The sequence below is a fragment of the Microcaecilia unicolor genome, chromosome 8, assembly GCF_901765095.1.
Source record: "Microcaecilia unicolor chromosome 8, aMicUni1.1, whole genome shotgun sequence".
NCBI lineage: Eukaryota > Metazoa > Chordata > Amphibia > Gymnophiona > Siphonopidae > Microcaecilia > Microcaecilia unicolor.
The window spans coordinates 42,806,555-42,950,733 of NC_044038.1; the positions used below are offsets into that span (position 1 = coordinate 42,806,555).

General features: G+C 43.1%; 1 long non-coding RNA gene across 1 annotated transcript in view; it reads right to left on the bottom strand.

Annotated features, from left to right (window-relative positions):
- Window positions 1-143,745: 143,745 nt before the first annotated feature.
- LOC115476500 overlaps window positions 143,746-144,179 on the bottom strand; it is an 18,375-nt gene continuing 17,941 nt past the window's right edge. The window contains exon 3 of the long non-coding RNA XR_003943188.1: window positions 143,746-143,833. This is a non-coding gene — a long non-coding RNA (uncharacterized LOC115476500). The remainder of the gene's footprint in view (window positions 143,834-144,179) is intronic.

Genomic DNA, 144,179 nt, shown 5'->3' on the forward strand with positions numbered 1-144,179 from the left:
TTAACACACTCTATCGAATTAGTGTGTGTTAAGAGAAATGCAGCCCATAGGTATGCAACGGACTGCATGTCATTTAGCGCACACTAATCATTAGCATGCAGTAAAGTTGTAAGTGCACCTTAGGAAAAGGACCTCTAAGGGGTCTTTTTACTAAAGCTTAGCGCACACTAAATTCTAAGGAGCCAAGAGGTATATTAATGTGTGCTTCTTAGCACTCGGCACACACTAATGTCCATTAGCAAGTGCTAAGCATTAGTAAAAAGGCTCCTAAACATGCCAGCCCACAATACAACTTATGCTCGGGTAATTTTAAAATAAACACAAACACTTGTGTCCCTGCCCCATAGCAAACGACTGAAAGTCAGCATTAATATGCACATAGAAAACCACATTTCCTGTCCAAGAATAATCTGTGTTTTAAAAACAAAAGCTATTAAAAACTTCGAAACTGTCCTATTTTTTTATTTTATTTTATTTATCATTTTACTTAATAACATTCACATTTATCACTTAAATGTATAGAAATACAGAAATTAATATAAAAAGGAAAACATTTTCTCTCAACAATATATATTTACATAATTGTTCACAATTGAAAGATCCAAGATCAGGAAAACAATCTTAAAGAAAATAAGAAAAACTAAAAATGGTTAATTTTACACTTCACATTTTCTGAGGGAGGAAGGTTAATCGGTTACTGCAGCCGGTACAGTGGTAACTGAAGGAAGTTGCTGCAGAGGATTCTTCATCTGTTTCCACAAACTCTTATAATTTCTTAGGTTCAAACAAATAAGTAATAAGGAAATAAAACACTTACAAGGGAATCGCGCTAGGAAGGTCCCACCTAGGGCAATGATTCCTGGCTTAAAAGCCAAGACCTCACACCTCCCAGTCTGCGATTCCCTTGATGTGTCAGGAAATATATCATCTTTGAACCCAAAGAACTATCAACCATGTATCGGAAATACAATTTCAAAACATTGTTCCTATCTAATCAAAGACGAAAGTCACTAATAATATAACTCTATCTATAACTTCTGAATTTTCCAAAATGTCAGTTAAACACATCTCTTTTCTCTGAAAGAAGATATTAAAGGAAATATAATTTTAGTCACCAAAAGGTGGCTATCAGAAGGTATTAGCAAAGTATCAGAGAAATATTTCTTCAAGATATATAGGATATTATAGGTAAATTTATCATTCTCAAGTTATTTTCCCTTAATTGGTTCTCCAGAAATTCCAATTTTTACAAGAAAAATAACTATTCTTCATTACCAAATTATCTAATTTTCATAGAGAAGCCATTTCCATAATCAAAGTCTCTTTTTATATCTTGGACTTCCACTTTGTTAGATACGTATTAATATAGATTCTTTTAACTCACATAGTGAAAAATTTTAAACATCTGAAGAAGACAGTTATGCACATTCTACTGCAGTTCCTATAGTATGACCTTTATGACATTATTGGCTTCACCAAGTCCAATTTCTCCACAGAAACCGCTCCAGATATCTTCGGGGGGAAGAGCTCATTCTCCAATCCCCCAGTTGGTTTATTATCCGGAGTCGATGCTGTGCCAGGACCTCCTCGGGTCACATGAAAATCCTAACCCACTTCGGGCGTTTACATTATTGACCTCCATAGCGAAGCATTACTATTTCCGGGTCTTGGAGGGGTCGTGCCAACAGGGGGACTCAAAGTCACTCCCTCCACTGAGATTCGGCAATAAAGCCTTGCTGTTCCCCGAAGCAAGAACCGATATCCCCGACGTTATGACCCCGAATCTCTCCAAAATAGACTGAGAAGTGGTGGGAACCCCAGCCGTGTTCGAGGAGGACAGCACCACGGCTTTGCCTTTTCTCTTCCCCATCCTCTGGGGAACGCGCCTGTGAGTTGGCAGGGTCAGATGCCACACCAACTGAGAACTGGCAGATCTATATGGTAGATTGACAGCAGTTAGACCAACTGCAGCGTGTGGAGTGGGAGTCCAAGCTGCAGAAACTGAAGCTGGAGATGGAAATGGCCCATATCCAAAGCTCCAGTCCAACCCTTGTGCCAAGGCCAGAGGCAGAATTCACAGCCCAGATTGTGCTCAACTTGTTTGCGCAGTTTGATGATACCTGAGGTGACATAGACGGATATCTGCCTTTGAAAAAATCTGCCATCTCAATGAGATTCCTCAGAAAGACTGGGTGCGGTATCTGGAGCAGTTTCTTCAGCTTTGTCATCCAGCAGTAAGGGAACATGTCCAAGATCATCAGCCCCATACTCCAGAGAAGGCGGTTGAGTTGGCTGACAACTTTATGGCTAACAGTCCCTGGTTGGCAGAGAAGCCATCCTTATCTGCAGCAGCTGGGAACTAAGGGCAGCCAAGGCCCCAAGTCAAATTTTCCTGCAACCTCAGAGACTGTCAGCAAACCCTCCAGTGTTTCCCAAAAACCTAAAGACTTTAGGCATGAGCGTCCTTGTTATCAGTGTGGGCGTACAGGACATTTCACAGTGGATTGCCCAGATAATCCCAAGCCTGAACTAAAAAACATTCCAGTTCATGCACCAAAGTTGGCGGCTTTCATAGGTGGCTCCAGTCCCAAGAAAGAGGCACACACAGCTGCTGCAGCACAAAATGTTACTGGTCATTCATCAAGCAAGGAAGCAGATGGGTTTCCACAACACTACAGAACCTCAGTAACTGTGAGTCAGACCCAGGTACATGGGCTTGTGAGCACTGGCTCTAGCATGACTTTATTACGACCAGAGCTAGTGCCAGAAGATGCTATTCTTCCAGGGAGCACTGCGGAGGTAGCATTATCCAATGGATCCAGAGAGACTGTACCCATTGCTAATAGCTTATAGTGCCCAAGGCATACAGACTCATACAGATTGTAAATGACATTCCACTAACAGGACATCAGGAGGTAACACACACACGCAATAGACTGACACAGAACTTCTATTGGCCAGGAGTATCTCGAGCCGTACTTACCACTGTCAAAACTGTAATGCGTGCCAAAAAAAGCGGGTAAGACACAAAATCACCCCCCGAGCACCCCTGAAATCTTTACCCATTATCAGTAAGACATTTGAGAGAATAGCTGTGGATATAGTGGGGCCTCTAGCTGTCCCTAGCTGGACTGGGAAAAGATATATATTGAGAGTGGTGGTCTTTGCTACCAGATATCATGGAATGGTAGCCTTATCTTCAATAGCAGAGAAAGCTGCCACTGCTCTGCTAGAAATATTTTCCCAGGTAGGATATCCACGAGAAATACTCTCAGATCAAGGGACACAATTCATGTTTGAGCTAATCCAAAATCTGTGGGCATACTGTGGTGTGAAATCTGTACATACTAACACATATCACCCTGAAACTAATGGGTTGGTGGAGAGATCTAATGGGACATTAAAGCATATGTTAAAGACTTTTCTTGAATTGGGAGACCAAGACTGGGAAAAGTACTTACCCTATCTACTATTTGCATATAGAGAAGTACCCAATGAGTCTACCGGGTTCTCCAGCTGCTGTATGGCTGGAGGGTGAGAGGCTCCTGTCCACTTAAATCCCCTGGGGCTGCCTAACCCCCAACGTTCAGTGGCACTTAACCGGGAAGTGCCGCTGATTATTGCCTCTGACCACTCACAAAAAAAGTGGACAGGTTGGGGCGGGATGCATTAGGAAAGAGCCCAGGGTTATGTGGAAAGCTAAGCAGACTAATTTAGGATCATTCAAATACTGTCCTTAATTAGACCGCTGAGTGATACAGGTCCCGGCACAGAGTATCAGGCCAGTACCCGAATAATTTTAAAAAATAAGCCCCCCCCCCCACCCCTGGAAAGCCCCTTCCCCCTCCCTGCAGACAGCAAACAGTCCCCCTTCTCCCAGGAATGCCCCATGCCCCCAACTCCCCAGCCATTCAAGTAGGCCCCAAGGGTCTACCTCTACCCTTGGTGATCCAGGAAGGCCGTTGGGGGCGGCCATGAGGTGCAGGAGCGAGGGGGCTGTGCTCCTGCCCTCAACAACACCCACTGGACCACCAAGGATACAGGTAGGCCCTCAGGGGCCTACCTGAATGGCTGGGGGGTTGGAGTGGGTGAGCGCTACTGGGAGGAGGTGGGACTACTTGCTGTCTGCAGTCTAGGGGGTTTTATCGGAAGGGAGACAGAAAAGGCTTGGAGGGGCTAAAATTGTTTTTAAAAAGTTACACGGGTCCCTGCCTGATATTCAGCAGGGGCCCAGATAACTCTTTTATGCCAGCTCTGGCTGAATATTGGCCTGGCCTTCATAAGCTCATTTTCAAAAGAGAAAACGTCCACAAAGTGTCATAAAGCACCAACTGGATGAACTCCTCAAAACATCCAAATTGGTATTTTCTAAACCTATTTTGCAGGCATTTATCTACACATTTCATTTGCAATGCATCCAAATCACAAGGGGGGAAGGGGGGGGGGGTGGTGTCAGAGGAGTTTCAAAGCCAGAATTAGAGTAGACTTAGGGCATGCCTAACACTTGCACATTTTACAGCCATAATGGAACAAAACAAAACGTCTAGATTGAAAATTTCAATGTTCTGGTCTAGACCTGTTTTTATACTACTACTTATTTCCATAGCGCTACAAGACGTACGCAGTGCTGTACATTTGAGCATGACTGAGAAACACAAAAATGTGCCCTAAATGACCAGATGACCAGTGGATGGAATCAGGGATGACCCCCCCCCCCCCCCCACACACACACACACACACACTCCCTCAGTGGTCACCGACACCCTCCCACCTCAAAAAATGCAAATAAAAATAGTCTTCACCAGCCTCTATGACAACCTCAGATGTAATACTCGGGTCCATTAGAGCAGCATGCAGGTCCCTGCAGTGTACTGCAGACAGGTGGACCCAGGCCCATACCTCCCCCCCTACCTGTTACACTTCTGACAGAAACTGTGAGCCCTCCAAAACTCACCAAAAACCCACTGTACCCACGTATATATGCCCCCTTCAGCCATAAGGGCAATTTCAGTGGTGTACAGTTGGAGGTGGTGGATTTGGGTGGGTTTTTGAGAGCTCAGAAGCAACAGTGAGGTGTGTACTTGGGAGCATTTATATGAGGTCCTCAGTGGTGCCCCACTGCTCTCCTGGGACATCTAGGGGATCAGTCTGCTAAAAATGCTGGCCCCTTCTACGTCCTAATTACTTGATTTGTATACTTTTTTCACTTGTACAGGGTTTGTTTGTTTTGGTTTTTTTTTTTTTTTTAAATGGCCTGAAAAATCTTGTTACAAACAATATTTTCAGAAAAAAAATACTTTTGTGGTTTCAAAAATGGTCATGAAAAATGGTCATGTTTTCTATTTGGATTTGGGACATTTAGCGCAAAACGTCCAAAATCTGACAGATGTCATATTGAAAATATCCATCCACATCTCACCTATTCCCTCACTTGCTTTACATGATTAGACTACCTATATATAGACTTGTTTGATCATAAGAATGTTTATTACAATAAAATCTAGCTATGAAATAATTATGAGATACACACTGTATAAGCTAAAAGGTTCTTTTCCCATCTGAGTTTTACACATCCCTATCTACCAGCTAATATCTGTGCCTACCATTGTGTATTGTTCAAACATTTTTGAGAAATGGGCTAAGAGGAATACATGCATTAAAAGGCTATCAGGAACTGCATTCACAGTTTAGTACCCATTAACTGAAAGTGTACAGCCGATTTTCAAGTCCATGTTTCTAGCTATAAATTCAGTACCTCAGTTTCTGAAGCAAATTAAAAGCCATATATCTTCTGCCAAAGTCTCTATGACTAGAAACTCCTACCTTCTGGGTCTAAAGGTATTTGAGAATCCTGCGCTATGATACATAATATATCATGAGGCAATAGCCATAACATCACAAGTTTGAATACTAGTCAACATATCTTTATACATATACTAATTATTCACTGACATTAATATAAACTTAGTAGATGAGTGAGAAAGATTAGTAATGGAGATTAAGATTCAAGGCAAGGAGGGGGAGGGGAGAGGGAAATTAACTTCTAAAAAATAGGTTGCAAGTTAACCTTTTTGAAAATTCTGTCAAATAGGTTTTAAGGATGAATATGCATGAACTAGATTTGCATATCAAGGATGCAGAGCATGTAGATATATTTCATGCATATTCATTATGGATATCCTGAAAATCCAAATGGCTTGGTGTGCCCTAAGGACTGGGTTGAGAAGCAGGGTGGGACCAGGCTGCTGCCATCGGCATTTAAAAAGGAGATAGAGCAGCTTTTAAACTAGAAATGGGGGGAAGGCTGACAGTCGCTCAAAAGCGCATGGTTCTGGATAAGGTATCTTTCAAAGATATCATCCAAACAGGGAAGATAGGGTATCCCGAAAGTCATATTGCAAAAGAGACCGTAGTAGATCAGGTGTCCTTAAATAAAAATAAAAATCAGACAAAAGATTGCAAAGTAATACTGTCAAGTACTAAGCATCATGTAAATAGGAACAACAAACATACTTTCAAATGTCTATATGGGAATGCCAGGAGCCTAAGAAAGAAGATGGGAGAGTTAGAATATATTGCACGAAATGAAAAATTAGATATAATAGGCATCTCTGAGACCTAGTGGAAGGAGGATAACCAGTGGGACACTGTCATACCGGCGTACAAATTATATCGTAGTGATAAGGTGGATCAAATTGGTGGAGGGGTAGCATTGTATATTAACGAGAGCCTTGAATCAAATAGATTGAAAATTCTGCAGGAAACAAAACACTTCTTGGAATCACTGTGGATTGAAATTCCATGTGTAAATGGGAAAAGGATAGTGATAGGAGTGTACTACTGTCGGCCTAGCCACGATGAACAGACGGATGCAGAAATGTTAAAGGAAATTAGGGACGCAAACTGGGCAACACATAATAATAGGTGATTTCAATTACCCCAATATTGTTTGGGTAAATGTAACATCGGGGCACGCTAGGGAGGTAAAATTCCTTGATGAAATCATTTATCGTTTATTCATTTACTAGACTATCACTTGTTACAGAAGTAAATCAGAACGGTTTACAATATGATATAACATTAAATTATAACATTAAAAAACAATAAATAAACATACTCTGAAATCCATTTGTGATAGGAAAGCACAGCAAAACATTAAAATATAACATTAAAAAACAGTAAATAAGCACACTAAGTAAATAAACATCCTTCTTACAAATTTCACAAGCTATGATCGTAATCATAAAAACATAAAAAAAGTGTAATTAGTTTTTCAATATTTTCCCTTTCCCCCTTTTTTTCTTTTTCTTCTCTCCCTTCCCTTTTTTCTTTCCTTTTCCTTTCCCTTCCTTCTCTTGTCTTTATATTAAACATTATTTTCAAATAAATCTTGAAAAAATGTGTTTTTAAAATTTTGCGAAAGTGAATATAAGAATCTTCGAGCCTAAGCTCTTTAGGAAGACAATTCCAGAGTGTAGGGGCTAAGAAGAAAAATGCAGATGTTCGCGTTGATTCCCATCTAACTTTAGATGGAGATGGAATTAACAGTCTCTTGTCTGTCAATGAACAAAGTGTCCGAGTCGGTGTATAAGGAATAATGAGATTAGAGAAATATGATGGACTAGATAAATAAAATGCTTTATTTGTCAGTGTAAGAATTTTGAATTTTATCCTAGCTTCTATTGGGAGCCAATGCAGTTGATATAACAGTGGAGTAATCCTGTCATATTTTGAAGCTCTACAAATAATCCGTGCTGCTGTATTTTGAATCATCTGTAGTCGTTTTAAATTAAGGACAGCTTTATGGAGCAGCTGGTACAGGAGCCAATGAGAGAAGGAAAAATTCTAGACCTAGTCCTTAGTGGAGCGCATGATCTGGTGAGGGAGGTAATGGTGCTGGGGCCGCTTGATAACAGTGATCATAATATGATCGGATTTGATATTATCTTTGAAGTATACATAGGAAATCAAATACGTTAGCGTTTAACTTTAAAAAAGGAGACTATGATAAAATGAGAAGAACAGTGAAAAAAAAACTTAGAGGAGCGACTGCGAGGGTCAAAAATTTACAACAGGTATGGATGCTGTTCAAAAACACGATCCTGGAAGCCCAGGCCAAATATATTCCACATATTAAAAAAGAGGACGGAAGACCAAACGACAGCCGGCGTGGTTAAAAAGTGAGGTGAAGGAAGCTATTAGAGCTCAAAGAATATCCTTCAGAAAATGGAAGAAGGAACCGACTGAAAATAATAAGACACACCATAAGGAATGTCAAGTCAAATGCAAAGCGCTGATAAGGAATGCTAAGAGGGACTTTGAAAAAAAGATTGCGTTGGAGGCAAAAACACATAGTAAAAATTTTTTAGGTATATTAAAATCAGGAAGCCGGCAAAAGAATCGGTTGGACCGCTAGTTAACCAAGGAGTAAAAGGGGCGATCAGAGAAGACAAAGCCGTAGCGGAGAGATTAAATGAATTCTTTGCTTCGTCTTCACAGAGGAAGATTTGGGTGGGATACCGGTGCCAGAAATGGTATTCAAAGCTGACAAGTTGGAGAAACTTAAATGAATTCTCAAACCTGGAGGATGTCATGGGGCAGTTCTACAAACTGAAGAGTAGCAAATCTCCTGGACTGGATGGTATTCATCCCAGAGTACTAATAGAACTGAAAAATGAGCTTGCGGCGCTATTGTTAGTAATATGTAGTTTATCCTTAAAATCGAGCATGGTATCGGAGGATTGGAGGGTGGCCAATGTAACGCCGATTATTAAAAAAGGTTCCAGAGGAGATCTGGGAAATTATAGACCGATGAGTCTGACGTCGGTGCTGGGCAAAATGGAAGAAACTATTATTAAGAACAAAATTACAGAGCATATTCAAAAGCATGGATTAATGAGACGTGGTCAACATGGATTTAGTGAAGGGAAATCTTGTCTCACCAATCTACTACATTTCTTTGAAGGGGTGAACAAACATGTGGATAAAGGTGAGCCAGTTGATATTGTGTATCTGGATTTTCAGAAGGTGTTTGACAAAGTACCTTATGAAAGACTCCAGAGGAAATTGGAGAGTCATGGGATAAGAGGTAGTGTTCTATTGTGGATTAAAAACTGGTTAAAAGATAGAAAACAGAGAGAAGGGTTAAATGGTCAGTATTCTCAATGGAGAAGGGTAGTTAGTGGGGTTCCCCAGGGGTATGTGCTGGGACCGCTGCTTTTTAACATATTTATAAATGACCTAGAGATGGGAGTAACTAGTGAAGTAATTAAATTTGCTGATAACACAAAGTTATTCAAAGTCGTTAAATCGTGGGAGGATTGTGAAAAATTACAAGCGAACCTTACAAGACTGGGAGACTGGGCGTCTAAATGCCAGATGACGTTTAATGTGAGCAAGTGCAAAGTGATGCATGTGGGAAAGAGGAACCCGAATTATAGCCAATTCATGCAAAGTTCCACGTTAGGAGTCACAGAACAAGAAAGGGATCTAGGTGTTGTCGTTGATGATACGTTGAAACCTTCTGCTCAGTGTGCTGCTGCGGCTAAGAAAGCAAATAGAATGTTAGGTATTATTAGGAAAGGAATGGAAAACAAAAATGAGGATGTTATAATGCCTTTGTATCGCTCCATGGTGGGACTGCACCTCGAATAATGTGTTCAATTCTGGTCACCACATCTCAAAAAAGATATAGTGGAATTAGAAAAGATGCAGAGAAGGGCGACGAAAATGATAAAGGGGATGGGATGACTTCTCTATGAGGAAAGGCTAAAGCGGCTAGGGCTCTTCAGCTTGAAGAAAAGGCAGCTGAGGAGAGATATGATAGAGGTTTATAAAATAATGAGTGGAGTTGAACGGGTAGATGTGAAGCGTCTGTTTACGCTTCCCAAAAATACTAGGACTAGGGGGCATGCGATGAAGCTACAATGTAGTAAATTTAAAACGGCGGAGAAAATTAAATGGACTTGGGGAAAATCCACTATTTCTGGGATAAGCAGTATAAAATGTGTTGTACTTTTTTGGGATCTTGCCAGGTATTTGTGACCTGGATTGGCCACTGTTGGAAACAGGATGCTGGGCTTTTGGTCTTTCCCAGTACGGCAATACTTATGTACTTATAAGCACAGCTCTACAGGTTTCATAAGGTTGCAAAATAACAATGAATTATTATTTTTTTTAACCAATGGGCCTTAACTGGCAATAACATGTTATTTATCAATGGAGCAGTGAAGTGCAGGATATTTTGCTACAGTAAATAATTAGCAATGAAGCATGCATAATACGCACAACAATTTTTTCTTATGCAACTTAATAATGCAGCTTGCATTAAGCATCAAAAGCTGTGTCATCCATTGAAAGTTAAGAGTTCAGTAAGTGTGCAAACCAAAAGTCCTATGTAGCAAGTTAAAGAGGATGCTGCAGTAATACGTTTTCCTCCCCCTCACACCTGATCTTCTGGAAAAATAAACTGGATCTCCTCACCTGGTACCCCACACCCTCTGATCCCTTAGAAAAATTCTTCCCTTGTTAACCGTATCCCAAACCCTTTGAAAAAAAAAATACTGTTCCCACCACCCAGTCTCCCCTCCCCAAGCATACCTTTGAATTCTTGCATAAACTGTACTGGCTAACAATACCTTACTGAGCTGAATTGCACTCTAATTTTCAAGGCCCTCACACAAAATGGGGTTGACTAACTAAAGCAGTACTTATCAAAATATATGTGGCTGTGACTCCATTACTGTGGCCACAGAAACCACGTGACCCCCCCCCCCCCCACAAGGCACAGGCTGATGACATATCTATGGACAGCCCATATAGTTTATGACCCTATTTGGGGTTGTGATCCATAGTTTTGGATGCCCTGGGCCCCTGACTAAAGAAGGGGAGGGACAAGGCAGGGGCTACCACTTATATGGCATAACTTACTGTAAGTTATACGCATTCCTGCAGCATATAGCTACTCACAGTTACACAAGGTCTATGACTGGTGTAACTGAGGGCAACTAAATGTTAGGTGTTCTCCTACCATGTTATACTAGTGTCTATAATGGAAGCTGGGCGCAAAGATGCCATTATAGAATTGGCTTCTAATATGTATTCTCAAGGCAACTAAAAGGAGGTGACCACTTATAAAATTGCTTGACCCGTCCATGCCCCCTTTTGGCTTGCATATAAGACATTTTGGGCGTGCAATGTTATAGCATAGCCCTTAGGCAGATGTGCGCATAAATCCAAATTAGTACCCAGTAACTCCAATAACTGGTTGTCAGCACCCAATTCACTACTTAGTTTATGCACGCATCTGAGCTCCACGACAAAATTTGGGCATCCAACTTTGAGTGACCTATATAGAATCCAGGGGATAGCGTATATATGTGTATATCTATAGATATTAGATATATCACATACAAGATACCCCAGTAACCTAGCAGAATCAAGTATCATAGAAAGGAGCTTTAAAACTGAAAAATAATTTCACACAATTGAGTTATTCTTTTGTTTTTCATCCCACTTGGCAAATATTCCTTGCCTGAGGCATTAGCAGTTGACAGTGTATGCCTCTTGTTTCCCTTACCCACTAAGTAGCAATTGTCATATAATTTTATCTGAAGAGCTACTTGACCTCTAGGCCTTTTCAGTTTATGGTTGCTATTTACACTTTCTCTGTGATAAGAGGCATTAGATTTGTGCCATCTATTTTCTTTTCTAGACAACAGCAAGGCATGATAGCACTGTCATTGCAACAGGTGTCTTTAGACTGCTAATAACAAATGCCTGACACAGCAACTATAAACCAGTGCATCATCCTTATATTCACATTTTTCATTTCTATTGCAAAAGATGGTACCAAAAAGGGAAAAAAAAACATAAGAAAAGACTTAGGTGATGATTTTTGAAGGGCATCTTGATAGAACAGCTCCACTCACCGGGTTCAACCCTGATATTAATTGGCACTTACCGGATTGGTCCAGGTGAATATACCGGCAGATCACCATGCCACTGGGTAATTCTGTATAGATTGTTCAAAGTTAGGTGCTCAATTTTGCATGCAGATTGAAGATCTGCACGCAAAGTAACTGGCTTAATTGTCGTTAACATTCAATAATTGACGATAACAACCACTTCATTGGCAGTCATTAGGAGTTATGCACAGATCTACCCTACTACTACTACTACTATTTAGCATTTCTATAGCGCTACAAGGCATACGCAGCGCTGCACAAACATAGAAGAAAGACAGTCCCTGCTCAAAGAGCTTACAATCTAATAGACAAAAAATAAATAAAGTAAGCAAATCAAATCAATTAATGTGAACGGGAAGGAAGAGAGGAGGGTAGGTGGAGGCGAGAGGTTACAAGTGGTTACGAGTCAAAAGCAATGTTAAAGAGGTGGGCTTTCAGTCTAGATTTAAAGGTGGCCAAGGATGGGGCAAGACGTAGGGGCTCAGGAAGTTTATTCCAGGCGTAGGGTGCAGCGAGACAGAAGGCGCGAAGTCTGGAGTTGGCAGTAGTGGAGAAGGGAACAGATAAGAAGGATTTATCCATGGAGCGGAGTGCACGGGAAGGGGTGTAGGGAAGGACGAGTGTGGAGAGATACTAGGGAGCAGCAGAGTGAATACATTTATAGGTTAGTAGAAGAAGTTTGAACAGGATGCAAAAACGGATAGGGAGCCAGTGAAGGGTCTTGAGGAGAGGGGTAGTATGAGTAAAGCGACCCTGGCGGAAGACGAGATGGGCAGCAGAGTTTTTAACCGACTGGAGGGGGAAGAGGTGACTAAGTGGGAGGCCAGCAAGAAGCAGATTGCAGTAGTCTAAACGAGAGGTGACAAGGGTGTGGATGAGGGTTTTGGTAGAGTGCTCGGAAAGAAAGGGGCGGATTTTACGGATGTTGTAAAGAAAGAAACAACAGGTCTTGGCAATCTGCTGGATATGAGCAGAGAAGGAGAGAGAAGAGTCAAAGATGACCCCAAGGTTTCGAGCTGAGGAGACAGGGAGAATGAGAGAGCCATCAACAGAAATAGAAAACGGGGGGAGCGGGGAAGTGGGTTTGGGGGGGAAATGAGAAGCTCGGTTTTGGTCATATTTAATTTCAGGTGGCATTGAGACATCCAGACAGCAATGTCAGACAAGCACGCTGAAACTTTGGTTTGGATGCAAGGTGAGATATCAGGGGTAGAAAGGTAGATTTGGGAGTCATCAGCATAGAGATGGTAGGAAAAGCCATGGGATGAGATTAATGAGCCAAGGGAAGAAGTGTAGATAGAAAAGAGGAGGGGACCAAGAACAGAACCCTGAGGTACGCCGACAGGCAAAGGGATAGAAGTAGAAGAGGATCCACCAGAGTGAACACTAAAGGTGCGGAGGGAGAGGTAGGAAGAGAACCAGGAAAAGACAGAGCCCTGGAATCCAAGTGAGGACAGGGTATCGAGAAGTATGCTGTGATCGACGGTGTCAAAAGCAGCGGAAAGATCAAGAAGAATGAGGATGGAATATTGACCTCTGGATTTAGCCAGTAATAGGTCATTGGAGACTTTAGTAAGCGCAGTTTCGGTTGAGTGGAGAGGGCGAAAACCAGATTGTAGTGGGTCAAGAATAGCATGTGAGGAGAGAAAATCAAGGCAGCGGTGGTGAACAGCACGCTCAAGTAATTTGGAGAGAAAAGGAAGGAGGGAGATGGGTCGGTAATTAGAGGGACAAGTAGGGTCAAGTGAAGGCTTCTTAAGGAGAGGTGTGACCACAGCATGTTTAAAGGCAGCAGGGACAGTCGCAGTGGAAAGTGAGAGGTTGAGAATGTGACAGATAAAAGGAATAAGAGTAGGAGAGATGACATTAAGAAGGTGGGTGGGAATGGGATCAGAGGAACAGGTGGTACATTTTGAGGAAGAAAGGAGAAGTGTAGTTTCCTCAATAGTAACTTCAGGAAAGGAGGAAAGGGAATGAGGGGAAGGAGAGAGAGGGGAACGGACTAGTGGAGGGAGAGGTGGTGAGGTAGAGAAAGCAAGGTTTATCTTTTGAACCTTGTTGTGAAAGAATTCAGCAAGGGTCTGAGGAGATAATGAAGGGGGAGTTGGGGGAGGGGGCACCTTATTCTATAACTTGAATGCCTAATTATCATGGTGCACAACTCTGAAGGGGGCATGGTCATGGGTGGATCATTGGCATTCCCTAGATTTAGGCAGGGATTTATAGAATGTCATTTCTGTGGCTTTCTGCCATTAGTTGGGCAGGCATAAATGTTCTCTCCCAAAGTTAGGCATAAACATGCATGCTAAACTGGTATTCTATCATTCCACATGGAATAACCTTTACATGATATTAGCTTAGTGTGGATCATCCCAGCATCTAACTTTGGTCAACCTATACAGAATTCCCCCCCCCCCCTCAATCCAGTTAGCGCCAGAGTAGCATGAGGGCAGAGTCAGGCCAGGGCTGGGAATTATCCAGGCACCATCATTAGACAGAAAAACACCTGTTCCAAGTTAAATAAGCAGCTATCCAGGTAGTGTCTCTGAATACCAGCAATACATGAGTAACTCTTAGGGGAAAAAAGGAGATAGTGGTTGCTGTGGATGGGCAGACTGGATGGGCCATTTGGTTCTTATCTGCCATCATGTTGCTATGGGGTCCTTTTACTAAGGTGCGCTGAAAAATGGCCTTCAGTAGTGTAGGTGCAGGTTTTGGGCGCGCACAGATCCATTTTTTAGCATGCCTGTAAAAAAGCCTTTTTAAATTTCTTGCCGAAAATGGACGGGCGGCAAAATAAAAATGGGTACATGTCCATTTTGGGTCTGAGACCTTACCACCAACCATTGACTTAAGCGGTAAGGTCTCACGCGTTAATCAGGCGGTAATGGTCTATGCACGTACAATGCTGGCTGATGTGCGTCAGAAAATAAAAATTATTTTTCGGATGCTTGTCAAAAATGAAATTACCACCCGGGCCACGTGGCAGCCGGGCGGTAACTCCAAATTAGTGTGCGTTGGGCGAGCATAGGCACCTATGCAGCTTAGTAAAAGGACCCCTATGTAGCCACTCCAGGGGCTAGAATTGAATATTCAGGTCTAATTTAGTCAGAGGCTGACCATTACCTTATTACTGTACTGTTACTTCTTACTAAAAAGAAGTATCCATTAAAATCAGCAGGGTGTTATACTGCAATGGATTTCTGCAGGTGTAGTTTTCGTTGTGGTTGTTTGTTTGTTTTTTTTTAACTGAGCTGGACTTATAATAATTATAAAATGGCCACCAAAGCCTAGGAACAAGTAAGCTAGAAATCCATAACAAAGTTGAGTCTGAGCCTTTTGGTTCATAGGAGTGTGGGGGATGGGTAGATATAAGAGGCAAGAGCTGAATGGGAAAAAGGGGGGCGTTGTTGAGGTGGTGGGTGGCTCACTAATGGCTACAAAACTCACCTGCCTACCCTCTCTGTATATTAGTTAACTGGAGTGGATTTTGTATGTAGAAAAAGAAGGCTGAGGGAGGATAACATTGCAGCTAGAGCAGTAATTGAGGAAAGTTGGGAAATTTAAATTCAGTTGACTCCAGATTGGTGGGATGGTAATTTAGCAACACGCATGACACAACTGAGTAAATGCCAGAGTGGGTTATGGAAACTATACGAGTCAACATACAAGTCAACTATATGAGTCAACAGTTTGAGGCAGTTTGTGTTTTTCGGTTGCTAGGTGATAATGGAGACTAGGATGACACCACCTAGTGGGGAATGAAGCTGTGAGTTCTAGAGTTGTTTTGGCTATAATTAATAAAGCTGCAATCATATTTTGCTACAGCTTTTATAGAGTTAAGTTTCTTTATTTATGGTGAGTGTTAGATGAGAAAGGCAAATATATGAATGTTTTTGTTATTACCTAGTTGGTTTTTTTTTTACACTTTTTTTTTTGTAACAAAGGTTATCATTTTCAAAGCACATAAACTTAGGGGCTCATTTTCAAGAGAAAAACATCCAAAAAGTGGTATAATTCTGCATTTGGATGGTTTTCTCACAAGAACCAAAATTTTAGACAATTTTCTATGAAGCCCATCAGAAGTGTGTTCAAATCACAAGGGGGGGGGGGGGGGGGGGTCAGGGGCATACTAAGGGCAAAATCTGGCGTTCCTAACATTTGGACGCTTTTCTGCCGTAATGGAACAAAACAAAAACATCCAGGACTATAAGTTGAACGTTTTGTTCTAGATCTGTTTTATTAACAAATAAGCCACAGAAAAGTACCCTAAATAATCAGATGACAACTTCAGGAATAAAGGAATGACACCCCCTTACACTATCAGTGGTCACTGACCCCTTCCCAACCCACAAACACATAAATGAAACAGTACGTACCAGCCTCTATGACAGCTTCAGATGTCCTAGTTGCTGCCAAGTATGATAAATGGATGACGAACTAAGGCAAAATAACAGATTAAAAAAAACAGGATACAGGCTTCCTCAGAAACAAAGTCACATTCCAAAGAGTAGAAGCATATAGTCTTAGTTTGTCATCCATTTATCATACTTGGTGGCAACTAGGACATTTATTGTGTACAAAACCCCTATTTTAGAGCCCCTGACGCAGCCCTTTTGGGCGAAACACAGCCTGTGTCGGGCACTTATTTTATAATAAAGGTTTATTTGTACTACTGACTGATCTGCTTTGTTCGTCTCCACGTTGGATTTTGTGAATTGTCTGCCTTGCTGTTTTATGTAGACTTCACATATACATATATATAGCAAGAGAGCGCGAGAGCGAGTTGTAAGGCTCAAACCAGCCCTTGGCTCTTCCCCTCTCCCAAAGTCTTGTTTTCAAGATATAGAAAATGAACAGGTATGAGTTATATTTGCATAGAATAGATCTCCAGTCATAAGAGACATTCCGAAAACTAAACTGACTTGGGGCTGGAGGACCAATCTGAGTACCACTGGTATGTAACGTGAAGGTACAAATAGCAGGGAGCTCCATTTTTACATGCCGTATATAAATGTATACATGTTCACACATATTACGCATGTGCTTTGCAGGTCCTACCCAGCTCTTTTCATACTATATCCCTGGAAAAGCCTGTGTACAGATGGTGTAAAAGTAGGAACCCGGCCAAACAGGTAGAAAAAGCAACAGTCAAAGCCAGAAGGATGCTTGGGTGCATAAGTAGAGGGATGACCAGCAGGAAGAAAGAGGTGATGGTGCCCTTGTATAAGTCTCTGGTGAGACCCCATTTAGAGTACCATGTGCAATTCTGGACACCGCACCTATGGAAAGATATAAACAGGATAGAGTCGGTCCAGAGGGCGGGTACAAAACTGGTAAGTGGTCTTGGACATAAAACATATAAGAACAGGCTTATGAACCGCACATTGTATACGCTGGAAGAGAGGAGGGCAAGAGGAGATATGATAGAAACATTTAAATATCTCAAGGGCATTAATGTACAGGAAAAGAGCCTTTTTCAAATGAAGGAAAGCTCTGGAATGAGGTGGCATACGATGAAGTTAAGAGGAAATAGGCTTAGGAGGAATCTAAGAAAGTATGGAAAGGGTGATGGAAATGTGGAATGGCCTCTTGATGGAGGCTGTGGAGACAAGGACTGTGTCAGAGTTTAAGAAAGCATGGGGCAAGCATGTGGGATCCCTTAGGAAAAGAAGGAGTTAAGTGTTACGAAGGATGGGCAGATTGGATGAGCCATTTGGCCTTTATCTGCTGTCATATTTCTATGTTTCTATGTTTCATCTTCTGGTGTACCTATTTTTTAATACATATACACCCAAATGCAATTTTGTAAGAGTCTGTGTCTATATGTACCAGTACAAATGCTTTACACGCAAAAGCAAGCCTTGTGAAATTATCCCAAGAAGAGGTAATACTGTAACTGGGTGCCTCAAATTAGGCAATAGGATACACTGGGTGCCAATTCTATGATGACACTTAGGCATACCTAAGCTGTTACAGAATACTAACGTAACCCCACTTTGGCACATGAAAAGCTAGGATAATAATAACAATAATAATACAACTTTTTTGTAGCCTGCATATCTAAAGCATTCTAAGCAGACAAATGGCGTTTTTTTCAGGCAATGGTTTCTGATGACAGGACTGTAGGATTTATTTTGTCAACAACAGTGCTTTCATCTCTCAACTTTTAGCAGGATTGTATGTCTTTGCGAGAAGATTAAGGCAGCGCCACATATTAGCCATAAGAACAAGCCATGTTGAATTATATCTGTCTGTCTATAACCGTGACGCTGCAAGAGTCATCAATACATGAATATTGAACTTTGTTGTGACCCCCGACACAGGCATTTGGTCACCAAAACACGGCCCATGTTGGGTCATTCTAATAGATTCCTTTTGTCCTGGTCCTGGAGGTCCACTTTTTGGCTTGCTCTGGTTTGTTGGTGTACTTGGAACCCTCTCTTTTCTACCCATTCTATAACTTGTGAGCATCATTTGGTGACATGTCAATGGCCTGCCCATGCTCTGTACTATGTACACCTCCCTTGTAGCAATGTGCTCTAATACTTAGATGCTACCATACAGAATAGCACCCAGTACATATACGCATTGTCGCTGATGATTATCGCACCAATGATGTGCACAAGGCTCTTGTTTATAGAATTGCCTCTATAATGTTTGATCGTTTTGTTTAACATTTCCAGTGGTCATTTCGGATGGAAGTCAACTCGACTCTAAAGTCTTGTTATCCTCACAATGATACCCATAGACAGTTTTCAAGAACATTCAATCCTTATCTCTGTGGATACAGAGTTTAATTTTAAATACCTTAGAGGGGGAATGGGGTGACAGTAGGTAACCACATAATATAGAAGTTATACTGGGGTTGGAAGGGGGATTTGGCAAGTAAGTGGGGAGGCTACCAGAGAACAGACCTCTTACATTTTCAGATTAACCTAGGGGTACAAATTGGAAAATTTGGGGGCCCTGTTTACTAAACATTAGCGTGCACTAACGCTACAGCATCCATATATTCCTACGAGTGTCCGTAACATTACCACATGCTAATTTTTAACATGTGCTAAAAACACTAGCGTGCCTATAGTGCCGCTTAGTAAACAAGGCCCTTGATGTTTTATGGGTTCTGATATTGATGTTACTTTGACCTTTGTGTTATGTTCATCAATGGACTGATGTTAAACTTTGGCTGTCTTGTAGTCACCAATAAGAGAGATTTAAAAAGTAAAATTATATTCTTTTCTGACTAACATTCAACAGTTAGAAAGATTTATAAATTATGTTGAGATAATAAATTGGCATTCCTAACCATGTCTTCAAAACTCACGTTTCCTAAAAGCAGAACAAAAATGAGAGAGCAAGAAATATGATTTGTTATAATCAATTCCTGACAACATTTTTGATAGATTTCTCTCTATTGGAGAGAATTTTTTTCTTCAATTTCCTTTCAAAGTATAGAGGTCAGAAAGGTAGGACTGAGTAGAAAAAAATGCTTTGAGAATGACAGTCACAATATATTCTGCATGACTTGTGTTTTATATTTGTCAATGTTCATAAACATTTTTACAGAGGGCATAGAGACCCACGTAAGACTGCATGCTGCCAACAGCGCCCATAAAGGCATTTTAGTATATGCTTTAGTAAAACAAAGTGAAAAGAAGCAATAAATAAAATAAAAACCTACCCTCTTTTAAAAGTAAAAGCCTTAAAAAAAATCTACAGACCCCTATTGCTCACTAATATTTCTCTCCTCCCTTATCTATCTTTTTTTCTTATATAGATGTTTCTCAGTGAAGGGGGACAGGATATTTTGTAATTTTACTTGTTCTGCCCCCACAGTGTGTGTGCACTGTATTGTTTTTATTATAGTTCCAGTATGTAACTGCAGTTACTTCCTGCTTAGTGTGTAATCTTTACTCCTTTCATATGACCACCTTCTCTCACTCTGCAGAGAGCCTGAGTCTTTCATCACTGCACTGTCACTCCATCATGTTCCTTACGATCTATGCCACAGATTCCCAAACTGGGTTCCGCAGAATACTAGGGTTCCTCAAACTCTCAACAAGGGTTCCTCAAGAAATTGTAGATTGTAGAACCTATTTCTAGGAAGATATATATATGTTTACATAAAATTGAGGATTCCTCGCCATCTGAAGCTAAACATAACTAAAACTGAACTTCTCATTTTTCCCCCTAAATCCACCTCCCCTCTTCCCCCATTCTCTATCTCTGTTAATGGCTCTCACATCCTCCCTGTCTCCTCGGCTTGTAACCTTGGAGTCATCTTTGATTCCTCTCTCTCCTTCTCTGCGCATATTCAGCAGATCGCTAAAACCTGTCGTTTCTTTGTCTACAACATTAGCAAAATCCGCCCCTTCCTTTCTGAATACGCTACCAGAACCCTTATCCAAACCCTTGTCACCTCTCGTTTGGATTATTGCAATTTACTTCTCACTGGTCTTCCTCTCAGCCATCTCTCTCCTCTCCAGTCTGTCCAAAATTCTGCAGTGCGACTTATTTTCCACCAAAATCGTTATACCCACACTAGTCCACTCCGCAAGTCACTTCACTGGCTCCCTGTCCGCTTCCGCATACAATTCAAACTTCTCTTACTGACCTTTAAATGCATCCATTCTGTAGCCCCCCCCCCCCCCATTACCTCTCCACTCTCATCTCTCCCTACATTCCTCCCCGTGAACTCCGCTCACTGGACAAATCTCTCTTGTCGTCCCCCTTCTCCTCCACCGCTAACTCCAGGCTTCGCTCCTTTTCTCTCGCGGCACCTTATGCCTGGAATAGACTTCCTGAGTCTGTACGTCTAGCTCCATCTCTACCTGTCTTCAAATCTATGCTGAAAACCTACCTTTTCACCACTGCTTTTGGCTCCTAGCTACTACTCAATTACCTTCCCTTGTTCCTTCTCACCCTGTACTTCCCTCGCCCTTAATTGTCTTGTCTGTCTGTATTATTTTTACATTGTAAGCTCTATTGAGAAGGGACTGTCTCTCTATGTCAGGTGTTCAGCGCTGCGTGCGTCTGGTAGCGCTATACAAATGTTAATAATAATAATATGAAAAAATATTTTTTAGACTTTGCCGTAGTAAAAAGTTTGGGAATTGCTGATCTATGCTGTCATAGGTCAGATCCTAAATGTAACTCTCTCTTTATCTCTCTCTCCAATCACTGAAGTACTGGCAGAGGTTTGCTTCAGTGCCCTTAGTATAAGGCACACTGTGCCCCAGTCCCAGGCACTGATCCTACTGCCTCTATCCTTTAGCTTTCTAGGTATGCCTGCTCCCCCTTCCTTATGTGCTAAAGAGAAAAGAAAAAAAATCTTTACCTCAACCCTTCAACCAGAATTTTTGTCTTTGTTCCTCTCCATTCTTTTTGCAATTTTATTGCCTCTTAACCTCATCCAATGCTTATCGTTTGCCACTGTTACCAGTTATCCCAGCAGCCCTTTGATCTGAAGTGCTGAACTGAAGAAGACTCAAACGGGATCTTCTTTAAGCTGGGCAGAACTCCTTGTTTAAATTATAATTGATAGATAAATCACAATTGTTCTAATATTATGAGCGAGTGTTGGGTTAATATCTTGGCTGTATTGTATTTTCCTGTTGTTACAGATTGCCGCTCCTGTCATTGGACTCTTAGTTCCTTGGGGACTGTTTCCAGACTCAAATCACAACTCCCATGTCATAGGGATGCAACACAAGTGATTATTTAAACACTACTGGTCTTGTCTTTGTGGCTTTTCTTTCAGTTTTTTTCCTGGCCTCTGTATCAGTCACAGAGGTACCAGGATTACTGATCCTGCTATGTCGTCAGATTCTACTATCCCCATACATTAGACTTTCCATCCTAGTTAATTAGGATTCCATCGTACTAGATAGTCACAAAATAACAATAATAAATTACTAACCTATCTCACTGGCTCTACCTTCATCAGCCCCTTTATCTGTTGGTTGTTGAATTGTTGCTCCCTGTGAAAGAAATCAAGACTTGATTCATGATTTGATCACTTAGTATCTCTTTTGACTAGTGGAGACCTGGCTCTTTCCAGGAAGATGAAGCTCACATTTTATGCTGATTACCACCCATTTACTGTACTCTGTATTCTACCAGACTTTCCAGGTGAGGTGATGGCCTTGCTATGAATATATGCAGAACAAATTTGCTTGTGAAGTTTAGCAGATAAATATTCAAAAGGAGATATATACATATAGGGCACTCACCCGGGGTTGGCAGTTGTGGATGAGGTGTACAATCTCATTACTGAAGCTTTTGCACGCTGATGGCATCATGGTTTGCAACCCTGATATGGAAATTCGGCCGCTGCCGGATTTGTACTTTTCCCCCTATGAACCCAAAGTCCAGAGCGGGTTTGTTTCAGGACTTGGGGAGAAGGACTGGAGATCCATCTGAGGGCTGTGCTATGCGGCTCTGCTCCGCTGGGCCCAGATGCACGCGTGTTGATGTCGCTGTGCATGTGCACGCCCCCAAAATTGCAACCTCATGGCCGGGGGAAACAGGGAGGGCAGGCCTTGTGCCATTTTGGCACAAAGGAAGGCTTAGGGATGTGGGGCCAAGTTGGAAAAAGTCCCTGGGAGAGGTGAGGGACTGGAATCAAGGGCAGCCCCAAACTCGGAAATTTACATGCCAGAAAGGCCACATGAACAGGTGCGGGACCAAGAAGATTGGAGAAAGAACAGGAGACGGCATGAGCCTATCTTTCCCATTATATGGGCTGAAGCCAGAAGGTGAAGCTTGTCGCCATATTGAGTCACCCAAGCCAAAGCAATACCATACCAAATGCTTATTAAAACAATAGGAAACGCTTAGTAGAAATAAGGGACTGCCTATGTTGCGTGATCCATCTGTAAAAAGTATAAAGCTGTTCCAGTTGGATAGGCAGTGCCTTAAAAGGTGAAGGATAAATGTTTTTTTTTTAAATTTGACAGCTTTTTTTTTATTTATTTGAAAGCTTCTCATATGTAGATATATAACATGAAATAAAATTGAAAATCACTAAAACAGCATAAAAAATTATTGTAGCTGGTAGAAACAGCAGTAATAAACCCTCTGCATTTTGTGCTCATGTTCTATAGAATACAGTAATACATGGGAAATTTCAGTGAGGATATCTTGTTTCCTGATGGGTTCATCATGACTTTTGTTGTAATGTGCCATGGGGAGCCTGGAGGGGCATTTTCGATATGATGTGTAAGTCAGACTTAGGACATTTTGCAATAAACATACCAAATCCGAATACAAAGCATGACCATTTTTGAAATTGCAGAATGTTTATCTTTTTTTCTTTAAATACCACTTGTAACAAGGTTTTGCGCTCTGTGCATTTATTTTTTTCAGGCCATTTTTGAAAAAAAGTGCACGTGAAAAACGTAGAAATTAAAGTCATTGGGATGTAGGAGGGGTTCAGCATTTTTGGTAGACTGGTCCTCAAGGGCCCAGACATCCCAGGAGAGCAATGGGGCACCCTAGAGGGCACTGCTGTGGACTTCAAATAAATGCTTCCAGGTACACATCCCACCGTTGCTCCCTTATCTTATGTGCCGAGCCCTCCAAAACCCACTACCCCCAACTGTTCACCACTATAATAGCCCTTATGGGTGAAGGGGGCACCTATATGTGGGTATTGTGGGTTTCTGGTTAGTTATGGAGGGCTCATAGTTTCCACCACAAACATAACAGGTAGGGGAAGATATGGGCCTGGATCCACCTACAGTGCACTGCACTAGTCCAGGGACCTGCATGCTGCTCTAATGGAACTGTCTATAACATTTGAGGCTGTCATAGAGCCTGGTGAGTATTATTTTTATTCACTTTTTTGGTGGTGGGACGAGGTCAGAGGTCACTGGCGGAGTAAGGGGGGGTCATCTGGTCATTTAGTGCACATTTTTGTGTCTTGTTCTGAAAATAGGTCTAGACTAAAATGTTGAAGTTTTCACCCTAGACGTTTGGTTTTGTTCCATTACGGCTGTAAAACTTCCAAGTGTTAGGCATACCCTAATCCTGCCTTCAAAATTCCCCCAACACGCCCCCTTGTGGTTTGGACACACTGCAGATGAAATGCATAGATAGACATCTGCAAAATAGGTTTCAAAAATACCGATTTGGATGTTTGAGAAAAAATACGTAGAAATGGTGCTTTATGACACTTGTTGGATGTTTTTCTCTTTTGAAAATGAGCCCAAAAGTAATATAGAACTGTAGCCAGCAAAGGTTTTGACAATTGTATATATATTTATTATTTTGAGATAAACAAATTCATTGTAGCATTCTTCAGGTTTTGTGTCTCTGTAATGTGTTTAATGGCTGAAAATTGTTTTACGACTAATGCATAATTTATACACTGGAATAGCAAGTTTGCTTGCAGTTTTAGCATTACACTTAATAATGATTCTGCTGGTGGTGGTGTGTAGAATCTGTAATTTATGTAATAGTTGACTGAGCATTGACCCCATGTAAAATCAGCATAATCAAAGTGTAGTGAATCAGTGCTTCCTGCATAAGGCTAGTTGTAACTTGGATGCAAAATTCAATCTCTAAATGATTTTCTTTTTTTTTGAATTGCATTGGGAATTCTATTATTAAAGCTGTTAGTTCAGTCTGTCTACTTTGTAAAGCTTTTACTGGCATAGTGTTTCTTTATATAATCCAGAATTTGCACTGGAATAGTATGGTTAGTAGAGCATACCAGCACTTTTTTGCTATCTCAATTTGGGCAAGATGAAGGAAGGAGCTGCATTTCTATTGTGATCCCCCTCCCTCCCAGCAGCAGCAACAAGCTACCTTTCCAGCCCACTAGGGACAGAGAAAGTACCGGCATATAAAATGTAAACCACTGTGGTTGTACCACAGAAAAGTGGTATATCGAATGCATTACCCAGTTTTTTTTCCTACATTGCTATCAAAAGTAATACAATCCCCATTACTACCCTTCTCCCTCTTTATCTTTTACAGTATTATCATCTGAATGAGAACACAGGAGAAAATGCTGCAAGGTTATTTCTCACCTGTCTTTACATATTTGCTCTCAAGAGAGGAAATATGAGGGAGGTCAATGATAAGAATGTGGAACCAGAACAGCAAACTTGATTCATTTCCTTTCAATTCTAAAATAAAATGAAAAATAATCATTTCTTGATTCGTTTTCTTTTAAAAATAAGTCCCAACCTACCTCAGAGAAAAAAAAATCTTTCAGCCTCGGATCTTCTCATACCTCATCCATTCACAAGACAGGGCTGTCCCAAGGGCTGTGCGAGTGGTGCAGGCACACAAGGGAGACAGGAACGCTAATATTGTTCCCTGTCCCTTGTCCCCCCGGCAGTGGCCGTGGTGCAGTGGACGAGGTGACGGTGCTAAGGGACATGTTGCCCAGGGCATGATTTTGACTTGAGATGCTCCTGGGGCAGGAGCAATTTCTAGTTGCTTCTACATTGCCAGTGTAGTAGGTTAAAATGATGCCAACCAGCCTGAGGTTGGCATCATTATGCATAGCTGCCAAGCATAAGATGGTACCAGTTTCAGGTTGGCAGATGCGATTTTCTGCTTTTTTTAATCTGTGGGGCAAGAGTGACTGGGGCGCGTCTAACACTGAAGAGTAACAGATAGGGTAATCATTGGTATGTGTGGGAGAATGGGGAGATCAGGATCCTGGCTATAAAATTACCTACAGACTTTTCATTTACAATGAACATTAACAGGTCAATTTTCAGCCTCTGTGTTCAGTGTTTTTTTAAAAGACTGGTTGGTGTAGGAATTTGGGACTATTAATATGCAAGTCCTATGCCGTGGGGAAAAAATGTATACTTAGACACTGGATGCAGGTGGTACCGCCCTCCTTCTGGTATTGAAGGAATAGATTTCATGAATTGATGCTATGGGAGGCCAGGGAAGCCCAGGACACTCCCAAGAAAAGAAAGAGGTTTGTCTCCATTTGGACCAAGTACTTGCAAAGTATATCCCATAAAGCGAGAAGTGCAGTGTTAAATAAATTTTCCACATAGGGGACTATCCTGCTTATAATCGAATGAGAAAAACGCCCAAGTTCCGACCTAAATCGGGAGATGGACGTTTATCTCACAAAAACGAATAACGCGGTATAATCGAAAGCCGAAATTGGACGTTTTCAACTGCACTCCATCACAGAAGCGTACAAAGTTGACGGGGGGGGGGGGGGGGGGGGGGGTGTCGGAGGCATGGTGAAGGCGGGACTGGGGCATGGTTATCACCCGAACAGAGATGGGCGCCTTTTGCCAATAATGGAAAAAAGTCTGCGTTTGTAGCTAGAATTTAGGGCACTTTTCCTGGACCCTGTTTTTTCATGAATAAGGCCCCCAAAAGTGCCCTAAATGACCAGATTACCCCCAGAGGGAATTGGGGATGACCTCCCCTGACTCCCCCAGTGGTCAGTAACCCCCTCCCACCACAAAAAAATGATGTTTCACAACTTTTTATTTTCACCATCAAATGTCATACCCACCTCCCTGGCAGCAGTATGCAGGTCCCTGGAGCAGTTGTTAGGGGGTGCAGTGGACTTCAGGCAGGTGGACCCAGGCCCATCCCCCCCTACCTGTTACAATTGTGCTGCTTAATGCTTATTAGTCGTCCAACCCCCCAAACCCACTGTACCCACATGTAGGTGCCCCTCTTCACCCCTTAGGGCTATAGTAATGGTGTAGACTTGTGGGCAGTGGGTTTCGAGGGGGATTTGGGGGGCTCAACACACAAGGGTAGGGTGCTATGCACCTGGGAGCTCTTTTACCTTTTTTTTGTTTTTGTAAAAGTGCCCCCTAGGGTGCCCGGTTGGTGTCCTGGCATGTGAGGGGGACCAGTGCACTACGAATCCTGGCCCCTCCCACGAACAAATGCCTTGGATTTATTCGTTTTTGAGCTGGGCACTTTCATTTTCCATTATCGCTGAAAAACAAGAATGCCCAGCTCACAAATTGTCGAATAAAACATGGACGTCTATTTTTTGCGAAAATACGGTTCGGTCCGCCCCTTCACGGACCCGTTCTCGGAGATAAACGCCCATGGAGATAGACTTTTTTGTTCGATTATGCCCCTCTATGCAACCTAAAAGCGATCTATAAACTGACTAACTTCCGAAAACAACTGAAGACCCATCTCTTTGACAAGATATACCACAGAGAACAACACATGGGAAACTCCCCACATATATCCAGAAAAGTTTAATAATGCCTACTGTTATCTTACAATCATGTATTCTATTACCATGCAACCCAAAATCCTTCTGTTATACCAAATATCTATTCTCTTCTTACTTCCATTATCCATGATGTATTGTAAGCCACATTGAGCCTGCAAAGAGGTGGGAAAACGTGGGATACAAATGCAATAAATAAATAAATAAATAAATAAATAAATGGTGAGGATAATGGCAACTGGAGTTCAGGAGCACAAAATAAGGCAGAGACACTTAACCAACACCGTACTATAGGAGTGTGAGGAGGGTGTGACGGAATGGCTCATGAAGTGAACACGGAACATTTAATAATAAAGGGGGGAAGGGGATGAGAGGGAGGGGGGAATTAGAAAAGGGGTTCACTATGGTACAAAATACAAGTTATTATTCTTGGAAATTGCAGATAGCGTGTAATGTTCATTGTTATATACTGTTTCTATCTGTAACAACAAAACTTAATGATAACGATCGCGGATTAGTGTACATATGACGGACAAAGTTAAAAACTGTTATGTACTTAATCAAATGATTGTGTTAATCTGTGAAATCATCAATAAAAACGTTGAAACATAAAAGACTGGTTGGTGTGGCTATAAAAATACATATATATTCAGCCCTGGTACCTGGCTCATAGCTGGCACAGAATATCTGAATTCAGCAGAAACTGGGATGAGAAGACAAAAAAATAAAAAAGGCAGCTACGCCTAAAAGGATAATTCTATAAAGTAGGTGCTAACAATTACACACCAGTTATGCACATAAATGTTCAGAATACTGGAATATATGTGAGCACATGTACATACATGCCAGATATGTGCCTTAGTATTATTCCATGAATACGTGTGTATCTTACATAGGAGCCCTCTTACCAAACAGCAATAAAAAGTGGACTTAGCACACCCTTACATGGATCTTTTTACCGCTGGGGTAAAATGGCCAAACTTCCTATTTTGTGTATTAATGGCCATTAACTAATTTTCCATTAGCACGTGGCCATTAAAACAGATTAGCGCATGAGCCCTTACTGCCAGCCATTATGTAGGCGGTAAGAGCTCACGCACTAATCAGCACATGGCAATGTAGCTGCACTAACTGATCGGCACAGAACACGCTTACTCTCCGCCCCCCAGATACGCCCCCTGTACCAAAATATACATTTTATTTTTTTTAGCGTATGGGTAGCACGTGCATGTTACCACTGGACATCATTTTTTTTTGCTGTGGTAAACACACACTAGTGCTTATCGCAGCTTTCTAAAAGATCCCCATACCCTCGGATTCTATATAGTTCGACCTAAGTTGCATGCGCAAATCCAGTCGGATTCTGGATTTGTGTGCACAACTTAATTAGTTAAGCCAGTACTTGCAACTTAACAATCAATTATTGACACTAATTGGCATTAATTAGAATTTACTTGCAGAAATGTCTAAATATATTCTATAACATGATGCGTGTAAATTCTAAGTCCCATATTTGAAAAGGGGGTGTGCCCATGGGCATCGAATGGGCTGGTCATGGGCGTTTCCAAAATATATGCGCATGTGCATAGAATACACCCTGCCCATGCATAACCTAGTAGTCATGCAGATGGGCACTCAGCATATTCTACAAACTGGAAATTTAGGCTTATTCTATAAAGTACACTTACATTTAGGTATACTTTCGTCTTGGCACTGATTTTTTAGGAGTGATATATATAGAATCTAATCCGTGGAGGGGCATAATCGAACGCAAACGCCCATGTGTAAGAACGTCCATTTCCGAGAACGGGTCGTGAAGGGGTGGGCCGAATCGTATTTTCAAAAAAGATGGACGTTTATCTTTAGTCTCGAAAATACGGTTTGTGCTAGGCAAATGCATTGGATGTGGGCGTTTTTGAGATGTGGGCTTTTGTTTGAGCTGGGCGTTTTCGTTTTTCAGCGATAATTCAAACCGAAGCGTCCCAGCTCAAAAACGACCAAATTCAAGGCTTTGGGTCATGGGAGGGGCCAGGATTTGTAGTGCACTGGTCCCCCTCACATGCCAGGACACCAACCAGGCACCCTAGGGGGCACTTTTAAAAAATAGGAAAAAACATTAAATTACCTCCCAGGTGCATAGCTCCTTTACCTTGGGTGCTGAGACCCCCAAATCCCCCCAAAATACCCACTCCCCACAACTCAACACCATTACCATAGCACTTAATGGTGAAGGGGGGCACCTACATGTGGGTACAGTGGGTTTGGGGGGGGGTTAGAGGGCTCCCATTTACCACCAAAGTGGTACAGGTAGGGGGGATGGGCCTGGGTCCGCCTGCCTGAAGTGCACTGCATTACCCACTAAAACTGCTCCAGGGACAGGACTTGTTGCTGCTGTATAACTTTGGCACAGCAGTTCACACCTGAAGACTAATCTCGCTGAAAACGTCCTTTATTTCAATAACCGCGTTTACTCACAGTTAACTGCAGATCAGAGGTTGTGCCCCACTGGCAACGAGTCTCCCTGGTACTAAGATTAGCAGTAGGTCCGAGCTGGCAGAATGGTGTACAATGCCCTCGTTCAGCAACATTCAAGGTAAGAACTAAGTTCTGTAACGTGGCTAACACACGAAAGGGATCTAAAACGGACTTACAAAAATGGCCACTACCTTGTGGACTACCGGAAACAAAACAGGGCACACTCTGACCCAGTAAGAAGAGGGAAAAGCACCATGGGAGAAGAGCCTACCAACTACCAATATCGTGAGACTGTAACACAAGCTAGTGAAATTACGGAGCCCAATACCCTACACCCACCACAATGCAATGCTGATGTGACCCTGCAGTGCACCCGAGAGCCACATCTGACCCAGGGAAAGGCTGTGAGAGGATCGAACACATTCTGCTGTCATGGAGGTGGGTATGGAATTTGAGGGTGGCATAGAGGCTGGGAAATAAGGTTTTTACAAGTGGGTTTATTTTGGTGGGAGGGGGTTAGTGACCACTGGGGGAGTCAGGGGAGGTGGTTCCCGATTCCCTCCGGTGGTCATCTGGTCATTTAGGGCACTTTTTTGGGACCTGTTCATGAGAAAAAAGTGTCCAAAAAAAGTGTCCTAAATTCTCGCTAAAAACGCCTTTCTTTTTTCCATTATCGGCCGAGCGCGCCCATCTCTCCTCGGCCGATAACCATGCCCCAGTCCCGCCTTCACCATGCCTCTGACACACCCCCTTCAACTTTATTCGTTCCCGCGACAGAGTGCAGTTGAAGACGACCAAAATCGGCTTTCGATTTTAGCGATTTGGGCGCCCACGGGAAAGGGATGCCCATCTCCCGAACATGGGCGTTTTTCTCCTTTCGAAAATAAGCAGGATAGTGTGTATTTTATAGGTGGACATGCACATGGGTAGATTGTGGGCAGAACATGGACTGAGTACATATCTACTGTAATAAAACTCACCCTCAACGTTCTGAGGACACTGACGTCAGTGAAGCCAAGCTCTGACTTCCTTCAAAAAGGTTTGAAGGTTCGTGGTGGTGAAGCCACCAAAATCGCTCCGGGCCCCGCCCTTGAGGGCGGAGCAATGGCAGAACAATGAAGGGGTTGGCAGGGAGGGAGGCAGGGAGGCGAGGGGGGGGGGAATCGCTCCAGGCCCCACCCTCGCGTCAAACATCATGACGTTGGGGGCGGAGCAATGCCAGAACAACGAAGGGGTTGCCCAGGGACGGAGGAGGGTGTTGGCGACAAAAACTTTGCTAGCGCCCGTTTCATTTGCTCTGAAACGGGCTTCTTTTACTAGTTTATACATACAGTGGTGGAAATAAGTATTTGATCCCTTGCTGATTTTGTAAGTTTGCCCACTGACAAAGACATGAGCAGCCCATAATTGAAGGGTAGGTTATTGGTAACAGTGAGAGATAGCACATCACAAATTAAATCCGGAAAATCACATTGTGGAAAGTATATGAATGTATTTGCATTCTGCAGAGGGAAATAAGTATTTAATCCCTCTGGCAAACAAGACCTAATACTTGGTGGCAAAACCCTTGTTGGCAAGCACAGCGGTCAGACGTCTTCTGTAGTTGATGATGAGGTTTGCACACATGTCAGGAGGAATTTTGGTCCACTCCTCTTTGCAGATCATCTCTAAATCATTAAGAGTTCTGGGCTGTCGCTTGGCAACTCGCATCTTCAGCTCCCTCCATAAGTTTTCAATGGGATTAAGGTCTGGTGACTGGCTAGGCCACTCCATGACCCTAATGTGCTTCTTCCTGAGCCACTCCTTTGTTGCCTTGGCTGTATGTTTTGGGTCATTGTCGTGCTGGAAGACCCAGCCACGACCCATTTTTAAGGCCCTGGTGGAGGGAAGGAGGTTGTCACTCAGAATTGTACGGTACATGGCCCCATCCATTCTCCCATTGATGCGGTGAAGTAGTCCTGTGCCCTTAGCAGAGAAACACCCCCAAAACATAACATTTCCACCTCCATGCTTGACAGTGGGGACGGTGTTCTTTGGGTCATAGGCAGCATTTCTCTTCCTCCAAACACGGCGAGTTGAGTTCATGCCAAAGAGCTCAATTTTTGTCTCATCTGACCACAGCACCTTCTCCCAATCACTCTCGGCATCATCCAGGTGTTCACTGGCAAACTTCAGACGGGCCGTCACATGTGCCTTCCGGAGCAGGGGGACCTTGTGGGCACTGCAGGATTGCAATCCGTTATGTCGTAATGTGTTACCAATGGTTTTCGTGGTGACAGTGGTCCCAGCTGCCTTGAGATCATTGACAAGTTCCCCCCTTGTAGTTGTAGGCTGATTTCTAACCTTCCTCATGATCAAGGATACCCCACGAGGTGAGATTTTGCGTGGAGCCCCAGATCTTTGTCGATTGACATTCATTTTGTACTTCTTCCATTTTCTTACTATGGCACCAACAGTTGTCTCCTTCTCGCCCAGCGTCTTACTGATGGTTTTGTAGCCCATTCCAGCCTTGTGCAGGTGTATGATCTTGTCCCTGACATCCTTAGACAGCTCCTTGCTCTTGGCCATTTTGTAGAGGTTAGAGTCTGACTGATTCACTGAGTCTGTGGACAGGTGTCTTTCATACAGGTGACCATTGCCGACAGCTGTCTGTCATGCAGGTAACGAGTTGATTTGGAGCATCTACCTGGTCTGTAGGGGCCAGATCTCTTACTGGTTGGTGGGGGATCAAATACTTATTTCCCTCTGCAGAATGCAAATAAATTCATATACTTTCCACAATGTGATTTTCCAGATTTAATTTGTGATGTGCTATCTCTCACTGTTACCAATAACCTACCCTTCAATTATGGGCTGCTCATGTCTTTGTCAGTGGGCAAACTTACAAAATCAGCAAGGGATCAAATACTTATTTCCACCACTGTATAACTTACAGAATACTAAAACTTATGCATGTGTCACCAATGCTTTTCCATAGACACACCAGCTCTATGGCTGGCATAAGCACTTGTGTATATGTGTGTACCTACCTGGTTACGCTAGTATTCTATACAAGAAAGTAGGCACTTTTATAGAATATGTGATTTTATATAGGTGCACTGATAGAGAAGCCTCTCATGGGATAGTAACAGCTTTCACTGCCAAACTGTATTTGTATCATATATTGAAAAGTAACATATAAACATAAATAAATAAATCTTCCTCCACAACCTTTGTCTTCTTTTTATCCCCTATTTAACTTTTGGTGCTTTACAGAACAAAATAGTTTTTTTATTCTTCTCTACTATGGGTCTGTGAACCAAGAGCTTTTCTGTAGAGGAAACAGCTTCATCCTTGACATTAAAATCGAATTTTACACCAAGGCCATCTTGTCTCCTTTGTATGTGACATACAGTACCGCAAATTACCTGCTGGGAAGAGGAGCAGACAGTCAGAGTCACAACATAAGAGACTTTATAACATGGAAATGCAACCTTGACACCGTCTTAGTATCTAGGAAATGAAAACCATGCTTTACAAATACAAACGGTATGTCAGTAGAGTTATGGTTATGAGACACTCCTTGCAACAGCCTAAATTCCATTACATACTGCAAATAAAAATATGCATTCATCTCTATTTTTATGTGTGTGTGTGTATAGATAGATAGCCATATAGATATATATATATATATATATATATATATATATAGAGAGAGAGAGAGAGAGAGAGAGAGAGAGAGAGAGAGAGAGCGAGCCGTGCTGACCACTGTTGCAGAGGGCTCTGAAGTTGCACAGGGTGGTGCTGGCATTGAATGGTGTCACTGAATGTGATGTGTGTGTGCACTAGAAAGTCGAGATCACGTTACTGCCATTGTTAGCCACAACAAGGAGCTGAGGAGGCAGTAGGCAAGAGATATGAAGCCCAAGAAGACTCTTCATACTGATAGACTGGGGCAAGAATTTTTGAGCAATGATGGTGCTAAAGGAAATGGAATGCTATGGAAGGGAAGGTCGCATTCAAAGAGGACCTTATCTGTGTTGGCATCAACATAAAAGAGGCAATGTCTTAGACAAAGGGCAAATCAATCTAAACAGTGAGGTGGGATTGAGAGACAGTGAACATTAATCAGAGAGGAGAAATTGAGAGAGAATGTGAGAGTGTGATCAGGAAGTAAGAGTTGAATGAAAAATTGAGTGCTAAGAAGGAGACTAGAGAGATATAGTGAATGCAGAGAACAGGGATGGGGGTTTAAGGAGAGAGGGACTGCTAGAGATGGCAAGGGATTAAGCAAGACAGAAAAGGAGAGATTGGGGGAGGTGCTGGTGAGCCAGAGTGTATGGCGGCTTAGAAGAGGAGCTCCATGGGACTCATATTTTTCAACATCCATACTTAATAGATGTCATGCCAACAGGGCAAGATTGATTCAGCCCTTCACCTAAACTTGGAGCTAAAATGATCCAAACTTGATCCTCCTTCTCCTAGTAAGTCAGAATGTGAGAGGCCTAGTGCTAAAAACATGGCCAATGTATTAGAACAACTGCAACAAATTACTATGATGTTTTCAGAAATAAAAGTAAATGGCAAGGACATTAAGGCAGAATTTACTGAAATTAATAATACATTTCTTCTTATGGAAGCAACACTTGAAAAAAATGGAAAGTATGATATCACAACTTGATGAAATTATGACACAACAACCCTCTGTCAAACCAATTTTGAAACCTTGGCAGAGGTTTGACCCGTTTGCAAAAGTGCTGCCAAAGCTAAGTACTTTGTTGCTTATACCTTAAAAGTTAAAAGTTTTTGAAGATTATTTATATATTTATAAGAAAAGAAAGGAAAAGAAAAACATTGAAAATATCGGGTAGATCTATGAAGAGGTACACAACGCCATAAATGAATGGGACGCTGTGCCCAAATGGGAAATGCTGTTGAAAATTCTGATGATCCCCATAAAAAATTGCATTAAGTGAAGTGACTTTAAAGATATGATGAATATATGAAACTGGACTTTGTTAAATATAAAAGATTGGATGTTTGGGACATAATCAGGTTGTAGGGGCATATTAAGGGCATGATCTGGATGTTCCTGTAATAATGGAACAAAACAAAAACATCCAGGGCTGTAAGTTGGACGTTTTGGTTTAGACCTGGTTTATTAATGAATAACAGTTAACGCTAGACCAAATTTCAGCGAACCAAAGAGGAGTGATAATACTAACAATAAGCTGAAATATGCTTTACTATCCCAGTCTTCTTCCAAATAAGTGGTATCAAGTAAATAGCTTCACTTTTTTTCTTATTTAAAGTGGAAAAACAACCTAAGTATTCACTGCGTGGCAGCAGTGTAACAATTGCACTCAACGCCAGTGTTGTGTTGACTCAGTTGTTATTACTGGTCTGAAAACTCCACATGTGTGTGAATAAGGGCTCTGCACAGGGTTAAATAAAACCCATAAAGAGTAGTCTGGAGCATATTATTAGGCAGTTGCTTAAACTAATAATGTTACTTATCTTTTACACTTTTGCCCAACGGGGCTCACCGTTTCACTCTGCGATTAGCTTACTCAGGGGGCCAAGTAACTGATGGCAAATCACGATGCCTGACATCCAAAACAGTACCACAAAAATTACTTAAACCTTTGTAGTGCAAGCAAAGAAAATAATAGTATGAAGTAAAGTAAAAAGATCCACTGGCACAAACCTTATACAATGACGTCCATGGCTCTTAAGGCACCGGAAGTGAAAGCACTACCCAAAGGAAGTGCTCATATATTTAAGGCACAGAATTAAATAACACTTGCACTTACTAATGAAGGTGTGTACGTAGTGCAGAATTAGAAAAACACAGACCATTCAATTAAAGAATTTAAACCATGTGGTTCAAGGGATTGCAGTATGTAAATCCATTTTTGTTCTTTTCTGATCAAGATCTTATTTCTGTCACCCCTCCGAAGATTCTGAGGGGCATGATCAATTGTGAAACATCTGAGGGAATCAAATTCATGGCCCTTATCTTGGCAATATGCCACTAACAGGGCACCTGTTTTCGCCAGTTTAATACATGAACGACATTCAGTGATACGAAGATTTAGCCTACATTTGGTTTTTCCTATGTAGAATTTTTGGCAGGGGCAAGCCAAGATGTAAATGACGTGTGCTGTTTGACAATCAGTTTGATGATGTAATTTATATATTTTACCATCAGCAGGGTTCCTAAAATCTCCTGTATCAAAGGTGATAGTGCATGTCTTGCAATGATGACATTTTTTATGTCCACCCGTATCCAGGTGTTGGGTCAAAGAAGGTAAATTGGCAGGGCTGATGATCTCGTTCTAATTTCGTGTTCTGAAAAACACTATTCTAATCAGTTGATTGTGAAGAATAGGATGAGACTGCATGACCGTCCAACTGCGTTTAATGATACGCCTCATGGCATTATACAAGTAAGTCCGTGTTTGAATTGAGTTGTATTTTTGATTTACACTCTTCCACTATTTGAGTTTCCTGACATGTCTTTGTTTCAGGCAGATGGAAGCATGATTCATTCCCCTGACGAAGCCTGTTGTGTGGTGAAATGGGTATGGGTTCCCATCAGGATCTTCCTGAAGCTAAGTGGATATTTAAAGCTTTTGTTTTCACTGTGTGAGAAAATAGTTTCAAAGACAGTATTTACGTCCATATTAAGTGCAGTTTTGAAACTGAGAAGATATGATATATAAAATTTAGGAGGTTTTTGACCAATGATTGGTTGGAAGTTCAAGATGCTACAGTATTCAGAATGATTATGACTGCACATGTCTAAAATGCTTGTCACTCTGTAGCTTTCAGTCTTGTCTGCTGAGACATTTTTATACTCCATTTTTTATTTTAAAAAATTACAAAAAATTAATTGATATAATTGTGAAGAACTTTAAGTATGATTTAGTTTGAGTGTATATTGTCCACTGTATTTTGTTTAGTTGCACTTATTAATAAACGGCCCATTTACTGGAGACAATGGGCAGTTAAAGGTATCTGGATTGTATCCGACATTATGGTCTCTAAGCATCTGCTCTTGTTTCCAGAAATACAAATGGAATACAATTTACCACAGTCCCAATTATTTAAATATATTCAACTGAAACACTGTTTGTCTAAGTTTTTACATGGTGATTATACCTCCTTACTATCTCAGAAACCAGCTATTAACACAGGGGACACTAGAAGAACATTGTGCCTCTAAGTTCTTCAAGTTCCTGTCTTGTGCCTCTAGGAAACCCCTTGCTATTTGATCTGTCTGCGAATTTGATCTTAATTGTTCCGTGACTTCTCAACAGCGGTCTTCTGTGTGCCAAAATAAATAGACCATGATCTTCTGCTTTGACACTTCAATCTCTTTTTTTTTCTTCTTCATAAGTCATACTGGACACCTATCAAACAATCTCAAGGTAAAAGAGTTAATACCAATGTTTGTTGGTCTTGTCAACAATACCCTGGAACTATGCTACATATTATATACGAATGTCCACTTTTACACCATTATTGTACCTCAGTGTCGGACACTATTTCACAGATATTATCAATCTACCATTGTCCTCTGGTGTACTTATTTTCCACTCCACTCTTCTACCTGATGAAATATCTTAGAACGTTCAAAATCTCTTTGACATATTAATGGCCTTGGCTATTGAAGTAATATTAGCAACTTGAAGTACACTGACCAGGTATCTATCAGTCATTAGTGAAATTTGCTATGTCAGATAGTTAAATATGAACACAGAGTGGCAGAATGTAGAAATAGACTGAGTAACTATAAACGTCTTTGGTTACCAGTCATGGACTATTGTGTTATTGATCGAGTTATCTATATTTAGTTACAACCATTTGTATAGCTTATAGTTTGATATTTCATTTGTAGTACCAACTACACATATCATATGTTTAGCCATTGCTTATGTTTCTATAATGTGATACCGATTGTACATATTTTTAAATTTATTGTTTTTGTTGTTGTTGTTCATTCTTGTTAAAATTCCAATAATGAGTTTTGAACTAAAAAAAGAAAAGAAAGAAGAGTGATTATTTAGGAATGAGAGTGAGAAAGTGACTGCTAGAGAATATGATTGAGAGGGACAGGAGGAGAGAAACAAAGAGGGGGAGAGAGTGTGCCGGTGAAAGAGTGGGAACTGTAGTGATTTTTGAGGTCCCGAGCCAGAGACTAAGGTCTTCTGCGGAGTGGATAACCAGTTAGTTATCATATTTTGAGATGCCAGCTATAGGCTTATTGTTTCAGGATATATGCCTGATGACAAAAAGTATTCATATATTAGATGTATAAATCTTTGGTTTAGTTTATCACCACACCAAATTCTCAGATGCAATGAATTTCAAGAGGCTGTCCCAAATTTAACATATAGAAAGAGATGTTGTAGTTACCTGAAACACACTCCACCTTATAATTGAAAGAGAAAAACGCCTAGATTTCGACCCAAATCGGGAGATAGACGTTTATCTCACAAAAACGAATAAATCGGTATAATGGAAAGGCGATTTTGGACGTTTTCAACTGCACTCTATCGCGGAAGCGTACAAAGTTGACGGGGGCGTGTCGGAGGCGTGGTGAAGGCGGGACTGGGGCGTGGTTATCGGCCGAGGAGAGATGGGCGCCTTTCGCCGATAATGGAAAAAAAGTATGCGTTTGTAGCTAGAATTTAGGGCACTTTTCCTGGACCCTGTTTTTTCACGAATAAGGCCCCAAAAAGTGCCCTAAATGACCAGATTACCCCCAGAGGGAATCGGGGATGACCTCCCCTGACTCCCCCAGTGGTCACTAACCCCCTCCCACCACAAAAAATGATGTTTCACAACTTTTTATTTTCACCCTCAAATGTCATACCCACCTCCCTGGCAGCAGTATGCAGGTCCCTGGAGCAGTTGTTAGGGGGTGCAGTGGACTTCAGGCAGGTGGACCCAGGCCCATCCCCCCCTACCTGTTACAATTGTGCTGCTTAATGCTTAGTCATCCAACCCCCCCAAACCCACTGTACCCACATGTAGGTGCCCCTCTTCACCCCTTAGGGCTATAGTAATGATATAGACTTGTGGGCAGTGGGTTTTGAGGGGGATTTGGGGGGCTCAACACACAAGGGAAGTGTGCTATGCACCTGGGAGCTCTTACCTTTTTTTTGTTTTTGTAAAAGTGCCCCCTAGGGTGCCCGGTTGGTGTCCTGGCACGTGAGGGGGACCAGTGCACTACGACTCCTGGCCCCTCCCACGAACAAATGCCTTGCATTTATTCGTTTTTGAGCTGGGCGCTTTCATTTTCCATTATCGCTGAAAAACAAAAACGCCCAGCTCACAAATTGTCGAATAAAACATGGGCGTCTATTTTTTTCAAAAATACGGTTCGGTCCGCCCCTTCACGGACGCGTTCTCGGAGATAAACGCCCATGGAGATAGACGTTTTTGTTCAATTATGCCCCTCACTGTGTGCATGTTAATGTTTTAATCTTTTAGAAGCAGTATGATGTTGAGGTCAGATCATGAAATGAAGATCTGTTCAGGTTTATTAACATTTTAATTCCCCTCTTTTCTTAGAATAATGATGATAATAGCATTTCAAGAACATAAAAAATATTCCAAGTCATGATTTTTAAAGTCTTAATTTGAATAATGGATTGATTCTGTTTTGCAAAGCTTGCAAGAATGTGCATATCATTTTCATAGGGATATTTATTGGTGTAGAATAACAGTATTTTAATCAACATGACAACCAGTCAGTTATCATACACTGAAATACCCAGCTGTAGATTTATTGTATCAGGATATATACTTTAACACAAGAACCAGTCTACAAAATAAGTTTTTTTCTACGTACACAAACTATTTAGTAATTATTCAGTCTGAAATATTAGATGTGTAAAGCTTTGTATTAGTTTAATACCACACTGACAGGCGGATGATCCAAAGCCCCACACTGTTCCATACAGCGCTCTAAAAATAGCACTGGAACAGCACGGGGCTATACCACTCCTATGATCAGAGATAATAGCATGCAAATTTAAGGACACTATTATCTTTGATCATGGGGTGAAAGTGCAGGAGGACAATCCTCCCGCACTTGTTTGACAGGTCCAGGCTGTCAAACAGGGGCTGGAGGTCCATGGGACTTCTGACCCCCTCCTTCCAAAAAGTGAGTCCATGGTGGCATACTACCCTCCCAAGCCCCCACAATCTCCCACCGAAATAGTGACATGGGGGCTGGAGATCCAACGGACCTCCAATCCCCTGACCCTCCCCCCCATTGTGAGGGCATAGGGGCTGGAGGTCCAGTGGAATTCCAGCCCCCTACCCTCCCCAAATGCAAAACAAATCCCTGGTGGCCCAAGTGGGCTCCCACCTCTACCCCCACCAGCTCTGGTGGTGTAGCGGACCCGCCCCCTCCCCCTTTACCTCCTTGTTGGAGGAAGGAGTATCATACTCCCTCCTCTTCAGCGCCACCTTCAAGATACAAGTGCCCAGGCCTGCCAGTGCATCCTGGGCTGCACTGGGTGGGTTTCCTGACTATATAAGGGACCTACTGAGTGAAAAAGTACCAAAAGCGGCCAAATTAGTGTGCACAACTTAAGGTACCATTTATAGAATTTGGGGGTTAGTGTGTACTAATGTGAATGTACTACCTGAATAGTGCTTCCACACCCAACCTCCGCCCCTGAAACACCCTCTCTAAAAATAAATTAAAAAAAAATACCACACAATTAATACACACAAAAGGGGGAACTAGCACAAGATATTTTAGTGCATCCTGTGATAAGCCTTTTTTGGTGTGCTAAACCTGCATTAGGGTTTAGTCCACCTTATTAAAAGGACCCCACAGTGAAGTTTCACTTAAAATATGTTGCTAATCTACAAAGATTTTTGTGGGTTAGTATATTAGCTCGACAATTTGTGTTTCTTCAAAAGTGTCCAGTCGGTAGGTTCTGAGACATTATCCTTTTCTTAACTTGAACTGACTTATAGGGGACCATCGTTGTTTTCTTAAAGCCAGCAAATTAACAAGGGGTGGGGGGTGGAGTGTATCTGACATAAAAGGACTTGTTTGGCATTTGCTGTGATTCCTGTTTCTTGAGCAAAATGGTATCTGCAAGAAGCCAAAAATAATGCAGTTTATGCGGTTAAGTGCAATATTCTGCCCTTAACTGCATAAGCTGAATCATTTAAAGAAAAGACTGCTATTTATTTGGCCAAATTTAAGCAGTTATCATATGCTGTTAAGGGCTGAATATTAGCAATAAGAGCCAATTCCACCCCCAGAATGCCCACAAGTTACCAAGGCGTGATGGCGCCTACACGCATCCAAGGTATGTCAGTTTGGAACTACTGCTCAGCTACTATGTGCCCCAGGCAGTCATTCCATTTTTTACATGCATCCGATATGCACGTTGGAAAATACTTTTTACTTTCTACTGCGTGGTGCTAACCGAGCAGTAATCGGCAGTGTACGCACGCTGACAGTTAACGCATGAAACCTTACCGCTAAGTCAATGAGGGCAGTAAGGTCTCAGGCCCAAAATGGACGTGTGCCATTTTTTATTTTGCCGCACATCCATTTTCACTCGAAAAAAGCCCTTTTTTGCAGGCGCGCTGAAAAACGGATCTGTGCGCGTCCAATACATGTGCCTACACCAGTGCAGGCCATTTTTGAGCTTGCCTTAGTAAAAGGGACCCCAGTTTCTGCTCAGATACTAACCATGAATATTCAGTGGCATTAACCAGTTAAGTGCCACTGAAGTGCCACTGAATGTGGTTAGCCAAGGACAAGCGATTTAAACGGACAGGAGCGTCTCCTGTCCACTTAAATTGCTTTGAATATTGGCAGGAAAGAGTCTACAGGCAACACAAAGTAAACACATGCTCCCAATTAAGTATAAGTTCAGAAGACAAAATATCTTTTACAGTTAACTAAGACTGGCCAAACAGAAAAAAAAAATTGCAATTGAAAATAAAGTAAACTCTGAGCTTTCAGTAAGGATCAATACACCAAGTATAATTTAAATTTCTGAGAAAGTCAAACAGTGAAACAGATCGGCATTGCTCTAGCTAATTACTAAAGGTACTAGTTCATTATAGCAACTGTATCTCATTTAGTTCAATCTGAAGTTCATTTGTTATGTCTGTTTGAGACTTTATTATTGCAGTGGCTGACTGTGCTCTTTCTATGGTTAAAGGTTCTTCAACATCATTAAGAAACCTGTGCTTCAGATAATGGGAAGATTTTTATTCAGCCTTTCCAGTTTTCACAGTAGGAAATGCACAGAATTGAACTGGATATGTTACATGGTATTAAAGTGCTTGAAAAAAAAAATGTTCAGTCTACCGGCAAGAGTGATATGAAAACTGCCAACAGAAATTCCAGGTTCCATCAAGCTCTCATGAATACATAAAAATAGATAAAAATGATCTGTCCCTATTATACTGTTAACACAATATGCAGAATTCTATATTGAAGTAGCAAACAGCAGAATTAAACTATTCTGTATTACATCCCTATGTCCTTTAACATTCGGAATCAAAATTATAGATTAGAAGTGGTTCTCTCCAGTATTTGAGGGCCCAGTTTTTCTAGCACCCAGGTCTCTCCTAAAACTGTGTCAGTTAAGATGAGACAGTAGATCTTTCAGGCATCCAGTCATCCCTATTTCAAGTACCTCTTGAACAGATTCATAGAGGCTCTTGTTTTACGTTGATGGGATTTTAACCATTTTATTTTATGCAAGATGGATTTCTTAATTGAATGTTTTTATTTTGTTGTTTTACATTTATGGTACTTTGGATTCTACCCACTTTAAGAAGGTGATTCTATTAGGCAGCGAATATGTCTGTAAATGACTACACCAGTGTCATATATGCACGTTTGAATATACACCCATTCATGCTGCAAGCTATTCTGTAAACATCTCCCATAGTAGGTATACATAGAGGTAGAATCTGGGCAGAAATACTGTAAAGTTATGCTTCTCCGGCATTTAGGAACACACACTTATGCTAGCTCTGTGGTTGAAATAAGCGTGCATGACTAAGCACATGATAGCGTTCATAAGTGTTCATACTTCTCGTACTGACCTTTAAATGCATCCACTCTGCAGCCCCCCATTACCTCTCCACTCTCATTTCTCCCTACATTCCTCCCCATGAACTCCGCTCACTGGACAAATCTCTCTTGTCGTCCCCCTTCTCCTCCACTGCTAACTCCAGGCTTCGCTCCTTTTCTCTCGCAGCACCTTATGCCTGGAATAGACTTCTTGGACCTATACGTCTAGCTCCATCTCTACCTGTTCAAATCTATGCTGAAAACCCACCTTTTCACTGCTGCTTTTTAGCTCCTAGCCACTACTCAATTGCCCTCCCCTTGTCCCTTCCTCCCTTCTCACCCATTACTTCCCTCATCCGTAACTGTCTTGTCTGTCTGTATTATTTAGATTGTAAGCTCTTTTGAGCAGGGGCTGTCTCTTTGTATCAGGTGTTCAGCGCTGCGTGCGTCTGGTAGCGCTATACAAATGCTAATAATAATAATATGCAGTTGCACTAGTATTCTGTAAAGAAAAGTAGGCGCCTATTTTCTTTTATCTAAATATAAGTGCATAGTTATAGAATTACTCCCACCTTTACCTCTGTGCTTTCTCTCTTCTAACTAGGGGTGGAAGTCTGTGTGTTGCACTGGAACGTAATAATCTGATTCACCTGTGTGTATCACAGGGAACCTTGAATCCTCTTCAGTGATGGGTTTCAGCAACTTTGCACTTCCGTTCACAGGGAGTCTGCCAGCACAACATTTCCAACGTCTTGTAATCAATTCCTCCTGAAATGCTTCAGGATTTTTATGCCCTTTCTTTTCCAATTCTGATGCCCAGGCAGGTTCCAGTACCAAATTTCATAGTTCATGATATCTGGAGGAAAGCTGCTGTTGCTCTACTAACCTCTTGTGCATCAAATGGGTGGAATTCCATCTGGTGCTAACATCCTGAGGGGTCCTTTTACTAAGCTGCTGGGAAAAAGGGCCTTGCAGTAGTGGCAGGATATTTTTCCCACGTACCAGGACCCTTTTTACCACAGCTGGTAAAATGCCCAAAAAAGAAATGGCAACACAGGCATACTGCTTGCTAATCCGGAACTACTGGCGGGCCAATGTGGCCACCGGCGGTAGTTATAGCTGGAGCGCACACCATTTCCAACGTTCCAAATTTTTTTTTCTGTAGCGCGGCGCTAATCTGGCAGTAATCAAGCAGTCAAGGCAGGCCAAGGGTCTGCAACTATGTTCACGTTCTGACAGTGGTGATGGAAGTGGCCGCTTATGAGCCCTTGCCCATTCAAGGAGTATGTTCTCAGCCGCTGGTCTCTGGTGTCAGAGAAGTACAATCTTTATCTTCCATGGATGCTGGTTGCAAGATGAAATATGCAGTGGTGATTGTTGCCCAGGAATTTGACCATCGGAGCTCCCTTTCCGATAACATAATGGGAGTTGGTGACAATGGACACCAGCAAGTCAAGTTAGGGAGCTATTACAAGTTTCATCTGGCATAGGGCACCTGGATGCAACAGCAGTGGTCAATAAATCCTTTAGAGCTCAGGGCAGTACAGAATGCCTTACATGAATTTACTCCCTTTTTTGGCAGGGGCCCCAGTCTGTGTTTTCTCTGACAGTGTGATGGTGGTGGCTTATATCAATAAGCAAAGTGGAACCCACAGCTGTTCAATGGCAGTGAAGGTGGCCTCCCTCATGAGTTGGGCAGAGAAAAATGTTCTTGTGATCAGTTCACATTGCTGGATTCTTGAATCTGGAGGTGAATTTTCTTAGCAGGCACTCCTTGGACCCAGGAGAATGAGAACAATCCAGCCAGAGTTTTCAGCTGATAGGAAACCGATAGAATTCTCTTCTTTGGACTTGATGGACGAAAAGAAATGCTAAAATGCCCAAGTTCTTCAGCTATGGAAAAAACTGGGCTTGATGGGGATTGATGCCCTACTGTAGGCCTGGCCGGAGATACATCTACTGTATGTCTTCTCTCCTTGGCCCATGGTAGGCCCAGTATTAAAAATGATTGCATTGTACTGGGGTTGAATAATTCTTGTAAACCCAGATTAGCTGCAGAGACCATGATTCAATTGATGGATGGATGGAGAACCTCTCCATCTTCTGCAGGTACACAGCCTACAAAAGCAAGGTCCAGTGCTCATGAAGGATCTGTGCCCCTTTGATCTTATGGCTTGGCCATTGAAAGGGCTCAGTTGAGATGAAAATTATTCTGATTCGGTTATTGCTACCTTGCTTCAGGCTCAGAAATGGTCTATATCCATGGCAAATGTGAGGGTGAGGAGGATGGTCAATAGCTGGTGTTCTGAGTATGGACTTTCTCTCTTCTGTGTTCAAATCATGCACATCCTAGTGTTTCTCCTGGCAGGTCTTCAGAAAGGATTGGCATTCGGTTTTCTAAAATTTCAGGTTGTGGCTTTGGCCTCTTTCAGGGGCTGACTACACAAGATGTCTCTTGCGGCTCACCCGGATATCATTTGATTCTTTCAGGGAGCTGGCCACTTACGGCCTCCCTTTCCTACACCAGGTGCAGAGTGGAGCCTTAATTCAGTCCTTCAGACTCTTCAGAAGCCTCCATTTGAGTCACTATGGAAGGCCTCCTTGAAAGATCTTGCACTAAATACAGCATCCTTAATGGCTCTTGCATTGGCACGTAGAGTTTTGGAGCTTCAGGCTCACACTTGTTGGGATTCCTTTCTCCACTTTTTGGGGGCAGGGGTCTCCCTGTGCATGATTCCTTCCTTTCTTCCTAAAATAGTATCAGTATTTGATCTCAACCAATCTGTGGAACTTCTGTCCTATTGCAGAGAGGACAAAGAGGCTCAGTATTCTTCCTTGAAGCTTCTGGTTGTGTGTAGAGTCCTCATTAGATATCTGGAAGTCATGAATGAGTTTCACAAATCAGACTGTGCTTTTTGGTAAGCAGAGGCTTGACCTTATGGCTTTCAAGCTCGTAATTGCTTGATGGCTGAAAGAAACTATCGTGTCAGCTTATTTGTTGTGGGGAAGCAAACTCCTCAGGCCTTGCAGGCTCATTTTATGAGGCATACAGTGACATTTATTTTTGTTACATTTGTACCCCGCGCTTTCCCACTCATGGCAGGCTCAATGCGGCTTACATATACAGGTACTTATTTGTACCTGGGGCAATGAAGGGTTAAGTGACTTGCCCAGAGTCATAAGGAGCTGCCCGTGCCTGAAGTGGGAATTGAACTCAGTTCCCCAGGACCAGAGTCCACTACCCTAACCACTAGGCCACTCCTCTGGGTGGAAACTACTTTACTGTCTCCAGTGGATATTTGCAATGTGGCATTGTGGTCAACGCTGTATACCTTTGCCAAGCACTATGGGGTGGATGTTGCGGCACTCTCAGAAGCCAGTTTTGGGGCTTTGGTCCTCAGGGCAGCGGTGCCAGGATGCCACCATTACTTTCCATTAGTCCTTTATACCTGTTCGAGGTTTCTGAGATATGTAGTCAGTGCAAAGTAATGGGTCAAATAATGACTGTCACCTTGCATGGTGCTTTCTGTATATCTCTTGTTCTCTACAGTTGTCCAGAGATGAAAGAGGTCCACACATGTTTGCTTGTCTGGATAGTGTTAGGTTAGCGAGTTGTTTAAGGCTGTTGTGTTTATTCTGAGTTAATCCTTACTGCATGTCTACGTAAATACTGGATGCCAAGAGATAAGTGTCTCAGCTCAGTTTTCAGTTCTCTATCTCCACTTGCTGATTGATGAACACAATTATCTCACAGGTTTTGGAATAGTGGGAAGGACTAATAGAAAGAAAATTATCAGGTAGCACCTAATTTCTCTTTATCAATCAAATCAGTCAGTACCTCCAGAGCAGGACTGCCACTTCCTTTGATCCTCAGGTCAAGGAAGTCTTTTACTACCAGACAGGGGTGTAGCTGCTATGGGGCCACAGGGGCCAGGGCCCCTGTAGATTTGGCCCTGGACCCCACTGCCAACGACCCTCTCAACCCCCCCTCCCGCCGCCAACCCGCCGTCAACTGCCGTTGCCGTCTGCTACCTTTGCTGGCGGGGGACCCCAACCCCTGCCAGCCAAAGTCTTTTTGCTTCATTTGGTTTCTGAGTCTGTCTGACGTCCTGCACAGACACAACATGCAGGACATCAGACTCAGAAACAGAACGAAGCCTTGCGATCTGCAGGGCTTCGTTCTGTTTCTGCAGGTCGTCAGACAGACTCAGAAACCAAACGAAGCAAGAAGACTTCAGCTGGCGGGGGTTGGGGTCCCCCGCCAGCAAAGGTAGGCGACGTCATGGTGACGGTGGTCGGGGGGTCGTCGGCGGGTGGGCTACAGTTGTTGGAGGTGGTTCTGGCTGCTGCGGGGGGTGTCGTCAATGGCGGGCAGGCGGTGTTGGCAATGGTGGTGGGGGGGGGTTGGCGGCGGCACCGGGGGGGGGGGGGGCTAAATTTTGTGCCCCCTCACTTCAGCTCTGGACCCACCTAACGGTAAAGTCCAGATACGCCTCTGCTACCAGATGTAACAACTGTTCAAAGTATTAACGACAGACCTGATCAGCTGATATTAATCATCATTTTGCTGACTGCCACTGGCATTATACCCAGAAATTCAATGTTGGGCCGTATTATGGGAATATAGAGTTGGTGAAAACATGACTAGTTAAATGCAATATTTGCCACTAACTGGCAATGGAGAACCACATAAATATAGGAGTGTGTTTTATGTGGTCCTATTTATGTGGTTAGTTTACTGGTTAAGTGCTGAAAATTAGCACTTAACTGGCTAAGTGCCAACTTCGCCCCCAGAACACCCACAAAATAGGCGGTTTTGACTTTGGTGCTAACTGGGCATTTTCAGCGGCTCTATCCCCTGGATTCTATATATGATGCGCTGGTTTGTGTGAGCAGTCAATTTATACATGCTACTAAATTAAGTAATAAGCCAATTAGTCTTGATAATTGGCTGATAATGGCCAATTATGAACACTAATTGGAATTTGCATACACTTCTTTTTAGGTGTATTCTAAAAAGTGGTGCATGTAGATTCCCATGTGCACTGCCAAAAAGGGGGCATGGACATGGGAGGAATGTAGGCATGTCAGGGCCATTAATCACATCTACGCGTATGGTTATAGAATTTGTGGGAGTTCACCCAGATTTAGGCGCAGGCATTTATACCAGCTTTGCACTGGCGTAAATGACTGCACCTGAATATAGACACATCCACCCGGCCTATGCAATATTCTATGAACCGCGTCTACTACTACTACTACTACTATTTAGCATTTCTATAGCGCTACAAGGCATACGCAGCGTTGCACAAACATAGAAGAAAGACAGTCCCTGCTCAAAGAGCTTACAATCTAATAGACAAAAAATAAATAAAGTAAGCAAGTCAAATCAATTAATGTGAACGGGAAAGAAGAGAGGAGGGTAGGTGGAGGCGAGTGGTTACAAGTGGTCTAAATGTAGATGTGGCTTATAGAATACCACTAGGCAGGTAGTCACCTTATACAGAATCTGGCCCTATACGGTTAACCCTGGACAGACAATTTACACAACCATGAGTCTCTCCAGTCTGTTTAGGTACTTTGAATATTGGGACCTATATGTTTCTTGCTGTCACAAAATAACCTGGAAGCACCTTCTTCTCTGTCTGGACTAGCATCCAGTGCGCTGTCATTGTCCTTGTTTTATGATATCAGCAACAGTGTGGTTATCATGCATCACTCATGTGTGCAATAACTTTGCTTCTGGTGTGTCCCCACTGTACCTACAGCATATCTCTATCTCATCCAGCTGCTACCAGTTTATATCAGAAAGAGAGAGAGATATATGTGGCATTCTGACTATGCAGGTGTCACTGCTGAAAAGCATGATACCACCCTCTGCCTTTTCCACCTCTGCTTATCCTGGAAGGCATTTAGTGGGTCATTTACAAAGGCATGCTAGCATTCTTAGTGCAAACTAATTATTAGCATGCACTAAATGCTAGAGACACCCATAGGAATATATGGGCATCTCTAGTGTTTAGCACACGCTTACTTTTAGCGTGCGCTAAAAACACTAATGCGCCATTGCAAAAGGAGCCCTTAGTAATTGGGGGCTAGAGAAAGATGTAGCCTCTTAATTCCAAGTTCTCAACAACAAGCATAGGAAATCATTTCTTTATTTATTTATGTATACTGCCCTTAATGAAGCACATCAAGGTAGATCACAAAGCCAAAGGTAGGAGGGGTAAGGAGTGATTCAAATAGTATTACAATTTTATTGTGAGTTTATCTTTTAAAACATGCAGCAACATTACGTAAAGGATTTTGAATAAAAACGTTTCCATCAAATGTTGGGGATGCTTACCTGTTACCTCCCTGGGGGGAAGAGACTCATGCCTCAACTTAGAACAGTGATGTCTTCTTTTCTGTTTTTTTTTCCTGCCACTGCTACTTGTAGTGTTGCACTTAACAGTTAGATTTTCCAGACTTTCCTCGATCCTGAAGCTTCTAATATCCAATGATTATGCTAGAAATTCTTCATAATGAGGATGCATCAGATTCTGTATCTGACATACTTCTTGGAAGAGAGAGGACCTGCTTATTACTTTGATTTGTTGACAATGGTTTCACTTGTTGCTTGTCTCCTGTCTCACACCCTACATTGTCTCTCCCATATGTTGTATGTCTGAAGTGATGTCAGTAGAAATTGGTCTTCCATATTTCCAGTGGAAGCTGTAGCTATGATACTCTCTTCTTAAAGAAATTTCTCTTCAGCTTGACTGGTGGATTATATGGGATTGGATATCATCTTATCTTTTCTGTCAGTTAGTGATGCTGATGGCCCTGGATTTACATCGACTAGTTTCTATCCTCTACTTCTACCACCATTTCCATACCTACCCCTTCCAAGTATTATTATTTGATCAATGAAGCAGTACTGTTTCTCTTTGAGTCAATATAATTTGCATTTGGTTTCAAGTTGCTTTTATTTGATATATCGCTAAAGAAAATATAACATCATAGCGGTGTAGTGGTTTTGAAATAAGCTGTGGCAATAGTTGTTATAGATGATCACCTTGCTCCCTCTGTCTATCTATCCTGTATATGCTCTATTTTTGGTTCCTTTTCTCTATGACATTTATGCTGCTTTGATCAACCCTATTGTGTTAGTTGTATCTCTGACTGGAGCCAGAGAGCCTAAGCGATTTTTAAAACTCACTTTTTTCCTCTGATCTCTGTCTCTGTTGTTTCATTTTATGCAGTCAGTTTCTCTTGTTCTAGAGGACCAAGCCTGAGAGAATTTTAAAATTCATTTTTTTTCTTGCCCCTCTCTGCCTTAGGAATTGAGAAAAATGAGGCAGGCATGGGCTTGTGTAACTCCCTCTGAAAATTCCTCTTGGACTCTGGATGGGGTGAGTGGGTTTGCCTGAGAATTACTAGTGAGGAAGCCTGTCAAATAGTCTGATGGGGCTGAAATAATGGGATGATATACCTCTGGGGAATAGCCCACTGGTTTGTGAGGGGTGGCACTGTAGCTGAGTACAGTGAATTGTTGCTGAGGGGAAATATGATTGACAAAAGCTATTAAAATGGGGGAGGGGCCTGAGTGATTAAGCTGTTAACTCAGACCTATGCGGGGTCTTTGGTTGCCCGGACCCCTGCTGAGATCCAAAGAACTGTGGGGTGCCCTGCCCTTGCAAAATAAATGGCGGCTGAAGGAATACAATCAGACCATTTCTGCCTAGTTACAGGGGCGATCATATGTGTTGAGCTGACCCTCCAGCAAGGAGGGACAGAAAGCCCAGTATTTGATGGGAGAGTCTAGCAGGAAAGCAGCTTTGCCAGCAGAGGAGGTGGGTGAGGAGAACCATATCTCGATGAGAGGATGGACAAAGGGGCTCTGATCTGCAAGCAAGTCTGGCAGAAGAGAAAAGCCTGTAGGGAGTGGGAGCAGCAACAAGGCGGACCGCCACAGTTGTTCTGCCAGGTGGGAAGAGACAGTAAATGTCATGTGTGGGGAATGACAACCATCTAATTCCAGAGAACTCTGGGATATTTTTTTTAATCAAGTTTAACCTGTTTGAAGTTAGTAAAGACTGGTTGTTGTTTTATCCAATAAAGTTGGAATTTTTTTTGCTGTGAATTCCTTGATTGCTAGCGCTTATCCTGGCTGTGATACTGAAGGTTCTATCTACGCTCTATATTTTTTTTTCTTTTACCTTTTTGTAATTTCCTAGATCTTGGGTCAATATTTGTGGACTAAATAAGAGGATGTTTTTGCCTTTTTGAGATATCTAGTTAATACTTTAATGTGTGAAGTGTGTATCTATGTATTATTGCATAAATGTAAATTTAATAACTCATAAATAAAAAATTTAAAAAAAAAAAAGTTGGAATTTTTTTTAAGTCGATGTGTGAGCGGATTTCTTTGTGGGAGATCTCAGAGGAACTGAGTGGTGGTGGTGGAATCCCCCAGCCTACCAGAGATTCCCTCCAGTCCTGGCCTGTGCCCTATTTCCATCTTTTCATTTGTGTGCTTCCTTTCATTTGCCACGCAGGAATTGCTAGTGCAGCTTTGTAAAAGAGGCCCAGAGCCCTTTCGTCCTTAAATAAATTAAGTAATAATTTAAAACTGTGTTAATATATGTTTACTCAGGTTCCCTTTGTCTAATATTGCATTTTGTTCAAAAATCAGAAACCATTCAATGTGACATATATGAAATAATAGGATAAATGTGTGTGTATGTGTGTGTGTGTGTGTGTGTGGGGGGGGGGGGGTTCTCTCATATCAATGTATACATAGGCCAAATTAATCTTAATATAACATGCTCAATTATTTTTTTTTAATCACATTTCTTTTACTTTCCCAATTAAAGATGAAATGTAGTCCACTGATGACAGCCAATGCTGTTACAAAATGTAGTTGAGAAACTATAATTGCAAAATAGTCGTTAATATGCTGTAATACCAAGAAAGAAAATGCTGAAGTAATGTCACTAGCATTAACAAAAACATCAAAACATATACTCGTATTTAAATAACATTTTGCTCTGAACTGCAATTAAACAAGACCGATGATTACAGGAACTGTAATGTTTTTAATTTAAAATATGAAAAAAAGAGACATAGAAGAGTGTGCGATAATCTTATATTTTCTACAAGTTGTGAAATGGCCACAAAATATTGTTTGTTGGGGAGAAATGGAAAAAAAGGAGTGGCTTATTTCGGGGGTAGGAATGAAGAAGTGGGTGCCTTGTTCATCGAGCGCAGGGAGAGAAGAAGGAGGAGACCCTTGTTCATCGGGGAGGGGGAAATAAGAAGGGGGGCCTTGCTGTTTGGGGGTTGGAAGGGAAGAAGGGGGCTGTTGTTTTTCAGAAGGGGAGGGAGGGGAGAGCATAGGTAGCTTCAGCCAATACCGAGAAGTTATGCAGATGCAGGCCAATATTCAGTTCCTTCACCTGCATAGCTAACTGAGCAAAGTTAGAATGCTATTTATGTGGTCCTACATGCCCAGTTAAATATGCAGGCACCTGCACTGAATATTACTGGCACTTGCATAACTCCCAACTCCTCCCTGACTCTGTCCCCTGTAATGCCTCACTCCTGCCCACACGCAACATAGTTGGTTGGTGCTGATATTGAGTGGCATTGCCTAGTTAAGTGCCGCTGAATATCGGCAGATAGCTGTCCACAAGCAATTTAATCAGGCAGGAGCTGGGCAAAAGAGACCATATGGCCTGTCTAGTCTGCCCTTCCATGCCAATCACTATCTCTTCCTTTCTCTTAGAGATCCTATGTGCTTGTCCCATGCTTTCATAAATTCAGATACGGTCTTTGTTTCCACCATCTCCACCAGAAGGTCATTCCACACACCCACCTCTCTTTCCATTAAGTAGTATTTCCTTAGATTACTCCTGAGTCTATCGTCTTTTAACTTCATCCTATGCCCCTTCATTCCAGAGCTGTATGCCATGGGAGGAATTTATTTAAATGTCTTTAAAACCAGTTAATGTAACTGAGTTAAAAAAAAGTATGGACAAATTCCTAGAGCAAAAGTCCATAATCCATTATTAATCTAGATTAAAAACACACAAAAAGCAATAAAACAACGACAAAGACAGAAACATTCTAAATCACAGTATTTACTATAAGAAAGCATCTCAGCCTCTGAATGTAATATTTTCCCCCCTTTAACCAAAACCAGCCTCCTTCTTCCAGAAATGTGCCCTCTTATTACAAAAAGGTTCATGCATGATGGAACAATGTATACATTTTTACTCTGTATTGAGAGGCAATTTTCAAGTAAATAATTTACAAAGGCAAAACACATTTTACTAGTGTAAATGGTTTTGAAAATTGACCTTTAATGTACTAGACATCTATGGAATGGATACCTCATGGTTACCCAAAACTCACACATTTGTTGCAGAAGAAACCTTAACAAAATGGTTGTATTAGCTCTAAAATTATGCAAATTAAATTCATTTGCCACACTCGACGAGAAATAAATTTCAGGGTACAATCTCCTCTCAGGGCTCTATCATCCTTCATAAACTTCTTGTGTTTTGATTTATTGTGTCAGCATAATCACTTTGCTTCAATTACTGCTGTACATTATTCAGTCAAATCATGCAGTACTCTGTACATAGAAAAATACAACAAACTGAGATCACTACGAATATACAGTTACATTTGCAATTATTAATTATGATAATTTCTGTTCCTTTATCATCAATCTTTAAAACAATTAATAAGCTGAAAGTCCATCTTCCAGTTGACTATTTTCCCAGAGGCAATTGCAGATCTAGAGTGCTACCGAGTAAGCTGCAGTCAACATTATTTTGAAGATTTAAGAAAAATACAAACATTTTATAATACATGAGTTTTAAGGGAATAGAGAATTTGTTTCATTTTCATTTAGGCTAATTAATTGCTCAGTGGAGTTGAATTCTGAAAGTTGCATGTAGCCTGAAACTTCTACAGCAAACAGTGAAAAATATACCTGTATTGTTTGCCTGGGCATATTAAGGATTTACATAAGTACAATACACTGATGTTTACCTCTGCCCCCATAGTCATGGAGGTAGGGCGCATTGTTATATATATTTATATGAGTATTATTTGTATGTAATTTTTTGAGGGGGTACTTGGGGTTACTGAGTACCGGCACCTTTTCCATTGTCTGTTAAAATTGACCAATGTACCCCAAGTTTTAATGAAAGAGCTCAGCTCTACACACCAATTCTGCCATGCCATAGATTCTGTGAAAGGTTTAAAGGGGCCTGGCTATTGTGGGGTGGGTCCCTCAGTGATCACCTCCTCCCTTAAGGGTGGCCTAGAATTTGAGTACCCTCACCTTTTTTGCAAGAAAAACACACTGCATGTCTGTGTAATAGATAATACTGTGTACTGGGATTTCCCTATTCCCTATGGTTTCCAGTATTCTGTGATTCACTCTTTGTGAGCTTTCCCTATTGGCTTTTGGTTCTGAGCTAGGGCCAGCCCTCCCTCTCTGCCCCTGGGGACTTGTGAGAGAGTCCCTAGAATGCCTTTCTGATCAGCAGCTGTTCTAGGGGCTGATCCCTCCTTAAACTACTGTGATTCTAACAAAATTCTTCACATTTTCCCAGGTCATTTCCCCTTTTGAATATTACAGTTTTACCTTTCAGCTGGGCTGAGGTTCTGGCCATCTCTTTGCCTCTGATGTGGCTAGATACAGACTAGGAGGCAACAAATCTGTTCAAGCAACTAAATTGATTTTCTTTATTTGCTATGATTGCTGCATTAAAGAAGCGTTAGATTAAGAATTGTGTAAACTGGTAAAGCTCCTACTTGGGAATGGATTAGCTGGCTGTTGAACCTTTGTGACCATCACTTTGCCTAGAACAGCACACTTACATTCATTTTGAAAAATTGCATGGGTACAAAATACCTGTTGATATTTGTACCAGATTTTTCTGTTGGTTCTGTTTCATGGAGAATAATACATATGGGGAATATTTAAAACGTCCAGAATCCAGGTGGCAAATTTAACCATTTTTGAAAAAGAAAAACATCCATCTTTTCTTTGAAAATGGCAATTTACTATAGATGTTTTTGTGCTCTCTGCGTTTATTGTTTTGGTCCATTAAAAAAAAATCCAAATGAAAAATGCACAAAATCAAGCCATTGGGATGCAGGAGGAGCCAGCATTCTTAATAGCGTGTGGAAGATAAAAACAAAAGACAGACTACCTAGCTATTCTGGTGCGGCAAATGTGATGAAACCCATTCATTTTCTATGGGCTTCATCGCATTTGCCATGTGGGATTCGCTAGCACGGCTTTGTAAAAGGAGCCCTTATACCAATAATTCCTTTTTGAGGTTTATTTAACCCCAACAACAGACACTTGTGTTTAGAACCATTCAGATTGTTGTAACCCCTGATGCAGGTGGTTGTGCTGAAATATGGCACCATGTTACTGCCGCGCTAAAAGTGGCCATAGCACATGGGAAACCCACGTACTGACAGCAGTGCCGGCCACTTTTTAGCATAGCTTAGTAAAAGGACCCCTAAGAGCTTATTGCTCATTATTTAAAAAAGTTCCCTTAGAATCAATTACAAACATTAGGGGGTCCTTTTACTAAGCCATGGTAAAAAGTGGCCTGCGGTAATGTAGGCGTGTGTATTGGGCACGCACTGGGCCAGTTTACAAAAGGCTTTTTTTTTTAATGGGATGGGAAAAAGACATGCGGTAAAACTGAAATTGGCATGCATCCAAAACTGGCTTGAGCCTTTAATGCTACTACTACTACTACTTAACATTTCTAAAGTGCTACTAGGGTTATGCAGTGCTGTACAGTTTAACAAAGAAGGACAGTCCCTGCTCAAAGGAGCTTACAATCTAAAGGACAACATGTGCAGTCAGCTTACAATCTAATGGACAACATGTGCAGACAGTCAATTGGGGCAGTCTAGATTTCCTGGATAGAGGTAAAATGATTAGGTGCCGAAGGTGACATTGAAGAGATGGGCTTTGAGTAAGGATTTGAAGATGGGCAGGGAGGGGGCTCTACGTATGGGCTCAGGGAGTTTGTTCCAAGCATAGGGAGAGGCAAGGCAGAAAGGGCGGAGCCTGGAATTGGCGATGGTGGAGAAGGGAGCAGAGAGGAGGGATTTGTCCTGTGAGCGGAGGTTTCGGGTAGGAGCATAAGGGGAGATAAGGGTAGAGAGGTAGTGAGGGGTTGCAGATTAAGTGCATTTGTAGGTTAGTAGGAGAAGTTTGAACTGTATGCGGTACCTGATTGCTACCCATTGATCTAGCGGTAAGGGCTCATGCGCTACACACACGGTGCCTGGTTGGCGGCGCCAACTTTCGATTACTGCCAGAAACAACACTTGTGGGAGGAAATCTTCTATATAATAATTCGTCAATCTGCATCCTTGGATGGCTGGCTGGCTGGGTTCGTAACCATATGCAAATGAGGTATATGTAATTGGCTCACCTCCAGCCTTCCCTTCCTTCTCAGTATCCCGCCCTCATGGAATGAGGAAATTATGTCTCAGGAGGGCGGGACACTGAGAGAGAAGGAAAGGAAAGGGAAGGCTGGAGGCGAGCCGAACCGAGCCTGCGGCTTTCAGTGACGCCGCTGTGACTTTAGGTAAAATACAAGTTTTAAAAGAAGGGCGGCAGGAAGGAAAGGAGGACTGTTATGGGAGAAGAGGGCAGGCAGGTGAGGGCTGGGGTTGAACTGGAACTCGGGTGCTTAAAGGGGGCAGGTAGGGGCTGGGGCGGGTCACTGGACATGGAGGGGGAATCACTGGACATGGAGGGGAGGGGAGAGGAGAATCGCTGGACATGGAGGGGAGGGCATGGGAGAGACGAGAAATCGCTTAGACGAGAGCCTTCCTAGGGCCCGTTTCATTTTTCCAGAAACGGGCTTTTTTTGCTTGTAAATAAATAATCTAAAATTACCGCCAGGGGGCGCGGTAGCCTGGCAGTAGTCTCATTTAGGTGCATGCTGCACGTGCCTAACACGCCTTTGCAAAAGGTCCCTTAGGTTTTTGTAATGCTTAGTTTAAATTGTTTCTAAACCAGAGAACTAAAATAAAACTCCATATAACAATCCATCCTCAAACTAACCCATTCAGTACTTTTATGTATTGCAGGTGGTTTCATTATTATAGCTGCACTCACTGCACTTTGATGAAATAAACAGAAAAGCAGAAGGTAGCACATTAAGAATGAGGAAATGATTGAAATTGTAAGTTGAAGTCATACTGAATGCCGGTTGTCCTGGAGCTTGTGGTTACCTAATCCTGGCACAGATTTAACTGATGTCAGCCCATATTAAGATCAGTGCTACTTAACTCTGAAAGAACTCCAGAGTCAGAAATGGAGATGACATTACTGACTTTTAATGGTCTTCAACAGTAATGCTGACTGCTCCAAAGAAAAAGGCAAGAGAATTATGCTGTCCTTCAATATACGGATTCAGCAGTTCTAGTGAAAAAGAAAAAAAAAAGTCATGTTGATGCCTTAGCACTGCATAAAGGAATTGAATAAAGGTAAAACCTAGATCAGTTAACACATAGCCTACTTGCACAAAAAGCATTTTCATGTATATCCTTGATTATTATTTGCACAGGGTTGAACATTATTTTCACTGTAAGTTAGAAAATTACTTAACATCTCTGTGTTCTTTCATTCTCAGTGGCAGTTTTCCCATTACAGCTCTATGCCTCAAAGACGTTCGGTTTTGGTTAATTTATAAATTACCTTGAAGCAGTTGAATTAAAACTCATTATCTGAAATTTCATGTTTCTATCAATAGCTGTCAAGCTAACATTTTTTGTTTCCTTTCCTGAGGAACACTATAATAGAACCCTCGGAGATAAACAAGGCTGAAAACTTTCCAGCTAGAGATGAGATTACGAGATCGGTGCCCACTTTCTTTGATGCATTAAAACTGTACAGGTGGATTCACCCATTTTGTGTACAGGAAAGATGCTGTGGTGAATATCTGTTTGGACCAATCATGAAATGTAAATAGCCACTATTCAAAGCCAAAGAAGAAGCTGTTTTGTTCACAGAATAGAAGTGAACTGGACATCAATGAGCATATAATTATGTTTCTCTTCCCATCTCATCTGTATCTATTCTGAAGCACCTCCATTTCTTAACCTTCATAAAGAATGGAGAAAAAGGACAATATTTACATACATGCCAAAAAATTGTTTATCACAGTCAGAAAACAATTTGATGGTGTTTTAAGAAGTTGCAGGGCAGGTTGAAGTGCTGGCAGGGAAAACTAAAATGCATCTAAAAGTATACACATATACTTGTTCCTGTCCAGACAAACTATTCGCTATCATTCCCTCACAGCTGTAGCTTCCTTTAAAGCACGATATTCACTGATCACAGATCATGTTTTAATACCTTCCTGTGGTAGCATGGCTCATGGCTGCCTGCAGGACCTCACAGAAACAGTCCAACGAGGGGTTAGAGTAAATTGAAACAATTCTTTATTACTATATTCCAATCTACAAAAACCTGTTGCATTACAGCTTGGTATAATCAGTGCTTCTTGCAAAACCATAAGGAAGCAGTCTTACTTGGTCTGGCTGCTGTCCAGTGTCCAAGCCCCAGACACAATGTTGTTGTTCTAAACAAGCACAGATTAGCACAGGCATGCCTTCAGCCTAGACACACAACATCTGAATCTTCAAAGTGGCTACAGAAATTTCCTACCTTGACCATCTTTCCCATTTAGTGTGACGTTTGTGAGCCCTTGGCCCAGGGGTGGCTGCGTGAGAATCACCCAACCGCCTCTGGGTAGACGGAGTCCCATAGAGACAAGAGTATCCCAAAGAACTGGACTGGGTTGCAAATGGAGGTGAACTAAGGTAGCTTTAATGGCAGCAAAAGAAACACAAGGTTAAAGGCAAATGGCTCAACAATAACGTAAGAGAAGAGAGGATAATAAGCAGCCTAGCTGCACATCCTAACACTAGCTAAAACAAAGCAAAACATTAAGCATACAATATTGGCAAATAGTAAGACAGCCTAGCTGTACAAGAAAAGCAAACACAGAGCACAAGAGACTAGTCAAAGGCTTGCCTTGGCGGGCAACAGAAAGCAGTAGCACTTAGCTGGAAAAGGTTCATTCTGTAAGGACTCTCATGTAAGCTAGGACTAGGGGGCATGCGATGAAACTACAGTGTAGTAAATTTAAAACAAATCGGAGAACATTTTTCATCACCCAACATATAATTAAACTCTGGAATTCGTTGCCGGAGAAAGTGGTGAAGGCGGTTAGCTTAGCAGAGTTTAAAAAGGAATAACATGTATAGAATGTTTGTACATTTGGGAAGCTTGCCAGGTGCCTTTGGCCTGGATTGGCCGCTGTCGTGGACAGGATGCTGGGCTCGATGGACCCTTGGTCTTTTCCCAGTATGGCATTACTTTTGTACTTATGTACTATGAGACTTCTGCGACAAGCTCTCTCAGAAGCAGGAGATGAGCAGCAGCAGGGCAAAAGGAAAAGCAGTCTCTTGTAGACCCGCACCGCAGGTAGGGAACTTGAGCGGTCCACTCCGCTCGCGGAAGGCAAAGAAGAAAACAAACGGTCACAGAGGCACCCGAGCCAATGCTCCCAGGGCAAAAGGGGTTTAAGCAATGCCCGAGCCAATGCTCCCAGGTCAGGTAGGTCAGTAATAGTCTCTGAAACACCCGATGTCATGGTTGTGACCGTGCCTTTATATCCAGACCTTCTGAATCTCTGCATCTGGCTCTGTGAACCCTCCAGGCACTTTCCCTGCTGCTGATGTTCCTGCTATCCAACCCTCACTTTGGTGTCTCTGAAGCCAAGCCTTGCTTTGGTCTCTCTGCTTCCAAGCTTCATTGCCCAGTGTGACATCATCAGCCATCTCCTTTATAAGGACCCGGTGAACTTTCCTGGGTTGCCTTTACAACAGGTGTATTTCCCTCTTCTGGTTATAGTTATACTGTGTTTGATTCTGAGGGAACTGGTTGTCTTATTAGCAGTGCCTCAGGGCACAGCCTTGAGTTCTGTTCCTGCTCTTTGGTTTAATCCAAGCTCTGTTCCTGCTCTTTGTGTTAACCATGCTCTGTCCCTGCTTTCTGTAAGCCCTGTTCTGTTTCCCTGTGTGTGTGTGCTTCTGGTTCAAACAATCTAGGTAGGAGCATTCACTCCAACTCTATGGTTGCTGTAAGTGTTCACATCTAAAATATAGGCATGGATTTAACCTGTTATGCTAGTGTACTATAAAGGAAACTAGGCATCTACTTTCCTTTTTAGAATAGGCTTCAAATAGACACCTAAAATTAGATGCACCTTTATGGAATTCCCCCTTTATTTGCATACCAATCTGATTTTCAAATACACTTTGCTTGGTACCTTTGTGTTTCAACTTAAGGTTGGTTTCTGCAGTTCGAAAAATGGATGTGTGTGTGTGCACTTCCAGTTAGGTGCCTTACTAAAACTTTTGCCCTCAGGAATGTAGAGCACAGTAAGGAATCAAACAATGCTTTCTTGCCTATCTTGACAATGTTCAGTCTATTTTGGAGAGAATTCCTTTATCCAGATTCAGTTGAAGACCTTTACAGTGACATTGTCGAATAGAGGTGTCAGCTCTCATTGTAGTTTCAGTGATGGGGCTATTTGTCCGCTGGGAACTAAAGCAACACTATCAACACATCTTACAGTCTATCAAATGATCTAGAGTGGTGGTTAGAAGGAATCAATAGCACAGAGGTTCTTCTGCCTTACTGTAACAATGCCTTGAGTCAACAAGTATTGTGCATGGATCTAAACTTTGGTGTAGATTTCATCATACGTGATCGGGCTGCATTGATAATATTGGATAACAATTTACAACAGAAATTCAAACAATACATTGCTAAATGTTTGGAATGCCAATGGCCAATCCCCCTTTTGGGTTTCTCATGAGACACTTTGGGTTTGCAGCTTTATATAATAGCACATAAGCAGATGCAGACATGTCCAAATTAGTGCCAATTAATGCCAATAATTGACTGTCAGTGGCTCATTAACTAATTAATTTGCATATGCATCTGCCAGGTACTTGTGACCTGGCTTGGCCACTGTTTAGAAAACAGGATACTGGGCTAGATGGACCATTGGTCTGACCCAGTATGGCTACTCTTATGTTCTTATCTGCCCTGCACAACCAACTGTGGGCAACCTATATAGAATTTGGCGATTAATGCTTAAGATGTAGTTATCATGTGGTAACAGGGTAGCACACAAACATATTCAGGAGATGTGCGGTAGTTTACCTGATACCAAACATTAAACTGCACATTGCTGCATTTTTCTGAATTTTTCTCTGAGGGGGTGTGGCATGAGTGGAGAGTGGACGTGAAAGTGTTAACCAGCTAGAGTGCTATACTTAGCATGCACTAACTGGCCACTGTAGATTGAACACAGGAGCAGTTAGGAGGCAATCCTGCTTATAATCGAACGAGAATAACGCCCAAGTTCCGACCTAAATCGGGAGATGGGCGTTCTTCTCACAAAACCGAGTAAATCCATATAATCGAAAGCAATGTTTCAGTGCGTCCGTGTCGCTCGTACGTGGACGTAAAAACGCCCAAATAAGAGGCGTGTCGGGGGCGTGTTAGGGGCGGTGATACGACGTGGACGGGTACAACGTATAACGAATAGCGAAATGGCTCTGGTTGAGCGGGAAGATGGGCGTAATCTGATGGACCCGAAATAAAAGCGACCAGAGCAAGGGGGAAAGCGTCTTTAGACTCATTAGCGATTGTGTGTAGTTGGAGAGTGGCGATATTGTTGGTGGAAGAGCTGAAGTGGTGGTTGCAGAGAGAAAGCCGAGCGTGTTTGTCCCGTTCCGGGCTCTTACCTGGCGCCCCGCGGCCCGAGGCGGTCGTCAAAGGCGTCAGGGGAGCGCTGACCGACGGGTGGGGGCTGCCGCGGGGATCGTCGCGACGATGGAGTGCTTCGAGGCCGGCGATCCCAAAGAACTAACGCCGGCCTCGGAGGGTGAAACCCGCCCGCCAAGATGGCGGCGCCGACGTCGGCGTCCTCCTCGCTGCAGCAGGACCAGCGAGGAGGCTCCGCCCGCCCGCGCCGGATTGGCGCATCTTCTGGGGAACTCCGCCCATCAAACGAAGGGACCAATCCGGTTCCCGGGGTCGGCGGGGCTGGAGACGATTGGCGCCAGCTGTTCTTCAGTCAAGGCAAGCGGGGGATTTAAACGGAAGCACGGAGGGGAACCAGTGCTTCCGTTTTCTTGTTTGAAGCCGTCCTGCCAAGAGGATTCCAAGTTTGTTGGTTCTTCAAGACTGCTAGCTGTCCTGCTAGCCTTTTCCAAGTTTGTTTGCTCTTCAAGACTGCTAGCCGCCCTGCTAGCCTTTTCCAAGTTTGTTTGTTCTTCAAGACTGCTAGCCGCCCTGCTAGCCTTTTCCAAGTTTGTTTGCTCTTCAAGACTGCTAGCTGTCCTGCTAGCCTTTTCCAAGTTTGTTTGTTCTTCAAGACTGCTAGCCGCCCTGCTAGCCTTTTCCAAGTTTGTTTGCTCTTCAAGACTGCTAGCCGCCCTGCTAGCCTTTTCCAAGTTTGTTTGCTCTTCAAGACTGCTAGCCGCCCTGCTAGCCTTTTCCAAGTTTGGTTGTTCTTCAAGACTGCTAGCCGCCCTGCTAGTCTTTTCCAAGTTTGTTTGTTCTTCAAGACTGTTAGCCGTCCGGCTAGCCTTGTCCAAGTGTTGTCTGTTCTTCAAGACTGCCAGCCGTCCTGCTAGCCTTCTCCAAGTTTAAGTTGTCCTTCTAGACTGCTAGCCGTCCTGCTAGCGGTTTCCAAGACTGTGTTCCTCCTCCATGCCCGCTAGCCGTCCGGCTAATCCGTTCCAAGACTGTGTGGTGCTCCAAGCCAACTGGCCGTTGTGCTAGCTATTGTCTAGTCAGCGTACGTCCCTGTTGTCCGCTAGCCACCCGGCTAGTCCACAGTACCTAGGACGCTGTACCCAGATCCGACCAGGCCAGCCGTTCCCCGTGGTTCCAGCAGTCCTGCTGGCCGCCCGCAGCTGAGGGCTCAACCCTCGGTGAACGGCGGTCGCCGCGGGTGAAGATTCGGGGTGTTCGGTTATTTCCTGGTCTGCGGAGCTCGGGAAATCTCAAGAGCTCACCTCCACAAACGTGACATCAGAGACGCGACAGAAAACGGAAGCCATGAGCTCGCCGACACAACCGGATCTACGGGACCTGGCCAAGGTTCTACAGCAGCAACAGGAACAGCTGAATGCCCTGTCTGGGGCGCTCCAGAATGTATGTTCTCAACTTTCCACGCTTCAGGTACAGAACCAGGCCGCTGCGGTCCAAGGGGCCGCAGCAGCTCCCCGTATGGGAGGGTTCCGCGTGGGACCTCGGTTCCCTGAGCCGGCACGATACGACGGGAACCCAGCAGGTTGTCGAGGGTTCCTGCACCAGTGTAATCTGGCCTTCCGGATGCAACCAGAGGCCTTTGCTTCGGATCACAGTAAGATAAGCTACATTATGGGCCTGTGTACAGAAAAGGCCCGGGACTGGGTGGTTCCTCTGGACGAACAACAGGATCCTATTTTGGAGGACTATAGCGAATTTCAGCGCCGGTTCCGGATGGTGTTTGACATTCCGGGCAGACCCTCCTCCGTGGCATCGGAGCTGCTTCGGATTCATCAGGGAGAGGGTACAGTGGCCGACTATGCCATCCGGTTTCGTACCGTAGCCGCAGAACTGCGTTGGAATCCGGAATCCTTGATGGCCATTTTTATGGAGGGATTACAAGAACGAATCAAGGATGAATTGGCCGGACGGGAGATTCCCGGATCATTGGATGCCCTCATCTCACTCTGTATCCGGGTAGACACCCGATTCCAGGAGCGAGCCAGAGCCCGGATGGAGCGGCAGAAGTGGGGACGAGGCGTCCCCAAGACGAGCAAAGGGTTGGCCTCTCGTCAGGCGAGCCGGAACGCTACGGAGCCCGGAGAGGAGCCCATGGTAATGGGCCGGCAGCGGTTGACGGCCGCCGAAAGACAACAACGACAGTCTAAGGGATTGTGCTTCTATTGTGGACAGGCTGGGCATTTCCTGCGGACTTGTTCTCTCCGGCCGGGAAACGCTCTCCCCAAGGCACCCTGAGGGGAGGTTTCTTGGGGCACTCCGCTCCCCTACAGGAGACCTTGCTCGTCATACCAGTGACTTGCGGTGGCAGGAAGCCACGCTTCAGACCCGGGCCCTGGTGGACTCGGGTTCTGGGGGTAATTTTATTGGGCTTGAACTGCTCCAGCAAATGGGCTGGCCCCTGCTCCCCCAGAGACCTACGTTGCGAATAACCTCCATCCAGGGAACTACCCTTCCACAACCGGTCACGGAGATCACGCCGATCTTAGGATTGCAGGTGGGGGAGGACCATCGGGAGGAGGCCGAATTCTTAGTATTACCCCGGACCATTCACCCGGTGGTTCTGGGATTACCATGGTTACGATACCACAACCCTGTTATTGACTGGACCAGAGGGAAGATTCAAGCTTGGGGCACTTCCTGTCAAGAAACTTGTTGTAAGGGTCGGGCTGCTTGTTGTCCGGCGTTAAATACGGTGCCCGGAGAAGAACCAAGTGAAGGGAGCGCCCTGCCTGCGGAGTATAGAGACTTTGCCGATGTGTTTAGCCCCAAGGAGGCGGAAGTACTACCTCCACATAGACCTTTTGACTGTGCCATTAATCTGAAGACAGACACAGTGCCTCCTCGGGGTCGATTGTACAAATTGTCCCGCGGAGAATTCAAGGCTATGCGAGACTATATCCGAGAAAATCTACGGAAAGGATTCATCCAGCCGTCGACCTCCCCAGCTGGAGCGGGGTTTTTTTTTGTCGCCAAGAAGGATGGAACCCTGAGACCTTGTATTGACTATCGAGGATTAAATGCCATCACCGTGAAAGATCGGTTTCCTCTGCCCCTCATTCCGGAGCTCTTGGACCAACTTCAAGGGGCCCAGATCTTCACGAAGCTAGATTTACGGGGAGCCTACAATCTAGTACGAATCCGGTCAGGGGATGAATGGAAGACGGCCTTCAATACCCATGAGGGACATTTCGAATATCGGGTAATGCCATTCGGTCTGTGTAACGCCCCTGCGGTATTTCAACGTCTGATCAATTGTGTTCTAGAAGAATTCCTCCATTCCTCGGTGATTGTATATCTGGACGATATCCTAGTTTACTCCAAGGACCCCAGGGAGCATTCGGGCCATGTACGGGCGGTATTGCACCGCCTACGTCAAGCCCATCTTTTTGCGAAGCTGAGTAAATGTGCCTTCCATCAGCACTCCTTACCATTTTTGGGGCATATTCTGCTTCCAGGAGGGTTACAGATGGAACCAGATAAGCTCCAAGCCATTCGGGAGTGGCCTCAACCGAAGGGCCTGAAGGCCTTGCAACGATTCTTGGGCTTCGCCAACTATTATCGCCAATTTATTCCCCAGTACTCCAGCTTGACAACACCGCTGACGGCGCTCACCCGTAAGAACGCAAGGGTCAAGGATTGGCCGCCTGAGGCGCAAGCGGCTTTTCGTCTAGTCAAGGAGGCCTTTGAGTCCGCGTCTATTCTGTTGACTCCTGACCCTGCGAAGCCCTTCACGGTAGAGGTGGACGCATCCGCGCTGGGCGCCGGAGCGGTCATTTCTCAAATTAACCCCGAGGGCCGGCGTCAACCGTGCTCCTTCTTCTCACGAAAGTTCTCTCCAGCCGAGCGGAACTATACGGTGGGGGATAGGGAACTATTAGCCCTGAAACTAGCACTACAGGAGTGGAGACATTTACTGGAAGGAGCGGAACACCGGTTTACGGTCATCACGGATCATAAGAACCTCCTATACCTTCAAGAGGCCCAGCGGTTGAATCCCCGACAGGCCCGGTGGTCATTATTCTTTGCTAGGTTCCATTTCCAACTAGTGTTCCGGGCAGCCTCCCAGAATACCCCGGCCGATGCACTCTCTCGGGCCTTCGAGGTACCAGAAGAGACTACGGAGACTCACCCCATGCTAGACCCCGATTGTCTTAGTGTGGCCACGGGGGAGCTTGCCCAAATCCCGAAATTCGTGGCGGCCGCGGATCGGAAGAAGGTGATGCAATGGGGACACTCGTCAAGATGGGCCGGGCACTTCGGGTATCACAAGACGCTCCGATTCATCTCGCGACAATATCGATGGCCACAGATGAGACGTGATGTCTTCCAGTTTGTGACCTCCTGCCCGATATGTGCCCGCACCAAGCCAATAGGAGGACCTCCCGTGGGAGACCTACAGCCCTTGCCCGTACCGACCAGCCCTTGGACGGAGATATCCATGGACTTTATCACGGAATTACCACGGTCCCAGGGTCATACGGTGATCTGGGTGGTGATCGATCGATTCTCTAAGATGGCTCACTTTGTTCCTTTTGCGAACATTCCGACGGCCGCCGCTCTAGCTCAAGCATTTATTCAGCACATCTTTCGACTACATGGACTACCCACCAGGATCATCAGTGACCGAGGGCCCCAGTTTACCTCCCGGTTCTGGAGAATGTTATGCAAGGCCTTGGAAGTGGAGAACCATTTCTCATCCGCTTACCATCCACAAACCAATGGCATGGTAGAGAGGGTAAATCAAACCCTGAAAGGATTCTTGAGAGCCTTTGTTAACCAGCGACAAGATAACTGGGCGTCTCTACTTCCGTGGGCCGAGGTCGCATATAACCAAAGTACCCATTCCTCCTCAGGACAGTCCCCGTTCTTCCTGGTATATGGACGACATCCGCGGGTTCCAGGGCCATTCCCGGCTACCGCCATGACGCCAGCTGGGGACCAAGTGGTCGCCGACCTACAGAAGGTCTGGAGAATGGCTAGGGAACAATTACAGAAGACCGCGACCAGGAACAAGCGCTTTGCTGACCATCATCGGCGGCCCGCCCCCGTGCTTCAGCCAGGACAGAGGGTATGGTTAAGCACGAAACACTTGAGACTCCGAGGGTCTTCCCGTAAGCTGGGACAGCGATACGTGGGACCGTATGCCATCCAAGAACGAATTGGATCAGTAACATATCGCTTGCGGCTACCCGCCACCCTGCGAGTACATAACGCCTTTCATATCTCGCTATTGAAGAGGTTCCGGGAATCCAGGTGGCACCCGACTCCAGCCCAGGAGAAGGATCTCCAGGTGGCCCCAGAACCGGAGTACGAGGTAAGAGAGATTCTCGACTCAAAGTGGCGGCGGGGAAGACTGTATTACTTATTATCCTGGAAATCTTATGGCCCCGAAGATAATTCCTGGGAACCCGTGGCTAATGTTCATGCTCCAGAACTGGTCAAAGCCTTCCATGCTCAATATCCATTCAAGCCCGGGCCCCGAAGGAAGGGGTCTTCCGGGGAGGATACTGTCCCGTTCCGGGCTCTTACCTGGCGCCCCGCGGCCCGAGGCGGTCGTCAAAGGCGTCAGGGGAGCGCTGACCGACGGGTGGGGGCTGCCGCGGGGATCGTCGCGACGATGGAGTGCTTCGAGGCCGGCGATCCCAAAGAACTAACGCCGGCCTCGGAGGGTGAAACCCGCCCGCCAAGATGGCGGCGCCGACGTCGGCGTCCTCCTCGCTGCAGCAGGACCAGCGAGGAGGCTCCGCCCGCCCGCGCCGGATTGGCGCATCTTCTGGGGAACTCCGCCCATCAAACGAAGGGACCAATCCGGTTCCCGGGGTCGGCGGGGCTGGAGACGATTGGCGCCAGCTGTTCTTCAGTCAAGGCAAGCGGGGGATTTAAACGGAAGCACGGAGGGGAACCAGTGCTTCCGTTTTCTTGTTTGAAGCCGTCCTGCCAAGAGGATTCCAAGTTTGTTGGTTCTTCAAGACTGCTAGCTGTCCTGCTAGCCTTTTCCAAGTTTGTTTGCTCTTCAAGACTGCTAGCCGCCCTGCTAGCCTTTTCCAAGTTTGTTTGTTCTTCAAGACTGCTAGCCGCCCTGCTAGCCTTTTCCAAGTTTGTTTGCTCTTCAAGACTGCTAGCTGTCCTGCTAGCCTTTTCCAAGTTTGTTTGTTCTTCAAGACTGCTAGCCGCCCTGCTAGCCTTTTCCAAGTTTGTTTGCTCTTCAAGACTGCTAGCCGCCCTGCTAGCCTTTTCCAAGTTTGTTTGCTCTTCAAGACTGCTAGCCGCCCTGCTAGCCTTTTCCAAGTTTGGTTGTTCTTCAAGACTGCTAGCCGCCCTGCTAGTCTTTTCCAAGTTTGTTTGTTCTTCAAGACTGTTAGCCGTCCGGCTAGCCTTGTCCAAGTGTTGTCTGTTCTTCAAGACTGCCAGCCGTCCTGCTAGCCTTCTCCAAGTTTAAGTTGTCCTTCTAGACTGCTAGCCGTCCTGCTAGCGGTTTCCAAGACTGTGTTCCTCCTCCATGCCCGCTAGCCGTCCGGCTAATCCGTTCCAAGACTGTGTGGTGCTCCAAGCCAACTGGCCGTTGTGCTAGCTATTGTCTAGTCAGCGTACGTCCCTGTTGTCCGCTAGCCACCCGGCTAGTCCACAGTACCTAGGACGCTGTACCCAGATCCGACCAGGCCAGCCGTTCCCCGTGGTTCCAGCAGTCCTGCTGGCCGCCCGCAGCTGAGGGCTCAACCCTCGGTGAACGGCGGTCGCCGCGGGTGAAGATTCGGGGTGTTCGGTTATTTCCTGGTCTGCGGAGCTCGGGAAATCTCAAGAGCTCACCTCCACAAACGTGACATCAGAGACGCGACAGTGTTGAGTACCTGTGACGGTCGTCTGTGTGCCCTGCCTCTTTTTGTGTCTTACCCTTTCACCGTTCCTTACTCCTACTCCTTTGCTCCATCGCCCCCTTCCCCCTCCCCCTATCCTTCCCCATTCACTCTTCCCACGTGTGTACTCTATTCCCTGACCTCCGTTTGTCTCTGTGTGCCTGTACTGTTTGGCGAGTGAGTGGCCAGAGGGCGTGGTGGCTGGAAGTGACAGATCTGTGTGTGTTGCTGTTTGACTACTAATCCTAATACTTGCACTGGTGGTGGGGATATGGATGCACTTAATGCACTTGTGGCATTCATGCTACACGAAGAGGCCACCCACCGCAGGAGGTATTCACGGCCCCGAGTGTTTAGGCCCCGCACCACCTTCCTACAACTCACTGACCAGCAGTGTCTAACAAGGTTCAGGTTTGATAGGGCCACCATTCGTCAGCTGTGTGAGCAGCTGAAACCCCTCCTTCAGCCCCAGACACGTAGGAATAACCCCATCCCTGCCCACCTCAAAATCACTTCCGCTCTCTCTGTCCTGGCCACTGGCAGTTTTCAATCCGTATTAGCTGCTAACACAGGCCTCACCCAGGCTTCTATTTCACACTGTCTCACCCAGTTCCTGGATGCCTTCATAACTCACACCTCACACTACATCACTTTCCCCACCACCCCCCAGGCTCTGCACAACAACATGGCCGCCTTCTATGCTGTTGCTAGATTCCCCTCGGTCATCGGTGTGATAGACTGCACACACGTAGCCCTCAGACCCCCCCGGGCACACGAAGCCACCTACAGAAATAGGAAGGCATTTCATTCTATGAACATGCAAGTTGTATGTGATGCCCAGGGGGAGATATTAGACGTGTGTGCCAGGTACCCCGGCTCCAGCCACGATGCCTACATCCTACAGCACTCGGGCATCTTCCGCAGGTTCGAGCAAGGGGAGTTCACTGGTGGATGGCTACTAGGTAAGTGCAACATGCATGTACCACCCATACTAGACCTCCTCCACTGGGCAACCCTCCGCCCTGGCTTCCTCCACCACAACCCACTATCCAAATCCCCCCGCCCCCCCTGTACCTGCTCCAAGCGATACACACTCATCTATCTCATTCTGCTTTTCTGCAAAGGTGACCGAGGCTACCCGCAGAGGACATGGCTTATGACCCCCCTGATCCACCCACAACCAGGGCCAGAAGAAACCTACAACAGGAAACATCGCAGCACCCGGGGGATCATTGAGCGCACCTTTGGTTTATTGAAAAACCGCTTCCGCTGTCTGGACCGGTCTGGAGGAGAGCTGCTCTACAGTCCAGAAAAGGTGGCCAAGATCTTTGTGGCGTGCTGTATGTTACACAATTTGGCCCAGCGCAGAGGACAGCCTCTCCCAGAGGAGCCACAGCCACCACCAGAAGAGGCCCCAGATGAGCTGGAAGAGGAGCCCCCTCCACCCCCAGCCCACAGAGCAGAGCTCAATGCCTACCAGCTTGGTGTAAGAGCAAGACAAAGACTCATTGAAACAAGTTTTAGGTGAATGTAAGTGAGCATTTATTATTTACATACAGTGCATATGTGTTTGGTCAACCCCACCACCACCACCACCACCCCCCTCCCTCCCACACCCACCCCCATCCCACCAACCCTCACCCTACAGCATGTCCCATCATTTTCCCCTTCCCTTCCCCCGTCCCCTCCTACCCCTCCCACGCCCTTCCTTTGCAGCTGGTGCTGCACGGGAAGTCTCTTCCCCCTCTTCGGAGCTGCTGCTCCCAGTGTCCTCCTCCCTATCCCCACGGCAGCCTGCGGCTTCGGCTGCACCGTGGAAATCGGGCCACCTTCTTGGTTGTAGTGGTCTGGCCACAGGACCCAGAATGGGAGCAGCAGGAGTGGGTGCAGAGGCTGAGGAGCGCAATGCCCACCTCTTAGCTGGTGGTGGTTGCTGGTGGTCAGTGGAGGAGGAGGTTGATGGCAGGGGCTGCTCCAGCAGCACGGGGGCTGGAGTAGGCGCGGTGCCCTGAGGGTGCAGGTGTTGGATGCTCTGCTCCAGCCGTCTCAGTTGCTGGAGCACCTCCTGGTGGCCTTCACGTTGCGCCTGGAGGAGTTCTTGGTGTGCTCGCTGCTGTGCCTCCAGTGCTTGGCGCTGCAGCTCCAGTTTCTGCTGCCGGTACTCCTCCAAGCGCACGTTGTGGCGGAGTAGTTCCGTGGCCAGCCGCAGGAGTTGCCTCCTTTGGGCGGATGGCCTCTGGCGGGGAGCTGGGCCCTCCTCCTCCTCACCAAAGTCCTCCGGTGCTGGAGGTGCGGCCTCTGCTGGTGCAGGTGGTGGTGGTGGTGGCAGAGCCTGGACAGCTGGTGCAGGTGGTGGTGGTGGTGGCAGAGGCTGGACAGCCGGTGCAGGTGGTGGTGGTGGTGCTGGCAGAGGCTGGACAGCCGGTGCAGGTGGTGGTGGTGGTGCTGGCAGAGGCTGGACAGCTGGTGGTGGTAGAGGCTGGACAGCTGGTGCAGGTGGTGGTGGACGCGGAGGATGCACAGCTGGTGCAGGTGGTGGCGGCTGGACTGCTGGTGCTGCAGGCTGTGGAGGTTGAGGCTGGACAGATGGTGTAGGGCGTTGGCCTTGCAGGCCACTAGGGCCAGCCTCCTCTGAGTCTTCACCTGTATAGCACAAGAGTGAGGAATAGTGTTGGTGCAAATAACCCACTTTTGTCTTTCAGCATTCATATACATTGGTATGTCCCCCAACCTGATGACCCAGCAAAGAGATGGTGAGGAGAAATGGAATTGACACGGGTACGAAAGAGAGAGGCCCGCAGGCAGCTGGGTAGAGGTGGTGGATGAGCAGCCAAGAGAAGGACACCACTCACAACGTTGTGCACAAGCTGTTAGTTGTATAATTGTTAAATTGAACAACATTGCAGCATGTGTTGTGTTACTACTGACTTGCTAAACTGCATAGAACTGCTTTATGACCCCCATTACAGGCTCCTTCAGTTGAATGCATGTGGCCCACACTCAGTAGAGCACAGAGGTCACAGGAGGAACTAGGCACAGTTTGGTAATGGGAAAATAGGAGGGAGTAGTAGGGAAGGACGGCCCCCAGAGTTCTGCCACAGTAGTAACCTACACACACCCATAGGAGCCAACTGGAAAGTAGTATTGGGGGTGCTAAGCCCAGTGACCAACACTCCTCCCTGCACAGCTACATGATCTTTCCTCAATATTGGGGGTGCTCTCACACACACACAGCACCCACCCTGTCTGCTTGCTCCTATAACACACATGACCACTACCACTACTCAAATAGAGCTTACAATTAATTCTATAAATATGGGCACACAGGACAAGTAAGAGGAAACCCAATGACAACGGTAGGGATAGGGAGTAAGGGTAGAGAGCTAGTGAGTAGGGGTTACCAGGTCACAACAGCATCATAAAGGTGGCCTGTTAATATACAGAAAGACAGCCAGAGATACTCCCCCCCCACCCCCACCCACACCCACACCCACCTCCCTCCTCCTGCCCCCCACTCCTCACCTCCCTCCCCCTGACCCCAACTTCTATAACACAAGTGTACTGCAGCACAACAGATACCCCAACTGCATAATGAAACACCTACCTGAGTCCTCAGCCTGGCCCGAGGTGTCCATGGAGCCAATCCCGTGGATGCCCTCCTGGGGTAGGAGGGAGTACACCATCAGCTCCATTGGTGTAAGGTTGGCAGTGTCATTGCCTGGGGGATTGGCCCCTGCCTTCCTCCGAACATCCCTCCTCAGCTTCCGCCACTTCCTCTTGCAGTCCTCCACGTCTCTCCCAGCATGGAAGACAGCATTCAGGCTGTCCCGTACTGCCTCCCATTCCCGCTGCTTTACTGTTGCTGCCAGCCTCTGCCCTGTGGGAGCAAACAGACTCCGGTGCCGCTGTACAATTTCTTGTACCAGGAGCTCCACCTCTGCCTCGAGAAAATTACCCTTCCGGGTCGGCGGCATGCGTGGTGGCATTGTACCAATGGTGTTTTCGAAAATACGGAGTGGGCGTTTATATAGGCGCCAAGAACGCCCATTGAGACGGGGGAATAGGCGTTTCTGATTTGGGCGCTACTTTTTCAATTATACACATAATTCCTAAGCGTGCCCAGCTCAGATAGCGATTAGGAACACATGGTTTTGATTATGAGTAGATAAGTATGGGCGTCTCCACCTGCCTTCCCTTTCTTCATTGCCATTTTACCTGCCATTTCCTGCACTGAGACCTTGCCGGTTGTTCGTAATAATCATTTACAGGGTTTTACCCTCACTTAGCATGCTTGGGTACACCTGTGTATTTAGGGGGTGGGGGGGAAATAATTGTTGGCCCTCAGCCACCACGCCTTCCGTTTCCTGTCTTCCACATCGCCTGATGCTCCCTTCCTTTCTCCCATTCTCTCTGCCTGGTTGTAGCAGGCAGTGTGTGGGGGCCACGAATTTGCTACACTCACCCCAAATCAAGCACCCCTCGGTAAGGGTCATTTCAATCAGGGAGATGTGCAGCTAATGTTCCAGAAGATAAAAGGCGCACTACACAGTCTTGAAACAGACGTTCATGGTAAGCTCTCGTTTGTCTGCCACCTCTTCTCTTTGTGCTCATAGTCAAGGAGTGTGCATTCACTGTATGTATGTAGTCTGGAGTCAGATGTTAGGTAGCTCTGTTTTCACCAGGTTCCTGTGCACTGTACTGTGGGGTTGGCAGGTCCTCAGTGGTGTGGGCCAGCTGTTGGAGGTGCTGTATTGGTTCCCGGTAGCTTCCATCTTCCTTGTTTATGTGGTGTACCCCAGTCCCCATTTATGAAGTGGCCACCCATTCTCAAGGTCCATAGGCGGGGGAGGGGAGAATGATTAATGCAATGGATGTGTATAGCACTTTATGCAACACCTTCCTAAATTGCTCCATAGGTAGTAGGGTAGGGAACATGCACATTACATTGTTTTTAATCGGTAGCCTGGACAAAATGATCGAGGTGGCTACAGGTAGTGCCACTGAGGCCTATGACGTGGTGGTGAGGGAAAGGGGTGTGTGTACAGGTACCAACCCAAAGTAACTGGTGGTGGATAAAGCCTGGTGGCTGCTGTGGCCTAGTGGTTAGAGCACCAGCCTTATAATCATAAGGTTGCTGGTTCAAATCCCACCTAAGGCAAGTCACTTCAGAGACAAAGTTGGACACAAACCCAGAATACTTGAATGTAACACACCTTGGTTCACTACTGGAGAAAGTGTGATCACACCTGCAAATAATGAGCACCATTGTTATTTGTGCCCTTCCCTAACACAAGTATTACATTGCAACTGTGATGAAGTAACCATCCATCTATTGGGTTTCCCATTGTTTCCCTTTTGCTCCTCAGCATTATATACCATAGCTGATGTATTCAATGTGAAAATATGAGCCAGCTGTTTGTAGGTCCTTCTTGGGCCCCCCCCCCCACCCCACCAATGTGGCTTGTGGGTAAAGATATGTGTCCATCAGACAGCAAACACTGTGTATGTGGTACCTGGAGTTATGTGGAAGGGTGTACCTGGCAGATCACACGTGGTACAATATTCATCTCTTATTGATGGCACTCTGTATTGTGGGTCAGTATGGTGGAGGGGAGGGAGGAAGGGAGAGAGAGATGCTGGCTGGCCATTTTTATTCATGAACACAAATATCCAGCCAGCCTCCCCGCCCCAACCCCCCTGCACATATATAGCCATGCAGGTTGGAATGAACAGGTGGCGTTCTGTCTGGCCAACATTCTCAGACATACATCACCTTCTCATTCACACAGCACATTTAATGCTATGCATATTGCTGCCTCCTTCCTCTCAACTCAACAGCACCATTTGGTGATATGTAATGCACAAGGGAGACAAACACACACACACACACCCTGATAGTTATATTATAACAAACATTTATTTGCCCCCCACCCCCACCCCCACCCCTACAAAATAACCCCAACAATGCCCTCCTCCCCCCCACAACTCCCCACACACCCCAACAATTCCCTCCCCCACCCCCCACAGAACCCCCAACATTTCCCTCCCCCCACACACACAACCCCAACATTTCCCTCCCCCCACACACACAACCCCAACAATTCCCTCCCTCCCCCCACACACACAACCTCAACATTTCCCTCCCCCCACACACAACCCCAACATTTCCCTCCCTCCCTCCCTCCCCCCACACACACATCACCAACAGGCCCCCCTATTTAAATTAAGGGTGGCCACGCCCTCTTAGTAAGGCCCTCTGTAGCAGGGCAATGAGCAGCCCCAGCAGTACCCTTAGTGGGCCCTGGAGCTGCTCATTGCCCTGCCGTAGGGCTCTCACCTCCTGCAGCAGCTGGTGCTGGCCAACTATAATCTGCTGCTGGCCATCTACCAGCTGCTGCAGGAGGCGCACTACAGTCACCGGCCCAAAGGCTGGAGGTGGCCCAGGGGACACGGACGATGGCCCAGGGGATGGAGGTGGGCCAGGGGACATTGAAGATGATGGCCCAGGAGATGGAGGTGGGCCAGGCGATGGCGCTGGCTGAGGCGATGGAGGTGCCTCAGGGGATGGAGATGGCTGAGGGGAGGGAGATGCCTCATATGGAGGTGCAGGTGGGGAGGGGTCCTGATGTATGTCCTCATCCTCATCAATGATGAGGACCCCCTCCTCCGAGTCCTCCTCCTCCTCCTCCTCCTGGTGGCCCGCCTCCTGGCCTGGCTGCTCCTCCTCCTCCTCATCCAGGTGCCCCTCCTCTTGCTGTTCCTCCTCCTCCTGCTCCTGCTCCTCCTCCTCCTCCTCCTCCTGGAGGTGGTGGCCCTCCTCATCTTGGCGCTCGGCTTCCTGCTGGTGGAGCCCTGTGTATGTAAAAGGAGTGTGATTGAGATCAGTGCATACAACATGGCTTGCATAGTGCAGTAGCTGGGTGGCGTGAGGCAGGGGATGGGGCAGGGTGTGGTAAGGCGTAGCCTATGCCCATGGGGAATGAGCTGCATCAGATGACATGACACAGAACCCTGGACCCTCCTCTGATACACACCACGCAGGACATGTTGCCATACCAAATTCATTGCTGACCAGCATGTTTGCATTGTGAGATGCAACGAGGGGTTGATGGGCAGTTGTTGTAGGAGTTATTGGGGGGGGGGGGCAGTGGGAAGGGTGTTGAGCACAATTCTTTTATGTGAGTTAGGCCATAACATGCAGTAAAAGTAGGGCCTCAGGCAACTGTACCAGGACACACTAATCAGCCACCACAGTAAGGGGAATAGTAAAGTGTGGCATATCATCTCATTCATCTCGGGGGGATGGTGGGACGTTGCAAGCACGCTCATGGGAGAACCCCTGCAACCTGCATCCTTGATCTGGGACAGATATGGTATTACTAGGTGGCTATTAGGCACATGGGAAGTGATATTGTACAACACATTTGCTTTATTCATGAAATGTATGTAGTAATCTGTACAGGTGTCCTGTTTTTGAATACTTACGGCGAGCCCTGAGGTGCCTTCGCACCGCCCGGATGAGGTCGGGCCTCTCCCGCCTCACCCTGCGGAACCGCCTCCGCAGGGACTCCAGGTCCCGGTGGACTCCAAAGCGTCTGTAAGATATAAGTTTGGAGAGCAGGGGTCAGGGGTGTTGGTCCTTTTTGTCCTCTGCACACATTCATTTGCTATTCACATACCAGAGAGAGAGGGTCTACAGTGTTGGGGGGGAAGGGGGCACCTCCATTGGTAGTGAATCATAGGAGCCACCTTTTTTCCATTTTGGGGGGTGGAACCCCCAGTGGAGATGACCCCTCCCTCCATACATATTTGATATTGGGGGTGGGGTGGTGAAGCACCCACAGCAGCCACCGAGTTGGTTCCTATGCAGATGATGCCAGAGAGGTGGCCATGAGGCCAGACAGTACCGTTTGTATACATTATAATGTATGCTTGTTAAACTACTTTATATGTGTTATCATGACCATGTTATAAAGTATGGTATAGGTTTCATTGGTCTCATGCTTCCACTATTCGGAGGCTCCAAAGAGGGGTTGGAAAATGTGGCCTTCACATAACTAACGAAATTGTCACATAACACTAATATAATAGTCACATACCTAACCTAACGAAATACATTCTTGTAGGGATGTGGGAATGGTGGTCGTTTCAATAACATACAAATTATTGGTGATTGTGCATGTTCCTATATTACTCATGATCCTTGCATGGACACTCCAGTTACTGCTGGTAACATTGATGACGGAGCTGTTATATGTGTAGGTACAGGAGGGGAGGGGGGTTGGGCCATAACCTTACCTCTCTAACCGTTCCCGGATGCGGGACCAGGCTCGCATGGCCTGCAGCCTGGGGGGCAGATGGTGGTGCTGGATAAATAGGCGATGTCGGTGCCTTAGGCACAGCCGGACGAGCATCAAGCTCTCCTCCTGGCCAAAATTGGGCTCTCGCCGTTGTGCCATTTTTCCACGTGTTGGAAAAGAAGTGCCTTATATAGACGACCTTGCGTGAGGGACGTCGTTTCATGCACAGCTCCATATATGGATGACCATTCCATATATGGCCCCTATCAGCACGTGGACGCCCTCGTAAGCATAGACGTCTTTGACGTGCACATGCCTGCAGGAGTGTGAAACGTGCCTTCTATAGATGTGTATGACGCACCCCACCCGACCCTTTTCACATATACACAATATACATTTACTGCATGTTCAGTAGGTGTACAGTGCATGCAGATCCGCACATTCAGATGGGCACATATGATGAATGTATGGGTGGAGCAGCATGATATGTCTGTAGTTGACACATATATGCGTTCGTCATATATTTCCGTACCTGGATGGCCTGAACAACATGTACTGTACTTGCGATACACCTATGTACATTATTTTACACACCACGTGATTTGGTCGTTTGCACCTGCAATAGTCGACCGTGTTAGGGCGCCCAATTTAGTCACGCTTATGCGCTCGTCATTTGATTGTTTTCTTACAGGGATAATCGATTGTCGAAAAACGCCCACACTATTTTTCCATTATACAGGTCTATTTTTGGACGTTATCGTAAGAACGCCCTAATTCGTACTTGGACGATCTTTCCATTTTGCCCCTCAATAAGTGGTCCCGTGTTAACATCCTTCCGTAATTATATAAACCAGCACTTATCTTGTTTAATTGCTGTGTTCATGCTGCTGTTACTTCGTCTTGTTTCTCTACGGCCAACATTGGCCAAGGTTTCAGTATCCCTGTTGTCCTGCCTCAGGGTCCGTGGTATTCCTGACTCTGTGAAAGATAGCAGCATACTTAAAACACTAACCACTCTCATATATTGTACATACGCAAAATCCACAATCCTCACTTCACTGCAATCTGGTCTCTTCTCTGGAAGTAACTGCTTACTTCCTGCTCTTCTTTTATATGTACCAATCTGAAGTCATCTAACTGAATCTCATTGTTTCAAAAAAAAATGGACCCATTCTAGCCTATTGTGGATTTTGCGTATGTACAATATATGAGAGTGGTTAGAGGCAATATTTAACCACTACCAGCTTTGGCGGCCACCTCTAAATACCTACATTCAGTGTCACTGCTTTCACAAATAGCAGTACTGTCCTGGACAATTTAAAATGGCATTCAAAACAAATGCTGACTAAAACGTTTGAATTTTAACCTTATATTAATGACGCATTTTTGAGAAAAGGTTAGCACAAAGTTCTAATATGCTATAAGTTTTAATAGCAGATCTCATTTGTCAGAATCCCAACAAAGGGGAAAAACCATTAGAGAATAAAACTGTGTCTATATTCCATGTTGGACAGGAATATCTAACTCTATATTCCACAGAAAGTACAATGATATTTAACAGACTACTTGGGTATTCAGAAGATAATCATTAAAGCGGACACAGTAATACAGTGCATTACCCAAAGTGCTTTTTGCTTGAAAGAGTTGAAAAATGGCCTATGGTAGCAGAAGACTTTTCAGAAATACAGCATTTGTCTGCTTACTGTGGAATCTCTATTCCAGAAGTTGGGTACTTGCATTCTTTGTTTAGCTTATAGTCCAAATACCTGTGATGCAATAAAGAAAGAATTACACTAGCTATCCCATCTCTCTACAAAATACAACTAGACTGTGCGGAGAATGGGTTTTTTCCCCCGTCTTTTCCTAAAATGAGACAGTAGTTCTAGAGCTCTCTGTTTAGTTGCTTGGCTAGCAATTTGGTAGATACTCAGTCTCTATCCTATCCACTTTAAAGGTCTGTCCGTTCATATCTTTGTACCTTCAGATCATCCTAATGGTACCTTACTGACTTAATTGAGTGCAAAATTCTGTTTTGCACTTGGTGCTTCTTAAAGAGAAGCAGAGATTCCTACTCGTCCAGGGATGTTCAAGAGTTATTATTGCTCTATTATCGTTTTTTAACCAAGCCTTCAATCTCCTGTACTTTGAAGTGACAATCCCATTAACTTTTTCACAGGGCCAAACATGATAGCAGATTTGTACAACTTTTTTTTTTTAAATGAAACTGCATCGCTAAGAAACATTCTACTAGTTACGCCGTTTTGGAGTAAAGGAAAGTAAAATCTAGGAATAAAGCCCAGTAATCACAGGGGGAGTCAGGAGATAATTGCAAAACAATTTGCGATCAAATCCTTTCACAGCATCCTTATACTAGAAATGTGCAAATGTTTTATAACATAAATTTTGGTGGCCTACTAGCAGGAGCAAATTACAGAAACAAATTTTAGGCATCCATAGGTGAATATGATATAGTAGCTTAGGGACAAAAGATTGGTTAAAAGATGGAGGGGGAAGAGGTTGAATTGGGATGCATGAGGGAGCCACTGTGTGTATCAATACAAGAGATGAACCTCAACTGGGCAGACTAAATGGGAAAAACTCCAAAATTGTAGTCAACCCACACTAGAATGAGCTTGACTTCAGCATTTTCCCACCCATTTCTATCAGACACAAACAAACTGAAGACTTCAAGTACAATGGTACATTCCTGACTAATGAGGACTGTGCCATAACTTGGCTGAGCCAACATAGTGCTGGGATTGGGAGGGTTAAGTTGTTAGAGAGGGTGAGTGGATAGGAGGAGAGCATATGAATGGAGGAATAGTGAGCTCTGATTGGCGCTATGGTTTATACAGTGCACTAATCAGAACTGAGTCATTGATGTCTGGAAATGGGGCTCAGGCTCAGTTTTTATTTTGTCAGAAGCCAGGGTGGGAGGCTGGTTTGTAGATCCTCTCTCCCTCCCAGCGGGCTTTGAGTAGGCAGGGGGTTAGAGGGTGGGGGCACCCGGGAGAGAGTGTCACAGTGGAAATTGGAGGTCCACTCCCCATAGGATGGTCAAATTGGGGGTTATTATCTGGCAACAATAACATAGGAAATGAGAGGAAGGAGTGGGATTCATGTTCAATACTGTCATAATCCTAGGGAACAGGCAGGTTTGGCATCACTATCAGCGTTGCCTTTGGAGGGGTGGGGAAAGTTGCATCAAGTGTTGGTTTTGGGTTGTGGTTAGATCGATATAGTCTAACCAATGTTTTGTGCTTTGTTACTGGATAATAAATTATAAGTTGGGAAGTTGGAAATGGTTGAATAATGGGAATGGTTATGATGTTGAAGAGAGGAGGAGTGGCCTAGTGATTAGGTGCTGTGGGTTGTGGATATGGGGAACTGGGTTTGATTCCTGCTGCTGCTTAATGATGGGGGGGGGGGGGGGGCAATGGGTTAAGACCCATGGAACTGGGTTTGATTCCCACTACAGATCCTTGGGACCCTGGGCAAGTCACTTAACCCTCCACTGCTCCTGGAGTAGAGGAGTAGCCTTATAGTGTGCAGTAGGCTGAGATTGTGGGGAACTGGGTTTAATTCCCATCACAGCTCCTTGTGACCCTGGGCAAGTTACTTAACTCTCCATTGCCCCAGGTACAAAAACTTACTCCCTCTTTACTAAGCCGCACTAGTGGCTGCTGTGCGCTAATTCTGACATAGCCCATTCACTTTATCTTTTTGGGCCATTTTTTAAAAAAGATGTTCAAGTGAAAAATGTAGAAAATCAAACCATTGGGATGTAGGAGGAGCCAGCATTCTTAGTAGACTGGCCACACAGACATCCCAGGAGAGCAATACAGCATTTGTCTGCTTACTGTGGAATCTCTATTCCAGAAGTTGGGAACCCCAGGGAGCACTGCAGTGGACTTCATATAAAAGCTCCCAGGTATTCATCTCACCGTTACCCCCTTATACCCCCTCACCGTTACTTCCTGTTCCGGGGCAGAGAGAGCAGGGAACCAGTGGGGCCGACGCAGCTCCAAGTGACGTGCACTCGGGGCGGATTGGCCCTCCCGCAGGTAAGAATGCAGTCCGGGGGGGGGTGCGCCGCAGAGGGGGGGATCGCGCCGTACTGCACCCGGGGGGAGGGGTGCGCAGCGGCGACCCGCCCCGGGTGCCATTAGCCCTCGCTACGGCACTGCCTTATACTGTATGCTGATCCCTACAAAACCCACCAAAACCCTATTGTACCCAACTGTATGCCACAACAATAGCCTATAACATCTGAAGCTGTCATAGAGACTGGTAAGTAATATTTTAAATCACATCTTTGGGGGGAGAGAGGGGGCAATGACCACTGGGGGAGTAAGGGGAGTAATTCTCGATTCCCTTCAGTGGCACCTTTTTTGTGCCTTATTCATTCTAAAAACAGGTCTAGACATTTTCATTTTGTTCCATTATGGCTGTAAAATGTCCAAGTGTTAAGAACTCCCTAAGCCCTCACCCAAAGTGCTCCCGACATGCCCCCTTGCAATTTGGACACACTGCAGATGCATTGCATAGATAAACGTCTGCAAAATAGGTTTCAAACATACTGATTTGTACGTTTTTAGAATAAATTTGTTCAAGTGCTGCTTTATGACACTTTTTAGATGTTTTTCTTTTTAATAAATGAGCCCCCCTTTCTTTCCCTGTTTTCATCTTCCTTTTAAACCAACTGTCTATACTTTTATTGTACCTATGGTAATTTTTAATTTTTTTCTTTAATAGAAATTATATTTTACAATGCTATGCCTTTTGATTTATATTAATTACTATTGCAAACTGCTCTGTTGACCTGGCTGATGGGTGATATATAAAGACTTTCATTAAACTTAAACTTAATAACCCACATTGCTACACAAAATGGATATTTTGCCTCCATTGTTAAATACATTCCCAGGAGCAAGGAGAGAGCAGGGGATAGCAAAACTCATGTAATTTTGTGATTTAAAAAATAGCCATAGAAAAAGCAGGTACAAATATCTGCACATAAATTTTCATTATTGTAGCAAATTCTGTGGGTTATACTCTCATAATTTGCAGCAACTTATGAAGACTTACTTGCACCCAAGAGGATTAGGAAAATTGTCTCCTGAAAAGTAGCTATAAAGACTCTAAGGGCTCTGTTTACTAAGTCGCTCTACAGGTGCACTAACATTTTTAGTGCATGCTAAAAATTAGCACGCGCGAACACTAGAGACACTCATAGGAATATATGGGTGTCTCTAACGTTAGCAAGCGCTAAAAACACTAGCGCACCTTAGTAAACAGGGCCCTAAATATTATCCAGTCAATATTCAGCCAGTGGTGGTCAGCATTTTTAAAGCATTGATTGTGGCTGGCCAAATTAGCCCTGAATATTCAATGCCGGATCTTATCCATGTACCAGCATTAACTATCTGGCTCTCATTGGGCATGTGCTGGCCACAGGAAGTTATGCAGATCCCAGCTGATATTCAGTCAGGATCCACATTAGACACTTATGTGGGTCCCACCTGAATATTGGCCGGGAGCCACATGAGGTCAGTTTATATTTTCCCCCTCTTGGTCCTCTAACACACCTCCAATCCCCCTCCTGTTTGAAGCTTTTTGAGGGATGGGGGGGGGGGGATCTGAAACTTGTTGAGAGGGCACGAAGTTGATTGGAGATTTGTTGGGGGAGGGGGACGGGAGGGGATCAGAAGCTTGCCTGAGGTCTAGGAGAGAGGTCATTCCTGATCTGCAGGCCACAAAGTTATGCAAGTGCCAGCTGATATTCAGAGCCGGCATCGGCATAGCTAGATAGGACTGCTTTTTGTGCAGTCCTATACACCTGCTTAACTCTACAGGCATTGGCACTGATCATTACTGGCACCTGCATCACTGTCGGCTGCTCCCCAACTCTGCTTTCAGCCTGGTTCCAAAATGGCTAATTAGTGCTGAAATTCAGTGACACTGCCCAGTTAAATGCCACTGGATATTCACAGACTGCCAGCTGAACACAACTTAAGTGGGCAGGAATCTCTCCTTCCTGCAAAAATCACATTGAATATCAGGCCCTATATTATTTTAGTGTCATAAGTCACAGTTACTAACACGTGCTACCAGCTGAGTGTGTAACACTATTCAACTAGTGTTATTTACTGCACGTGCCATGGTATGTAATGGAACCTAGTTGCTAGTAATAATACATGTTTAACAGTGCTAGCCTGTCCTAATGCAGTATCACACATTAGTAACTCTAGTCATTAGTCCAGATAATTAATAAAATCTATTATTTATGAAATGTCCCCTACCTGGTGCTTTCAGGTCTGGGGTCCGAGCAGGCAGGGAGCCTCCTCGGCGGGCAGATTCCCTTGGACCCTTTTACTTCTCAGTTGACACACGGTGCCTCCACCTGGGTTAAAGAAGTGGTTAGTGGGTTCAAAGACCCTCTTCTTCTCCCAGGAATTCAGCCTCTGCTCCAAATCTCCTATGAGATACAAGCTGGCAATTAGTTAGGGTGACCCCTGAGAGCCCTTGGTTCCCAAGGCACTTTCCAGGATTAAATCACTCCAAAATCCAGCAGTTTATATGAAAATCAACTGAGTGTGACTGTTGAGCATACTGGATGGACCATTCAGGTCTGTATGTGCCATCACTTAAGATTTTACTATGTAAATGCTATTACCAATTTTAATGCTAGTATTTATACCATCACTAGGTGTCAGTGCCAGTAAATCAGCTTTTAGGTACCTCACAGTAAGAGGCCAATGTACTATTCAGGAATGGTCTTGGATTATGAGAGGTTTTTCTTACAATATTGGTCATTTATGTAATAAGCAAATAACTGTGGTCCTGATTCTATTAAAGGACACCTAAGTGAGACATAAAAAAAAAATCAGACATCTATATTAAACCTATTTCTCGAATACTCGCTTGGCTTTTTAGCACTACGATAGCTTTGTTCCTTCCACAATTTCCTCACTCAGCTTTATGAACCCTTACCCAAGCTTTTATCATCTCACAACTAGACTATTGTAACTCAGTTTAAACAGGGATTCCAAGTATCGACTATGTCATTTGCAATTATTACAAAACACTGCTGCTTGGATATTTTGTCATGCTTGCAGAAATGATCATTTGACCCTACTGTTGCATTCTCTACATTGGTTTCCTAACCAATATCATGTACAAAGTCTCACTTTTAAAAGCCTACAATTTAGACACTTGTTAACACTTGCATTCCATATACACCTACCTAGACTCTATGGTCCGTTGATACCCATCGCTTCGTACTTCCATCGACAAGGAAAACACACTATGAATCAACTAGGTTATTGGCCTTCTTTTTTTTGGCGCTGTGACTTTGTAATGTCCTGCTTCTTTTATTAGGTGAGAACAGCTATTTTCTGCATTTAAATCACAACTTAAAACACTACTTTGAATTGGAATAGGGACTTTTGTCCCCTACATTTTAGTGGGTTTCCGATGTGCCTAGGAAAAAAAGTAGTCTCCTTACTGCTACCTCTCTTGGGATCCCTTTTACGAAGTTGCGTTAAGCCCATTGCGGGCTTACCATTTGCTAAAGGGGAAGTACCGCTGGACTGCCACAGCAGCCCGGCAATAGTTCCTTCCCCCAGCATGCGCCATTTCCGGTGCTGCAAAAATATTTCAATCTTTGTAACACCGGTGTGTACCTGGCAGTAATTGGGCAGTGCTGTGCACTGCCCAGTTACCACTAGGTTAGTACGGGAGCCCTTACCGCCACCTCAATGGGTGGCGGTAAATGCTCTCCCCCAAAATGGCCATGCGGCAAATGGTTCACTTGCTGCATGGCCATTTCTTGAAGAAAAGGAAACCTGTCTTTTACTTGCTACAGTAAAAAGGGGTCATGGCGTGTGTGAAAAACAAGCACCAATGCCAGCACAGGCCTCCCTTTGCTACAGGTTCCTAAAATGATCCCTCATTTTCCTATGCCCCTCTTTTCTTGTGAATGAATAGTTACTACTACTACTACTATTTAGCTACAAGGCGTACGCAGCGCTGCACAAACATAGAAGAAAGACAGTCCCTGCTCAAAGAGCTTACAATCTAATAGACAAAAAAAAAAATAAAGTAAGCAATAGTTAAGTCTGTCCTATCAGTTTTATGGTGTTCTTATTTTCTTTTACATTCTTATCGATTATTGAAAACTGCTTTGACCTTCTTCTAGATAGAGCGGTATAGCAAATTTGTGCAATAAGCAATAAGTGCTTGTTTAACTTTATAAAATAGGCTTGTTTGCTGGGCTCAGTAGGTCTCCGTTCCCCTCTCATATCCAATGCCCTTGGCCCTTTCCCACAGGATTTGTGGCCCCTATTTTCCAGACACAATTTTGGTGCATGCAATGGCAAAAGTCAGTAAAGTTTTGAGACACTGAAAACCCCCTTCCCCATTGCACTCACCTTAGCTGGATTACAGTAATATTGTATATTTGGATCTGATGCTTAAAATTATGCCCCATTTTCAATTTATAACAAGGAAATCAAGTCAGCCACAAAGGGGTGAAGGAAGCAGACTTTATTAGAGACTCAACACAGCCTATGCTTTGGCATCTCACTGACATAAGGAGTCTGTGTAAAATACATACAGACAAACATGCAAATCTTAAAAATATATATACATCATGATATCCAATTAAAACATTGAAATGAAATGAAATGATGGGAACAAAAAATAAAAGAAAAAAATGAAATATTGTTAAATACTGAACAAAAGTTTAATTTGCAAAAAGAATAAAGAAATGTTTCTTCAAAATTTATATAGGTACAATAATGTTTCATATATTTGTGATTTTTAAAAAAGTATCCAGTAAGCATTTTCAATATATCACTTTTTATTGGAATTGCCCATCTGACTTGGCGTGTTCCATTTTCAATTCATGCAAATTAAAGCCACCTAGTTAAGAAGAGGTAGTAAAGGCAAGGGCATGACCAGCCCCTTGCTGATTGCATTGCATTGGTTGCCTATGTAGAATTTTGTTCAAGCTTCTTTCACTGGTGTTTAAACCTTTTAATAGTATTGTATCTTTGTACTTGGGCCCATACATACAGAGGTGAGCAAGGGGAAAGAAAAAGTGGTTATCTGTGGGAGAAAGTGGAAGAGAATGAGAGGATGAGCCTGCAGGAAGGACAGCAAGTGATGTGATGAAAAAGAGGTAAGTACTGGGATTCTGGATGAGAGAATGAGCCTGGCAGAGGTTGAGAGAGAGGGTGAGATGAGCACCATCTGCAGCTTCTATCATTTCAGGACTTTAGGCTAGATTATTTTAGAATATGGCATCATGTATCATTTCTTTTATAGATGTGACATCCAGTGGCACGTTAAATATTTAATTTAACATGGCATTTATTCTGCTTCAGCCAGTTATGCGGTTTGAACCAATTTACAAAAAAAAAAAAATTAATAACTAGGTGCAGCTAGATTCTAACAATAAAATTTCTCCATACTAGCCCATATTACAATAATAGAATGAATGCAACAAGATTCTATAATTAAAATTGTCTCAATCAAGCCCTCTTTTTAGTAATACATGATGCCATAACCGAGGAGTAACAAATTGTATTTCTATCACTCACAACTTATTGTAAGCCACACTGAGCCCACAAAAAGGTGGGAAAATGTGGGATACAAATGCAATAAAATAAATAAATAAATAAATAAATAATATCATAAACACTACTCTCAGTCTCTTCCATCTAACCATCTAGTCTTCCAGCCCAAATTGAAAAGCCAAGGGGTCCTTTTACAAAGGCGCGCTGAAAAGTGTATTGCGGTAGTGTACGCGCGGGTTTTGGGCATTCAGAATCATTTTTTAGCGCACCTGTAAAAAAGGCCTCTTTTTTCCTGAAAATGGACGTGCGGCAAAATCAAAATTGCCGCGCGCCCATTTTGGGTCTCTGACTTTATCGCCAGCCATAGACCTTGCGGTAAAGAATTTAGACGGTAATGACCACGTATCAGATGCCACTTGGCGCATGTCCACTACGCGTGCCAGAAAATAAAAAAATATTTTTCAGACATGCGTATTGGACACGCACCAAAAATGAAATTACTGCAAGAGCCTCGCTGTAGTCAGGTGGTAAGTCCATTTTGGCACATGATGTGCGCGCGTAGGCGCCTACACGGCTTAGTAAAACGGACCCCCAATTTTTTTATTTTTTATTAGAAGCCCTTTAAAATTCAGTTCTGATTTAAGATGTGTAGGGCTGCGAATTCCAAATTACTTCAGCATAGTCGGCATCCATCTGTATGCTCTGTGGTATTTGTTAGGTTTTACGCGGTATGTTTTAGCAGTGAAATGACTGAATCTGTTTATTCACCTGAGTCGGATTTTATCTTCTTGACATGACATACTCCTACAATGCTGCATGGTTTTGAAAGTGTCCTCCTGGGTATTTCTGTGAAAGCTAAGTATTTATTGCCTAAGTCAAAAGGTTGAAAATTTACATTTTCCAGGCTTGGGTATTAATGGCTTCCCAGACATAGAACCTCATCAAACTTGACAAGCAAAGAAAGTCTACATGAAAGACATTTTAATTGATTGTGATGTGCCACATTGCTTCTTAAATGATTACTCTTTTAATATGTTTTGATTATAGTATGAATCGATATTTCTGGACAAGAACAGATGAGAAAGAGGTTTGAATAATGATTAGAATCAGAACATACCGTGTATTTCCAGAGAGAAAAGTAAGTCCATGCTAAAAGCTAATCTGTTTACTCAATACATGTACTTTATATCATACATGCACTATTAATTAAGGCTCAAATAAATGTATTTGATGAAAAGAGAAAATTTTTAGGGGGTTGTTTACTAAAGCTTAGCTCGAGTTATCTGCAGCAGGACTCATAGGAATAAAATGGGCCCTGCTGCAGATAACTCAAGCTAGGCTTTAGTAAACAGGGGGGGTTAGATAGGCATGTTGTAGTATAGCTTGACATTTGATAATCATTTATAAAAGGTAAAAAGAAAAGAAAGAGAAAATCATGTTTTCATTATACAATCTCATACTTATAGATCTTTTGAGCAAAGTGCAAGATGCTATAAAATTGAATATTTTGCGTGCAGTCTGTAGACATCCATATAAAATTCCATTAATTTATAAAGGTACCACTGATTTACACAAAATGCAACTTATTTTTAAGTAAATATAAAAATATAACTTCCCCTCCATCCCTACCACTTAGCCCTACCATTGTAGTCCAATCCCTGGGCAGAACTGTAGACTGTAATTTCTTCCAGAACCGGAAATGAGTGTTCCTTGCCAAGTCAAATGTTGTCACCATTGAGAGGCTCTGCCACTAGTCTGTAGAGGGTTCTCTACTTGAGGGGTGGGGTGTTGGAGTGAACTTCTGGCCTCCTATTAGTTGTCACTGTCAGTGTGCCACACCAGGGAGACTGGCTATGTCTGTTCACACCATTCTAACATGCCAGAGGCCATCTTGTTCCTCTCAAGGTTCCTATATATAACTGTCAGGTTCTCAGGTTCAGAGCCCGTGGGGCCAGGCTCTGGAGCAAACGTGAGCCCTTGGGCTGCTGACGAGGAGCGACAGCAGCAGGCAAAACCCACCAACCAACGCTGGGCAAGCACACCGACACCGGCAGGGACTGCAGGCACCGCCCAGTGAGCCGGAACACATGGACTGGAATCCCCCGGACTGGAGGACACAGGACTGGAACACACACCGGACCGGAACACACTGGACTGGAGCACACTGGACTGGTCCGCACAGCTTCACCTGCGCTTAGCTACTAAGCCCCCCAGGAGTTGAGCTCCTGGGTTCGAATAGCCGACAGGACTTACTGGATACCGGATGACATAGGGACCAGGACTGGAAACAGAAGTGCTCCTAACCCTAAACTGATCTACGTGCTCCCAAGCCCTAAACCAGAAGGAGTGTTCCTAACAGTAAACTGACAAAAGGACTTCCTAAGCCCTATACTAAACAGGAGCTCCTAAGCCCTGCTCAAGAAAGGGACTTCCTAAGCCCTAAACTAACAGAGCAGGGAACTAAACACAAAGCTAACACAGGTGCTACTAAGCACCAAGCTACAAGCAGAGCTCTACACTAATAAGCTAAACACAAAACTAACAAGCTACCTAAGCACTGCTCTAGCAAGCTAGATACAACTAACAAGTTGCTTCCCAAGCACTACTCTGGCAAGCAACCAGAAGAGCTCCTAGCACTAAAAGGGAAGACAGGGGAGCCACAAGGAAAAAGAAGGGAAGCTAACACATAAGCCAAAAGTGATTCTAAATCACCAAACACCAACAGCAAAGACTGCAATGCTCCCAATAGCACAAACACCAGAAGTACTTCTAACAGCAAACTCTGCAGTGTTCCTAACAACACCAAACCCTGAAGTACTTCTATCAGCAACAGAGCTTCCAAAGCCCTACACATAGCAATGCTTCCAAAACCAAGAGGGAAAAGCAGGGGAACCATAAGGGAAAAGCACGAAAGCTAAACACACAGTCACCAGTGCACACTGCACTAACACTAACCTGGCCCTTAGCAAAAGCAAGCAGGGAAACTAGACACAAAGTCAGAAGTGCACACTGTACCACCCTACCTAAAGCAAACACCACTGTTGCAAAAGGCTCTGAAGGAAACAGCACCACTTCCTTATCAAGGCCCTCCCTGATGATGTCACACTCCCTAGACCTAGGCAAAAGCACACCGACCCAGAGAGGCCCAACCCACACCAATGCAACACTGTGAAGCACTTGAAGCCAGTACACCCAAAGAGAGGTAGAGCAACTCAGGCAACACACACACAGGTGCAGTATAGTGAAACAATTAGAGCCATGCTGCTGGAAGCTGCCAGCACAGAGAGACAGAGCCAGCTCAGAAAGGACAGAGAAAAGAAACAGAAGCCAGCTAAGAAGCTGACCCCCCGGAAAGAGGTAAGTTTGAGAGGGGTTCAGACCCCAATCATAACAGCAACCCAGTTACTGTTTTGTTTCCATCCCAGAACTTGGTCTGTACTACTTGGCGCCACGTTGTGATTTGGTTGCCTGCTTTATGCTGGATTCTATTCATCTCATTTGGAAGCTTCTTGATCTTGCTCCACTCCATGCTGGCTTTACTGCTGCCTTGCTCCTCAGTGGTGAGTGCCCAATGCTGGAGTCTCTGTTTGGGGGTTCCTCAGGATTGTGGTTGTCACCTCATATTCTGGGTTCAGGAAGCAAAAATGTGATGGTCAACAGCACTGGATGACTCAACCCCAAAAGAAGATAGCTGCTATAGGCAGAAGGCTGCAACTTATCTTCCACTGGACCTGGGGTGTCATACCCTGTGGGTATTCTATCTATGGATGTCTTCCTAGAACTCTGCCAATAGTATAGAATACAGTAAATGAATTTCAGAGGAGGCCTTAAAATTTGGGTGTTATATTTTCAAGATCATTCTTTGCTATATTCACGTCTGTCTTTCTCTTTTTTATCTTTAGTTTAAGTTTGCATACTAGTCAGCTCCAGGTTTGGTCATATACATTCTGTTAATCTAGGGGCAAAAAAGCTTCTTTAAGGCAAGAAATGTTTAATTAGCTTTATATTAGGGATGGGCAGCCAGAAAAGTTTTGTTTCATGTTGCTTCCCTTGTTGTTTCTGGGAATGTTTTTATCGTTTTCATTTGTCATTTTTTTCTTCTCAAAAAATGCCACTATATATTCCAGTCATTAAATCAAAACTAAATTGCATTTTGCTATCAGGATATTTTATTTTCCCAATTGACTGTCTCAGTCCTGCTTTTCTGTGTCTGTCTTCACCTAATTCCTTTTCCAGGATCTCTTTTTACATTTTCTATTACTTATTTCTCCTCATGTTTTTTTCTGTTCCTCACCTACATCTGTCTTCTACATTGATCTTCCCCATTCATCACCTTGAACTCTTCTGATAAAAGGTATGAGCTAAATTCAAAACTCCTTCCTCTTTCCCTTCCATCTTCTGCCTCTGTATCCACTGATAGCTGGATTTAACCTCTCCTTCTCTTTCTCTCATCCGGTATGATCCCCCTTTCCCTTCTCAACTACCAACCTATCAGCTTTCTATCTCTGATTACCTCCTTCCTTAAATCATTGCCATTTTTCTCTTCTGTCTGCCTCTCTTCTTGTTTCCTGTCTATCTTTTACTCACATTCTCCTTCTGTACTCACTTCTTCCCAGCCTTCATCTACTAGCATCTGCCTCTCATCCCTTCGCCATACCAAACTTCTCCCCTGTTGCCCATCCCCTTTCCTGCCACTTGCTTTCTTTTATTTATTTTTATTTGATTTATTTTTCTCTAAATTGCAACCAACAATTTAACAGTTTTAGACTCTTTGGTGTATGGCTTATCTGCTTGACAGCTTGTCAGTAATCCGCCTACCCAAGTAATAGGTAATACAATATGCCCCTTTTCTTCCCTAGTATCCCTTTATACCTACCCATGCCCCACCCCCTCCCTTACTTAGCCTCTTACCCCTCAGCAATTTCTTACTCAATGATTTACTGATGGTGAAGTATGAATTTACACTTGATAAGATGTTATTTAAGTCTTGGTTGTTGGTCTTTAGGTTTCCTAGTTAAATTCAACACCAACTAGGGAAGTGTACAGTAAATTAGATTTACTGTGTATTCTCTACCTGCCATATTCCTAAAGCAAGTAATAACTTGTTCATTTGAAAGCATGCCAAAATTTCCTCAATCCCTCACCACTTTTCTTAGGGGTCGTTTTACTAAGGTGCGCTGAAAAATGGGCTGCGGTAGTGTAGACGCGTATTTTGGGCGCACGGAGAATTATTTTTAGCACATCTACAAAAAATGCCTTTTTTTTGCTGAAAATGGACGAGTGGCAAAATGAAAATTGCTGCACATCCATTTTGGGTCTGAGACCTTGCCGCAAGCCATTGACCTAGTGGTAAGGTCTCACGCGGTAACGGGGCAGTAATGGTCTACGCTCGTCAAATGCCACTTGACGCGTGTAGCTGCTGTGTGTCAGAAAAGAAGAAATATTTGTCAGACGCGAGTAGCAGACACACGCCAAAATTGAAATTATCGCAAGGGCCGCGTGGTAACCGGGTGGCAACTCCAATTTGGTACACGTTGGGCGCACATAGGTGCCTATACGGCTTAGTAAAAGGGACCCTTAGATTTTCAGAAAGGGCCCCACTTGCTTATGGTGCAGAGCTGTCAACTTAGACATTAAATAGACACGGTCCAATTTACACAGCACTCATTGGAGTTGCAGCTTTTCAGGTCCCTTCTAATTCCTGGTTATTCAACTAAGGCTGCTGCATAATCAGCTATGCTGATTATTAATTTAAATGTTCCCTCTTTAATCCCCGCTATTCTTTCATGTAGAAGCAAGATCCCCATTCATTTCTTAATGCACTCCCTCAATATTTCTCATATCAAAGAAATCAAAATCTGCACCCTGGTTCATAAGATTATCTACGGCGAGACCCCGGGATACATGACAGACCTCATCGCCCTACCAATCAGAGATACAACCGGATCAACACGAACATATCTAAACCTTCACTACCCAAGCTGCAAAGGACTCAAATACAAATCAACTTATGCATCCCGCTTTTCCTACACAAGCACAGAACTTTGGAATGCATTACCAAAAGCCGTGAAAACAACGTATAACCACCTAAACTTCCGGAAATCACTGAAAACTTACCTGTTCAAACAGGCATATCCTACCAATCCTACTTAAATACCTGAGCCCAGCAACACGACAAAACCAAAGAATGTAATGGACATAACGTAACTCTTCCTCTATATGATGCCCTTATATGTTTGTTTCTTCCACATGAACCGTATTCTACCTATTCTACCATAACATCACTGTGTAACTGTTTATTCCGGAATTGGCGAACGCCTCTACGGTACTATTGTAAGCCACATTGAACCTGCAAATAGGTGGGGAAATGTGGGATACAAATGTAATAAATAAATAAAATAATCTTACCAGTATTATATTTTAGGACATGCTTAAAGGTCCCTAGTTGAGCACATTCCTTCCAGCAACTCCCTTTATTAGTGCTATAGATCTTGTATTGCTTACTCTTTCAGGTATAATAGTACCATTGATAAAACATTTTGTAACTATCAGGTTACTAGCCAGAGAGCATGAGCAAGGACTGAAAAATGTTAACTCATTCTTTGCTTTCCAGTTCCTAAATCATGATTTCATTTTTCTGTATATTTGGGTGTATGGTCAAATTGTTCTAACAGTGCTGAGATCACTCCTCTGCCACCCTCCACTCCAGAAGCTTTTTCCAGAGGATACATCTCCATCCCAAGGTCATATTCTGTGTCATCTTCTCTGTATAAATTCATTATTATTAGGGCTGCAGTTTGATTACATTTTTTAATCACAGTCACATGATTAATAATTTTAATTGAAATTAATTGCATGATTAAAGGTATTTTATTTAATTATTTCCCAGTGCAGCTCCTTGTAACTCTGGGCAAGTCACTTAACCCTCTATTGCCCCAGGTACAAAATAAGTACCTGTATATAATATGTAAATCGCTTTGACTAACCATGGAAAGGCAGTATATCAAATCCCATCCCCTCTCCCTTCCCTTCCTTAAAGGACTGATAAGTCACCCTCCCTCCCACCTCCAAATCCAAAAATTCTCCCTTTCCCTTCCTTCCCTCCATCTCCTTTTCTCCCAGGTCTATTATCTCTCTTTCTTTCCTGGGGTCCATGCTTTCTCTCTCTCTCTCTTTCTTTCCTCCCTCCCATTGTCTACCATCTCTTCCTCCCTCCCCTCCACCCTCATGAGCAGCAACACAAACTTGGTGGTGAGAAGCACCAAGTTCTTCTCATGGCTTCTGGAGCTCACTGCTTCGATCATAGCTTCCATTGGTGGCCCCTCCAGTTCTGCTGAACGGCCTGCAGCTCATGTCCCTCCTCCATCAGGGTTTCTGCATCTGCCTTCCCTCAATCCCCCCACTGGTCTATCTCAAAGGTGGTTTTCTGTTGGTCCCCAGAAGTGGAGCATTGTATATATGCTACCTGTGACCTGCTCCAAAGCTTTGCCTCTGGCCCGCCCCACCTCCTCTGGTATCACTTCCTATTTCTGCCTGGGCCAGAAGGGTCAGAGGTAAAGCTTCGAACTAGGTCTCAGGCAGCATATTTGCAACACTGCTGCTGGTGAGGATCAACAGAAGACCACCTTTAAGGTAGATTGGTATGGGGGGGGGGTGACATTGACTCACAGATGGGGAGGAAGATGTCAGATTATGTCGAGGACAGGGATTGGGAGTGGAAGAGAGCAGAAGAGATGTTTGGAGGAGACAGGAGATATTTCAATGTGATAATTTTTTTTATTGCAATTAATGACTAATGCATTAATCACAGAGTTAACTGTGATTAAAATGCAATCCTTATTATTATTATTATTATTAGAGGAGAAATGCATCTATTCAATTTTATACAGTGTATAGTATAAACAATGTCTTGCTTTTTTATTGTTCTAGTTTATATTTGGATGATTTATTGAACAACATGTGCTTGAACATTTGATGCCATAGGGCTGGATAAACTAAAGTTTCCTTCTCATTTGTGTTTGTGATGAAATGCTAACATATGGTCCCTAGGGTAGCAAAAAAAAAAAAGACTTATTGAAAGAAAAATACATGTTGTAATGAATGCGGCAATTAAAATGATATTCACTTACATAGGGCACAAAATATACTTTCTATGTTGTGAAAGACAGTAGGGAAACATTTCAGTTTCTATCAGTTGGAAGATATTCTGCCCAGCGTTTTAAACTGTCAGTGAAAGGGCATTAAAATATTAGAATAGTTTTTCTCTGAGCAAAAAAAAGTACTGTGAAGGATGGAGTTATTCTGCATATCCCATAAGCACCTGGTGATTGCAAGTTTTATTTTAAATGCAGGAGGAGAAAAACAGTTTATACTTTTAAAAGTCACTGTTTTTATACTCTAGATACTCTTTATTATATAATGGTTCTCATAAAAGGTCTTAATAAACAAGATCCTGGTAGACTTACTAGAAAAACCTCAAGAGCAGAGTAGAGAAGGCCATTGCATTTAAATTAGGAAATAATTAGAGTCAGGAGGAAAAGATGGCCATGTACACTTAATTTCTCGTATCTCACTGAAAACATATTTAATAAGCTCACTGAGACAATGGAAAAAAACAACACCCTGGAGACAGGAAATGCTAAACTGCAAGAACTTTGATCTCATGAAGATGGAATTGATCTAAGAGGTCACCATGCTCACACCAATAATTTTCTTCATTGGATTTGCCTACATTCCTGGTTGTTTCAGCCTTTTTTAGGTCAGTCCTGGCCGATATATGTAGTAAAGCTTTATCTTCAAAAAATAATCTCCATTTCATCAATATACAATGAATTCTATGTTCAATGGTATCAAATCCACTTAAAGCTGGCTGATATGATTTTCTGCTGCTAAATATATCAGGTTAAAGTTAACCAGTTATTTTATCCATTTAACTTAGATCTACTATCTGTGTGGTCCTACTTTACCAGACAACACTGAGGGCCTTGTTTACTAAGGTGTACTAGCATTTTTACCACACACTAAATGCTAGACACCCATATATTTCTATGGGTATCTCTAGCGTTAGCGTTCACTAAAAATGCTAGCACGCCTATAGTGCAGCTTAGTAAACAGGTCCCTGAATGTGTTGCACAAACACATGACCAAGACAGAACTTGTTATTTTTCATTCCAAACCCACTTCCTTTTTCCCCTCTCTTTTTCTATTTGTGAAGGGCACCCTTTTCATTCTGGTACATTCTACCCATAACTTTGTGTCATCAGTTTTGCCTTTTCTTCCTTCCCTACTCATTCAAAACATGGCTAAAGTGTGTCAGTTCTTCAACATTGCTAAAATCCATATCCTTTCTAAGAATGCTGCCAAAGTACTCATCCACTTTATCACCTCATGGTTAGGCTACTCTACATGGGTCGCCTAATGAAAATTTTTCCCAGTAATATCTGTTCAAAATTCAGGTGCATAACTTAACTTCCTTTAACACTCTTTGGACCAGGTAACCTCACAGGTCACTACATTGGCTGTGCATCCATTTCAACACATGGTTCAAGTTTCCCTTTCTCATTTACAAATGCATTCAATCTGCAGTTAGTACCAACTGGCCACTTAATTGATGCTAATTGAGGCTTAACTGAAGTTGCACGTGAATCTCCTCTGCATGCTATTTCATAACTTGGCACCTTTCGCACAACCCAAAAATGTAGGGACTGGCTAGGTCACAGATATTAATGTACCTGTAGACCTTATACATGCTTTGCATAAGGGACAAAGTTGACAATTTAAGTCACCAGTGGAAATTTCCAAAAGCAGTCCTCATATGCGATTAGCTGGTTCTACTTAACCCCTTGTCCAGAGACCCATCCATTTTCACTTTGGGAAAGGTATGTTTCACACTGTGGGGGAAAAAAATTAGTGGGGCATTTTCCCCCCAGATTTTATATATGGTGCTCAAAATTATGTGTGGGAAGTTGGGCATGTGCCCAATTTCCATGCACAATTTAATGAACCAATTAGGGTTCAATTATTGATTCTAATGGGCAGCAATTAGAATTTATGTATACATCTTACTAGGTATATTCTGTAAAGATGTGCATTTAAATTCTAGTGCATGGATCAAAAAGGGGCATGGCCATGGGCAGGGCAGGGCATGGTCATTCCAAGGATTTACACGCACTGTTACAGAATACTCCTGATCCGCACCTAATTTAGGCATAGGGATTTACATTCTGTTTCAGCTGATGTAAATTCTTGTGCCTAAAATTTAGTCATGGCTCCTGGCACTGGTGCTATACTATAAATGGCACCCAACTTGGAGTAAAAAAATTAACAAATCTGCATAGAGCAAAAATGAATAAGAAACTAAACAATATGCTCTAAATAGCTCTATGAGTTAATTGTGTAAATATCAATAGATACATATTAAATGATTTTAGCAAAGAGGCCTCAATAGCCAAGGGTACCAACTCAGTGGACACACCTGATAAGGCTTTTATCATGGGCCGACAACCTCCTCCGAAAAACCTACAGAGTGAAATTGCTCAAACAATCTGTAGTAAAAAACAGAAGAGGTGTAGTACTAAATCAGTAATAAACAAGATTATAAACACATTTAACCTCAATAGAGTTTGTTGATATAATAATGTATGTCAGAAGAGAAAAAATAATCTTGAGAAAAAGGTGACTAAATATAATCATAAAAGCTCAACAATAGCTGGAGGAGTACTTAGCTTTAAACCCGGGAAAGAAAAAATCCACATCCGGGAGGCGCCTCCGGTAGAGTAATTTTACAGTCAATTTTTTTTATCTCTTTCAATCTCTCTCTCAACAGCCATAGAATTCTCACTGTTTCGTTACTTCTTCAGGAGAGAATACAGATGTCTTCCGTCTTCTGCATTGAGAAAGAAAGGGAAATAGCTAAGGAGGGAAAAGGGGAAAGAGTAGTGGTGAACAATATGCCGCTACGACAGTTGGAATTCAGAAAGAAGAGATGCCGGGTGGGTTTGAAGTGTATGCTGTACCAAAAAGGAAGGTCTTGAGGCTCTTCTTGAAGGTCAGATGATCAGGAGTAAGTTTGACCAATTGAGGCAGCCCATTCCACAATTGAGTGCTGAGAAAGGAGAAGGAGGATGCATAGGTGGTCTTATACTTGAGGCCACAGAAAACTGAGTAATGGAGATTTAGGTATGAACGAGCTGATTTGTGAGAGTTCCTAGGCAGCAGGTTAATTAGGTTGTCCATATAAGCAAGGGGCTTCACCGTAGATGATTTTGTGCACCAGAGTACAAATTTTAAAAGCGATTCGGTCCTTCACAGGAAGCCAGTGCAGCTTTTCACGCAGTGGTCTTGAACTATTGAATCTCGTTTTACCAAAGATGAGCCTAGCCACTGTGTTCTGGGCAGTTTGTAGTTTTTTTTAGGAGCATGTCTGTGCACCCCCCATAGATTCCATTGCAGTAATCAAGGTGGCTAATAATTAGTGGTTGAACTAAGCTGCGGAATACTTCTCTAGGGAAATAAGGTTGTATACGCTTAAGCTTCCAAAGAGAGAAGAACATTTGCTTGGTTGTAGAGTTCACTTGCTGCTCCAGGGTTAAGGTTCTATCAACAATGACACCTAATATTTTTAGGAACTCCGAGATTGGCAAGACAAGCTCAGGAGTGATTAATGTTGGGGGTTTCAATTTGTTATAGGGAGAGGAGAGAATTAGACAATGAGTTTTCTCAGTATTGAGTTTGAATTTAAATGAGTTTAGGACAAATTACACTAACTGATGAAAGGTTATTCTGTTGTGGTAGTTCCTCTGTGTACATCTGTATGCTGCACAAGCTGGCATGTTTCTAAATATAACTGAGATAAAATAACAATGAACAATGACAATGTGGATACAGCAGCTGCTAGCCTCCTTGTTTTGTTTTGGGTGTACCAATATGGTGACTGCTGGGGGTAACTGGCTTCAGCTTTGTGATGCACATCATCTCCTGTTCTTTCTCCAACCTCCTTGGTCACCATGACCATACCTCTGACCCGTCCATGGCACACTCATTTTCCCCACCCCTATCTGCTTTAAAAGGATGGGTGTGCTCCAACCTGCTGGTTTTAACGTGGTAGATATTAGTACAGGTCCGCACTAAGGTCTACCAAGTAGTAAAACCTAGACTAGCTGCTCAACACAGCTTAGTAGAAGAGCCCTTTAGTCTATATCTTAGTGAGAAACTTAAGTAGCCTTCTTGTCTCTCCTACTGTGCTTACTCTCACCTTCAACTTAGCTTACATATTCATTCTTTTTTACCCTGTCTGCAGACGTTTTTAAATAGCTTTTTTTATTGGTTAAGGAAACTACGAGTTTTGAGAAACAAGAATAGCCCCAGGAAGGCTTATTTCCTTTCCTTTGTTACTTTATATGCTTTCCTTTTAAAAAGAGCATTTTGAAAATTGGGCATTAGAGAATTGGTGAAAAAAGACTATTATAGCAGCAGTCAAACTTGATTCTTTGGGTTGCTGAGCTGAATGTTAAATGCAGATGTTTAAAGAATGATATTCTCCTTCTTTTCTAGAGTTAATGTCTTTTGCCCTTCCTGAACAAGAGTACACATTGTCAGATTTAAAAGCCTATTTTCGACAGGCTTTTGGAGAGGGGAATTGAGAGGTCCAGGATGGGACGGGCTCGCTTCTCCCTTCAAACATGGACTTTTTATAAAATTCCTAGAAGGACTTAAAGGAGTCCATGCCTATTTGCTGGCATATCCAGTGGGAACATCAGTTTTGGAAATGGAGACACTAAAAACAAGCATCCCCATTTCACCCCTTTGCATTGCACAAAACCTTAACAAGGAGTGAAGTGACTAACAGTCAAAACCCAAAAAGAACTTCACTAGATATGTGCATAGTATCTTACAAACATAATATGCAGTCAATTTATGATACAATTGACACTATTTAAAGATTAGTCTGAAAAAATGGGAGGAAAAAACCCTCAGAAATTATGCAGGTGTGAATCAGGTTAGCATCTGTCTGCTCTGATCATTGGCTTAAAAAACCTCCTCCACATGCAAATTTTTATTAATGTTTTTCCATCTTTAGAGAAAAAATAGTGAATCACTTAGCTTTTTTAACTTTTCAGCTCTGCTTGACACACCCCAACGTTGGCCACCATTTCGCGGTGCCACTACCACTGCTTCGGGGGGGGGGGGGGGTTAAAGCTTCAAAGAGATAGCTGTATAAAAAACACAAAAAGTTATCACTATCAGTTTTCAAAAGTATGTCATCAAAAACTAACAATATTGTACTTACTGCGCCCTTGTTCAATTTTAGCGTACTCAGCACTTTCAAGATGGCGGCTCGGCGTCTATGAATCTGTATATATACTTAACTTAATCCAATCAGAAGTCAGTACTCCAGAATTATTAATTGACTGGAAAAGAGGAGTAAGCCCTGGCACTACAAAAATAAAAAAAAAATATTTGTGTTGAAACTAGAAATGGCGTGCACTGGGGGTGGGAATTATTGCCGGGCTCTGCTGTGTAAAAGAGGCCCTGAATTCTGTTGTGTAAAAGGCCACATTCCCCCAGGTTTAATAAATGACACCAGAATTTGGGCACCCAAAACTGTGTGTGATCCTGAGATCTGTGCACAAATAAATTATTTAGGGCCTCTTTCATCAAGCTATGTTAATGGTACCCGCGCTGCAATGCCGACAGGGCTCATTCAAAGTGAATTGGCTTTGTCGGCATTGCCGCACCGGGGACTGCTAGTGCAGTTTGATAAAAGAGGCCCTTAATGAGCCATTAACAATCAATAATTTGCTGTTAACAATCAATTACTGAAGTTAATTGGCTCTAATTTGAATTTGCGCGTGGCTCTGGCTGTGCACAGTTCAATACAGATCTGCACTCAGATCTTCTCATCTACAACCCATGAAGTGCATGGGCAGGTCAGGGACATTCCAAAGAATTATTCAAAAGGTTATAGAATGGGGGTTACGTGCCCAAGTTGGGTGCCAGGATTTACACCAGGTTTTAGTTGGTGTAAGTCTTCGCACCAAAGTTGGGTGCTGGAATACACACTAAGCATTATTCTATAAAGAACACTCAGCCTTGAATGCCATTTATAGAATAGCGCTGAGCACAATTTTTTCCTGCTGCCTCCTTTTTGACACCATTTACAGAATCTGGTCCATTCATTAACGTTAACATGGACTAATGCAGACCAGCACACTGAAGTGTATTAAATAACACTAATGTTATTGCACGCTTGTTAACATATTAGATTTGAAGCACTTTAGGGATCTTTTTACTAAGCAGTGGGTAAAAAGACCGAAAAAAGACATGGCCATGTAGTAAGATTGCTCTTCCACATGGCCATGTGGCAGTAAGGGCTCCTGAGCTAACCTGGCTGTAACCAGGTAGCATGTGGCACTGCCCGATTACCGCTGGGTAACCCCCTGCGGAAATATTTTTTAAAATAATATTTCCGCTAGTGCCGGAAATGCCATGTGCTATGGGTGGAACTACTGCCGACGTCCACATTAGGCCGGTGGTAGCTCGAGATTGGCACGCTGTAAGCCCGCGGTGGGTTTACCGCCGCCTAGTAAAAGGGTATAGACATCTAAATGTAGTTAGATTAATATAGATTTCATTGGGAATCTGCAGAAAGAATTTAGCTATCTCGATATAAAGGTATGAAGCTTTTGCCAGGGTTTTTTTTTAATGGTAGGTTCAGGCTTCCCAATTTGGCCAAAGTCCAAACAATTTTATCTATCTAATGGACTGGGTGGCAGGGCATTAATCCTTCCAAAAGAATGTCCTCAGCTCATGAAATTTTGTTGACACCCACGAAGATGAAGAAACATTGCAAAGCCATGTTGGCAACATTTTAAGAGCGTGTAGTCATGTGAATAAAGTTGGTGGCTATGATATATAGAACAGAGATGCACAAATAATGTGACATAGAAGTAGAATGGGGTGAAATTCAGCCTGGTTTCGGGTCCTGTTGAATTCTGAGATATTTTACCAGAACCAATAGGACCTGGCCATAAATATGTTAAAAGAGTAACATAACACCAGGGAGAGACCAGGGGCATCAAAAGAGACGAGATATGAATTGTATTGAATTATGATACAGAATTTGAACCTGAAAAATGCAGATATCTATAAATTAATGCTGATCTATTCTTCACACACCACAAATAAAGTGACCTCCCAAAATGTTGTACAATTTTATATCAGTTTACCTACTATTGTGCAGTTGTTTAAATAGCTGCAAACATTCAGTCATAGGGGTCCTTTTACTAAGCCGTGTAAGCGTCTATGTGCGCCCAAAGTGCACCAAAATGGAGTTACCGCAAGGCTACCGTGTGGCTCTTGCAGTAATTTTATTTTTGATGAGTATCCGATACGCGCAGCCAAAAATAATTTTTATTTTTGGTCGTGCGCCAAGTGGCATTTGATGAGCGTAGGTCATTACCGCCCATTCACCACAAGAAACTTTACTGCTAGGTCAACGGCTGGTGGTAAGGTTGCAGACCCAAAATGGACACGCGGCAATTTTGATTTTGCTGCATGTCCATTTTCGGCAAAAATTTTTAAAAGGCCTTTTTTACAGGCCCGCTGAAAAATGGATTGGCGCGCGCTCCAAAACCTACGCCTACACTGCTGCAAACCATTTTTCAGCACAGTTTCACGTGGAGGATTCATGTAAAAGAAATAGAAATCCTACATTCCAAAAAACATGTCAGTATAGATTTCCTGGCTTTTTCCTTGTGCCCTGTTCTATTTACATTTTCTTGGTGTTGTTATGGTAGCTAATCAAGTCAAAACCGTAGCTATTTTCTAGCTCTCTGAAAAAAAAACCTTTATAGCCTTCAATGGGCCACTGGTGGGTAGACCCAGATACTATTATGAAACTCCTGAGGAATGCTGTTTTACAGTATCATTACTGTGCTATACTTATATATGAATGGATTTCATATTATACCTGCTAGCTCACTGCACCTGTGCATCTTGGAATTGGATATAAATTGGGGAGGGACGAAGGGGTTATGCTGGGGAATTAAGAAAAGAACATTAAAGTACATGCTGAAAATACTGTATTTAGTTCATTAAAGAAGGCAATTCAAGGACAACGATATGAATTCCTGGCAGGGCTGGTGTTAAGGTAATGCAACAGAACAATTGTTCAGTGTTCCTATGCCACTTAGGACCCAAGCTGTCTGAAGTTAAAGCAACCTTGTTCTGCTGGTGGACTGACTTTGGTACTGATTTCAAATTCCATGGTGCATTTCTTTAGTGTAGACAATATTCAAAGGAAAAGCCGGAGAAAACATCTATGTAAGACCAAAATCAGGGGCCCTTTTACTAAGCCACGTAGGCACCTATGCGCGCCCAACGTGTGTCAAATTGGAGTTATTGCCCGGTTACCATTTGGTCTTTGTGGTAATTTCAATTTTGACGTGTCTCAAAAATACGCACGTCAAGTAGAATTTGATATGCGTAGACCATTACCGTCCGGTTACCACGTGAGACCTTACCGCTGTCAATGGATTGCGGTAAGGTCTCAGACACAAAATGGACACACATCAATTTTCATTTGTCCGCATGTCCATTTTCGGCAAAAAAAGGCATTTTTTGTTGGTGCGCTAAAAAATAATTCTGTGTGCACCCAAAACACACATTAACATAACTGCAGGCCATTTTTTCAGCGCACCTTAGTAAAAGGACCCCTAAATGCCAAAGAAGTAGAGGATGACTCACGACTTCCATACGGGGAGAACCGAAGATCTGTGTGTTTGTACTCTCAGCTGTGATAATTGTATGAGATCCCTAATGCAGGTGGACTGACCGCAGAAACATGGACCTATGTTGGGTCTTCATTTGGTGCTTCAATAAAGATCTTCTGTTCTCCATTCACACCAGAATATTTTCAAGTATTGTAAGTCCTCTTCTCCAGCGTGGCCGCGTTGCTGATCGTGCAGGACGTCAGACTCACAGAAACAGAAGCCTGCCCTTGCAGATCAGCAATGCTGGAGAAAAGGACTTTGGCTGGTGGGGGCTGGGGACCCCCACCAGCAAAGGTACCCGACGATGGTGGGGGAGGGTTGACGGCAGAAGGGGGGTCGAAAGGGTTGGTGGGGGGCAGGGCCAAATCTATGGAGGCCCATGCCCCCGTGGCCCCACATAGCTACGCCCCTGGGCTTAGCATATGGGAAAGTCCACCATTGGCATTTGCTAAGCCCATTTACTATCGTACTTTAGTAGCCACACCCTTAAGTATTCCTGAGTGACATAAATGGCATAATAAGGTGAGTGATGTTTGAGCAAATATTCTGAAATACTTTTCACTTGTTTCTGATAAGCTCAGTATGAGGTAGGCATCAAACCTGCAGTTACAGAGGAACAGTTAGTAACTGAACCCTCATTATATTCTGTTGGTTTCCTGGTCAGTGCAAGGTGAGACATTGCTGGATTCGCTTTGCAAATTGTCAAAGCATAGATTTAACCTTTCTGGTAAGGTCTGGAGTGTACAGAAATGTGCTTTTTTATCTTGATATACTTCACCTTTCTCTTCTTTCTGGCTTTAGCAGCATTGTTTATCACTGCAGACATGAAAACAATTTGCTATTTAATCACAGATGTTCACTACGATATATCAGCAGTTACTACAATTTAGTTGACCAGGACAAAAGAGAGAGAGAGAGAGAGAGAGAGAGAGAGAGAGAGAGAGAGAGAGAGAGAGAGAACTGTAATGTCAGCACCTTGTTGCTATTAGACTGCTTTATTCCAATGCAACCCACACTTCTAATGGGAACCCAGCCAAATAACCATTACATTGAAATATGCAGAGTCATCAAGTGCCTCAATGCAAAAATGATTTTAACCATTGATCTGGTGCCATTGCCTCATTTTCTTTCTTCATCAATAATCCGTTCCTTTGAAGCATGGGGTACATTTAATGCCTGTCAAAAGGGGGGCCTCATTTTATCCTTTCAGTCTTAAATCAGAAAATTCCACAAAATGCTGCATTTACTTTCCATTCTTCATGCTTATCTGGTCCCTGGCTCCCGGTTTTATTTTCCTACCTCATCTTTGGCTGCAATCAAGTTTAAAACCTGGTCTGTGGTAAAATTTAATATGCACAATAAAATTTAGTATGTAGCTGAACAAAAAGTCTATGCACCAAAAAATGGTCCAGTCCAGCAGCTTTCTAAATGATGTAGCAGAGAAATAATGGGGCAGAGTAGCAGAAGCCTGACCCTATTCCCATAAGACTGCAAGATTTATCACCTACATAAGCAGAATGCAACAGAAAGGAGATCTATTGACCACAGCAATAATTCACAGACCAGTGAAGCTAGCTTAGATGTTAGTCTGGTATTTGCTGATAGTGCCTTTATTATGTGGTAAGCAGAAGCATTTCAAACAGCCTCGCTATCCAAGATACAGCTTAATGGCACCCAGGACCTGTTCTCTTTAGGTGCATCACTTATTGAAGTACAATATTCCTGTTATGGTTTATTTTAAAGAACCATAGTTAAGGTTTAACTCTAAATGTAACCTCAAAAGACTTCTTCCAGCTGAGAAGAATAACCCACTGCTATGAGAATAACTGTAATTCTTTTGCACCTAGGTTCACAAACTGGACTGGAATGTGCAATCACTTGTGTACATTCATTTTCTGATTCTTTACCGACACTATTATCAGAGATGTGCAAGTTGGATATGATTGGATTGAGATCGCCTTTTTAGTCTTTGGAGGTTATTTGTTGAGTCCCCCCCCCCCCCATGATAATTTGGTTGTGGCATTATAAACACACAAAATGAATTTTCGGGCTGTTACTGCTACTACTAATCATCTCATTAGTTTAGAAGCATGAATTCTGGGGGGTGGTGCTTACTTGACCTTGCAATGCAGAAGCATATTTTAATATATATTCTGCTTTTTTACATTATGTGAGTTAGTTAGGTGGGTGGTTGTGAAGAAAGAGGCCATTTCTATTGCAGATCCAGATCTTGTGATGGATTAAATGGGTGTAGGGTGAGTAAACTTCACAAACACAGCCAGATCATGGTTTAAAAGTGAATCAAACTCTTTAATTGTGTGGTTCTAAAGGGAAAACATACAGAAACCTGTTAGCTGAGGTTAAAGTAGCTTGGAGTTCAACTGCAAACATAACAGAGGGTCTACTCTGGTTCCTTCCAGACCACAGAGGATCATAGTGTCTTACCTCATAACTAGCCTTCTAGTCTTTCAAACATATGGGACTAGATTCTGTATATCATGCCTAAAAAGTCAGCACCAAAACGAAATTTGCCCAGGTGTATTCTATAAAGTATGCCCCAGGGGCATAGCCAGACACCCAATTTTGGGTGGGTCTGGGCCGAAGATGGGTGGGCAGAAGAACCTCCCTGTCCCACAAGTGATTTGGTCTCTTCCCCTCTTGCTTGCATGCTATAGGGTCTCTCAAACATCCCCCCTCACCCCGCATATCATTTAAATAGCAGATTTTCACCAGCAGCTAGCAGCAACTAATTCACACTGCTCATGTTGGCCCCCTGTTTCCGCATAGGTAGGAATACGTCAGAGGGAAGGCTGTGGGGCCAGTGCGAGCAGTATGTATCAGTCTCTGCTTGCTGCAGGCAAAGATCTGCTATTTACAAGGTATGCAAGAAGGACAGTTGTTGGGAGTTTTTGGCTGGTGTGGCTTGGGGATCCCTGCCAGCCACATCACCCTGCTAATGGGTGGGCCTGAACACAAAGTAGGTGGGCCAGGGCCCACCCTTGGCTATGCCACTGGTATGCCTGAATTTAAGTGTACTTTATAGAATATGCCTAAATTTCTGTGTGGTTTTATAGAATATGTTGAACGCCCGTCCGCATGATTAAACATAGTCACGGGTAGTTCTGCCAAGTAAAACTTGGTGTAAATGCCGACTCTTGAATTAGGTGCAGACGGGATATATTCTAACAACGTGCATAGATTTTAGAACACCTAATCCACGCTCATGGCCACGCCCCCTTTTCAACTTTATGATTTAGAATTTAGGTACATCACGTTACAGAATAGACTTGGACTGTTCTGCATGTAAATTCTAATTAATGCCAATTAGTGTCAAATAATTGCTTAAGTGGCAGTTATGTGCGCCAATTGGCTTAAGTAATTAAGTTGTGCGCACAAATCTAGAATATGATTGGATTTGCACACGTAACAGGTCGTGCTATATAGATCTGGGGGATGTTGTGTAGGAGTACTCTGAATAACTGCTTCTTCTTGTTCTGGGTCTATTTGTCTTTCCCCATTCCTGGGCTTTATATCCCCTGCCATTCTGGCTAAACTCCTCAAGCCTGGGCTTCGTAATGCGGCCCTGTGAAGGAGTGTGCTTAAGGAGGACTGCTATCTTCCTATACACTCTATCATAGGCCTCTAGAGAATTCAGGAATTATAGATGCTTTATTCCTATCTGACCTTCCATAAATAGTCTAAAGCATGACTTTTCAATAAAGCCTTTGGTTAAACTCTGTTAAATAAGATGTTTTGTCAGTCTATTGTAGTAAATGTCTGTATTAGAAGTTTTATGTTTTTTTTTAATCTAAATTATCCTGAGTCTCTGGTAATGGCAGATATAAATCAAACCAAATAGATAAACATATCTATTTATATGGGATTTAAATTTCTAATTTTCTTAGTGAAAACACAAAGGGCTTGATTTACAAAGGATTTTTTTTAAAATCATTCTGAGGGCACCTTCTGAACAGTGTGCATATCTGCAAAGCTTATAGGTACTTTTTACCTGCAGTTTACATCAGTTTTAAAAGATAATTTTCCTTTGAAACCTGAGTAATCAAAAATGAATGTACAGATCTGTTCTTGCTATTTATGCGGGTACCCCTCTCCTCAAGACCCTTCACTGGCTCCCTATCCGTTTTCGCATCCTGTTCAAACTTCTTCTACTAACCTATAAATGTATTCACTCTGCTGCTCCCCAGTATCTCTCCACACTCGTCCTTCCCTACACCCCTTCCCGTGCACTCCGCTCCATGGATAAATCCTTCTTATCTGTTCCCTTCTCCACTACTGCCAACTCCAGACTTCGCGCCTTCTGTCTCGCTGCACCCTACGCCTGGAATAAACTTCCTGAGCCCCTACGTCTTGCCCCATCCTTGGCCACCTTTAAATCTAGACTGAAAGCCCACCTCTTTAACATTGCTTTTGACTCGTAACCACTTGTAACCACTCGCCTCCACCTACCCTCCTCTCTTCCTTCCCGTTCACATTAATTGATTTGATTTGCTTACTTTATTTATTTTTTGTCTATTAGATTGTAAGCTCTTTGAGCAGGGACTGTCTTTCTTCTATGTTTGTGCAGCGCTGCGTATGCCTTGTAGCGCTATAGAAATGCTAAATAGTAGTAGTAGTAGTAAATATATGTGTATACGTTTGGAAATCCAAAAGTATATCTACAAGTTTTCTCCTTGCCCCAATGATGCCTCCAAGAATGCCCACCTGATATACTGAAAGACTTATGCACATTATTGACCTATACACAAATGTACTCAGATAAGGTGGGGAATTTTCAGAACACAATGGATTTCTACACCCCAAATCCTGTTTTGTGCATAGAAATCATGTTGAAAATGGCCCTCTCTGAGGGCAATATTTAGCTGTTCGTAAACAGGATCATTTCATAAAAGGATGCCTAAATATTTTTATATGAATGCACTTATATTTTGCCTATATGCTGCCTTATTCTCTTCATAACACAGATACACACAATGGGAGGTGGTACAAAGAAAAGAATTTCTTCTCACTCAGCATGCTCAAAGGCCAGGCAAGAGGACTCCACAAGGCACTAGGAGCAGGGAACATGTGCTGAGAAAGGGCCAATCACGGAGGACTACAGAACCACAGGGACATAGGGCTAGATTCAGTAAATGGTGCCTAAAAAAAATTGTCACTGACCCCCTCCCCCCCACACACGTGAGCAGTATTCTATAAGCCACACCTAAAGTTCAGCACTAATTATAGAATAAAGCTTAAGCATTATGTTCGCACATAAATTTAGGTGCCACATTTGCACAATTGAAAATGTGAAGCAAATTCCCGTGCCTAAATTTACGCATGGAGCACCTTAATTTTGTAATTCCATGCATAACTCAAAACTATGCCCCCGTTCTGCCCCGAAACACCTATGAACATCCCCTTTTTTGGGCCATACGTAAATTTTAGACGCAGGTCCTGCACCTAAATTTATGCAGATAACACTCAAATCTTATTAGAACTAATAAGTGTTAAAACGCCAATTATTGGCACTAATTGGCTCGTTATTCAATAAAATTGCACACTCAAATTGGAACTACGCCTAAATTTGTGCACACAATTTTTGGTGACTTTTATAAAATCAGGGGGATAGCCTGTAGCACAGCAATGCTTAATATACAGTTTATCTGCTTACATTTCAGTGGGGGCAGCACAGTCAAGGTTTACACATGTTTATAAAATATATATGATCATTTACAATTGCTCTTGAGCAAGTGATGCTGTACACAGGTTCATTTTACCATTGATCTTTTCAGGAGTTGTGTTTGTATTTTATAAAGACATATAGGGCCCCTTTTACTAAACCGGAAGTACAGCCGGGCTACCACAGCAGCCTGACGGTACTTCCCACCCCTAGTGTGCCATTATATCCGTCGCTACAAAAATATATTTATTTTTGGAGCACCAGAGTGTACCCGGTGATAATCGGGCAGTGTTGTACGCTGGCCGGTTACCTCTGGGTTAGCGCGGGAGCCCTTACCTCCAGCTCAATTGGTGGCGGAAAGGGCTCCCTCCTGAAATGGTCGCATGGCAAGTGCTTTACTTGCCGCACAGCCATTTCCTGCAAGAAAGAGAGACTTCCCTTTTACATGCTGCGGTAAAAGGGGGTCTCTGCATGTGAAAAACACGCACCAATGCCAGCGCAGGCCCCCTTTTCCTGCAGCTTGGTAAAAGGGGCCCATAAATGCCCATGAGTCTTTATTTTAAAAAAGGATTAAATAGATGCATACATGACATTATGACATAGGTGACCGATTATAAAATTATCCTCCATGCATATACATGTGCATTTCATACATTGCAAACTCTGCCCCAGCTCTACCCACGTTATGTCCCCAGGAACACCTAAATTATATGCAAATCATGTAATAAAAGTAGGTGTCGTTTTTGGGGGTACCTACTTTTTCATGCATATATATCCTACATAATTTTATTATGGCCATTTCTGTGGTAAAATATGTTTTATATGCAGACAATGCTTTATATAATTACTCCTGAACCCTGAACCTCTATACATGCTTATCTTCAACATGGAAATTGAAGTATATTCTATAACAGTGCACATAACGTAATTAACTAGCTAATCAGCGCTGTCAATTGGATGTTAAGCAATTATCAGCACTAATTGACCTTAATTAAGACTTACTCTCACAATTTGCTAAGCGTATTCTGTAATGTGGTGCAATTCTAAGTCGCATAGTTGAAAAGGGGCGTGGTCATGGGTGAGGCATCGGTGTTTCTAAAATCTATGTGCTTTGTTATAAAATACACCCGCTCTGCACCTCATTTAGGTGGTCTTTTACTAAGGCGCGCTGGTGTTTTTAGCACATACTAAAAATAGGCACATGCTAAATGCTAGAGATGCCCATAGGAATACATTGATGTCTCTAGCGTTTAGTGCGTGCCTTAGTAAAAGACCCCCTCAGGCATTGGGATTTACGCCAAGTAAAACATGTCATAAATGACCACAACTAAATTTGGTCACATGGAAAGGCGCTTGGCATTCTATATACTGTGTGGAAATTTAAGCCTATTCTGCAAAATATAGGCTTACTTTAGAGAATATGCCTAAGCATATTTTTTTTTCACCGCGCAGAATTTTAAGGTGCCATATATAGAATCTAGCCTGAAATGTGTAACTTTATATAGATAACTTATCTGTACAAAATGTATAGTTATTACTGCAACCAAACATTGAGGCGTATTTTCAAAGCACTTAGGGGCCCTTTTACTAAGCTGCATAAGGATTACGCATGTACAGCAAGTGCCAAATTGGCACTACCACCCGGATAGCGCATGAGCCAGATGGTAATTCTGAATTTGGCATGCGCTGAATCCTACGGTAGAAAAATTTCCTATTTCTACCACGGGCCACTTACCTGGCGGTTAACAGTATTTGGCGCACGCTGCATGCTTACTGTGTAGGTAGCGCGTGAGACCTTACCACTAGGTCAGTGGGTGTCAGGAAGGTCTGAGGCCGAAAATGGGCGCATGCTGGTTTCAATTCTAGGGCATGTCCATTTTCTAACCCGTTAAAAAGAGACCCTTTTTCCTAGACAGTATAAAAAATGGCCCAGCGCGCGCTCAAAAGATGCGCTCGTACTACCGCAGGCCATTTTTTTTTTATTGTGGCTTAGTAAAAGGGCCCCTTAGATTTACAAATTTACATACTAACCTATGGAACTTTGTAAGTCTAAGTGCTTTGAAAATGAGCCCCAAAATGTTATAGCGAGAGTGCTGAATTTTGCCTTTTCCCATATAACTTACACCTAAGTACATAAGTATTGCCATACTGGGAAAGATCAAAGGTCCATTGAGCCCAGCATCCTGTTTCCAACAGTGGCCAATCCAGATCACAAATACCTGGCAAGATCCCAAAAATGTACAAAACATTTTATACTGCTTATCCCAGAAATAGTGGCTTTTCCCAAAGTCCATTTAATAACGGTCTATGGACTTTTCCTTTAGGAAGCCGTCCAAACCTTTTTTAAACTCCGTTAAGCTAACCGCCTTTACCGCCTCTTTCTTTGGAGCACCCTGGCTTTATATTTATTTATTTATTAGGTTTTATTTACCACCTTTTTGAAGGAATTCACTCAAGGCGGTGTACAGCAAGAATAAGTCAAACATAAGCAACAGAGAATTATAGCAGTAAAAATATTCAAACAGCAATACAAAGTATAGCATGGTATGCTACACCACAAAGTCAACACAATAAAACATTTTGTAAGCAAAGATGGTGTTACGATTTGGCCCATGTTTCATGCTCTCATTCATCTCGCCACCTGGTGGCTAGACCTGGTAGCTGCTATGGATTGACTGCTGGCTGTTTCCCATGTTCCAGAAGGTACTCCGGTACGGATCTTCCAGCTCTCCGGACTATCTTGGGAGATTTTGGAACGAAGCAGTACCCATACCTGGTGACCTCCCTTGTACTTTGCCTTCATTAACCACCTGGATGCTTTCTAGTTTGCCTTGCAACAGAGATCCTCAGAGGAGTTTCCCTCGGCGAGAGTTGTTGCAGAGCGTCTGTGCTGTTTCCTGGTTTCAGCTTTGGCCCTGCTTATCTCCTGGTTTATTCTACTGTCTGCCCAAGATCCGGCTTATCTCTTGGTTTATGCTACTGTCTGTTGCCTGCCCAGGACCCGGTTTATCTCCTTGTTGGTATCCTGTTCCTGCCTTGTCTGGTAAGTCCTGCTGGCCGCCTGCACCCAGGGGCTCAACTCCTGGGGAAGGGCGGTCAAGTGCAGGTTGAAGTCCTGCGGTTTTCTGTCAGAGGTCTGCCTTGTCTTGTGTTTTGGGTGATTCTTCTGCCACTGCCGCTCCTTGGCAGGGGTCCAAGGGCTCACTAACCCAGTGGTTTCACAGGAAGCCTGACAGATGGAACATATAGATAGATAAGATCGAGTAACAGGAGTGAAAAAATAAGGGACTAGTTTAAAGAAAGTTGCTTGAACATTATCTTATCTAGGGTAGAAGTGGATAAACATGTCCTGCTATAGTATGTGCAGCTGGTGTCATTTACTTCTTCCGTTATTTATTTATTTGTTACATTTGTATCTCACATTTTCCCACCTATTTGCAGGCTCAATGTGACTTACATAGTACCGGAGAGGCGAATGCAGACTCCGGTGTAAACAAATACATAGTGAAGTTGTGGTAAGATAGCGTTCATGTGGTATAGCACATAAGTGAATCGTATTCGGAGGGTTGTGTTATTCCCATTTCTTTTTTTTTTTGTTGCAGAGATCAGGCATTTATGTTGGATTGGTAGGGTATGCCTTTTTAAACAAGTACGTTTTAAGTGATATCCGGAAGTGTAGATGGTCGTACGTGGTTTTCAAGGCTTTTGGTAGTGCGTTCCACAGTTGCGTGCTTATGTAGGAAAAACTAGATGCGTAAGTTGATTTGTATTTGAGTCTTTTGCAGCTTGGGTAGTGTAAGTTTAGGTACGTTCGTAATGATTCAAATGTGTTTCTGGTTGTTATGACTTGTAAGGCCTAAATTTAATTGTCCACTGGCCACCAAGATATAAAAAAGAACATGTATGTGTGTTGACACTCAATGTCAACTGTCTATAGAGGGGGAAAGTTTAGTCAATCAGATCTCAAGATTAATAACTCACCAACATTTTAGGCATCAATAATTGCATAAATAAATGTTATATTTAGGACATTATCTATTCACTTAAGCTGGGCTGTTAGCTTATAATGTGGGTTCATATGCATCAAGACTTAATGACCTGCTAAGCAGTATTTAATTCAGGCATGTCCCAGGGGGAGGGGTTTATGTTCCCCACAATAAAATGCTATTTTTAATAGTATTACAATGGACTGATAGTTTCATAATCCAGTCTTTTAGTAATTCTGTAAATAGCAATAGTGTCCCCCCAACTTCCTTCTCTATCTCCTCAACATCACTGAATAAAACAGTGTAGATAAGAACATAAAAATATAGCAGTCAAGGTGAATCAGATCAAAAGGCTATCATTCCTATCACCCTGACTCAGTCAGGGTGTAAATGTGATCTAAAGAGAACTTCTTTTTTTTTTTTAATGGGGAGCCCTGCAGTGACTGCTATATTCAAAATTCCCTGTATATTTTGCACTAAGCCAGAGAATCAGGATGAAACGAACATTAAAAAAAAAAAAAATACCACATGCTGTGCATGAGTTGCCAAATGTATGAATTCTGTGGTACTTGCCAAAGTAATTTAGCCATCTGCAGAAGGCATCCAAACTGGCCAGTACCTAGCAATGAACAGAAACAAAAAGCGGGCAGTTCATCTATCATCACAGACATCCTTGCTATATTTTGAAAATAGAAGCTTTCTCTTTTTTTTTTTTTTACATATTCAATAACTAGAATTGCTTTTTTTCAACTTTTGAGTATTTTCCATCCTAACTGTAAAGTCTGTGGCTTGACTTTTCCTTTGAAAAAAGGTTTTGCATGTTTTGTGGATTGCAGATTGCAATACGGTTTATACCATTTTATTGAGATAATTTTACTTAGGGGCCCTTTTACCAAACAGCAGTAAAAAGAGGTCTTATGCAGACCATTCCTGCGCGAAAGGCCTTTTTTTAAACCGCTGGAGTAAAATAGCTGATTTTCTGATATTTTCAATAATGGCCACATGCTAATGTTCACGTTAGCGCATGAACTTCTATCACCACCTGTTTTATAGGTGGTAGGGACTCATGTGTTAAACCTGCACTGATTGGTTATTGCAAAGCAGTGTAGTTGCACTAACAGATTAGTGTAGAACACATCACTCTCCACCCCCCCAGACACATCCCCTGCACCAAAAAATAAAATATATTTTTTACCGTGTGGGTTGCACACGCACATGGCAAAATTATCATGGGATGACTCAGCCCATGGTATGCCATTTTTTGCTACAGTAAGCATCCATTAGTGCTCACAGCAGCATTGTAAAAGAGACCCATAGGGTTTTTTTTCTCATGTAAAGCATGAAAAATGTACTTATAAAAATATGTGTGTGTACATGTGCATTAAAAAGTAGAATTACTGCAAGATAGCACCAAACTTTATAGGATCTGCATGTCTGTCTTAATTAGATTGTAAGCTCTGTCGAGCAGGGACTGTCTCTTCATGTTCAAGTGTACAGCACTGCGTACATCTAATAGCGCTATAGAAATGATAAGTAATAGTAGGTGTTCTCAGGGGTATGGCTTGGGTGGAGCAGGGGCAGAGTTTCAATTAAAGACCTGTACGGAAACGGAGTTTGCGGGAATCCTGTGGAATCTATGGGAATCCCCTTTGGGGCTGCGGGGTTTCCATTGGGAATAGAAGCAGTTCTGCAGGGTTCCCATGGGAACAGAAGCAGTTCCTGTAGGGTTCCTGTGGTGACAGAAACAGTTTCTACAGGGTTCCCATGGAAGTATAAGTTGCACCTACGCCAACTTCTCACCTATCAAGTACCAAATTCCTTTAGTGCCACTTCCTCCTCCTTGCTTTAATAGCACTGATGTAGAAAGTCTTCCATTAATCCTCTCTGCTCCTGGGATGATGTTCAGGCCTCATCTCTGACACAGGCATGTATGCATGTGGCGACCTCTCAGCACACAGTGCCAGTGAAACAAAGACAAGTCTTACATGTGTGCACCAGAGTATTCCAAGTTCAAACTTCTGTGGTTATTGGTCCAGGCATTATTGTTGAGCTCTCTCGATTACTGCAATATAATATATTTGAGTTGTTTTCAGTTACCGCTATGAAAGTTACATATTCAGAATACTGCATTAAGATTTATTTTTTTCCTTGAAACGATCTGATCATTTATCTGTTTATTATTCTAAAGTTCATTGGTTGTCAGTGGCTGCAAGGGTCTTGAAAGTAACTTATAAAGTTTGTCAAGGTTTGGCTCCTTTTTATTTGTTAAGATGTTTTATCTTGATTAAAACAATTCGGGTTTCTCGAATGTTTAACCATTTTTTATTTCCATCTATGAAGGGCAAAATATGAAAAAGGTGTATAGACTCTTTGTTTTGTTACCAGGCTGCTAAAATAGGTTTCTTCCTCGATTGTTAAGGCATCAAGCTATGTGCACTTTAGACGCTTGCTTAAAACATACTTGTTTCAGAATTATGAAAGGAAATGAACATACTAGTTTTAATTGATGATAATGTTATGCTGTAATTCCTGGTTTGTCCAGTCTCTTTTTATGTAATCTGCATAGAACTACGAGATATTGCATGCTATAAAAACAAAATGTTATGTTATGTCAGTGGTGTACCAAGGGAGGGATGGTCTGCCCCAGGGGCACACTGCAAGGGTGTACAGGGAGCAGCCGCATGGCAGTCAGCTCTGCTGGTTCCCTGCTCCTTATGATGTTACTTCCTGTTTCAGGTGTCATGCCCCTCATCTCCGTAGCAGGTCTGTCGTTCTCTTTGGCGGCGCTGTGCTGGACCGCTGCTCTTTTTGGCGGCACTGTGCTTGCTCCGATGTTGCTGGTGTTGCCCACCGTTCCCGCCAGTGCCGTATGCACGCCACTGTCTTGCGGTCTGCTCTGGGCCATGGCCCCACCTCCTTGCCCCTCGGGGATTGGCCTCCTCCGCAGGCGGGCTCCTGCTCTCCTTTCCCTCACTACCATTGGCCTGATGACAGCTCTCCTCCCCGGCTGGTTCCTGCTGACGTCAGACGCCAGCACTTTTTCTGGGAAGCTCTTCCTCTGCTTCGTTGCTTCAGCTTCCATTTGGTAAGCGCACTTCTATTGGATGGTTTCCCGTATTTCTGGCCTCTTGAACATTGCTTGTAAATGGATTACTCTCTTGCCTGCTGCCTGCCTGTTGAACATTGCTTGTACCTGGCTTACTCTACGTCTAGAAATGATAAGTAGTAGTAGTAGTAAGGCATACCACAACGATTAACAAGTACAAATGTAACACATCATCACGATACCTTACACTCAGACTAGCGCTTTATTTGCCTGTCTGCTAAATTTCTACTATGTCATACTATTCTTTATGTAACACTAACTATATCTTTTACTCTGGAATGGCGAATGCCATAATGGAACATTGTAAGCCACATTGAGCCTGCAATTAGGTGGGAAAATGTGGGATACAAATGCAACAAATAAATAAATAATCACCAATAATTGATTGTCAGCACCCAATTATTGGCACTAATTAGCTCATTACTCAATTAAATTACGTGTGAAAATTGGTACGTGCCCAAATTTGCGTTTGCAATTTTGAGCGCTACTTATAAAATTATGGGTTAAAGTAGACATGACTATTTACATCTGTGGTAGAATTGGCGTAAATGCTTGTGTCTAGATTATTTACAAAAAACAGGTGTAAATAATAACATTCTATAATTAATTAATGTAACTGTGCACCTCATCCATGCTCTCTCCAGACTCGATCCATGTGTATGGCCATCCTCAAAGTGCATGCCATCACATTTGGGTACCATTTCAAAAAATGGTACATAACCAGAATATTAGCATTTACACACATGTACACATAGGTGCATGTATGCTGGTATTATGGTCATTTAGTTGCATTCTTGGTGCCTTATTTAAAGAGTTAGAAGAACCTGAATAACTCAGATGTTAAAAAGGGGAGCATACCTGGTCTTTGGTGAGGTTGAGAGAGAAAGATCTCTCAGCTGCTGGCTTCTAGATCCAAGTGAAATTTCTCAAGCCCCTGGTCTGAAAAATATAAATAACCCTCCCACTAACAAAGACAGCACTCAGTGCCCAACTTAGCAGGATATATTTTAGTCAGCTAAATTAATATTCAGTTGTAACTCAGCCAACTCAATTACAGCTGAAAGTGATCCAAAATTGAGCTGGCCAAATTTAACAATCAATGTCAGCATCAGCTAGCTAAGGTCTTCCCCTGACCTAACCCAGCCCCACCTCCAAAAACACTGATTTTTCAGTAGCTACTCAGTAAAAACAACAGATTTCTTTTATGAATGTTAATGCACTAGCCAGCTAAATTTACCTGCTGAGAGGATTTAACTTTTCTTAGGTGATACAATCCCTTTGAACATGGGCTTTATGTGTAGTATTTTTGAAGTGTGGGAGAAACATTACTGATATCATATTGATGCCTAGATCATGGGTGTCCAAACTTTAGGGTAGAACGGGGGAATGGGAACAAACCCAAATGGGGCATTTTTTTTCCCTGCAGAAGGGCGGAAATGGCTGTGCATTGAAAATGAGTAAATTTTTATATTTTTTTCTTTACACTTACAAAATGTAATAAGATAGGAAATGCAATATTTCCTACTTCATTTTAAATGGAAGCACACCTTAGCATGAATCTTAAAATGGTCTGGAAAGACATTTGCATAAGTACACCCAGAATTACTGTATCTGCATTTCTAAATGAAGGATTGTCATATGTAAATGAACCTTTAACACATTCAAGATAAATTGCATGGTATATTCTCCTTCCATGCTATTTACAGAGCATTTGCTAATGGCATGCTATTTAATATCTGCATCTGACCAAGTGCTAATTTATTACTGGCATGCCATTGAGACTACTCAGCTAACTGCCAAAAAGAGGCCTGAGAAATAAAGGACAGGTATAGGAGATGGTACTGTAAAAGCTATAACCTAAAGGCCTTTTGTGTGAATATTTTTGGCCATACCTCTGTTTGCCGAAACAAGAAAATGGCAACCACCTGCATTAATTCATAAATTCACACAAGTGTATCTCTTCAAGCAAATGATTTACACATCGCAGAGACTTATCAAGCATTGCTCCATCTTCACAATATTCAAGATAAAGAAATTCCGTGCTGGTGTGTAAAGGAACAACATCTGGTGTGATTGTCAAGATCACCGCTGTTCTTGCTGTGCTTACTCTGGTCTACAAGCACTGCAGGCTTGAGCATCAACAGAAGTGGGGCAATCCTATAAATTGGGGATTCATTTTAAACACCCCAATGCCATGTGCCTAGCACCATTTCTTTAATGGCGTCTGGGAACCAAGATTCCGTTATATAATACTAGTGTATGTCGGCATTGGTGCACCCATGTGTAGGCACATCCTCTCACACCATGTCAAAAGCAGGCGTAAGCAGGCATATCTAAGTGCACCAAGAAATGTGAATAATTTATAGTACTGTATTAACGAAATTAGTGCCAAAATGCTAAGAAATTCAAACCAGCGATAAAGATTTGGCTATTCCGCCAGGCCTTTAATACTACATAGGATGTTTTGCTGCTATAGGAACAATTCTCCCTTCCTTTATTTTGCTACTCCCAATGAAGCCCCCGTATGTTTTCTTCCATCCCTCCCCTTTTGCCTTTCCTTTTTGCTGTCTTATAGCTTGTGAATGAATATGAATACTTTCCTGTCAAATAGTTGTATTTTCCTCTTTCCTAATTTGTGCTTTTTTAATTGTACACTGCCTAGATCTACCCGATAGTTTAAGGTGGTATGTCACGTTTATTTAAATAAATACATAAATAAATATATAGGCACTATGGCACTTAGGATCTACCTTATAAAATAGTACCTAGTGCAAATAGATGCCCAGTTAATGACACTTTTGATGTGCCTAAATAACGTGCACCCTCTAGGCCAGGAGTGGGCAACTGCAGTCCTAGAGGGTCACAACCCAGTTGGGTTTTCAAGATTTCAACAATGATTATGCATTTAGATTGATCTGCATGTACTGCTTCCATTGTATGCAAATAGATCTCATGCATATTGTGAGAACCCTCCAGGGGCGCTTGAGGTGGGAGTTGTGGGAAGCAGTAGAAGGGCCCTACACCCTCTGGGGAATCTTCACTACAGGTCCCAGAAATCCCAGTACCCTGGGGGTGGAGTTCCTGGAAGGCAGAGATTGACTGACGCTGAAAGAGGGAAGGGGGACTCCAACTCCCAGAGATCCCAGCAGGGAGAAAGGCTTGCTGGGAAAGGGAGGAAAGGGGACTACAACTCCCAGAGATCTCGGAGGGGGGAGGGGCTTTCAGAGAGGGAGGGAAAGGAGGACTGGAAGGCCCCAGGTACAGAGGAGGTGGATGATTGGTTAATAGAAATTAATCAGGAGGAGGGGAGTCAGCTGGTAGAATCTGGAGGGGAGGATTTTATGGAGTGGGCACCTGACAGTAGGGGAGGAGAGAGCGGTGGGGAACTTATGGATACTTCAGCTCTAGCCCGAACACCAAGAGGAGGTAAATTGCAAGCTGTGGCAACTGCCTTTCTTTCCCAACTCAAAGGCCCTTGGAAGAGCATGTGGGAACGGATCAGAGCAGTACGGGGGAAGAAGCAATAAGGGAAGGTGGGGACTGATGTCATGTTTGAACTGTGAAGGACTGAAGGTTTTGAATTTTGAACACACCTGAAGATAAACCTCCTCAGGAGGGACTGGTACAACGTATCGTTTCTTTTTGTTTTTTCTTTATATTGAAGCTATTGAACCTGTGCATGTGTGAACTTTTGTGTTTTGGGACACCAATAAATTTCCTTATATCCTGGAAAGTGCAAGCATGAAGATACTATCTTGTCGTGTTGGAGGGTGCTCCGGGGTAAGGCTGGAGGAGTCTCTCTCTCTCCCTCATTGGAGGCACAAGTGTGGTGGATGTGTGTATCCCTGAGGAGACGAGTGGCAAGCTAAGTAGCAGCAGCCTGGGCCTACCACTGGAAGGAGGACCTGGTGACAATATTCACTGTGGAAATCTTGAAAACCCAACAGGACTGTGGCCCTCAAATATGGTTCCCCACCCCTGCTCTAGTTGCTGGCTTAAAGAATCTCTGCCCTAGGTGCTGATTTATAGAATTGTCCTGAAGGACTTTTATGTTGGGGGAGGTGAACCCCACCCCCAAGCTTCTAAGGAGGGTTTCCCTAGAAGCAAGCAAATAGCCAGTAGTACCCAATTCTTTCTTCTCCAATCTAAAAAGGGCATTTTTTCATTATTTACCAGCAGAACTTGGTATGGGGAGAGGGAGAGAATTTCAGACAGGGAGAACGAGGAGACAGAGGAGACATACCGCCACACACTTCAAAAATGAATCTGCTTTTCTTTTCACAAGACAACCATATTTCCATAAGAAATGGTAAAGCCAATGGCAGCAAAGTTCGGAGTCTTGATCCTGGAGCAGTCTGAACCTCCAAACATTGGTTAACATTTGGAATATGCTGTCATGCTTAATTGAAAATGTATTATAAATGTGAAAATCTTTCATTGCATGATTCACATCCAAAAAAGGTGGGTTTGTTTTAGATTAAAAATTAGAAAATTTTATAATAAACATTTAAAAATAGCCAACAAAGGGGGAAAGTTTATCAACATGGGATACCATTAAGATGTATTATGTTACTGTTAACCCCAGTTATTAATAACTAAGGTCTCATTGCATAAAATGAGATTTGTGCTAAAACAGCATGAGTTAGTGATAAAATGAGGCATCTTAATGTTAGCCTAGATTGACAACTATGTTCCTAAATGTAGGAAACAGGATGAAGAGACTAAAGTGAAATTAGAGAATACTGTGGCTTGAGATTCTATGAAAAAGACAACGGCTTCAAAAAGACGTGAAATATTACATCCTGCCTATCTAGATTATGGTGTAAAACTTAAATTCATACACCATGTTTGGAGAATTGGATCCCAGACAACATGGGCACCGGATAGCAGGCGGCAGCAAGGTGTAATACATATATGACAGAGGAAGTGCAGTGGGGCACTGCACACAGCATTTTGTAACTCTTTATATTGATTTGTGTTGACAGGAAGTCATTTTCTGACTGTGATGAAACATATTTTACTCTGACAACTCACCCTCCAAACCTCTGGATTAGTCAGGCATGTCACCTTTATATAGTCTGAATGACAACTTCACTGAACTGGCTATTAGCTGACAACAGAAACAGGGACAAGGGGATCCTATGATCTAAAGATGATAGCTCTACCAAAAGAGCAGAAACAATGCTTGCACAGCAAAAAAAAACAGAATTCACCTTCTCAACCTTCAGTTTAACTTTAACCTCTTGCTGACTTCACCAGTCAGAGCAAGCCGATCTCAGGTTTTATCCTATGATAAATAGTGCATTGAATATTAAGACAGTGCCCAAAGTAAAATATAGAATCTCAAAAAGGATCAAAGTATTATTTGATGAAAAGTAGCATGGTTTGTTTTTTTTTCTTTGCACTAAATCTCTCTCTCCTTTCTGTTAATCATAAACAAATTTAAAAAATACAAGGTATTATATTCACTTTCTCCTGTCATCGGTTCATATCAATGAAAATGAGAAAACACAGCAGCAACTATTATAACATAATGGAAGTCTCTTAGGGCCCTATTTACTAAGCTGTGTTATAGGTGCGGTAGCGTCTTCAACGCACGTTAAACATGTACGCGTGTTAACCATGTACGCACCTACAATATCCCTATAGGCGCCTACACGTTTAACACGTGCGCTGATTGTGACGTGTTAAAAATGCCAACGCACCTTAGAAAACAGGGCCCTTAAAGTGATATTTGAACCCTGTTTAGTTTACTGGTTGAAGGGTCATGGCAGCCGTTTTCTTTTTGCAGCCGCAAAGGCAGGAGTGAGTGAGCTTCACTCCTGCCCCAATCATCCCCACTTGTACTAACAAGAATATTAGGTAGGCCCGGGAGGGGGAGTTGGGGGCAATTCTAGGGGGGAGGGGAGTTGTGTTTTGCAGGGCTGGGGGAGTGATAAGGAAGGAAAGGGGCTTTTGGTAGGTAAAAACCATCAGGTCAATATTCAGCCAGCAATGGTCAGCAGTTTTTAAATGCTGACTGTTGCTGTCTAAATTAGCCCCAGATATTTAGTGCCAAGCCATGCCTGGCCAGCAGCACTGAATATCTGGGCCTAATTGTCCCTGTGGTGGCCACCAGGGTTTATTTGGGTCACAACAGATATTTTTATTTTATTTTAGTTACATTTGTACCCCGCGCTTTCCCACTCATGGCAGGCTCAATGCGGCTTACAAATACAGGTACTTATTGGTACCTGAGGCAATGGAGGGTTAAGTGACTTGCCCAGAGTCACAAGGAGCTGCCTGTGCCTGAAGTGAGAATCAAACTCAGTTCCTCAGTTCCCCAGGACCAGAGTCCACCACCCTAACCACTAGGCCACTCCTCCACATAAGGCAGCTATATAGGCCCCGGCTGCATATCGTCCGGAACCCACATAAATTACAAAAAAACCCGAAACAACAACAAACAGAGGTCTGGACCCCCCCCCCCCCCCATACTAAGTCCCCTTTCCACCTTCTGAAAAAAAATAGAAAGTTGCCCCAGTCTCCCTTTACCTCTGTAGGCCCCCTGGGACTATCTGGATATGTGCCTGGGGTCCAGTGGGAGATTGGGCAGGAGCAATGCCTACTCCCTCCTGCCCAGCACTATTTTCTCTTGAAAATGGCTGCCACAACATTGATGGCAGCCTCGCAGTATTTCAACTACCGCAAGTAGTTCATGTACCATGTCCTCTCTTGGATGTTTAAAAGTGTTTTAAATATTGGGCCCCATATGGGCTATCCAGTCTGCCCATCCATGCCATCTAGTATTATCCCTTCCTCTCCAGTGGCTTAGTGTACACTGCATTTTTAAAGATCTGGGTCTTCTGTTTTCCAGGCTAGTCAAGGCCACTGATAAGGTACAATGGCGACACCTTGTGGCTGGATTTAGTGCTTGGCTCTGTAGGGTACTCTGGGACACTGAGAATTGTTATGGAAATACCCTGGGCTGAATGGTGAGGGTATATACAATATGGTTAAAATGTTCCTGGGTATTTGTGAACAAAAAGGTATATGGTGCCAGATCCCAGTCTTGATTACAACCAAGTTGAAAGCCCAAGTCTCAAGAAGGAACTTACACCCCCCCCCCCCAACACATTTTTAATAGGGGGAAAACCAAAATAGAAGTATCCACGACACTAAGAAGCACCAACCTCAAAATGACACATTTTCAAGTCTCCCACATAACAGAAAAATATGCTGCTCTGACACAACTACCCTTATTTTTCATGGTTCTTAACAAAGGAAGACAGGTAAATCTGCTGAAACCTAATTATGAGCAAACACTGCAACTGCTACATTCTAATACCTAGAAGTATTAAAAAACGTGAAATAGGAAAGATGTTAATCACTTGATGCCTTCCAGCTGTTTACTCATGCTCCACTGATTCCAAGTAAGTAAAAATATTAGCTTCCTACTGCTTCTTTGTAAAATGCAGCATTCCACATACACATTAATGCACTTGGTTTGGCATCATGGAACATTTCCATTAAGGCCCACCCCATCCTACATTGCAATAGCTAATATTTCAAAATGAATACATATTGTTGGAATTCATAATTCTACTACTACTATTGCTACATGGGAGGTCGTTTTATAAAGAATTCTTGTTAATAAACATTTTTTGTTCATATATGCACATAAAAGGCTTCTTTTAGGATTACCTCACATGCAAAAGTATGCATGTTATAATTGTGTATTTTTATGCAACTTTAGAGTGGAGACATGGGCAGAATCACAAGTCTTGCACATATTGTATTGTATAAAATATGAACAATCACATGTATTTTACATACTAATATTTACTCCTAATCCTGAGCAGGTGTAAATGCTACAGCTTTAATCTAGCTATTTCTGCAGAATTTGTTCTAGTATTTTTATAAACTGAAATCAATACATGCTCACAAAAATCTAAGGGCCCCTTTTACCAAAAAATAAGTTGGCACGTGTTTTACATGCGCGCCGAGGCCCCCTTTTACCACTGCTGGTAAAAGGAAAATCTTGCTTTCCTACAGGAAATGGCTGGGTGGCAAGTAAAGCACTTGTCGTGCGGCCATTTCGGGAGGGAGGAGGGAGCCCTTACCACCACCCACTGAGATGGCAGTAAGGGCTCCCACATTAACCTGATGGTAACCGGGCAGTGCTGCATACTGCCCAATTACCACTGGGTACACTCCAGCGTTACATTTTTGTAGTGCCAGAAATGACGGCGCGCTAGGGGTGGGAAGTACTGCTGGGCTGCTGCAGTAGCCGAGGGATACTTCCTGTATAGCGAGCGGTGAGCCCGCATTGGGCACTTAGTAAAAGGAGCCCTAAATAAGGAAACCAACTATTAACAAGAATGTCCAAAATAAAGGTTCCTTAAGAAATTAACTTTTAATATTTTTTGTGGACTATCAGACAAAGCAGGTGAAACTTTTTTCACGAGTGTGAGGCAGAACACTAGGACCTATGATATGAGAGCAAACTCCTTGAACGTCAATCGGCAGAAATACAGGCAAAATAAGGATTTTGAAGCATATACTCTGGCCCAATGTATTTAAGATAAGTATTCATCTACTTCAATACTATATATAAGAAGAAATGAATTGAAGAACTGCATTATTAAGGATATATGTGAAACTTTTGCTGAGAATTAATGGAACATTTCAACAGGACTAGGGGGCATGCAATGAAGCTACAAAGTAGTAAATTTAAAATGAATTGGAGAAAATATTTCTTCATTCAACATGTAATTAAACACTGGAATTCATTGCCAGAGAATGAAGTAGAAGCAGTTAGCTTAGTGAGGTTTAAAAAAGGTTTGGGTAGCTTCCTAAAAGAAGAGTCTGTAAGCCATTATTAAAATGGACTTGGGGGAAAATCCACTGCTTAGTTCTAGGATATGTCAAAATGTTTGAACACACATAAATGCAAGTATGTTTTTAACTTCTTTTGGTTTTATCTTACTTTTTCAGTATGTAGAGTGGAGTAGTCTCATATGTGTCACACGCAAAAAAGGTGTTTTTTTTCCACCCAATGACTGGGTGTATCACCCGTGTGTATGATCTAATCATTGACTTAACCTCCACCACCCTATTCACTTGCTTTTGTATTAATTCATCTCTCTTTAACAAAACGTGATAAGCAAAATTTATGCAACACTTAACTTGAGCAGGTTGGTGTGCTCGAAACCCCGACAGGTCCCCGTTTCGTGCTAACTTTGTCAAGGGGGAGTCACCAATTCCGGTAACTGCCTCAAGTGCATATAGAGTGTTGCTTTAGAATTGGTGACTCCCCCTTGACAAAGTTAGCACGAAACGGGGACCTGTCGGGCACACCAACCTGCTCAAGTTAAGTGTTACATAAATTTTGCTTATCACGTTTTGTTAAAGAGAGATTAATTAATACAAAAGCAAGTGAATAGGGTGGTGGAGGTTAAGTCAATGATTAGATCATACACACGGGTGATACACCCAGTCATTGGGTGGAAAAAAACCACCTTTTTTGCGTGTGACACATATGAGACTACTCCACTCTACATACTGAAAAAGTAAGATAAAACCAAAAGAAGTTAAAAACATACTTGCATTTATGTGTGTTCAAACATTTTGACATATATTATACGCTCGACAGAGTGTTGGCACAGTTTTAGTTCTAGGATAAGCAGCATGAAAACTGCCTCCAAACAATGTCTAGAACAATGCAAGTAATTTTGCTTATTCAGCATGAGTAATATTTTTCCCCATGAAAATGGCTTTTCTAATGTAGAAATTAGGAGTTATATTTTGCTTAAGGTATTATGCTAATCACTTGAATTTATTTATTAACTGTTCATTATTATTAGACATAATCATTTGTTAATTAACTTCTATCTGCTTGTTCCTAAATAGTAACCTTTAGGTGAAACTATTTTTGTCCAATAAGAGTCATACATTTGATAATATGAAACTTTCAATTATAGAATAAATCATTTTGACAACTATGGTTAAGAGTGGAAAAGGAGGGAGGAATCATTATCTAAAACCAATGTTAAGTGGCATTTGACAGATTCTAACGATTGTGGAAATGTGAAATGTATTTTGTGTTAATGAGAAATTTAAGGCATTTATTCTACCTAATGTGAAAAACGATAAGACATTATGAAGCCTGAGGTGCTTTTATATGTGTTAACTTAAATAAAGAATTTCCACACTGCAGATGTCCTGAATGATCCAGTTCCCATTGCAAAGGGAATAAAAAAAGGAAATTTAATCACCATCAGGGCAATTCTATAAAGGGTCGGCTACATTTAGGGGGGAATTCATCAACGTTTTAGCATGCACTAATGAAATTAGCACGCACTGAATCTTAAGATGCCTATTTTAAACTTATGAGCTTCTTAGCATTTTGCACATGCTAAGTGGTTCTTTTATTAAGGTGTGTTGAAAAATGGCCTATTGTAGGCGCATGTATTGGACGTGCACAGGTCCATTTTTCAGCGCACCTGCAAAAAAGGCCTTTTTTGGGCCAAAAATGGGGATGCAGTAAAATTAAAAACTATGCTATAAGCCTAAAAAAATAATATACAAAATTAAGAAATAAACTGTTTAATCAAAAAAAAGTCATCAAATTCTTCCGAATCAAAAAAATAAGTAAAGTGAAAGTCAGAACTGGGGGGGGGGGGCTTGATAACAAAATGACTTCTCCGGGATCTGTTTATATCTAATGCCAGAAAAAGAAGGCATTAGCAGGCGAAACGGATCTCTAATTCTTGCCACTCCATGAAAAGATGGAAGCGTAACCAAATTGAGTATATAATCGGGAGATGACCCATCAAAGATCTTAAAAACCACACAGGCCAGCTTAAATAAAACCCTAGAACGAATTGGGAGTCAATGCTGAGATACAAGTGCTGCAGTTGCACTATCAAATTTTTTAAGACCCAAAATGAGTTTAACAGTAGTATTCTGTAATAGTTGTAATCTGAGATGTAATTTCACCATTAAAGATGAAAAAAGAGCATTACAATAGTGCCCTTTTTACTAAGCCGCACTGTTGGTGCATAAACTTTTTAGTGTGTGCTAACAATTACCAGGCGCTAACGATAGAGACACCCATAGGAATATAATGGGCATCTGTATCATTAGCAAGCACTAATTTTCAGTGCATGCTAAAAAAAACTCGCGAGCCTACAATGCAGGCTTAGTAAACAGGGCCCAAGATGTCTTTTGTATTCATATCTGTGTATAAATGAGAAAATGCTGGCATTTATGTGGGTACATGCTGCCAAAATTTAGGCAGCTCCTTCTAACATGACCTTCTATGGGGTGAATTCTAAGAGGCGCCACATCTCTCTAGCTCCCATAAAATACCTGGAAAATTTGAACAAAACGAACATTCCAGGAAACGCAATGGAAAACAACATGAGAAATGAAACCAAATAAAAATGTTCTGGTTATCCGTTCCTATTCACTACACAATTAGGGTTCATTATAATATTTCACTTTCCTCCTTAATGATGTGGGTCACGTCCTTACTTCACATGGTTTTCAACTGTTGGTAGAAGGTGCAGAGAAGGGCGACAATAATGATAAAAGGGATGGAACGACTTCCTTATGAGGAAAGGCTAAGACGGTTACGGCTCTTCAGCTTGGAGAAAAGGCGGCTGAGGGGTGATATGATAGAAGTCTACAAGATAATGAGCGGAGTAGAGCGGACAGATGTGAAGCATTTGTTTACACTATCAAAAAATAATAGAACCAGGGGACACAAGATGAAGCTAGAATATGGTAGATTTAAAACAAATAGGAGAAAGTCTTTCTTTACTTAGCGTGTAGTTGGACTCTGGAACTTGTTACTGCAGAATGCAGTGACAGCAGCTGGCCTTTTGGAATTTAAGGGGGGTTTGGACAGATTCCTGAAGGAAAAGTCCATTGAACATTACTAAATATATATTATATACATATATTTTTGGTGGGGGATTGCCGGGTTCTTGAAGCCTGGATTGGCCGCTGTCAGAGACAGGATGCTGGGCTTGATGGACCCTTGGTCTTTTCCCAGTATGGCGGTGCTTATGTGCTTATAGTCAGTTCAGTAGAGCACATAGGGTTTAAATGTGAATTTTTGCAGAATGTGTAGGTCTAGCATTATCCAAACAAGCTGACAGAACTAAAATAGGCTTCCTGACATTAGACTACACAGACGTATCGATTTGTGCGCCCTCCGTGTAATGATGGAAACACACCCTGTTGTTTCAGATGACCTGACTGAGAGCAATATATAAACACAAATAAGCAATAGTCCCAAAACACAGCCCTGGGGTGCAGGAGATAGTAAACTTCTATTTGATATAAAGCCTCTAAAGGAAATGCACTGATGCTTCTGGGAGTTATAACCACTCTGGACTCTGAATCACTCAAGGGAAAACAGATAAGCAAGCCTGAGAGCTGAGTGCAATTAACAGTAATTCAGAAGGATGCCATAATAATTTCAAAAGCTGTAACAATATTTAAAGACCAGGCAATAAAGAGAACATTGACATTGTGCAAAAAAAAGTTATGTATGTAGAGAGAGAGAAAAAAAAAGAAATGAAATCTGTTTATATGTTTTTACAGAAGCAGAGCAAACTAGCTTCCCATGAAAGAAAGGTGGGGAAAGGCAGAGATTTTCAGTTGGTGCAAAAGACGTAAGACAGGAAGAGGCTGATAGTGGAAGTTCCTGCAGTTTGAGCTTGGTACTTTAACTAATGATTCTCATAAATCCCATTTCATTTCCTGCATTCATTATATTTACCTTAAAATTATAAAGATGTATTTTAGCACAAACCCATGACAATCAACTGAATGTCAGCTCTCAGGTCAAGAAACCTCCCAAATATAAAGAAGAGTATAAATATACATTATAATGATAATTTTTATGTAGTAATTCTGCTTTAAAGAAGCTCTCCTCAACAAAATTACACAACTCTGGGTTCAAAAGGGATTTAGGGGCCCTTTTACTAAGCCGCGTAAGCGTCTGCGCGTGCCCAATGCACACCAAAATGGAGTTACCGCCCGGCTACCACGTGATTCTTGCGGTAATTTCATTTTTGGCGCACTTCCAATAAGCGTGGCAGGAAAATAATTTTTATTTTCAGACGCGCATATCAGACGTGCACCAAGTGGCATTTTACACACGTAGGTCATTACCGCCCGGTTACCGCGCAAGTCTTTACTGCTAGGTTAATGGCTGGTGGTAAGGTCTCAGACCCAAAATGGACATGCAGCAATTTTGATTTTGCCGCACATCCATTTTCTGCAAAAATTTTAAAAAGGCTTTTTTTACAGGCGTGCTGAAAAATGGATCGGCGTACACTCAAAACCCGTGCCTATACTACTGCAAGCCATTTTTCAGTGCACCTGACTAAAAGGATCCCTTAGACAGCAGGCAAAAAAAACCATAACATAATTTGAAGATACTGTTTGTTGAAAGGGTAAAAATAGACCAATGTCACATCACTAGCATCAAGATATGACTCAAGAACAGATTGTAAAGGAGAGGGCTAATTATATTGGGAGTTGGGGATGTACATGGAACAATAACAGGCTACACGGTACTCATGGCCTGAATTTTTGAGGGAAACAAAAACCCTTATTAAAATTCAGATCTTATATAAATAAGAACTTGAACTTAAGAGGGGGTGACAGAGGAAAGCCAAATACATCAAACTGTCATCCCCATAGATGAAGGTGGCAAAGAATATAATACAAATGTAAGAATTTCAGACTACCTGTAATAGGAAGATCCAGGGAAGTAGTATGAGATTATGATACTTATTTTAGAAACTCTCTTCATGTTTTGGACAGTTGTGTAGCCAGTTTTGGGTGGGCCTGAGTCCACAGTGGATGGGCACAAACTTTTTTCTGCCTCACCCTACCCCACCTCAAAATATAAATACATTAGCTAATGAGGATCCCCTCTCCAAGCTCCTGCCTGCTTAAATTGCTTTGAATATCGCCCTCTTTATTTTTTCATCATGTTGGTTTCAGTTTCTTTTTTCTGCTTTCCTGTATGTCATCTGCTAATTCTCCTTCAAGTGACTTTGTCTTTTCTCCTCTCTCCTGGCTATTTTCTCATTACACCTGCCTCTGATATATTGATTGTTCATTTTTAGCTCTTTCCTCTCTTTTTTTCTTTACTGCCTGTCAATTCAAATTTCAACCTCTCTCACCCTTCTTGTCCTTTTTACTTTTCAGCTACCTATCAAATTTCTATCTTCTTCTCTCACCTACTAGCTCTCCCATTCCCCATCTCACTCCTTTCCCATCCCTCCATTCACTTTCATTTTTAATCTACTCCCCATTACCATATTTATACTCTCTGTAATCACTATCCTCTCATTTATTTCCTTGCTACCCCCTCCTCCCCCTCCTAACCTCTCCTACATGGTTCCACCATTCCCAATCATTCCCACCATTCCCTCCACCCTTCTAGCCCAGCATCTGGTCCCTGTTTCTCCCCTCCCGAATCTAGTAGCCTGACTTATCCCTGTCCCTTCTCTCTTCCCTCTTGTCCTCCCCCATGGTTCAGCATTTCTCCCTCTCTGTTTCCTCACTCGCATTGTCTGGCATCTCTCCATCCGATCATTCCCTTCTGCTCCTGGATCCAACATCTCCCTCTTTCTCCCCGCTGCACCTCCTGTGTATCTCTCCTCCCTCTCATCTACCTCCATGTTGAACATCTCTCCCTCTCTCCCATTGTCCACCATCTCTCCCTCCCTTATTCCCCAGGTCCGTCTTTCTTCCCCATCCCTCCATGCAGCATTCTCTCCCTTCCACTGTCATGTCCAACATTTCTGCCTCTCTCCCTCCCTCCTTGGTGCTTCAGGTCCAACATCTATCTCTTCCCCCACCCATGCAGTACCTCTTCCTTCTTCCCCTCCTCCATCATATCTAACATTTCTTCCTCTCTCCCCATGCACCATCTCTCCCACCTCTGCACCCCTATGTTCAATATTTCTCCCTCTCTCACCACTCTCCTCTCTCCATGCAGCATCTCTTCCTCCCCTCCACCCCTTATGCAAGATTTATCCCTCTCACCCCACTGGTAACATCCTTTTCATCAGAATGAGGTCCATTTTCTACTACCCTCTGTTTCCTTCCACTCAACCAGTTCCTAACCCACTTAGTCACATTAGGGCCCATACTGAGGGCACTCAGTTTATTTATGCGGCACTGTATCAAAAGCTCTGCTAAAATCTAAATGCACCACATCTAATGTTCTCCCTCGATCCAACCCTCTGGTCACCCAGTCAAAGAAATTAATCAGATTTATCTGACAAGACCTGCCTCTAGTGAAACTATATTGTTTTGGGTCCTATAATCCATTGGATTCCAAAAACTTTCCATTAATGTATTTACCACACGAATCAGACTTACTAGCCTGTATTTTCCAATGTCTTCCTTAATTCCGCTTTTGTGTAGAAGGACCACATCTGCTCTCCAGTCCTTTAGGACCACTCCCGACTCTAAAGAAGCATTGAAAATGTCAGCCAGCAGAGCTGCTAGAACTTTCCTAAGTTCCTTCAGTACCTTTGGATGTATGCCATCTGGTCCCATCACTTTGTTCACCTTTAGTTTAGCCAGCTCCTCAAGAACAGTCCTCTGAAAATCATTCAGGGACTACCACCCCTCCATTCCTATTTGTGTTTGGCTTCTGCGGTTCTGCTCCCAGTCCTTCAGCTGTGAACACAGAACAGGAAATATAAGTTAAGCAATTCTGCCTTCTTTTGATTAGTTTTATCATATTCATCCCCTTCACTTTTGCATGTCCTCATGTCACTAACATATCTAAAATATGTACTTTCAGTGGAAAGGAAGCTCTGGAATGAAGGGGCTAGGATGAAAGTGAAAGGGGATAGACTCAGTAATTATCTAAGGAAATAATGTTTTCATGGAAAGGGTGGTGGGTGCATGGAACGGCCTTTCAGTGAAGGTGTTGGAGATGAAGACTGTAACTGAATTCAAGAAAGAATGGACCAGTACACAATGTCTCTAAAGGAGAGGAAGGGATAGTAGATGGCATGGATGGGCAGACTGGATATGCCACATGGTCTATAACAAATAGAAGTGGCAGTGCTGACCACATCATAGTGTGGACAGTAATGTTTGAGAGAGCATCTAGATTTAGGCACCAAGAACGTGCTTATTTGGAGCTTATTTTTTTAAATATATATGTTTAATTTATATAATGCTAGCATAAAAGTTGGAGAACATGCCAATATTTTAGGCATGATCACTTATAGTGGCCATTGAGCTGGTGTAAATGAACATGCCTAGATTACATTCTAGACACATAATTTATTATTTGGATTTTGCTCACACCTTTTTCAGTAGTAGCTCAAGGTGAGTTATATTCAGGTATACTAGATATTTCTCTGTCCCAGGAGGGTTCACAATCTAAGCTTGTACCTGAGGCAATAGAGAGTTAAGTGACTTGCCCAAGATCACAAGGAGCAGCAGTGGGATTTGAACTGGCCATCTCTGAATTGCAAGACTGGTGCTCTAACCACTAGGCCACTCCTCCAGTCCTCCACATATATAATTGTATGTACTCCATGGTCTCCCCATACTCTACCTGTGAATGCCCACTCGCAATGTATGCACAATTGCATCTTGGTTCATACTTATTAAAAAAAATGTGTAGACAGAAAATAATTATTTACAAGTGCATGCATTCACATACTTGCATTCATAACTAGAATACCAACACATATATGTATAGTCTTTCCACTAAATCTACGAGGTTCCTTATAGAATTACTCTCAGTAGCTACATGGATCACAGGTTATCTGTACACTCTTACCCTGACACCACCAATTCACGGATCTCCAATTTGATTATCACCCCACTTCAAATACTTGGGGGGTGATCCTCAATCAGGATCTATCCTTCAAATATCAAGTTGGTGCGTTTGTTTAGAAAGGTTAGTTTTTACATTCAGACTATTTTGCCAGTGATCAATTTTTTCTTGACGCCTCACAGAAATCCCTCCTTCATGCTTTTCTCATCTCCCGCTTAGACTATTAAAACACTGTATATATTCTGGCCTCAATCACTTATCTGCTGCATTCAAGCTCTACAAAACACCGCTATCTGAATTCTGTCACATGCCTCAAGATTTGATCACATCACTGTACTTTTCATGCGTCATCACTGGCTTCCCATCCCATTTTGTGTCCGTTACAAGATACTCACCCTTACCCATAAAGTTTAATACTCTGGCACTCCTTCCTATCTCTCTTCATCTATCATTCCCTATGTCCCTGACAGAGTATTGTGCTTCCTTAATGACCGTTGCCTCTAAATCCCTCCTGTCTCAAGAACCAAGTGGGAATCCACTAGACATAGTACTTTTTACAGTAGGGCACCATCCCTCTGGAATTTACTCCCATCACCTGAAACTCTTATTTTGTAAATTAAGAGCTGCAGTAAAAATATACTTATTTCAAGAAGCTTTTAGGAACAGTCTTGTTGGTGTTACAGTCAACCAGAGTTCAGCCCAACCTCTATTTAGGATGACTATTGATCTCTGTTTGGATGCCTCCCTTTGAATGCTTCACTATCAACCCTGGGTGTATCAGAGGCTCTGAATCATTGTTGGCCTACTGTTTCCTCACTATGTTTCCTCTTATCACTTTTCCTCTCTTTTCCTGTTACTGTATGATGTTCCTTTACTTTTTTTTATGTTGGATTGTTCACCACCCTGTTCTCATGAAGGGTGGTATATCAGGTAAAATAAATCATAAATCGTAGTCAATATCACCGACTATACATGTAACAATGCTGAATATATATCGGGGCTCATTTTGAAAGCACTTAGACTTATGAAGTTCCATAGGTTGCTATGTAACTTTGTTAGTCTAACTGCTTTGAAAAAATGCCTCATAGTAATTTAAATTCTGGCTCCAGGGTTTAAAATTATGCTCATCACCATTGCTGAAAAGTCGCCTCATAGCAATCTCTTTCGCATCTTATAAATTTATATTTTCCTAGCAGAAAGATTTGTAGCTGTTTATTCAAATATTTTCCCATCTTGCTGGTGCTCCATAAAGTATGGTCCCATTTTACCAAAGTCAGCACTCTTGAAATGTCGAACACTGATCTTTCTGAGAACTATCTCTGACATTGCTTGTTAAAAATTGTACTTTCTGATGAATATTGGATATTAGATAACAGGGGCGTAGCCAGAAAGCCAATTTTGGGTGGGCCTGAGTCCAAGGTGGGTGGGCATGGAATTCATGCCCTTCCCCCGTCCCTAGCCCCCCTCTGCTCTGCTCTTTATCCCTACCTCCACCTGCAAGCCCACAATATTTATCCCTACCTCCACCTGCAAGCCCACAATATTAAATACCTGAGCAGGAGGGGATCTACAACCCCGCTAGCTGAAGATTTCCTCCTGCTCAGTCAGCACTCTTCCAAAGAAGCCAGCAGCACTTTCCTTGAGCTGATGCCACGGCCAGCAGGCTGTGCATGCATGAAAACTAAGCATGTGAAGAGGGGCTGGTGTTGGTTTCAGCTCGAGGCAAGTGTTGCCAGCTGCCGTTTGAAAGCGCACTGGCTGCCTGAGAAGGAGGAAATCTTCAGCTGACGGTGTTTGAGGACCTCTGCAAGCCATAGCAAGAGTGCACAATTTTGGGTGGGCCAGAGTCCAAATAGGGTGGGCCCTGGCCCACCCGTGGCTACGCCACTGTTAGATAATCATCTATCTGGGCATAAGACACATTTTCTCTTTTCCTAAATCCAAAAGGAAGGCCCTGGATCTGGCCACTTGAATCACTGTGGCTGTAGTGCCAGAAAAAAAAGGGGGACTGAAGAGGTATAGGAGAGGGAGAGATGCTGGATGGGCTTGTGGGAGGGGGACCAGGACTGAAGGAAGCAGAGAGGGTGAAATGCTGAAGAGGTATAAGAGAGAGAGAGAGATGCTGGATGGGCTTGTGGGAGGGGGACCAGGACTGAAGGAAGCAGAGAGGATGAAATGCCAGCATCTCAAAAGAAGTAGCTGAAGTGGTAAGGAAAAAGAGGCTAGCTTTTATAAACTGTAAGAGATTACAGAAAGAAGACAAGCAACAATATCTGGAAAAGCTAAGGGAAACTGGTAACGTAGTCTGGAAAGCAAAGATACAAATTGCATTAAAAACAGTCAATCCAGTAAAATGTAGGAACAATTCTTTCCCTTTTTTTAAAGATATATTAGCAATAAGAGTAAGTGCAAAGTAGCAAAGTTAGACTCAAAGGTGATTGGGAAGAATATGTAAAAGCTAATGAAGATGAAGTGAAATTGCCTAATATTTCAGTTCTGTTCACAGATGAAGAGCCAGAAGCAGGACTGTAGAAAGCAAACATAAGAACATAAGAAGATAAGAATAGCCATACTGGGTTAGACCAATGGCCCATCTAGCCCAGTATTCTGCATGCAGCAGTGGCCAATCAAGGTCACAAGTACCTTCAGAAATCCAAATAGCAGCAACATTCAATGCTACCAAACCCAGGGCAAGGAGTAGCTTCCCCCATGTCTATCTCAATAGCACACAACAGAATTTTATTCCTGGAACTGGTCCAAACCTTTTTAAAACCCAGATACATCAACCTCTGTTACCACAGATCACTAACAGATAAGCAATTTCATGTTTGAATTCTTTCAGTACCCTGGGGTGTATACCATCCAGTCTAGGTGATTTATCACTCTTTAACTTGTTTATTTGGCTCACTTCATCTTACTACTACTACTACTTCTTATCATTTCTATAGCACTACAAGATGTACGCAGCGCTGTACACTTGAACATGAAGAGACAGTCCCTGCTCGACAGAGCTTACAATCTAATCTTCCAGGTTCACAGACATTTCTTTCAGTTCCTCCACATCATCACCCTTGAAAACCATTTCTGGTAAAGGTATATAGAAATGGAAGTTAGGTAGATCACAAATGATTTGCAGAAGACTTGTTCATGAAGAATTTGCTTTGCCTACTTTTAGTTGAGCTATGGGGCAGGATAGGGTCCGTCTGAGGGTATTGAATGAACTTAAGGGGATTCTAGTAGCTCTGCTGTCTGACAGTTTAAATGCTATTTAGAGTCAAGAATGGTTCTAGAACATTGGAGAGGGGCTAATGTGGTTTCTCTCCACAAAAGTAGAAGCAAGGAAGAGGTTGGAAACTATAGGTCAGGTATTTTGACCTCTCTGCTGAGTGAATTAATGTAGTCTGACATCTGTGTTGAATGAATTAATAGAAACTCTGCTAAAACAGAATTATTTTGTGTACACAGGGCTATTCAAATGGAAGATTGCAGTCCACAATTTGGATCACCAAGAGGCATATTTTCAAAGCACTTTGGGAGGCTAAGTTCCATAGGTTTCTATGGAACTTTGGGAGGCTAAGTGCTTTGAAAATGAGCCTGTAGGTCTTCTTGTGTGGACCTTCTTTAAGGGATACCTTTGAAAGCTAATCAAAAAATGTACTGTTAGTCCAACAATCTTATTTTCTTTTTTTATATTTTGTTTTCTTTCTATATATTGCCTTTAAAAGTAGGCCACTACACCATTTTACTCAGTTAGGATAGTAAAACTGTATGCCTAATTCTGATTTTCAAAATACAGAGGCTATTTGACCACCTCCTTACACTGGCACTTTTAATTTCAATATTTTACAGCAGCTAAATATAAAAGGGAAAAATTCACTTTCCTTTTGAAAGCTCACTAGAATTGATTCTAGGCTAAATGCACCTCTGTGCACTGTAAATGATGTGCACTAGTCAAAATTACATCTACAGTCATTTGCATATCCAACAACTGCATTAACTTTAGACACATGGGGCTAGTTTCTAAATATGGAGGCCGATATTCAGACCGTGAGAGGGAGCCCGGCTGCCTCTCAGCCCGGATATTCAATGTCGGGCCATTTCTAATGACTGGCATTGAATATCCGGTTTATTTTGGGCCGGTTTAAACTTAACCAGCTAAATTGATATTCAGATGTAGCCAGTTAAGTTTAAATTGGCCAAAAAATATTCCAGCTATTTAAGTGGCCCTATATGGCTGATCATAAAGCTGGCTATGTGGTGAATATTCAGGGACAACTGGCTATGTCATGTGATATAGCCAGTTATCTCCTAGCTGCTAACTAGAAATATTCAGTGGGGGATAGCTGGCTATCCCCTACTAAATATCGCCGGATAGAAGTGCCATTTAACCGACTAGGTGCTGTTCCTGGCCAGTTAAATGTTTTTTTAATATAGAGGGAATGGTGCCTAAAAAAAAAGTTAGTGCTGAAATATACCCACATAAATGATATTCTATAAACCACACCTAAAGTCTAGCACGGTTTATAGAAAAAATTTAAGTACAGCTGTTTGTATCAACAAAAAATGTGAAATACCCATGACTCTCCCATTTCCACACCTCCTTTTTTGAACCTTACGTAAATTTTAGGTGCGGATCCCACACCTAACATTACACATGTTGATCCCAACTAAATCTAATCAGTACAATAATTGCTTGTTAAAAAGCCAGTTATTGACATAGCTCATTATTCGATTAATATGTGCGTGCAAATCAAGAACACACCTACATTTGCACGCACAAATGTTGGTGACCTTTATAGAATCAGGGGGACTACATAACACGGGTCACTCACATTTGGGGACATACATTGTAGTTGCCTACTTATTCAAGGCATAACTGGCATGACCGTCATAACATTAAGCACATGGATGTATGCACCCATGTGCTTAATGTTATGCACATGGGTGCATACACCCATGTGCTTAATGTTATGCACATGGGTTATGCACATGGGCTATGTTATACATACATTGTAGTTGCCTACGTATTCAAGCCATAACATGACCGTCATAACATTAAGCACATGGATGTATGCACCCATGTGCTTAATGTTATGCACATGGGTGCATACACCCATGTGCTTTGTGTTATGCACATGGGTTATGCACATGGGCTATGTTATACATACATTGTAGTTGCCTACGTATTCAAGCCATAACATGACCGTCATAACATTAAGCACATGGATGTATGCACCCATGTGCTTAATGTTATGCACATGGGTTATGCACTTGGGCTATGTTATACATACATACATTGTAGTTGCCTACTTATTCAAGCCATAACTGGCATGACCGTCATAACATTAAGCACATGGGTGTATGCACCATACACCATACTTAGTGAAAAAATATAGTAAGAAATAAATACATTACACATAGAAAGTCTTAATGATTATTGTCACAAAGAAGGCTGTCGTGTTTTGAAAAAATGTCATGTAGCATTGTTTATGCCATTCACATCCATCTAGGGATGAAAGAGAGGGAGGGAGAGAGAGAGAGAATGTGTTTGAACTATAATTCTGCATCATATAAATAGATATACAGAGCACTGCATGAATTATTAATACGGGGTGTATTGCCTTCTTTATTGGCTTCACTACTGCTCTTCTCTTGGGAAGCCATGGAAAATAGGAAGACTGCACAAATGCCCACATTAACTAGAGCCGATATGTACCGAGCAAATATGGCTCCACAAACACAAATATTCACTTGAGTCACTCCTTATAATTCAAATAACATGATAACAAATAATACATAAATGCAATCCCCCTAGCTACTGTTATTTGAAGTATTTTATGCATTTCTTATCTGAAGCACTCATGGTGCAATTGGTACACAGGGTAAGATTTCATTTCTCTGATGTAGTTTCTTCTTACAGTGCAAACTTTTCTCCGGAAGATTAATGTACCAAGTGCATTAGCCTTTACAAAGATATCATTATAATAGCCAAACAAATTAAAAAACATACAGTACAGAGCTATAAAAAGCATTCTCATTGCTTAAATGTCCTAGGGACAAATCGGAGACAGATCGGATCGTAATTAGGTGATTTTTCAGCAGTAAAGGGATGATAGTTCCTAGACCTACTTATTTTCTTTCGCTTCCTTTGTTTAGACATCAAATGAACACTGGAACCTGTGTATTGAAGCGAGCTATGCAGTTAACACAAGAATTAACACACATTGGGGGGGCTTTTCCAAAGTGGCGGTAAGCCCAATGCAGGCTTACCGCTTGTTAACCCGGAACTACCGCCAGCCCAATGTGGCTGCCGAAAGTAGATCCGGCTGGAGCGCGTTCCATTTCCGGCGCTCTGTAAATTTTTTTTTTCTGTAGTGTGGTACTAACCTGGCAGTAATCGAGCATCATCGCATACTATCCGGTTACCGCCAGGTTACCATGGGAGCCCTTACTGCCACCTCAGTGGGTGATGGTAAGTGTTCCCCACTGCATGGCCAGGCGGTAAGGGTTATCTTACCACGTGGCCATTTTGTTTTGACATTTTACCCACTGTGGTAAAAAGGGTCCTGGCACGTGGGAAAAATGGCCCCTGCCACTACTGCAGGGCCCTTTTTCCTGCAGCTTAGTAAAAGGACCCCATTGTTAACACACAATTATTATTATTATTTGTTACATTTGTATCCACTGATATGTAAAGAAACAGTATGGGCTGTTAATCCCAATTGTGTAATCTAATACTGCAAAAACTGATAAAAAGCCAAACACAATCCTAAAGGGTTGTGTAGAGTCAGTGCCGTAGCGAGGGTGCCTGACACCCGGGGCGGGTCGCCGCTGCGCACCCCCACGGGTGCAGAGCACGGTGCCCCCCCCTCTGGAGCGCACCCCCCCGAAACGCACCCTACCTTGCAGCGGGGGTTAGGCGGGAGGGCCGATCCACCCCCAGTGCACATCACTGGGAGCTGCGTCGGCTCTGCTGCTTCCCTGCTTTCTCTGCCCCAGAACAGGAAGTAACCTGTTCCGGGGCAGAAAGAGCAGAGAACCAGTGAGCCGACACCCCCCCCCCCCCAGCGCGTGCACCCGGGGTGGACCGCCCCACCGCCCCCCCTTCCTACGCCACTGTGTAGAGTGAACATACCTTGGTTTCTGAGGGTATTTCCTCCCCTTTCTTTATTGTTGTATGTTCACTCTACACAACCCTTTAGGATTGTGTTTGGCTGTTTATCAGTTTTTACATTTGTATCCCACATTTTCCCACCTTTTTGCAGGCTTAATGTGGCTTACATAGTACCGTAAACAGCGTTAGCCGATTCCGGTATGAACAAATACAGGTTTGAACAATACAAGGTGAAATTGTGGTACAATGGGTTGCATGTATGGTAAATACAATTGGGGGAACTAGAGAGGGAGGGGAAGAGTTAGAATATGTCCATTACGGTCTTTAGTTATGTTGTGTCGCAGGTATCCAGGTTTTTTACGTTGGGTCGGTGGGGTATGCTTTTCTGAACAGGTCTGTCTTTAGTAGTTTCCGGAAATTTAGGTGATCGAGCGTAGTTTTTATTACTTTTGGTAGTGCGTTCCATAGTTGTGCGCACAAGCACAGTAGGTCCAAAATTCAAAACAATTTAAACAGCTAGGAGAGGCTTCTGGCTGTTTAAGGTGTCCTTTTACAAAGGCGCAGTGAAAAATGGCTTGCGGTAGTGTAGGTGCGGGTTTTGGGCGCACACTGATCCATTTTTTAGCGCACCTGCTTTTTTCTTTTTGACAAAAATGGACATGTGGCAAAATCAAAATTGCCGCATGTCCATTTTGGGTCTGAAACCTTACCACCAGCCATTGACCTAGCGATAAAGAATCCGGGCGGTAATGACCTATGTGTGTCAAATGCCACTTGGTGCGTGTCTGTTACGTGCACCCGAAAATAAAAAAATATTTTTCAGACACATGTATCGGACGCGCACAAAAAATGAAATTACCGCAAGAGCCTCACTGTAGTCGGGCAGTAACTCCATTTCGGTGCACTACGCTTACGCGGGTTAGTAAAAGGGCCCCTAAATTGCCTATGTTGGGTTAACCAAGCATTTTCAGCGGTACTTAACCGGAGAGTCCTGCTGAAAATGCCTTGCTAGCGCTCAAGCCGATACCAGGCATTTTCAGTGGTGGTCCTATCTTTATGTGGTTCTTCATAGCCGGTTAAGTACCGAATATCGCACTTAACTGGTTATGTTTTAACTGGCTCCCTATACCAGGATATTTAATGCTGTAGCCCGGATGAGGCCTGGCATTGAATTTCCGGGTTTAATGCTGCTGTCAGTCAGCAAAAAGGCTGATCAATCCCAGCTGACTATCGGTCCCAGTATTACAATGTTGGCATAACAGTATGCACTAATTCACTAATTGGGTGTGAACTAGGCCGATTATGCACAGAGAATGAGATGAACTGCACATTGTGTTTAGTGTACGGTACTTACTGCATTTGTGTGGATAGCATGGGTATATCCACTCTAACTTAACACGTGGTGAAGAATTTCTGTGTGAGGTAGCTGCAGAGGACAAACTGGGCACAGTCCAAATAGTTACCAAACAGCCTTTGTTCTTTACTGCACATTAACTTTTGCTATTGAAGGTGCTATTAAAAGGACTCGCTGAGCATGCTCAGTTTTTACGTGAACTAAGCATGTGCAAGGAGAAGCCCTTGCATCGGTGGATTCAGATGTCAGACAGGAATCCTGGCCCCTGGGTAATAAGAGTCATGGGGCTTCCCCTGGGTTGCAGGTGCCAGTGCACATGTATGTATGAAAAAATACGTGGAGAAAAAAAGACTTCAGAGCCCTCAGGAATAATTCTCTTTACAATGATACTTACTTCAATCATTAGTCTTCACAAAAAAAACTCCACTCTTCTGATTCACAAAATACTAGTGCATGCACTTCAAACAATACAAAAGGTAGAGGCTGTTTTTCCCGCCATAAAGCCGGTGAACACTATCAAAATTATAACTTAGCTTGTATCTTCTAAATGTCCATTCTTTTCCAAAATGTCAGCTACAGAAACGCCCAACAGGAGAACCCTGTTTCGCCACCACCGGGCTATTTCAAGGGCTAGTATTTTCTTTCTTCAAACAATATTATTCCACCACTGCTTTGCCCCTTAATGGCGTCTTTAAACTTCGAATGGCTTCCTTACTCATTATATAACTGACTCTCCCCCGTCACTTCCTCTGACGTCATATCCTTCTTGACGTCCAATACTTTCCAGGATTCCCAACCCGTCACTACAGGTTAGGAGTGCATCATAAAAAGGCTTTCCATTCTATCGATATATTTAACCCCTTTATAGAATGGAAAGCCTTTTTATGATGCACTCCTAACCTGTAGTGACGGGTTGGGAATCCTGGAAAGTATTGGACGTCAAGAAGGATATGACGTCAGAGGAAGTGACGGGGGAGAGTCAGTTATATAATGAGTAAGGAAGCCATTCGAAGTTTAAAGACGCCATTAAGGGGCAAAGCAGTGGTGGAATAATATTGTTTGAAGAAAGAAAATACTAGCCCTTGAAATAGCCCGGTGGTGGCGAAACAGGGTTCTCCTGTTGGGCGTTTCTGTAGCTGACATTTTGGAAAAGAATGGACATTTAGAAGATACAAGCTAAGTTATAATTTTGATAGTGTTCACCGGCTTTATGGCGGGAAAAACAGCCTCTACCTTTTGTATTGTTTGAAGTGCATGCACTAGTATTTTGTGAATCAGAAGAGTGGAGTTTTTTTTGTGAAGACTAATGATTGAAGTAAGGAGTTCTCTTGTTTTGAATATATCATTGTAAAGAGAATTATTCCTGAGGGCTCTGAAGTCTTTTTTTCTCCACGTATTTTTTCATACATACATGTGCACTGGCACCTGCAATACAGGGTTGTCTATAGTAGAAAATTGAGTATATATTAGTGATAGTTTCTACTTTTCCTTTATTTTTTGAGCTTCCCCTGGGTCCCATATCTCTCCCTCTCTCTCCCTCCATCCCCTCAGATTCAACATCTCTCCCCCTTCCCCAGATCCAATATCTTCCTTCCCTCCCCAGATCCAATATCTTCCCCCCTCTCCCTCTCCAGATGCAACATCTCTCCCCTTGTTCTTTCTCCCTCCCACAGGTGCATTTTCTTTGACTCTCCATCCCCCTTGGTGCACCATCTCTGCCCCTTCCCCCACATCCAGGTCCAACATCTCTGCCTCCCTCTCTCCCTTCCCCAGGTCCAACATCTGTCTCCCTCCCAAGGTCATCATCTCCCCCTTTCTCCTCCATCCCCTCTGCATTTACCTCAAAATTTCCTTTCTTCGTGCAGGACACCGGCATAGGCTGTCTACCGTTGACCGGAATCTTCTCTCTGCTGCGGTCTGCCTTTGCAGAAGCAGGAAGTTACATCAGAAAGGGGTGAGCCATGACAGAGAGAAGGTTCTGGTTAGCAGCACACAGCCTATGCCGAGACCCTATATGAAGAAGGGAGCTTTTGAGATATGTGCACGGGGGGGGGGGGGGTCAGAGACATAGGAAAAGGGGAAATGCTGGAGTGGAGGAGGGGGAGAGAAAGGGGGAGTGCCAGACCTGGGTACAAAGGGGCGAGAGATGTTGGTCATATGGGGAGGAGGTACTGGGCCCCCAACTTCTCTGGGCCTTCGGGCACTGCCCGGTTATCTGAATGGTCAGTCTACCCCTGCCACCAACCACTTAATGGGGTACTGTAGGTTTGGAGGAGGCCTGAGCCCAAAGTGGGGGGGGGGGGGCTATGTCACTGGTACAAGCCAAAGTTGCTTAGTTCATAACTGTGAGGGATCATAAGCATGGGCAGAGCATAAGCAGGCCATGAGCAGTTGCATGCATTTAGGTGTGCCAAGTTACATGAGCCATTGACCTATCCTAAGTAGGAGAACCTATATTTCAATGCATCAAGGTGGCTTTGCACTAGTATTCTACAATGGCTTAAGGCATGGTGCTCCCCCTTGTTCCCCCTTGTGGCACCTTCATCTTGGTGCCAAGTTATAGAATTGCCCTTGTGACAGAACAGTGTGTTTTAATCCTGTAAAATTCCCTTTATTAAACCTTGAAGAGCATTTCTCTAGCTTGGCCAGCAGGTGGTGCATGTTTTATGTTAAAGCTGAAGTGAAGATGTGAATCTATAGTACTGTGAGCAATATACTTTTAAAACTTGTTGACTGGGCTCTGATTGGCCTGGAGTTTGAAATTACCCAGCAGTTGTTGGCTGTTGCTTCAGTTTCAGTCTGGGAAAACAGCGAGGCAGATCTTTTTGCTGAGGCTCAGTGAACAGTTATATGTTCTGACCTTCCCAGGTACTGTTTAGACAGTACTATAATTATAATGTTTAGTTAGTGTTATAATTGATCCATATTTCAGCTACCTGTTATTGTTTGTTGATTGTACGTTTTTTTTGTTCATTGTTCAAGCGTGACAATAAACCTGTTTAGTTTGTTGATTCTTTGTCT